The sequence below is a fragment of the Pygocentrus nattereri genome, chromosome 22 (genome assembly GCF_015220715.1).
Source record: "Pygocentrus nattereri isolate fPygNat1 chromosome 22, fPygNat1.pri, whole genome shotgun sequence".
NCBI lineage: Eukaryota > Metazoa > Chordata > Actinopteri > Characiformes > Serrasalmidae > Pygocentrus > Pygocentrus nattereri.
This window is the reverse complement of record NC_051232.1, coordinates 11,391,668-11,519,155: the sequence shown is the minus strand read 5'-3', so window position 1 is coordinate 11,519,155 and position 127,488 is coordinate 11,391,668. Positions and strand designations below refer to the sequence as shown.

General features: G+C 40.6%; 6 protein-coding genes across 9 annotated transcripts in view; 2 read left to right on the top strand and 4 right to left on the bottom strand.

Annotated features, from left to right (window-relative positions):
- Positions 1-433, top strand: part of uba6 (ubiquitin like modifier activating enzyme 6) — a 36,561-nt gene extending 36,128 nt beyond the window's left edge. Inside the window, exon 33 of the mRNA XM_037532768.1 lies at positions 1-433. This exon is cut by the window's left edge and continues 1,097 nt beyond it. The gene's annotated coding sequence lies outside the window, so the exon portion shown is untranslated.
- A 5,947-nt stretch (positions 434-6,380) lies between these two features.
- LOC119262015 lies at positions 6,381-9,710 on the bottom strand. Of its 2 annotated transcripts, XM_037532782.1 has the most exons (5): positions 9,609-9,710; positions 8,639-8,753; positions 8,271-8,370; positions 7,396-7,512; positions 6,381-6,727 (listed from the first exon to the last, which is right to left on the bottom strand). In XM_037532782.1, exons 1-4 carry the CDS (start codon positions 9,704-9,706, stop codon positions 7,469-7,471), a joined length of 357 nt encoding a protein of 118 aa, XP_037388679.1. In that variant the 5' UTR covers positions 9,707-9,710; the 3' UTR covers positions 6,381-6,727; positions 7,396-7,468. The 2 variants fall into 2 exon arrangements, 1 of the variants encoding a protein (XP_037388679.1); XR_005129357.1 differs by lacking the exon at positions 9,609-9,710 and having other exon boundaries at positions 8,271-8,436; positions 8,639-9,593.
- Positions 9,627-19,468, top strand: grhprb (glyoxylate reductase/hydroxypyruvate reductase b). The gene is made up of 9 exons (XM_017725525.2): positions 9,627-9,859; positions 12,618-12,748; positions 12,844-12,916; positions 13,992-14,108; positions 14,643-14,731; positions 15,224-15,328; positions 16,607-16,742; positions 16,979-17,109; positions 18,508-19,468. Exons 1-9 carry the CDS (start codon positions 9,705-9,707, stop codon positions 18,627-18,629), a joined length of 1,059 nt encoding a protein of 352 aa, XP_017581014.1. The 5' UTR covers positions 9,627-9,704; the 3' UTR covers positions 18,630-19,468.
- Positions 19,469-19,670: 202 nt separating this feature from the next.
- Positions 19,671-31,062, bottom strand: LOC108444369 (zinc finger and BTB domain-containing protein 5). The gene is made up of 3 exons (XM_017725532.2): positions 30,816-31,062; positions 27,275-28,375; positions 19,671-27,058 (listed from the first exon to the last, which is right to left on the bottom strand). The coding sequence occupies exons 2-3, from the start codon at positions 28,370-28,372 to the stop codon at positions 26,024-26,026; spliced, it is 2,133 nt and encodes a 710-aa protein (XP_017581021.1). The 5' UTR covers positions 28,373-28,375; positions 30,816-31,062; the 3' UTR covers positions 19,671-26,023.
- A 9,666-nt stretch (positions 31,063-40,728) lies between these two features.
- fnip2 (folliculin interacting protein 2) lies at positions 40,729-74,736 on the bottom strand. 3 transcript variants are annotated; one of them, XM_017725526.2, is made up of 17 exons: positions 74,512-74,736; positions 62,234-62,357; positions 58,390-58,482; positions 58,211-58,311; positions 56,621-56,695; positions 55,178-55,236; positions 54,147-54,218; positions 53,159-53,294; positions 52,344-52,545; positions 51,623-51,711; positions 49,530-49,676; positions 48,041-48,210; positions 46,046-46,769; positions 44,771-44,927; positions 43,263-43,463; positions 42,349-42,464; positions 40,729-41,282 (listed from the first exon to the last, which is right to left on the bottom strand). In XM_017725526.2, the coding sequence occupies exons 1-17, from the start codon at positions 74,598-74,600 to the stop codon at positions 41,204-41,206; spliced, it is 2,634 nt and encodes an 877-aa protein (XP_017581015.1). In that variant the 5' UTR covers positions 74,601-74,736; the 3' UTR covers positions 40,729-41,203. The 3 variants fall into 3 exon arrangements, with proteins under 3 accessions (XP_017581015.1, XP_017581016.1, XP_017581019.1); XM_017725527.2 differs by lacking the exon at positions 74,512-74,736 and adding an exon at positions 70,327-70,471; XM_017725530.2 differs by lacking the exon at positions 74,512-74,736 and adding an exon at positions 63,073-63,274.
- A 22,351-nt stretch (positions 74,737-97,087) lies between these two features.
- Positions 97,088-104,386, bottom strand: LOC108415607 (C-type lectin domain family 4 member K-like). Its single transcript, XM_037532778.1, has 6 exons — positions 104,314-104,386; positions 103,928-104,108; positions 98,528-98,827; positions 97,869-98,011; positions 97,672-97,778; positions 97,088-97,569 (listed from the first exon to the last, which is right to left on the bottom strand). Exons 2-6 carry the CDS (start codon positions 104,097-104,099, stop codon positions 97,416-97,418), a joined length of 876 nt encoding a protein of 291 aa, XP_037388675.1. The 5' UTR covers positions 104,100-104,108; positions 104,314-104,386; the 3' UTR covers positions 97,088-97,415.
- Between the last annotated feature and the right edge of the window lie 23,102 nt (positions 104,387-127,488).

The window sequence follows — 127,488 nt, the reverse complement described above, 5'->3', positions numbered from 1 at the left end:
AGCATGACCACTGCCACACTGTTAATGCTGTCCATTCTCGGGAACAACAATCAGGTTCCTTCCGCTCAGTTGGTTTGGAGGTCACTGTACTTGTTGCTGTACTGCAGTGAATCCTAGCTGGCATAGCTGCGTTATCAAGGCCAAATTACCCTAAATTTTGAGCTTGCAATGATAAGTAGCCCCCAACAAAATAGAAGAGAGAAGTGGTCTCATGGGGGGATGTGTTTTCTTTTGCTCCCTTTAAAATGGGCAACGTTCCTTTGCACAGAACTCTTTCTGATGATGTCCTCTGTATTCGTGACTAAATGATGTCAAACTTCACAGCAAAATACCAGCGATAGTCTAGTGAAGCGGTTTGATCTTCTTACGCATCATTACTGTGACTGGGGTATTCCTTTTGAAGGTCCAATAAAATTCACCTTTCAAAACCGTGTCACAGTGTAATGTGGCAAGTGATTGGAATGTGTAACTGCTGAATATTCAGAACAACATCAAGTTGATATCTGAGTAGTTGTGTTTCCTCTGCTATAACGAGACATTTTTCATGGTACTGGCGCCATGAATGTTGCGAAGAAGTAAGGCAAATTTATGTATGTAGAACCTTTCATACACTGCTGTCATTCAAATAAGATTAAGTGACCCTTGTTAGTCCCACAACGGGGAAATTTCCCCTCCGCATTTAACCCATCCATGAAGTGAAACACCACATACACTCTAGTGAGCACACACACACACACACACTAGGGGCAGTGAGCACACTTGCCCGAGCGGTGGGCAGCCCAATCGGGAGCACCCGGGGAACAGTTGGGGGTTAGGTGTCTTGCTCAAGGACACCTCAGTCATGTGCTGTCAGCTCTGGGGATCGAACCGGAAACCTTCCGGTCACAAGGCTGGTTCCCTAACCTCCAGCCCACGACTTTACAAATTAGAAAATACAGTTGTTTAAAAAAGTAAAAAGAGCAAAAATTAAAAACATGGTAAAAATATAGATTTAAAAGAGAAACACACGCATACACAACCCAATAAATATTTGTCGTTACATTGGTAAAAATCGAAGGAGAAGACTCAACATCATTTATCACACTTGGCATCAGGTTGCCACCTCTTCGTAAGCTTGCTGTTTCTCAAGTTTGAAAACTGATTTGTAACTTTAGCTGAGGTAGAAGATTATTAGCATTTGACTATTTATCTAAAACACTGACAGCCTTTCTGGCTCTAAAAAGCCTACTGTGGCTTTCTGTGGCTTTTCTGTGGTCTTGATATGGTTTGATATAGGGCAGGTCACCAGTCCATCACAGGACAGACACACATCCGCACCTAGGGGCAATTTAGCATGTTCAGTTGGCCTGACTTCTTTGGACTGTGGGAGGAAACCCCTTGCAGATACAGGGAGAACATGCTCCACACAGAAAGGACCCTGGTTGCCCAGCCGGTGAACTGAACCCAGGACATGGGATGCTACCTTTGCCAAAAGTCATTTTGTGAAATGTCTCCCTTGCTAGATCTGCCCTGGTCAACTATAAGTGCTATTGTTGTGAAATGGAAGGTCTAGGAACAACAACAACTCAGCTATGAAGTGGTAGACCACACAGCCTCATAGGGCGGGACTGCTAAGTCCTGAAGAGCAAGAACTGGGCGTCAGGAGCTTCATGAAATGGGCTTCCATGGCCGAGCAGCTGCACGCAAGCCTAAGATCTGTATGTGCAATGTGAAGTAATGGCTGGAGTGGTGTAAAGCATGCCGCCCTATATTCAATTGTGGAACAATGGAAACGTGTTCTCTGGAGTGATTTAATCACACATCCGGCAGTCTGACAGATGAATCTGGGGTAGCGCTACCTACAGGAATGCATAGTGCCTACAGTAAAGTTTGATGGAGGAGGGATAATGGTCTGGGAATGTTTTTCAGCACTGGGTTCCTTAGGTCCCACTCCAGTTAAGTGATACTTTTTTAATCCCACAAACGGGGGGATTCCACCTCCACATTTAACCCATCCATGAAGTGAAACACCACATAGACACTAGTGAATACACACACACACTAGGGGCAGTGAGCACACTTGCCCAGAGCAGTGGGCAGCCCTATCAATTGCAATTGGGGGTTAGTTGTCTTGCTTGCTAGAGGCCTTTTCCTGTTTCTGTCTGACTGTGACCCTGTGCACTAAGTAAGCTCCATAAAGTCATGGGTTTTGATGTGTTTGGTGTGGAGGAACTCTAGTACTGCTCAGCCCTAATTATCCCTAAGTGGTGCCTTGTCTCCCCCTAGTGGCAGGAGGTGGCCTAGCAAGGTAGATGACTTGCTATGCTGGTCTGTGTTTGTTTTTCTAGTAGAAAAGGCATAAATATTAAATACACCAACAACTGACACCTGTAAAAAGTAAGCTTATTTACTTAGATGAATATACAGTGCTGTCAAAAAGTATTTGTCCCCTTCCCAATTTCTTCTGTTTTTTGCATATTGTCACACTTAAATGTTTCAGATCATCAAACTAATTTTAATATTACACAAAAATAACCCAAGTAAACACAAAAAATGCTGTTTTATATTATATGATTTCATTTGCTGTTAAGTCCTACCTATGTGTAAAAGTAACTGCTCCATTGGCTATGAAAACCAGCCAATTAACCAAATTATATTGACTACCGGGTTTAGATTTAATAACCGCACCCAGACATGATTACTTACATGATGATTCAACATTCGAAAGAGATTCAAATACAGATGCAAAATAAAGTCACTGAAATCTATCAGTCTGGGAAGTGTTACAAAGCCATTGGTAAAGCTCTAGGACTCCAGCAAACCAAAGTGAGAGCCATTATCCACAAATGGAGAAAACTTGGAACAGTAGTGAACCTTCCCAGGAGTGGCTGACCTCACAAAATTTCACCAAAAGTGCATTGATGACTCTTCGAGGAGGTCACGAAAAAACCCAGATAAACATCTAAAGAACTGCACGCCTCACGCAGCTCTGTCAAGGTCAACGTACATGATTCCACAATAAGAAAGACGCTGGGCAAAATGACTTCAATGGGAGAGCTGCAAACCACTGCTGGCCAAAAAGACCACAAAGGCTCGTCTCACGTTTGCCATAAAACATCTTGACGACTCCCAAGACTTTTGGGATCATAATCTGAGGACTAATGAGTCAAAGGTGGAACTTGTGAAAGACATGGCTCCCGTTACATCTGCTGTAAAGCTAACACCGTACACCGTACAAACATCATACTAACAGTGAAACGTGGTGGTAGTGTGATGGTCCAATGCTGCTTAGCTTCTGCAGGACCTGAATGGCTTGTTATAATTAATGGGACCGTGAATTGTGCTCTCTGTCAGAAGTTGGGTTATGGAGCAGGACAATGATCTGAAGCACACAAGAAAGTCCACCTCTCAGTCCACCACTGTCAGTGTTACTGCAGTGATGAGAATGATCCACCACCCAAATAGTACCTGCTCTGTGAGGGTCAATGGGGGTCCTGACCGCTGAAGAACAGGGTAAAAGGGGGCTAACAAAGTATCAGAGAAACAGATGGACTACATAGTGCAGCTATACAGTAAGTGGAGCTGAGAAAACGGGCAATGAGCGTAGAAACAAGGAGGTGGTCATAATGTTATGCCTGATCAGTGTACACATTCATGACAATTCTATAAACATCCATCCATCCATCCATTTTCCAAGCCGCGTCTCCGTCAGGGTCGCAGGGGGGATGCTGGAGCCTATCCCAGCAGTCATCGGGCGGAAGGTAGGATACACCCTGGACAGGTCGCCAGTCCATCGCAGGGCAGACAGACAGACAATCACACCACCCAGGGGCAATTTAGCCTGACTCCATGTCTTTGGACCGTGGGAGGAAACCAGAGAACCCAGAGGAAACCCACGCAGACACGGGGAGAATATAAGATGGCTCATCTGCTACTGAGTGCTGATTGGTTGCCATTACTGCTACCGAGTGCTGATTGGTTGACATTACTGCTACTGAGTGCTGATTGGTTGGCATTACTGCTATTGAGTGCTAATTAGTTGGCATTACTGCTACTGAGTACTGATTGGTTGGCATTATTACTACCGAGTGCTGATTGGTTGGCATTACTGCTACCGAGTGCTGATTGGTTGACATTACTGCTACTGAGTACTGATTGGTTGGCATTACTGCTATTGAGTGCTGATTGGTTGGCATTATTACTACCGAGTGCTGATTGGTTGGCATTACTGCTACTGAGTACTGATTGGTTGGCATTATTACTACCGAGTGTTGATTAGTTGGCATTACTGCTACCGAGTGCTGATTGGTTGACATTGCTGCTACCGAGTGCTGATTGGTTGGCATTACTGCTACCGAGTGCTGATTGGTTGGCATTACTGCTATTGAGTGTTGATTAGTTGGCATTACTGCTACCGAGTGCTGATTGGTTATCATTACTGCTATCGAATGCTGATGGGTTGGCATTACTGCTACTGAGTGCTGATTGGTTGGCATTATTACTACTGAGTGCTGATTGGTTATCATTACTGCTATCAAATGCTGATGGGTTGGCATTACTGCTACTGAGTGCTGATTGGTTGGCATTATTACTACCGAGTGCTGATTGGTTGGTGAACGGAGCAACTCATTAGCTGTTTGTGCCCATTGATGTCATGAATGTACAAGAGGCGCTTTGTAAACTCAGTTTAAAAATGGCTAAAAAGTATAACAGCAGTGGTAAAATGCTTCATGCTGTTCTGTGCTCAGTATTCTTTTACATTAACATGTTTTTAAAAAGTATTCATAAATTATTATTTTGCTCAAATGCTCCATATTAGCCCATTCGCTTTTCACTAGTTTGGGTGCTCCCTCTAGTGTTAGAGAAAGACTTTACAGAGCGGTAATTCTCTGGTATGAGTATGTAAACGATGACCTTGATCCGTTTAATTAGGTTGTATCGCCACCTGCTGTACGTCTCGGGCAACTAAGTTACTCAGTCAGTCAAGCTGAACCTCAAATGGCTCACAATTCCCTATAAAGTGCACTATGTAAGTCATGAAATTAAGGCTTCTACACCCAAAAAGGGCACTACATGTTAAACAGGGAGTTGTGCACCCTGTGGCTGAATTCCCAAAGGCTTTTTATTGATTTAAAATGCAATATGTATTGTTTATTTCATTATCTACATAGTGCACTGCTTATGGAGCCATTTGAGATTCAGCCTGAGAGGCACGAGACAGCTACTCTCATAAATCACTGGCTCTAGATATGGCAAATTTTTTCTCTTCACTATGAAACTTAAAACTAACCCTTTTAATATCGTAAACATTTCTCTTAACCATAAAGCACAAACCTGCACTTGACTGGTAACCATATTAAACATAAAAGTAAAAAAATATTTGTTAATTACTTCAATTAGCCATACAGTTAAATGGCTTTTGCTATGGTCTCATTACAAAAAGTTCATTATTCAGAATTACTGAGTATTTACTTCTCAGGAAGAAATTATTTCTAAAACATACAGTTTTCACTGAGATTCTGAAATTGATCAGTGTTTTCTTATTTGGGATTTGTTCTTATGTTCTATATGACATGTTCTTAAGACCAGAACCTACAAACACTCAAGAGCAAAAAGGTGTTCTGAGCCTTAAGAAGACGTAATGAATCTGATGTACACTTTTTCTTCAGAACCTTTCTGCATTATTATTATTGGTAGTTACTGGTACATGAGGCCCATTATATAATATCTGTGTGATTTTATTTAATTAAATCTAAATTCCTTTTCATATCACCATTTTCAACCCCTCTTTATCTCTTATTTTCATACAGCCTTTTAATTTTTTGTTTACTGTGCCGTTAAGACTGATATATGTAAATGACCTCTGTTCTGTGATTGTGCCTCTTTCAAAAAGCAGGCCAAGCTGAAATCCTCCTTATAACTTCAGCATGAACAGCTTAAACTAAATGTGCTGTGTGAATTCATTTGAAACAGACTGTTTTGAAGGGTACTTTCCATGTATGGTCTATATGGACTGGGGAGTGAATGGTACATTATGAATTTAATGTGAAATTTTGTGCTTACATACTATGTCAAACTCTACTATGTCAAGCGTGGTTCAGTAATGTGGTAGATTTCCCCTACGACAAACTCTCAGCTGGGCATAAATCCTATATTTAGGCTGAATATAACTGGTAGTGTGAACTGCTTAGCTCAGTGGTCTTGTGTCAGTCCTGGAGTGGCCCATTCTCTACGTTGCTCAAACAGGACTCCTCAGGCTTAGACCAGAATCAGGCCTCTCCATACACAACACAAAGCATGATAGCAAACAGATGAGAAAGTTATAGCCTGAGATTTAGCACAAATAGCTGCCCCACCCCACCCCCCCATCACTTGATTGGCAGGAAATGACAAAAGAAATATAAGAAATAGGTAATAACTTTATTCATAAGGCAGCTTTCAAACACAAAGTTCAGTTTCATTGTATCTTTAAAAATGAGTAAAACAAAGTAAATAAAACTGTACCAAGCTAAAATAGTATAAAATAGCATAAATGAACTAAATCAGTAACTTTAAAAGGTTCTAAATAATAACATCATTAGGATGTAAACAAAGTCACTCAGAGCGGAATCAGAGCAGAGCTTACAGAGTCAGAATCGTTCAAAGCGGTGGTGATAGGAACCAGACGTCTGAAGTGTTTAAGGTCTCACAGAAAGCTACTACGTGAACTGGTTACAAAAACTCTGGTGTAGTGCGGCTCCTCACCTTCCTCGAACCCCAAGAAAGCCCATATACACACAGAAAAACAATAAATTAAGGTTTTGTTTATTGTAAAGACAATCAGTAACACCAATAAATCACCTATATGTTAAGGCCATAAATGCTCTTTAATGTCATAATTTCAAATGAATTGTTGGATCTTCTCTGAAAATAAAAGCAAAAAACCCAAAGAGAGCCCTGACCTGCCTTCTGCTTAGGTGTGTATATGTGTGTGTGTGTGTGTGTGTGTGTGTGTGTGTGTGTGTGAGAATGTTTGACCAGTTAAACATTTATCCCAGCTCATCAGCAAACACTGTGTGTGTGTGTGTGTGTGTGTGTGAGAGAGAGAGAGAGAGAGAGAGAGAGAGAGAAGGAGAGAGAGAGAGAGAGAGAGAGAGAGATACACAGAGAGAGAGAAAGAGACAGAGAGAAGGAGAGAGAGAGGGACAGAGAGAGAGAGAGAGAAGGAGAGAGAGAGAGAGGGACAGAGAGAGAGAGAGAGAAGGAGAGAGAGAGGGACAGAGAGAGAGAGAGAGAAGGAGAGAGAGAGGGACAGAGAGAGAGAGAAAGGGGGGACTTTACAGACAAAAATAACTCTGTTGACAGTGTAAATCTGTCAGCTTTAACTAAGCTGGACCCAAGTGCATTTGCTAGCTATACCATATTATTTAATGCTACCTTAAATGCGTAGTCCTGCAGCGGGGAAAAGCCGGTTTAGCTCCAAATCTCTTCCGTACAGCTGTAGTTGTGTTCAGTGACGGCAGGAATCACGTCCGAGGCATGTGGTCCTTACAACTATAGCAAGACAAGAACAAACACACACACACGAACACAAACACACAGAAAAACACACACTTTGAACACTCAGTAAAGCCAGGGGTGACGAGGAGTCTAAAGGTCACAGTCCACATTAACCAATGTGTCCTGGTCACTTCTGAGACATAACAAGTTCTGAACATGACTAGATTCTCTCTCTCTCTCTCTCTCTCTCTCTCTCTCTCCCTCTCCATCAATCCACTGTTTGGTATTATGTACCATGAACATAAAAAATCTTTATCTATCTTGGAACAGGTCAACATAAGTTCCAATAAAAAAGAAAATAATTTATAGAAAATACACAGCACTCAATATAATCAGCAGGTAACATAAAACTGTATATACCTATAACATCCAATCGACAATGCTGTAAAAAAGTTATACACCACTCTTTTGTCTATTAGTCATTTCTAGCAAAACAGTTAACCCCTTAAATGGCCATCATCCACCAGCAGACCCACACACTTCTATAACCTAACAGCTCAACCAGTTTGCGGTGAAGTTCCTGTAGTTACAGTTTAAAGACATAAACCTGAGGTAAAAGCTGTTGAGTTCTTCTTCCTCTTTATTGTGCGCACATATTACTAAGCCATATGTAACTACAAGGTGGTCTGGAAACTCACTGGTGGGTCCAACACCCAACTGATACAATATTTCATGTGTATGTTCAGGTGTAAACAGATAATGTTGTGGCTTGCTTGATGTTCTGAGTATATTGGCTTTGCGTCTCCACTTACTCAATGGTGCGTCTTTGTTCTGAGTTGTCTTAACCGCATCTTTGGTGATGACCATCTTTAGAATGACGTAAAGCCAGGGGTGACGAGGAGTCTGGAAGCTCTGGCAGACGTGAGGTAAGTAAAGAGGAGCGGAGATTTACCAGTGAGTAATGTCTTCTGGGTTCCTCTAGAGGGCGCTCCCGGGTGAGTCCAAAATGAATAGGTTGAGATGGAGCATTTGAGTAAAATCATAGTTTATAAATGACTAAACATTTTAGCGTAAAAGAACATAATCGTTTCCTGAACACTGAATATCATGAAACATTTTAGCACTGCTGTTATATTTTTAAGAACTTTTAAACTCGAGTTATCAGAGTTTAAAACGGCACCTCATGTGTGTCCATGATGTCTGTGAGCGCGAACAGCCAATGAGCTGCTCCGCTCGCCAACCAATCAGGATTCAGTAGCAGTAATGCCAGCGTTCTGCTGCCCAGAACCCTTTTGCTGTAGAAAAAAGGAAATATACAGGTTAGATTTCAGATTTTTTAGTGAAATACATCCTTCTACTTTCTAAAATTAAAGGAAAGGTTTGGGCAACTTTTCGTTTTCATCCATTAAGCTACTCCCATTCATCGAGGACTCATTCCCGGGTGCCCTCCGTCGTTTTACAGTCCTGTTTTTGATATAACGTGGGAAATAGGAAGCGGCCAGGCTCCTCATAGACCACCCCTGGCAAAGCAGCTCACTCTCCTGTACTTGTTCACGTCTAGCTGTTGTAATAGTACATCCCTCTCTGATTTGTCCTCTATTGCCCTCTTCAATACTGTGTGTTTTAACTGCCACAGCAATGTATGGACGCCCGGTGAGTTTGCACAGAAGGGCCGAGCGTTTGCAGTGCGTCTGGCTGAGCGCGGTCACTTGCGTTGAGTGTGTTTCTGGCCTAAAAGCAGCCACGTGCATCTCTTGTACAGTGATAGGAAACACAGCAGCTCACAACACTGATGCGCTGCACTGACCAGTGTGAACATGCATGCGCCGCAACTCTTAGGGCAGATTTCCATGCACCAACATGACGCTTGGTTAGACTGGTTGTTCTACATGGTTGTGTAGAACATCTGAGGGTTTTATGGATCAGCCCAAAAAGTTTGGTCACTCCTGGTGTGAGTAGTTATTGTAGGAATTATCTTCATTTATTTATTTATTCTTCCTCTCGCCACTTTCTCCACTGCCCACTGAGAGAACTTGACTTCCTCCTAACCTTTTGGCCTGGTTGCTCCACAGTGTTCCCCCTCCCCTCTTACATATTGGCTGAGACCACCGCGCACGGCCACCTCCCCCTAACTAGCGCACTCCTCTCACACGCTGCTGTGTGCGGTCCGGTCAGGGCCAAAGTCCTCTTGCTGTGGGCTGCTGTCCGGTGTCCAGCCTCTCTCTGGCTTTAACCGCGCTCTCGACATGTGGTGCAGCAGAACGGCGCTCGGACGGCTCGCGCTCCAAACGGCTCCGCTTTCTCTCGCGGGATTTCGTCGAGACATGTCCGCCTTACCGCGCGTGTACGTCACGCGCCAGATCCCTCCGCGCGGACTGCAGGTCCTCCGCGAGTCCGGCCAGTAAGTGTGGCGAGCTTAAAGGGGAATTCCACCCAATTTTTCAAAATGACAGCATAATTCAGTGATGAGCTGTGAACACAGCCATCCAGCGCGGCGTGGTGTGAAATGGTTAACGGCAGAGAAAATTACAGGCTCTGATTTATTTACAGCGGTGGTGATGGGAACCAGGGGTCATGACGTCTGCAGCACAAATACAGCTCAGGCCATTTTACTTACTGTCCAAAACTGCCAGTGAACCTACACGTCTTTCGAGTGTATATATGTAATGTTGGTAGTGTTGACAGAGGACTGTTTCGCCTTTGAACTCCTTCCATGTATCCCTCCGCCATGAACAGATGAAGATAAACTGATTAAAATACGTTTTATGTCAGATTTGATCTCAGAACTACCCCAAAACAACGTCTCAGTCGTCAAGCTGAGTGTTCATGACCATTTCAGTGAGAACTTTCTGTGAGAGAGCTGTCAGAGGTGGAAGTCTGGTTCCTATCACCACCACCACCAGCAGTCGTGGGCTGGAGGTTAGGGAACCAGCCCTGTGACCAGAAGGGTGCTGGTTCGATCCCCTTGGCTGACAGTCCATGCCCTTGAGCAAGGCACCTGACCATCAATTGCTCCCTGGGAGCTGTGGATAGGGCTGCCTGCCGCTTTGTGTAATAACTTTCTGTGAGGGAATTCTTGGAGGCATTAAACTCTTCAGACATCTGGTTCCTATCACCAACACTGTGAACAATTCTGACTGTCATTTTCTCTAGAATGGAGCAGTTGAAAGGGACCCAGGGAACATAATTCTCTTTCTAATTCGGTAAATCTTGTTCTTGCAGGCAAACAGTAAACATGTACTGAAGCATAGACTTTGACTAATATTCCAGTGACCAATAAATGACCGATATATTTTACAATATTTCTTTCTTCTCTATGTAAACTGGGTAGTCCTAATGTTGGGTAGGCATTCCCCTCACCAATCACTTGGCCAATGTCTCTTGTGCCAGTGTTGTGTCCCACACAAAGTAGTTTCAGAGTCAGAGAAACTTAGCCAGGTAAAACTAACCCAACACTGCTAGCAAGCTAGACCACCTGTCAGTAGCTGGCTGTCACCAGTTCATTCACTTATCCATACACGAATACAGTTCATTCATCCATTCCTTCATTTACTCGTTGCTCTGTCTATTTATTCGTCTTCCCTTCTGCACATATTCATCTGTGCCTTTTTTTGTCCAGTGCTTTAGCTGCAGTAAATAAGTTTTGGGGATTTGGAGACCCCTCTGGTGGACATGTGTAATTGCATGCAATGTGTTGAACATTTTATAACGTGGGTTGTGCTTCGGACCTCTTCCCCAAATGGATGAATCTGATGATTGTGAGAGTGTTGACAGTGAATTCAACGTGAAATCGGTCAGTACTTGATAAAGGTTGTGTCTTCTGAGGACGTAAGTGAATGATCTACTATTGTCATTATATTTTCATCAGTATGATGTTGTTTTTTGTATTTGAGACTGAAACATCGAGCCGGATCTTCTTTTTGAGCCTGTGTGCGATGTTAATACGTCTAATACGTTAATACGCCTTTTGCTTTGAATGACCAATAATTAATATGTTTATTTTATTGAAATAAATGTTTGCACATTCCATTTTGTCACTACAACAAACAACACTATCTTAATAACTAATAACTTAATAACTAATAACTAATCAAATAACACTATCCAAACCTTAATGAATGACCATTTTAGCTAATATTTAGTTTAATTAAGTTTGAGATAATTTTGAGCAGACGTCAAAAACACTAGCCAGCACATGACTTTCAAAAACAGCTTTGAACAGCTGTACACAGTACATCATAATATTTCTCAATAAAACAAAAAAACCTCAGAAACTCTGTGTTTTGGTAGTGACAATTACGAATGTTCCGCCCTGACTCTCAGACTTTGAGACGTATTTACTTCAAAACAGTGGGATCTAACTGCTGACCATGTGGCCATGAGGGTCAGGGATGCAGTCTCACTTCCTGTTCTAAAATGCAGGGGTGTGGCTAAAATAAGGCTCCGCCTATGGACTAAATCTCTGTTTCCGTAGTGACATAAAAATGTTGGCGAGCATTTTTGAATACATTTTTAATTAAAAATTTTAACTTGTAATACATATTTCAGCTTAATTTTAAAATAAACTTTAAAATCCAAAAATAATTCTAAGTTTTATTTTCACAAGTTGAAATTTAGGGGTTAAGGTTTGGTACAGACACCTCCCAAAACAAAGTACCCTACAATAGATGGCATTGCATACATTTAGCTTATTACTGTCTCAGTTAATGAGTTGAATGTTTGAGTTGGTATGTAGATCACATACATACATAATCCTGATAAATATCTAAGGATACATGGATAAGTGATTTTTGAAATTATTTTTTTACTGTGGGACGCAGTTTGAACTAATTCAGTAGAATTAGTAGAACAAGCCACAGGTGTGGGTGATAATGAGTGGGTGGAGCCAATGTGAAGTTGGAGCCAGATTGTTGATACAGTGACACGTGCTCGGTTTCCATCCATGCATATTAAAGCGTATTTTGTTGAACTTGTTGAATAAAAAATAAAAGACTTGACAGAAATAGAAAATTGTGAACAGGCTCAGCAAAATTCACATAAAAGTTTCTACACTTGTTTGAAGTGATGAAACTTTTTTCTCTGATCGTAATCCACTCACAGCGCCAGCTTCTCTGGATCCATACATTTCTTTCTCTCTGTTCCTCTCTCTTCTTCCTCAGAGTGCAGTTTGAGCTGTGGGACTCTGACGACCCCATCCCTCGTCAAGAACTGCTAAAAAAGGTGAAAGGCTGTGATGGACTGCTTTGTGTCCTGACGGAGAAGATCGATGCTGAAGTATTAAATGCTGCAGGTCTGGCAAGAAACCTCTTATCCAGTAATGACGGCTCCTTAGACAAAGTATAAATCTATAAATGTGTAGCTTAAAGTCTGTTTTGCTGTATTCAGGTCCAAACCTAAAGGTCCTCAGTACCATGTCAGTGGGGTTTGACCATCTGTCCCTGGGTGAGCTAAAGAAAAGGTCAGTGGATGTGCAAAAAAGAGAAAAATGCATTTACACTACTACTCAAAGACTCAGAATCAGAGCAATCAGCGCTTTCAGTATTATAAAAACCAATTTGGCTGCAATGATTCCAAATGCTAGTTCTGCATTTCAGATAATTAGTGGCAAGAAATGGAGAAATGTTAGATCCAGAAAGATGGACAGAGCTGTAGATGATTCTACAATGACTGTAAAAGCTATCATTAGGACCATTTCTGACCATTAAGGGGCCTTAAGTAAGACCGACTTCAGGGGGCCCCACCCAACTCTATCATAAAAAGAATTATAGATTTAATATGTGAATATTCAATAATGTATGGGGTAAATAGAATAATTTAAAATATAAAATAAAAAACGTCATTGCGATGCTTGTTTATCAGTTACCATCAAGCAAGTCTTCATTCTCTGCTTGTAACATGACTGACACAAACATTAAAAAATATTCAGGTTTTTAAGTGGACTCATATTTCTTGCACTCATAGCAAAAAACTGACCTTAATTACAATATATGTACATACATTTAGCCTATAATATGCTTATCCTTTAATAACCTTTCTGTTGAAACTATTTTGCTGCTCTCAAGCTACGTGAAATATTCATTAAAACATCCAAAATACATTTTGCTGTCCAGTATATAGATTTAAGTCTTAGGTTATTATTGTATATATTATAACAAATATTAATCTGACCAGTGATTCCAAATAGTATGTTTCTGTCACACTAAAACAGCTGCTAACATCTCCAAAAGCTTCTATTTAGGGGTAGTCGTGGGCTGAAGGTTAGGGAATTGGCCCTGTGACTGGAAGGTTGCCGGTTTGATCCCCAGCACCAACAGTCCATGACTGAGGTGTCCTTGAGCAAGACGCCTAACCCCCAATTGCGCCCCGGGCGCTGTGGATAGGGCTGCCCACCGCTCCGGGCAAGTGTGTGTGTATTCACTGGTGTGTATGTGGTGTTTTACTTCACGGATGGGTTAAACGCGAAGGTGGGATTAAAAAAGTATCACTTAAGTTGTTGAGATATCAAGTTTGATTTTATAATGATGTTTCTTCAGGGGGATCCGTGTAGGATACACTCCTGAGGTGCTGACCGACGCTGTGGCCGAGCTGACCATTGCCCTTCTCCTTGCTACGTCACGAAGACTCATTGAGGCCACACACGAAGCCAAAACGTACATAAACACAGTCAGATTCATACATGCTAAAGCAGACGTGATCTAAAAATGTCACCTGGGAGAGAAATGACACAATACAATATGACTAGGGGCTGGTTTTACCCAGACTAAACTACAGTCTAGACTACAGATGATCTGTAATGGTAAATAAGTGCTGATGTTATAATTTAGTTCTTGAATATGTTTAATTCATTCCAGCTAACCTAAACATAAATTTGAAAGCATTTTACTCTCATACTGTGAAATAAGGAGGGTCTCTGAGCTGGTTGAGCCTTTTCTCTAGATGATAGAGTATTGTGCAAATGACCAGGTCAAAATGGCCATTAAGCACAAGAGAACATACAAACTCCACAAGAAAAGGACTCTGGTTGCCCAGCCGGGCAATCAAACCCAGGCCCTTTGTGCTATTAAGCAACAGCATCATGGTGAATGTTAGTTTTTTTTCCATGGTAGACAAAAATCATTAGCAAATCTCATTATTCCTGACTAGTTTGGAAATTCGCAATCCTAAACTGAAGTGTATGTGTTTAGAGGTGGCTGGGGAACGTGGAGAACTCTGTGGCTGTGTGGGTATGAACTGGCCGACAGCACAGTCGGCATCTTTGGACTCGGAAGGATTGGTGAGCGATCAGTTCTTGAAGCAGTTCATGTTAATCTCAGATCTTACCGGGGACAATTACTATTCGCCCTCTTGTTGTTTACACATTCAAGATTTGTCATTTACAATTCATTCTTAAGACTTTTTAGTCAGTAAACTACAGTAAGTTACTTAGTAAATACTGGTAATTGAAAGGTGGACCTACAGTAAGGTGTTAAACAATTCAATTACCGATTATTATTACATTCTGGAAACTGTTAACGACCTGTAATAAAATGAAGCTCTGTTTGTGGTACACTATAATAAACAGTAACTGTGACTAGAGGCTAGGGAACTAGAGGCTAGGGGACTAGAGGCTAGGGGACTAGAGGCTGTTACTGCAACAAATAGGGAACAAACTCACTGTTCATACCCTTGATTTCAGATGAAGTGCTGGATGCGTTTGTCTGCACGTTTTTGAACATACCGTGTCGTGTGCATTCTCAGTTGTGAGTTGTGTATGTTGGTGTTGTAGGAGTGGCCATTGCTGAGCGTCTGAAGCCCTTTAAGGTGAAAAAGTTCATCTACACAGATGTGGCACCAAGACCCGAACTTGCAGCTGCGATCCAGGCAGAGTACGGTAAAGAGAGTGTACAGTTTACTGCACTGAGCTTCACGTTTTAACTCGTATTTCAAACGGATTCCTTTACATACCTATCAGCGACTGCAAAATCCAGGACCTGGATTTAAGGTTCAGATCAGAAGACGTCTTCATAGAGACAAACTTGCGAATGTCTGTCTGGTGTTAATCAAAAACAACAGATTGTGAACAATTCTGACCATTGTTTTGAGAAATGTGACAACTGAGACTAACTACTGGAGTATAAAATGAGGCTGTAAATATATTTAACATTATATTGGCTAATATTAGCAGTTGGCCTTTATCCCATTAAAATTGGTATTGGACCTAGAAAATATCACTGTGTATGATGACACCTGGTCTTTGCACTAGGCAAAGGTGTATGTATATAATTATATATATATATATATATATATATATATATATATACACACTGCTCAAAAAAATAAAGGGAACACTCAAATAACACATCCTAGATCTGATTGAATGAAATATTCTCATTGAATACTTTGTTCTGTACAAAGTTGAATGTGCTGACAACAAAATCACACAAAAATCATCAATGGAAATCAAATTTATTAACTAGTGGAGGCCTGGATTTGGAGTCACACACAAAATTCAAGTGGAAAAACACACTACAGGCTGATCCAACTTTGATGTAATGTCCTTAAAACAAGTCAAAATGAGGCTCAGTATTGTCTGTGGCCTCCACGTGCCTGTATGACCTCCCTACAACGCCTGGGCATGCTCCTGAGGAGGTGGCAGATGCTCTCCTGAGGGATCTCCTCCCAGACCTGGACTAAAGCATCCACCAACTCCTGGACAGTCTGTGGTGCAACGTGACGTTGGTGGATGGAGCGAGACATGATGTCCCAGATGTGCTCAATCGGATTAGTGAAATTTCCTCACCACTAAATATTCCACAGTCAACTGTCAGTGGTATTATAACAAAGTGGACGAGATTGAGAACGACAGCGACTCAGCCACAAAGTGGATGGCCATTTGTAAAATAGCTGCTTCTTGCAACTGTTGCGATTACTGCAGTCCTGGTTATAATGGCCTATTCTATATACTGTGTGTATCTATATATGTACACTATCTGTATGGTATTCATTATGAAGTGGATGTTCTTTGGTGTGATTTTCTGGGTGTTGAGAGGGAAAAATAAAAAATAAAAATATACAACTAATAAGGTTATACAAGTGCAGCAAAGAAACGCAAAAACGGGAGGAAGCAAAAAGCTGATGATGAAGTGTGTGTGTATTTGTGTGCGCACAGTCTCCATGGATGAGCTGGCGAGGCAGTCTGATTTCCTGGCAGTGTGCTGTGCTCTGACTCCAGAGACTCAGGGCATCTGCAACAAGAATCTTTTTTCCAAGATGAAGAACACCTCCATCTTCATCAACACCAGCAGGTAGAACAAACAAGCACTCAGTGCACTGTTTACATGACAACTTAAATGATCAGAAAACTGCTGAAAGTAGTGACAGTATTATTGGTGTGCATGTCAACACACCCAATGTGAAGTAGGTTAAACAATCTCAACAAGCAGCACAATCAGCCCTGATGAAAAGAAAGACATTCTAGAAGAGAGGACAAAAAAGCAAATGAATTAGCAGCAATTTCAAACTTTTAAACTATTTCTTTTAGGGGCGGAGTGGTAAACCAGGAGGATCTGTATGAAGCTTTGTCCACAGGACAGATCGCTGGAGCTGGACTAGATGTCACTGTGCCAGAACCACTGCCCACCAACCACCCGCTCTTTACGCTCAAAAACTGCGGTGAGTTCCAGTGTGAACTGATCATGATGGGGATTTCCTAAAACAGTGTTCACGAAGCCTGGTCCTGGAGATCTCCCTTCAATATACAGTGTAGTTTTACACCTGCTTCTGTTAATAAACCTCTTCAGAAGTTCTTGATTGGCTGAATCTTATCGATTAGTGTCAGCAGGTCGGAGGTTGGAAATAAATTCTCCAGGAGATCTTCAGGAGGAGAGCTGGGGACCACTGACTGAATAAATGTCCCGAACTAAGCCGTTACACATACGAATGCCTTCAGCACTGTTATAAACATGTCATGGAAATGTCATGTACTGTTATGAGCTGTCATAACAGATTTCCTTCACGTTAGCTTTTCCGGTAATTGTCATGACAGATTCCATAATGTTTAATGTCCCGGCAGCTTATGTCACATGCTGATTTTTGCTAAGTGTACTCTAGTTAGCTGCAATGACATCGAACGTTTTGACAAGACAATTAATGTCCATGGTCACATGACACTGTTATATAAGGATCATTCTACTGACATGGTGAAAATCCAGCCTTTTAACTGAGACACTTTTGCTTTGAGTGACCCTAAACTTTAATTATGTTTATTTTATTACAATATATAAACAGTTCATTTTGTCAACACCAGCACAATCTTAACACCACTGTGACAAGTTTAGATACTCATGAGCAGAACTCAAAAACCGCTGGTGCATGACTAGCGAAGACCCAGCTTTGAACAGTTGGACACACAACAGAGAAGCGTTTATTAAACTGCAGGAAATATGTTTCAGTAGTTACAATTCTTCATGATATACAACAGTGATGTTCAGACTTTGGGCCTCATTTACTTCATAACAACGGGATCCAACTGCTCACCATGTGGCCATGAGGAACAGGGATGCAGTCTCACTTCCTGCTCTGAAGTACAAGGGTGTGGCTAAAATTAAGCTCCGCCCACAGCCTAAACTGTTTCAGTAGTGACATGAAAATGTGGGACAGCTTTTGAGTCACAAAGTTATTTAATAATTGAACTCAACAAATCTGAAAAATCTGAACACTGAAAAGTTTTTAGCAAGTTGAAATTTAATGAGATTTTTAAGATTGTTTTGGTACTATGGGTTTGAACTAATTCAGTAGAATGGCCCCTACACTGTTATATGTTATATATATATATATATATATATATATATATATATATATATATATATATATATATATATATATATATGGAATGATTGTTATGTAGCTACAAATATTTTTACACTCTGTAAAAATGCAGGTCTTTATGAACTTTAACTTTGAGTGACAGGCTCATAAATAGTACAACTTTTTTTTTTTCATCTGAAATTTTTACTGACAATCCCGCTTCTGTGTGTGTGTGTGTGTGTGTGTGTGTGTGTGTGTGTGTAGTGATTCTTCCCCACATTGCGAGTGCCTCCTACACCACGCGGAACGCCATGTCTGCTCTTGCCGCCAATAATTTGCTTGCCGGACTCCGAGGAGAACCGATGCCCAAAGAACTTCAACTCTGAAGCCTCTGCTGTAGAACTCATGCCCAATACACTGCAACTCTACAGCCTGAAGCCCTGAAGCCATGCTGAAAAGGAAAGAGTAGTCAGGAACTACAGCTGTAAAGGCCAAGGAAGATCAGTCACAGAAAAATGATTGTTATTTTGATTATGTATGAGTGTAGACAAGAGCAATGTCCTTACCTTTAGAAAAACCTTTCAGATTACTATTAGATTTAACTCACTCACCACAGCGTTAGCCTAAACTACAGCCCCAGCCTAAAACTGCTTTCAGAAAGTTTGCTAACTTGCTAACACTGGTCAGATATCAGGTTTGTTTTTTTTTGTAGCTAGCTTAGCTTAAAGCCCACAAGGCTAGGTTAGCACTAGCTATTAGCACCCAGCTATTACTTCTATCATGCTATTAGTAACTCAGCTAGTGTTAGCGCTAGCCTAGCTAAAGTTACGGCTGATGATTGAGTCACTGGTGAACGGCTTACAATCCTGAAGGACAGCAGAGGAAGGAGGCATGTCAGAAGGTCTTTAAAGAGCAATTTGACTCTTGAACTGAAGTCTCTTGTTTTTAAGAAATGCAGCTCTTATCTGCAGGGAATTAACAGACCAGTGAAATAGAGACCTTTGGGACAAATGGTCAAAGTAAGAGATCAATGATCTACACAGAACAAACTCAACAGAAGCCAACTTCGCAGGCGCGTTACAGCTTAACCTGCTGGAAATGCTGAAACCTAGTGACGGATAAAAATACAAAATCTTTTCCACAATTTGATTCATTAAAAATGTTACATGTAGGATTTGTGAAACACTTAGATTACATCTATTTAATAAAAGCATAAAGCATGAAATCCAAGTTTTGGCTGTTTTTTTTCTTCTCAATTTTAGTGCAACGAATGGTAGTATTTGCGTCATCATTAAAACATGAAAACGTATCTGCACAGCCTAAAATACTCACGTAACACAGTCGTGAAAGATGCAGAAAGAGTTGAACTACTACAGACAACTGGAAGGACAACTGCTTTACAAAGAGAAGGAACAACCAGCCGGGAATGTATTAACAGCTGTTTTTATTCAGAGCTACATCTTTAGTTGGTTTCTTAACAGGTTAAAAACCATGATTATTTCTACAGTATGAGATAACGATACAGTAAGTGCACAAGAACCAATCAAACCTCCGTTTCTTTTGACGTTTCTAGGTCTCCGTCCCACAGCTTAAAAGCTCTTAAGGCAATCGTCGTATTTGTATTGTCTCTCAGCAGGAATCAGTTTCTTTTTACACCCCATTTCTCTTTTTCCTCATTGTCCTTCTTGACGCTCACAAAAAAACGACTGATTATTCAAGTCTAATTCTTAGCAGTTTCTTGGAACATTAAGGTCCTTTCAGGTACTTCAGATTCAGGTTTTTGCATAAAAAAAGTAACTGACAGTACATGTTAAATGACACCATAGGAATGTCAGCGACACAGTGCTAATACTTCATGCTAACACACTTCTGATTTAGTACGTTTACAGTGCATTAAAAGCAAAAAAACCCATTATATAGGCAAGATATGGATTTTTCTAAGAAACAAACATGGAAAGCATATACAATTTTATTGAAATGCTTGAAAATCTTTAAAAGCTTATCAGTAAGCTGGTATGTGTTAATGCAAGCAGCCTCTAAACCAGGACCAGAGACTGAGCACATGAAGTCCACTGAACTCTTTTTAGCCTGGACAAAGATTAGCTTTCTATAACAAAATGTGTTGCAGTTCTTCTTCTGAAACTTGTAAACGGAAAGTGTTGCGCGCCCCTGATCTAAGCGGCTAAAGGTTTCTGTCAGTAATGCTAACGTTGCTAACAAAAATGGCCTAGAAACGGCCAGTTACCTACGTTCACATTTCTGTCTATTCATTTTCCCTGTCAGCAAAATTAGCCTTACTGACAGAAACATTACTTTACATTTAGATTTACGTCTTTTATCTCCATTTAAATCTCCTTTCTGAGCACTTTTCTCCTCATACAGCTGTACAACCACAAGCTCATGATTAGCATATAAGACTAGCACGCTGGTATAAGCCTACCATAACAGCGCTTAAGAAAAGGACTCGACAACATTACAAACACAGTTCAAACTTGTAGATCTGTTTATCTTCTCACGTTGCTTAAAAGTTTTTTTTCCTTCTGTCTCTTATAGAGAAATGAAGTTAAAGCTGTAAAAGGTTGAAGGTGCTATATTTACACTGTGGTGACTTCTTTCTTTCAGCCCTTAAAAACGAATGACCACTTGCACACTGGCCTCACGCGTTCACAGACGCAAACCGCACGTGCGCTCAACAAAAGCCTGTTTGGAAACGGTTCTAAACAACTGACCCAATACCACAAAGGACTACGACATAAGAACAGCTCCCTGTTCCACTGCACAGCAATTACAATACTTTCTGTCCAGACCAAGGATGTCCTGAACTAGCTCTTTGGCCTCCACTGCCAGCTAATATTCAGTATCGGCCAATACAGAGCGTCATTTCATATTTTCTGCTTTTGTAGATCAGTCACAAATTGCAACTTCATTCAAGACAGTAAACGAACCAGTTTAGGTATGATAGGCTTGGCTGTCAGTCCACTGCTACAGAAAATAACAGGAGTGTGACACTGATACCAATGACGCACTGAACCAATGCTTTTGAATTATTATTACCCAACTTTTCTCGTCAATTTAGTAAATTTCCATGCGTTAATCTAGATCTCCCCTTACACCAGATTAGGAGAGTGGATACTAACATGTGAAGCATCATCACATCTTTTTAAAATGCCATTGTTATTGAACAGCTCAACACGCTTGGAGGAGACAGCAAATTCTGTTATTTCAGCCCACAGACGCCCACGTTTGTTAGCATCACCTCCTAGCCAGGAATTGTTGTGGCATCACTGGAGATTGAACTTGCGATTTCCTGAAGACAGGGCCAATGCTTAAGACGGCTGTACCACTCAGGAGCCTATCATGGACTTCAGAGTTGCTTTTGGGCCATGTGCAGTTTTCGTATTACAAGTTTGTAAATGCAGTGTCTCAAGGGAAGAGGCAAAACAACTTGGTAAGTCTGTTTATACAACATGTAATCTAGCAAGTTGGTAGAATAAACAATTAAGTCTAAACTTTCATTTAGATTTTAAAAGGATGTGGTGTACCAGTTACATGCTAGCCAACCGTTTCAAATTAATGCAGCCCCCTTCCTTTAGACACTGCATGTAGTGCTTCATACTGTCCATCATACTGAAGATTCTTCTATAACGAAAGGTTCGCTGTTTGAACCCTTTTGAACCTGGTGCTGCTGCAAGCTGCAAGAGCAACATAGCGGTAATGACTGCTTATGACAGTAGAAAAACTGACAGGGTAATTTTGGAAATGACAGGTTTTATTTATTAACCACTAAGTTTGACATGAATCCTGAGACAGTTAAAGGCGAGTGCAAGCCGACTTGCGAGTCAGTCAAAGTGCAACTCAAGTCAGAGTTACCTACTTGAGTTCCCATTTCTGCCTTAATCGATCCAAGCTGGGCAGGCCTTAAAGCTTAAGGCTTACCTATCCATTGGCTCTGATACTGATGTTTCACATCGGATCAGGACATCCCTAGTCCACAGAGAACGATACAGTTAAACAGCACAAACAGACAACAATCAACAAGCAGGATCCAACTGATTTAGGTACAGGGAACGCAACCAGGCTATTTTCTCGAAGCTGGATTTTTGCCACTGCTCCCAGGTTTTTAACCACCATTTTATAGGCGCTTTCAATTAAGAGGCGGGATAGAAACTGTCAAGAATCTGTTACGATGTTTCCTTTTAGCCTGCTCTTCAATAGTAGACCCCTACAGGACCCCCCGAGAGCAGGTATTATTTGGGGGGGGAGCGTTCATTCTAAGCACTGTCGTGACATTGACGTGGTGATGGTGTGTTAGTGTATTTTGCGCTGGTCTGGGTGGATCAGACAGTCCAGTGCTGCTGGACTGAGAACAGTCCACCACCCAAAAACATCCAGTCAACAGCGTCCTGTGGGCAGCGTCCTGTGACCACTGATGAAAGACTAGAGGATGACCAACACAAACTGCAGCAGCAGATGAGCTATCGTCTCTGACTTTATCTCTACAAGGTGTGTCTAATCCACTCGTACCCGCGCAACACATAGCTTTAACAACAGACAACACATCTATCTAGATCCGAGCTGACCATGAAGACACCTTGCCAACAAGCGACATGGCTTAAGAACCTGATGGAACCTCCTGCCCTTTTACCAGCTCATGGGCCTCACTTATCACTGTAAGACACAGTTTAACATTAATTTTTTATATTTTTATTCATATTGTTAAATCCAGCCTTGTGCACCTAGAAAGGCTGATATTTCTCAAAATGATATATAGGCTGGTTGGCATGAAACATTCTGACTCAGATCTCAGAAAAGAGACTTATCTCAACAGGAAATGTATTACAAGAAATATCAACAGCATTAGTTGCTACAGTGCGGGCAAACAGGCTTGTGTCTGCACTCTTAAGAACTCTGTGTGGGTAGAAGTTGGTTAGTTACTTGGCACTATATACAGACATTATGACCCATCAAGCATATGGTTGTGTACAGCTGTATGCAAAAGTTTGAACACCCCTGGTCAAATGACATGTTTTTGTTGATTTAAGTGAAAATAAGTTAACACACCCTCTGCAGGGAACAAATGACATTTCCTTCCAAAATTGTTTTCTAAAAACATACAAGAACCACATTTTATGGTTTATATTTTATCCATATGTTAAATTCAGTAAATAAACAGTAATTATGTATTAAAACGTAGAGGATGTGTTTACATTTTCCCTTAGACAATCAACAAAAATGTTGATCAGGGGGCACCCAAACTTTTGCAGGACTGTATATGTGTATGTTTTGCCATCAAACATATGGAGCATTTTCAGCTCTTTTACAGTACAACATGAACTAGAGTTGCTCGATATTCACTTTCCAAAAGTGTCTATTGAATCCCCCAATAGAAACAAAAAAACATTAAGCAGTTTACTTTAAGCACTGTTGGCTTTCTCACTCAAGGCCTGACGGCAAGTAACTTAAAAAGAACTGGAATTACATGAGCTATTACAACATAAACACGGCACTGACGTGGAACCAGGTATTGCTATTAGGAAATAGCACATATGCACTCTGTGTGATGTGACTTGGTTAGCTCTGTATTTCTTCCTGTGCAGTAGTAGAGTGTGAGCAGTTTGAGCAAGATGGCCTACTTTTAGATCATCATCTGAAGTGAATTACCTCTAAAACTAAAAATAGCTCATTTTACAGCTTAGTAGTTTTTAAAGAAGAACAAGGTATTGGCTGATACTGAAGGTTTCACTATCGGAAAAGTGGTACCCTCTCTACTAGAAAGCTATTTAACTGATCTGAAGGAGGCTTAGACTTTAGCAACAGTTAACATGCTTGCTTAGGCTGCACCACGCAAGACGCTTGTGTTAAAACTGAAGGACGTAACATGGTGTGTGTGTGCGCAGTGGTTTCTTTACTGCAGTTATGGGCTGTGACTGGAAGGTCACCAGTTCAAGCCCCAGAACCGACAGTACATGACTGAGGTGTCACCTAACTCCCAACTGCTCCCTGGGCACTGCGGATAGGGCTGCCCTCCGCTCCAGGCGAGTGTGCTCACTGCCCCCCAGTGTGTATGTGGTGTTTCACTTCACGGATGGGTTAAATGCGGAGGTGAAATTTCCCTGGTGTGGGACTAATTGTGGGCTCACTTAATCTTAACTTAAAAAACAGATCACTGACATCTGCCACAGAAATAATTAGTATAGCTCTAATAATTTGAGAGAAAGTGTGTTCATGTAGGCCTGGCTGTGTTCAACATACAGCAAAGTTGTCACTGCCTTGAAGCAAAAACATTATCGATCATGGCTGCTGACATTACAAAAATATTAACAAATATCGTCCAAGCCTAGTATGGATGACACAGTGTTTGCAAGCTAAAGCAGGCTACTAGGCACATATTTGTTCTGCTGCCCTACATGTGCTATGCTGGATGTGTTTTAGTTAAGCCTTTAAACCACATTTCAATTAACCTATACAGGCTCCACCCACAAATACAGTCTTTGTAGCTATTGTTGTGAGCTTGGACAAGTTCACAGAACGTTGACGAGAACAGTGGTGCAGGCTGCGATGTTAATTTGCTGGCTATCAATGTTACAGTATCTGAAAGTGGTGAACGTGTTGCTTTCAAGCAGAAGGTAGTCCCTGAAACCTTTCATTTCTCCCAAAAAAATGTAAAAATACACCCGTGTATGCTAAAAGCGTGATCTTTAACACTCATACAAAGTATCATCTGAAACCAATAAGTCTTTTGACTAGAACTGAGCTGTGTGCTACGATCGCATATTCTGCTAAATGAGGATTCTATCAACATTCTGTTATGCTTGGCCAATCCTGATACAGTGGCTATGAAATAATGCATTGGTGGGTGGAATATGAATAGGCCAACCCCTCACCATCATAACTATGTGACAAAGTGCTGTGCAAAAGTCAGAGACCCCCTGTATCCATTTTATTTACAGTCAAAACGACCATCGTGTTATTCAGTTTTCAGGATATTTCTGAGCAAGGGGAAAGTCAAATGACAACAAGTGAAGAAGCAGGAGTGTACGAAACTGTAGTTTTAAAAAAAATTATTAAAAGATGAGACGAAAATGAGACTTCCAACAAGCACCAGTTTTAAACCATCAAAACCGTCCCCACCAGATAAACAGCACTTAAAGCTTTCATCTTTCAGAGATTCATATAGGTCCTTTCTTGCATCAGATCTGAAAAACAATCCAGAGGCGTTTCTATCCATCTTCTCACCGTGAGAAGGCAATTCAACACTATGAATCTAAAAGGAGGGGCAGCAGACATGAAGCTGTTGCTGAGAAAAGAACAAAAATTGAAATCTACAAATGAATCCAAATGAACAATGGACTACCCACTGGGCTTTTCATGCGTTTGCGATTACTTGGATGATGAGCAGCAGAAAATGCAGCCAAATTTTAAGACTGGACTCCTGAAGTGTGGAAAAATAACCCTGCAGACATCGTTCAAAAACCGAAAGCAAGAATGAGAGCTGTAAATGCAAAGGATGGACACACTAAATACTGAAAAACTAATTGTTATTGATGCTTTTGTGTAATTTTTTGTTCAATACGTTTTCTTGCCTTATTTTCAAACCTTGAAAAATGAATAACCTGTACTTAACGGCCGTTTTTGACTGGAAACTAAATAAACAAAAAAGTGGTCTCTGACTTTTCGCACAGTTCAAATTGGTTTCATAGCAGTTCAGGAAAATTCAGCGTACTTAATAAATAACAAGCCGTAAGGTTAATAACAGAATACTAAGCCTTGGGCTAAAGACCTAAAGAAGAGCATTTGACATGTTAGCACTCTGCCATCTGAGGCAGGTTGTTTTCGAATGCTTGTACAGGTGACTAGACTGACTAAAGCGCTTGCCACACTTCAGGCAAGCATACGGCTTCTCTCCTGTGTGAACTCGGATGTGTTTCTTGCAGTCCGTTAACGTCAGGAAGGTTTTACAGCAGATCTTGCAGGCGTACTTCCGTGCCCCCTCCACCACCAGAACATTATGTTCTGAGAGCGCCTTCTTGCACTTGGACAGCACATCCGCAGAAGCCCGGGTCAACTGGGGCGGATTCAAATTGGTGTTGTTTCCGTGTTGGCCTCCCGGTACTGAACCATCAAAGCTAATACCATTTAGCAGTGTTGACGAAGATGAGGCAACATCTTGCATATTACCACCATCTGTGCGGACTGAAGCGCCGCCTGGTGTAACCTTAGGGGCAATGCGTCTATAACCAGGAAACCCACTGGAGCCACCTCGGGACAATCGTGGAAGGGCATGCAAGCCCAAGCTGTTCCTTTGGAATGAAAGGGTGAGCTGTTCTGCTGTTCCACCTCGAGAGTTCACCAAGGACGAAGATGACGACGACGCTATCCCGTCATGGAACGGGCGCAAGACCAGAGCGTCTGCCGACAGGCCAGAGACATCCTGAGCTTCTCCAGAAAGCAGGTTCTGAGAAGGAGGAAGGGTGGATGACATGCTGGTCGAATCCGATCCGAAAAAGAGGCGAGAGGGCTCGCGATCCAACCGACAGTCTCCAGTCGTAGTGTTTGGAACATTTTCAGCTGGATTTGAAGATGATGCACTGCATTCAAAGCTCTTAGTGCTTAGGAAGCTGGAGATGCGGAATCCAGAGGTGGACTCCAGAGCCTCGCTGCAAGAGAGCTCCTCTCTCCCTACTCCTCCTCTTTCTCCTCCTCCGGCATGCCCCTTACTTCCTGTGAGGAGCAGGTCGGCGCACGGCTGGGGCTCACTGAAGCTATGCTCGCTGCCCTCTGGACTCAGTTCCAGCTTCTCCCCCACAGCCTCCACCTGAAGATGAAATGAACACAGACATCAAGTAAATTCACCTCAAATCACCATATATGAGCTCTCGTTAATACTGGAAATAATGCCATTGTGCCCAAAAGATAGCATGCAAAATTTTAGGCCTGGATTTTCATGAGCTTCTGAAACGCACATCTTCTGGATTTTATTTTATTTTTTTTTTATTTCTGACACCACAGTTATTGTTATGATGATAATTACCTGGTCGCTGCCCTCAGCCTGCGAGGTTACATCACTGGTCTCGTCGATAGGCTCAGGTGAACTGAGTGGTTCGCTCTTCACCACCACCTGCTGTGCCTCCTCATCCTCGCCTCCATCCTTCACCTGTACTCCCTCACCATGGACACGCCCTGTATCTGGATACTCTTCTTTGTGTGGCAACAGCAAGGGCTGCTCCACCCTGCTTACTCTCCCGCCGTCTGATTGACTAGGCAGCTGCACATCCTCCTGGCCCATGGACCTTCGGTAGTCTCTTCCTTCTAGCAAATCACTGTCATCGCTAGCAACCACGCCAGCAACCACATCCAGTTTGGTATCCTCGTCTGTGACTTTATTGTGAGAATCTGGGGAAAGAAGCTCCTCCCCTACAGCTCCTCCCACCCCTTCCATCAGAGTCCCCTCAGACTGCGAAGAGAGGCGTGGCCTCTGCCGCAAGCGTTCTGCCTCAGAGCGAATCAGAGAAAAGGCCTGTTTGCGCTTATGGAAGCGACGTGAGGGGTAATCTCGCTGCTCTACCAGCCCACTTCCTGAAACTGATCCCGGCCCTCTGCCGGCTCCACTCCCTTCTTCTGCTCCGTTGAGGGCGGAGCTTACTAGGCTCAACCCGAGCTGTTGTAACAGAAAAGAGCGCTGGAGGCGAGAGTTAGCTGCAGCAGCGGCCTGACTACCCTGGTGCTGGCTGCCGCGCTCACCAGGAGGCGACATGGGCAGCGTCCGAGTTGTCAAGTAATGCTTACAAGCCTTTACTACTGTATTTAGATGCAAGTGTGACGCAGCTAGCAGCACGTCCATGACATTACTCTCTCCAAGCATCAATGTGGAGGTGTACATCATGTCCACAAGGGCTGCGAAGGCCTCAGCGGTGACCACCTCAGAGTCCAACTGGATCATGCTCATGCTGGCTTCGCTCTCTGCCACAGTGAACAAAGCACGAAAGTGTGTGCTGCAGGCGGCCAGCACGGCACGGTGCGCCTTAAAATGACGGTTACCCACCACAATCACACAGTCGCAGAGCTGGCCATGGACCCGCTGGTAGTTCAGCTGCTGGAAGATCTGCTCAAAGTGCCCCGGGAAGTCCATGATCTGAGGGATATAAAAAGCGCATGCTCAACATTACGGCTTGACTTGTATATTGACATCGATTTTGGGCAGTATAAAGTAGTCCACTTTGTTTTCAAGCCAGCAGACATAAAGAAATGGTGGGTCTTCTAGGGTTAACCTTAGCCTAACATTGACCCCAGCACGCTTCTTTTTCCTCTGGTACGTTTAAGGTGGAATGGAAAATATGAACAAAAAGCTGGAGAATAAGAAGCCAATTTTACCCTTGTAGAAATTAAAATGTGAAACTGGTGTTAGAAAGCAATACTGACACAGGTTTATCTATATACTGTTCAGTTTTATTTGTATTATTTTGTACAATAACATTAAAGATTTACTTAGTTTTTTTTAAAAATGGTTGTCCTTAAAATGTGAATAAGCTTCCAACAATAATAAGCTAATATTGGCCAATATAACCTGCAAATATAGGTTTACTTAAGCATCTTAATTGGTTTCATTTAAAATTATATATATATATATATATATATATATATATATATATATATATATATATATATATATATATATATATATATTCTGTTATGGTTACGACAAAACACAAACCTTAGAATGACACTGGATGAACTACTGTTTCCCACTAATTATGAGCATCATTTAATGACCAGAAATTAAACAGATAAATGTTATAAAGCCATGAGAGCTCAAGCCTTAGACAACACAGAAAAACTGGGCAAATCCTCTGATACAAAACCGAATTTGGATAGGTGAAGATGAAAGCTGTCAGTAGAGCTACACTGAGCATTATAGCTGTTCATGAATTCCAAGGCTTCAATTCTTCATGACAGAATTGTTTCAGATTTCTCCAGTAAGACATGCCTACTCGCACCACACAGTGGTACCGCCGTAGTCTCTCGTGAGATTTTACAGTTTAAGGACTAGAAACATTCCCTGCTCTTTCTAAACATTAAGGTGAAATCCAATAACAAATTTGTTCATGTAAGCAACTGTCTTCAGTGTGTTCATGCCATACTAATGAAATATATACATACATAAGCTCTAATATTAAACCTCCTCATAACTACACTAATTTTTTCTCCATGTTATCAGCTCTACTTGCCATATTAGAACACTTCGTAGTCCATCTGCTTCACTTTCGCCCTGTTTTTCTATGGTCAGGACTCCCATACGACCACCACAGAGCAGGTATTATCTGGGTGAGGGACGTGGTGGTGGCTTGTTCGACTGTATGGCGACAAGTAGAGTGCATGTATACAAGTGGATCACAGTAGTGCTGCCGTTTTTAACACCTCAGTGTAACTGCTGGACTGAGAATAGTCCACCAACCAAAAATATCCAGCCAACAGTGACCAACACAAACCGTGCAGCAACACGGTTATCGTCTCTGACTTCACATCTACAAGGTGGACCAACAAGGTAGGAGCATCTAATAGCAACAGTGAGTGGTCACAGTGTTTAAACTCCGGCAGCACTGCTGTGTCTGATCCACTCGTACTAGCATAACACACCTTAATATACCGCCACCACGTCAGTGTCACTTTAGTGCTGAGAGTGATCCACCACCCAAGCAAAACCTGCTCTGTTGGTGGTCCTGACCATTGAAGAACAGGGTGACAGGGGGCTAACAAAGTCTGAGAAGAACTACAATTTGTAACTGTAGAAATACGAAGTGCACCTACTCAGTCAGTGGAGCCACTAAAATGGTCAATGCGCTTAGAAACAAAGATGTGGTTTTAATGCTGTGGCTGATCGGTGTAGAATAAAATAGCGTGTGTAAAAGCCACTCAGTAATCCTGGCGTCGGCGTGACAAAGGAAACAGAAGCTGTACAACGGAGACAAACACGGAATTATAGTTCTGAATGTCCAGCCTTGTGTTTAAAGGCATCAGCTAGCTGTATTAATACAGGCGTCAAATATGGGTGCGAGCTTAAAGCCGAACTGGGCAGCGTTAACTGCTTTATGTGTCGACCGTTAGCTAGCTAAAGTGCCCAAATACACAGCGTTATCGATCGGGGTGCCGGCTCAGGTTACCTAGCAACAAGACCTCGCATCATCCTAGGCCACTACTTCCAGTAAGCAGACGAGACAGTTAACGTTAGATTATTAACTAGCTAACGCTAACTAACCTGGTTAAACTTCCTATTTTCACTCAACATAGGGACCATCTAGGAGAGGCAAACGAAATAAATGTTACTACCAATAAACAGTCTCTGGTGTTTCTTTTTGACCCATGTAATACTGTAAAACTACTAGAATCCGTTATGAGGCTGAAGTTGACTTCCTATTTGCGAGCTTCTTGTCGGAATGTCCCGTTCCACCTTAAATGGTGCGTCAGTTAGGTTATATTCGGGTGCATTTAATGGGGGAACGAGAAAATTCGAACAAGCTGGCGATCAAGAAGCGCACTTTAGCTTCGTTAGCTTAGCTTAGCTACCTGAAGCTTACCTTTGCGTGCGTATAATAACCGCAGGCTCGTTCCCTCGTCCCGCTAGTTAGCCTGTCAGCTAACGTTAGTAAACTCACAGAGAGCGCCAACTAGCCCGTATATACACACAAATAAAGGCTCGTCAACGACGGAATGGCGGCTCCTTCATTACACAGCAGCTTGTGAATCATATTTTATGTCAGTTCCCAGAAGAAAACGGCCAGCAGCTCCCCATTGTGAGAGCACGGCGACGTTCCGTTAGCGAAAGCTAGTTAGCTACGTGTGTGGTTGCCAGACATCGCTCACCAAATCCCCGGACTAAAGCGGAATCCCCTCCAGTTCCTGCCAGTTCACAAAAAAATCCCCCCTTTGCGCCCCAACACACCTGATTCAACACACCGGCTCATTTTCGAGCTGAGCTTGGTGTGTTAGGTCAGGGGTGTCCAGTCTTTTCCGCAAAGGGCCGGTGTGGCTGGAGGGTTTCACTCCAAACATCCCCTGTGTTAGGCTAGGAAACATTAAGGGGTTCCTGCGCCACGACTAAGAACCATATTCTGCTATTTTAAAGTCAACCTGAAATCAAAACGGACATTTTTTACCTCGTTACTTCATGTCTTTGGTCACATTAAGTGTGATATCATTTAAAATCTAGTCATTTCTGCTCCCCTCTAAATGGACTCAGTGTGTGTCAGAGGTATATATAATGCTATCTAGGCATTTTGAGCACCTGATCGCAGTAACCATTTACGTTTACAGCGTTTGGCTGACGCTCTTATCCAGAGCGACTTGCAATTTGATCATTTTACACAGGTAGTGTTAGGAGTCTTGCCCAAGGACTCTTATTGGTACAGTGTAGGGTGCTTGCCCAGTCTACAGTGTAGAAGGCAGAGGTGTTAACCACTACACTATCCCAACCACACAGCAACCCAGCAAACACGCAACATTGCCACAACGTCTGTTTTCTTACAACATTGCTAAAACGTTGTCAGAAGGTGGTGCTGTCTACGTTGTCTGAATAAGGTCATCACCACCTCATTCTTGAGGAACGTTGCTAGATGGTGTCATGACTCCCTGTAGGCAACTTAGCAAAATTTCATGGAGTTCCATGCACAGCATAAATGAACATATGAGGATTCTAGGATATTGTGACAACGTGCTGTCAACGTTGCCACTACGTTGTCACAATGTTGGATAACGCCACAACTTTCTGAGGAATTAAATTTCAACAACATTAAACCAATAGGCTGTCACAGCGCAACTGTGTTTGCAGGGAATTCAAGTGTTAGTAGAGCCCATTCACAGTGAAGTTATAAGGAGTGTTTCCTCCCTTTGAAAGAACATGTTTTGCCTTGTGTTATTTTCTTATAATCTTAACCATGTTTATGGTAGAGTTCTAGCAAATGGTCTTTTGCTTGCTGAAGTGGTGATAACTGCCACACTCTTACCTTGCCCCCCCCCCCCCCCCGTTTTTTGTATTTAAATGACCCTTCGACTCACCACCTTAAGGTGATATCACCCCCCCGCTCCCTTATCTCTACCCCTTACATCTCTATTCATATCACTGGCTACAACCCCTCCTTACCCCTCCTCAAAGTCCTTTTGTTCCTCCTTCCAAAATATTCTTGTTAGACTGGACTGCAGACCAGAGTAGACTGGTGATATACTGATGACCAAGCTGAGCTGCCTGCATGCATGTGAACAAGACACAATACAGGACAGCCAATCAGAGCACGGCTCATTTACATATAACATTTTTGAAGGCGAAGTAACAAAATCATTCAATAAGATTAAGAAAGTTTGAGAAACGTTTGTGTAAAAATGAATTATTTGGTACATAAGACCACACCTACATTATGCGTATATATTTTGAAGCTCAAAATAAAATAGGAGAAAAACAGAGGATGTGAGCCTTTCAACTCAAATTGTGACATACATTCAAAGTATATGTAATTCATATAGTCTATTGAAAGTGTCAAAGTTAGCCCACCAGAAAATGGTCCCTACTCCCTCAGCCAGCGAGAAAACATATTTAGCTTTTAATTTTCTTACATTTTTATCTGTTCTAAGCTATTTCTTGGTGTACTTTAGCAGACCACTACTACTACACACATAATACTAGCCATACACTAGAAGACCTTGAAAGGACTTTTAAGACTGAAGTCTGACACTCTCTCACATCTGAAGACAGAGTTTGTAGTCACAGCCTATGATTTCACAAAGACTGGGAATCTTGCAAGGTTACTATTTGCAAGACTGCATCTAGATTTTTGAGATTATTTCCCCATCATACACCTGGTTAGAAATTTCCAAGCAGAGAAACCCTCTTCCTTCTCCACTCTGTAGTGGTACAAATGGCAAGACACGTTGGCTGGGTCGTGTAAAGATCTGTAGAACTGTATATCTTTGCTGCCCAACAAAAAGCATCTAAATTTTTCTTGATTTTCAGATTTCGACATCATTTCAACACACCAGCTCTGTGCCGAGAACCATTTGGCAATACGGTGGAAAGGAGGCCAGGAAACCCTGTACCACGCGGTTGTACTGCAGTTTCTTCCTCTGTGTCAGTCAAAGAGGGGCTGACCATGCTGGCAAGTCGATTGCTTGGCCTTTAAAACATTTTTAAATTAAATACATTTCCATCCATCTATCCAGTTTCTAAGCCGCTTCTCCCTCAGGGTCGTGGGGGGCGGGTGCTGGAGCCTATCCCAGCGGTCATCGGGTGGAAGGCAGGATACACCCTGGACAGGTCGCCAGTCCATCGCAAGGCAGACAGACAGACACAAACAATCTAAAGGCATTTCATTAACCTTAATACAGAAAATATCCTGGCCCCTCTTTTCATGTGTATGCAAAGACTCCTGATACATCACTTCTTGATAATTACATGTCTTGTGCACTACTGGTCGCTTGTGGGCGGAAGAGTTGGTGCAAAGAAATTGGAAGGTCATGTAAATAAAGTAGTGCAAGGCGAGGACCACATCTGTGTTCAGTGCAGCATCTCAATCCCAGCACAGTCTAATACAGGGTGATTCAAAAAGATTCATCCCATTTCAAAATGATTTATTACACTTGAAAATCATTACAGAGCAATGCAGTAAATTGTAAATGGTTTAAGTGAGCATGAAGTTCATTGTGTAATTTTACAAGTGTTTAATAAGACCTTCTCCAGATGTACGGACAACATCAACACAACAGTCAAATTCATCCCACAATCGATTGAGCATGTTGGGTGTCACTGCACTCACGGCTCTTTCAATGCAATTTCAGAGATTATCCAGTGTTGTTGGGACGGTAGCACATTAAGAGAATCCTTATACAAAAAAAGCCACACAGCGTGAGACCTGGTGATGCTGGTGAACTGTTGGTACTACTGACGAATGCTCTGAGCTCTTGGATGTTCACTGTGATACTGACAGTCAGAAACTCTACGACCCCCTCTTTCAATTGGTATGCTATTGGTTCCTTGGCAGTTTCCTTTTCCCTAATTTAAAGGATAATCTGCTTATCAGCAAAGATTCTGCATTATATATTTTACCAGTTGAGAGATGATTGTGGACTTCAGGCGGATGTGAGAGTCACGCCGCACTGCTCACTGATGGCTTCTCGGGGACAGCGAGAAGCTTTAAGGGTACTCATTATTAGTCCAAAACAACAAAAAAAAAAGCACAGAACTGTTACCATTTTGTTCAGTAGATAACTGAGAGGAGCAAGACCCCCATCCCACCCTCACGAGGTGCAGTCAGATCCCTCCTCAAGCTGCCTCTTTCCCATTCCTCCCTCATTAAACAGGGCACAGACTTCACACTCGCCTTACTGTCTGACCCAGAGTTCTACTATTGGGTAATTTACTGCAGCATGATTGAGAGGAACTTTTAGAAGTGTTTGAAAAGCACCCATTCATAATAATGTGATGCAATATACAACTAAAATAGCAGAAGATCAGTATCTGCAGATCTAAGATCCTGTGCTAGATCATAAACAGATGGACACTCTAAGATGCAAACCGTGCTTTAAGGTCATTTAGAGCCATAAAAACCGGTAGCAGAGCTGTAAAATCTATCCTGAATGATACAAGCAGCCAGTGCAGTTCTTTTAAAATGGGAGCGATGTGATCTCTCGGTTTTGTTTTTGTTAGGATCTGTGCTGCTGCATTTTGTACAAGTTGTAAGGGGTTTTTTTTCCCTTAGGAAGTTCAGTAAGAAGAACATTAGAGCAATCAAGTCTGATAAAAAGCTACTTTAGTGACTGTATTTACATATAAAACAGCTCAGAGTCTAAGATCACACTCAGATTTCATATTTCAGTTTTAGTGCATGAAGCTAAAGAACCATGTTTCTCATAAAGCAGCTTCGTTTTTCTCATGATTGTAGAAGGTTTTGCGTCATGTACTGAGAAATATCTAGCTGGTTAGCCTGTGTAGTATACTGATCAGAAGGAATAGAAATGTATAACTGGGTGTCATCAGCATAGCTATGAAAATGTATATTGTGTCCTAATGACATCACATAGAGCTAACATAAACAAAGAGCAAACGCCCCAAAATTCAATCTTGAGGGACGCCACAAGAAATGCTAATTCTTTTTGATAAATTCATAGGTCCATACTGGACTGTACTCTTCAGATCAGCCCACAGGTTTTCTATGGGGCTTAGGTTAGGGGACTGGGGGGGCAAAGGCAAAACAGTATTTCTGTGGCGAGTAATTTTTGTGTTGATTTTGAGCCATGCTAGGGATCATTAGGATCAACTTTACAGTCAAGCATATATTAACATATTTATACACAATATGAATCAGTCTACTTCGGTAATTCCGCATTAAACTGAGGTATGGAATACACTTTGCAAATAGTATAATTATGGGTATAGCACAGTTCTCAATTTAAAAAAATACACTGCACCATCTTGAAAAGGCAGGTGAGTGGACGTCTTGTAGTCTTGCAGGACACAGATGTCTGATGATTTCGGCTCAGCATGGCCACAGCCAAGTGCTCAGCTCACTATGTTTGGGCACGTTTCACATGGGAAAGTCTGAATTTCATTTCTTGAAATATATTGTTCTATATAATAATACCTCAGATATGTAAACTTGAAATTACAAGGCCTACATTTCAATAAAAAAATTCAAAATGTACCATTCACTCCAGTCTATCCGGGTTCATGTCACAAAACACCAACACATTTACATTTATACGCCTATTCAGCCTATTTCTGCTGAAGTTATAAGGAGTGTTTCAGCCTTAACTGCTTTTTGAATGAGGCACAGTACAGGACCGCCACTCACAACACAGCTCATTTAGGCATCAGTCTTAAAGGCACAGTAACAAAAAAGCCTCTCTAACAGTAAAAGATCAAGAGAGGTTGGACAATGCTATTTAACAATTACATGTTTTGGGCAAATAGAACCATACAAATATCCAAGGTACACTTCACGAAATGCTGTATAGTGTCTTAGTGGAATTGGTGGAGGAGATGCTGCCTTTTTGTATGGGACAGAAAGTGAAACGTCACACTAGAACAGAGCTTTTCAATTATGGACAATTTATTCATCAACATCCCAATCTCACAAGCAACAAACAGCTAACCTGCATACTTTCATTTAAATCACCGCTCAAAAAAATCCCACACATGAAAGTGAACACATGGACAGACTGTAACCCAAAACATTAAGTGTTCTTCTCTGAGCCACAGTGCTGTTCTTCGATCTCTCTAACACCAAAGACAGATCTGGTCTTCACACCATACACTCTTAAAAATAAAAGTGACTAAATGGTTCTTGGCTTGGCTGAACGGTTCTAGGAAAAACCTTTAAACTGTAAAAAAGCCTCTTCAAATAACTTAATTACATCACAAACTATCCACGGAAAGGTTTTTGATGGACGTTCAGTTGCTTTGCGCCGTAGAACCCTTTTGAAACCTGTACTGTTAAGAGTGTAATTAACAGAACACACTTTCAAAACCATCATCTGAGGTAGAATTTAATGTAGAAAAATAGCAGTTTTCTTTCCATTTTTTACATAGGAAAATTCATCACATTTACAAACGTTCTGCTTAATTTAATTGCCAAGATGGAAATAGTCATTTAGAGTGGTCTGATGTGAAATGATGCACTTTAGAGAAACTTAACAACTCCGAACTGTTGACCGTGGTGGCGACAGTGTCTGGACATCTCAAACTCAAGCTTCCTCATAGAAAGTCCTGACATGATACAGGACACAAATATGCTGCCTGTCACAGACATTGTTTTACAAGAGTTTAGAGATACATTTGTGGTGGTTTTCAGATTCACTACTATTATCAACTTTGTGTTTAAATACTCAGTGGACATGCGTGGGTTCATTGGTCATTCTGGATAGTAAATAACACGGTTATATTTTTGTGTTGTAAACATCGAGTCTACATTTCTCTACGAAGAGCCATTTCACATTAAACCACTCGGAATGACTTGTTTACAACTCGAGGATTGAATTATTTAAACATTTTGTAAAATTAGTTGAATTCTCCTTCAAAGAAAAACATAAGACAGTTTTTTTCCACAGTAAGATTAAGACTGAGCCTCAATGGCTTTTATGGTCTCTCTTACTAGGCAATGCAAACAGGTATTAGTAAAGTATATGTCAAAAGAAAGAGTCAAATAGTTTTAACATACCTTTACACAGTGTATGATGTAGTAGCACCTGATATAAATGACTCAACACATAACAACCCACATAGAATATGCAATTAATGCTTCGTCACCAGTCTAGTTCCACCTTTTTACCTCAACATTCTTGCTGATTTTGTCTTTAACTGAGGCAGGCATGCACAAATAGATGCTAAAGTCCCAGGGAACAGGGTGTAAAATATCTCACACACACACACACACACACACACACACACACACACACACACACACACAGACTGGCCATTTCAATACATTTCTATTTCATCAGCTCCACTTATCACAGTACACTTTGTAGTTCTAAAATTACAGACTGTAGTTCATCTGTTTGTCTGCATACTTTGTTAGCCCCCTTTCACCCTGCTCTTCAATGGTCAGGACCACCACAGAGCAGGTATTATTTGGGTGGGGGATCATTCCTAGCACTGCAGTGACGCTGACATGGTGGTGGTGTGTTAGTGTGTGTTGCGCTGGTACGAGTGGATCAGACACAGCAGTGCTGCTGGACACCTCAGCGCCACTGCTGGACTGTGTCCACAAGGCAAAAACATTGTCCTGCAACACTGACGAAGGACTGAAGGATGACCAGCACAAATTGTTACTGTCTCTGACTTTACATTAACAACAAAGTAAAAGTGTCAGTGAGTGGCAGCACTGCTATGTCTGATCCTCTCGTACCAGCACAACCCAAACTAACACCCCGCTAACATCAACCCACGGATAATGGTAAAAGGGGCCTAATAAAGTGAAAACACACGAGTGGCTATGGATCCTAAGAGGTCTGTGATGGCAGAATGCTCGCTAGGTTAGCCTTCGCTTGATCTTTAGCTTTCTCTCCATATGCTTTCCTGACTCAGAGAGACAGCTGGGAAACACAGTTGTATTAAAGCTGTGTGAACGGGTGGAGCAACCTCAGCCGTGTGATTACTCAGGACACTACTTACTTGCGTACATGTTACCCAAAACTAGCACTGCTCAGTTTACTTTGTGAAAGGAGAATGCTGGCAAAATCCATTGGCCATATACTGGGTACTGGAAAGTTCTTCCAAGCACATGCTTTGTGCATGTATTACTGTGTGTGCAAAAGAGCGAGATCAAACTATTTAGAAACAAGACATGGGCTCCCTGGGGCTTTAACTGCTGCTTAGCTATAGTCTAGCTCCGTAAACATTTCCCCTTCTATTGCTGTGAGGGAAGCCTACACACAAAACACGATTACAGAAAGAGCCATTACGTAAGACCACTTGATGCACGTATGAATAAGACCTCAGTAGAGAAATCACAAGAACTCCAGAATGATTATTCTAGAGGACCCAAAACATTGTAATTACATACGCAAACGTACAAATTAGAGATTTTTTCCCAAAGCATTTACATTACGGATTCTGTGAAGAATCCTGTAAACCTCTGTTCCACCACAAGGGGGAGCCACACAAACAAAAATCAGCTCCAATGGGGTAAAACTTGGTCAACATACTGCCACGCACCATTTGCGTCCAACAATAAATTCCAAAAGCCTAAGCAAACGCTTCTGTAAACCAGCATTTAGCTTTGTGATTCCTGTGTAAAGAGCAAGACCCTTAAGTAAAGGTCTCATCTTGTTTTTCTGTCATGTTTATCACCATCATTACATATCTGCAGCATACGGTTTGATAATTGTTAAGATAGGAAAATGAAAAGAAAGACAGCTTGTATGAGTAGTCTGGCTAAAAATCTACACACATTCCCGCTTAGCCCAAAAACAGCCAATCCTGTGTCCGTAGTTTACTTCTTTAGTTAGCTACAAGGCTAATATAGCTAAGAAGCAATGAAAGCTTTTTACCTCAGCAATAAGCTTAGTGCAAACGGCTTGTAGAGACTATTAAATTTCTGTTAAATCTTTTTCTAGAAAACAACGTCACACCATTTAAGCGGAAACCATTTAAGCAAGTCTAAATTCCCAATTTAAGCACATACACTTCCATTACTTGTTAGCTTCATTAGCTTTGTAGCACCAGTGCAACACTAAAGAAGCAAACTTCGCCAAACATCGGGGCTGATCAACTGCATTTTGTTACTAGGAGAAAAGCGTGACAATTCAATTTTTAGCCAGACTATTCCTTCAAGAACCTTCTAGAAGCTTTGCATCGACCTCTGTGGTAATTTTGTGGCATTCTATAGTTGGCATCATGCTCACCATAGTAAGCACCCCAGGACTAAGGTGGTTTTGCCTATGGAAATCACTGATTTTGACCACTGGAGTAAACGAAAATGTTCCAAAGCATGGAACTTTTATCTGTGTAGCCTGAATTTAGCTTATGGATAATGCGACATACAAGCTACAAGCAAGCTAACAGTTGGGCACATTGACATGAGACTGCATAAAAGCATTATTATTAGTCCTATTAAACGCTATTCCATATATATCAACAACCAGTTATTATTCTTATTGCTAAAGCAAGTTTAAAGAGCACACTGGACATGGCTTACTGATCTGGGTCGGGGATTTAGGGGAGGTTGCTAGTCTTTTCTTGTCAACTTAGCGTGAGCTAGCATTAGCTGGCACGTAGAAATAGCAGGATCTACGCTCAACAAACTACATTAGTCTGTGAATCTGGTAACGGTTGGAGGAAAAATGTACACAAATGTACAAAAATGTACACAAAATGTCTCCAGTTTAGAACATTTTTGTTTACCACAGGACACGACAGCAGCCATTTTCACAAACGGCGTTCATGTTATCTACAAAGAATTTAGCATAAGGCTGCTTTTCCTGAAATGGGCATGATGCTGAATACAGAATAACGCCATGACTTTAGAGGTCAACGGATTTTCGGCAGCATATACACTGGAACTACAGAACATCACCTCAGTCTCTGTCCATCTCAAAGGTGGTCATGTCCTGCTTACTTGGGTAATGAGGCAATGAATATTGTCCCAAGCATTCTGAAGGGACTATACTTCACTGATTAGCACTAACTTGACTCAAACTGTGTGTGGAATCCTTAAGCAATCTCAAATAGAGTTCCTAATGAGGTTTCCAACACTGTATGACCTACTGTTATCTGTAGCAATGCACAAAACTGAGCCTTCAAGATGGCTTATGCAATAGCAAGCTGTGTGAGGCCAGAGTGACTATTTTGGGCTTGCTGTTTGCACAATGCTAATTGCTGGTGTATACCAGTAACTACCGTTACTTGTTAGATGCATTATCTTCTGTATAAAACAAAATAAAGACACGTCACATGTGCTGACTGACTGAGTATATGTAGGCTAAGGGAAAATAGTGTTTTTTTTCTTGATCAAGCCGTTTCTTTAATACTGCATTAAGAAGTGTCCAGTAGCAATCCTGACAAGCTTCTAGCGCAAGGCTTTGCTGTTTTCATTCCTCCCTTTAAGATATGACATGTAACACAATGAAAAATACTGCAAATATGAAGGTGAGAGAGAGTTTAACTGTAAACAAGTGTCTCATTATAGAGAATTCCAAGGTCTGAAGGCAGTAGAAACAGTGTAGGCAAAAAGCTGACACACATACATATCACACTCTGTATCCAGTCAGCTGGCGCGGATGTAAAACCCAATCCGTCTTCAAGGACTGCGAGCAAAATCATGATTGGTCCGACTAAGGCTGGATCTGGGCTCTGATTGGTCCGACTGATAGGGAACCTGGACTGGTGTGTTAAAACTGCGATCAGGTCCTTATTGGTCTGTGGTGAGCAGGAGCACATTCTGATTGGTCGGTTTAGTGAAGCAATTCGTCCATAGTCGGTTCAGAGAAGTATCTGGGCAACGTAGGGCGAGTGTGTGCTGGCTACTGCTGCAAGTAACGGAAGATCACTGGACTCAATCCTGTGAAACACACAACACACAAAACATGAACATACCACACAGAAACAAATGTGAAATTGTGGCGTTTGGACAACCCTTGTCACATGATGACATTTTTGAAGTGAAAAGTGGAAACATACCCTCTGATGGGAACGTAAAACACAGAAAAATTAGCAATTGTGGCATGTGCAAAAGTTTGGACAACCTTCTCAGAATAGCAGTAACTTGTGTTGCCTTGACTCATTGAGATTGTATACGCAGGTCAAGAATAGACTATTTAACCTTGTGCTAACACTCAACAAACATGTGGTCCTCTACGCTGCTGGCTGAGGGTCTGAAAATGAAGCTAACTGATGTGTACAAAGTCGGGGAAAACAAGATATCAAAGTGGAAGTCAAGACAAGATCTACAAGACCTCTCATGTAAAACTGCTCGTGTGTTGATGAGAAAGGCACAGCAAAACCCCCAGATGACCACACAGGACCTGCAGGAATGTTTAGCTGAAACAAGAGTGGTGACGCACTGTTCTACTGTGCACTGCTGCCTGCATAAATATGATCTGCATGGAAGAGTTATCAAAAGTAAACCTTACCTGCAACCTCATCACAAAAGCCAAAGTCTGAGGTCTGCAAAACAACATCTAGAAAAGCCAATGACATTTTGGAAACAAAATGCTGTGGAGTGATTAAGTGAAAATGGAGTTTTGTCCACATCACAAGTAAGTTTAGAGAAAAAGGAGTAGCATTTAATGAAAAGAACACCTTGCCAACTGTTAAACAAGTGAGTGGATCTGTTATGGATTGAGGGTGCATGGTAGGCATTGGCACAGCAAGGATTTCACAGGTAATGGGTGAAAATTCTTAAAACAAGAATAAAAGACTCCTAGCTGGTTCATACTTACTTAGTAACTTACTAACAAACTTTTGCACATACAACAATTACAATTTTTGCCCCCCCCCCTTTTAAAACTAGTTAAAAATATTGATGTAATTTATCATAATAATCATAGTATCTCAAAGGGATCATCATATTGCCCACCCCTGTGAGTGTGTGTGTGTGTGTGTGTGTGTGTGTGTGTGTGCTGTACCCCAGTGCTAGTCCCAGTTCTTTCACATGGACTCTTCTCTGCCCTCTGAGATACTCTGCCAAAGAACAGCTCTTAAAATATATCTCCTGCAATCGATCCTCCAAATGCATCACACACTGCAGACCACAGACACAAGCAAAAATTTAGGAAAGAGATTTTCATGGAAAATCAAATGTACAGAATTTTCACCCCTACAATGAATATAGTCAATCAGCCAAGACACGTTTGGTCTGAAGTTTGCTTCTTTAGTTTTATGGTTGTTACACACCAAATGCTAATAACGCCACAAATATACATGAACGCGTATGTTGAAAAAACGAAAATAGAATGTACAGTTTCACCACTTCGTTCAGGAGCTACACGTGCTTTTACACACAGCTCTCATGTCCGTAGTTCTGTCTGAACTACTTTTGGAGACACAAGCACCACAAGAGACAAAGCAGAAGACAATTTTTGAAGTTCTATTTACTGAGATTACTCATCCCTTTGACAGTACCAGGAAAAATCAAACACAGGACAAATAATACAAATGTCGCATATTCACTTTCAGAATAGTCACGTTTTGCAATTAAATTTGATTTCATTCATTTATTTATGTTGAAGTAAATATCAGAAATATATCACGCTTGGTGTGTACAGGTGGAGCTACAAGGGTCATGTAGCCAACAAGTAACGAAAGATGATCTAGGCTTTACACCGTGCTAATTAACATAAAAACCTCCATTGTTTGTCAGCATTTACATTAGCCTCAATGCTCCAGCGCAAAACTAAAGAAGGAAACTTCTTGGCTGATTACATTTGTGGTAAGGGGGGAAAACTGGGTATTTGCTGCTGAACAATCATTTTAATTGGAATATTTATAATCATTTAATAAACAGGTGCAAAAACACTGCGTTTGTAAGAGAGAAACGTACAAAGTCTGCTGCAATGTTGAGTGTGTGCAGCTGCAGAACAGACGTAAGGAGTGTGTGTATGAGATTGGACACCATCACGTCTCTTCCTAGCCGCCCTGGCTCACACACACGCCGCTGGCTTGTGGCCACCTGAACACACAGCCGGTCTGTGTCCGCCACGATACACACTGCCTCTGCGACTGGCTCGTCCAGCGCAGGGTGCTGCAGGCACACATACATAAATAATCACTGTTAAGAGCAATGAAACAACCAAGCTTTCTGACTACCAACTACTAACAGCACAGTAGCACGTCAATACAGACAAGTCTCGAGTCAGTATAGGCGAGTCTCAAGACAAGTCTTGCAAGCCTTGTGACAGTACTAGTTTCGAGTCACTACAGGTTAGTGACAAGTCTCATGTCAAGTCTCACTCAATACAAGCGAGTTTCAAGTCAAGTCTCAAGTCAGTAAAGGCAAGTCACAAGTCAAATCTTGAGTCAATAGAGGCAAGTTTCAAGTTGGGTCTCAGATTAAAAAAAGACGAGTCCTGATAGAGATGATGACTCGAGTCAGCTGCTAAGCTTCCAGTAACTGACTCCTGACTTGACTCAGGCGCACACCCTGGAAAAACGACTCGGACTCGCAAGAAGCAACCTCATATCTCTGGCCTCAATACAGGCAAGTCTCAGGTTGAGTCTTGAGTCCCAAACAATTTGTCAGCAAACAGAATGCCACTTCAACACTGATCATTAAATAAATATAACACAGCCTATTTAATGGTAGCGTTAAAATACTATGCTCATATTGATATATTAAAGTAACAGTAATGTTTATTTTTACATGGAAACATGATGACTGACACAAAAGTGTACAGAAAAGCAGTGTTCTACACATTAAATACAAATAACAAAAAAAAGTCTCGCTTTAAAAAAAGAAAACAAACAAACAAACAAATGATTTTTAGGATTTCGTGCCATCTGTGTCCCTCCAACTCTGGCACTCAGCCATCAACTCTCCTTGCACCCCAGTACCCAAAATTTTCTGTACGTCTGGCTGACCTATGCAGTGCACTATGTAGGGAGTAGGGAGTCATTCAAGATTTAGCCAGAGTAAATAAGGGGTTTCTTAAAATATTACATGCTATCTTTCACGTTCCCATGTAATAACATGCAAGGTATGGTGGGTACTTTGCCTCTCGACAGCCATGTAACATCATATCTGAAGCTGAGAGCGCGAGTCTGGCAGCATAGTACAGTTACACCTTCCTCGGCCAGTGGCTTGATCGCAGGGCTGCAGCAACACTTGTTACCACTAGGTGGAGGCAAAAAAGCCCCAAATAGGAAACTCAAAAATACAAAATTATGCAGCAAAACTAGAAACAAGGGCCTGACTAATACAAATAAGTTGTGGCTGATACCGATTTTCAAGGCTAAAAATTCCAATATTCATGAAATATTGTTTTGATATTTAACCATGATTGTGTTTTGTGTTCAGACTGAAAAGCTGATGATGCAGTAACAGGTACTCACGAGTACTGTGTGCTCCAGGTCGGCCATGAGGCACTGTTTGAGCCGCTGGTCGGAGCTGATGCCGTGCAGGGCAAAGTCAGGCATGTACTGAGGACAGTAACCTCCCAGCAGAGAGCGACCAAAATGATTGACACTGGGGCGGCTCTCCGTCTGACAGCTACTCGCACACATATACACAGAGACATACAAATCTTTACAAGAAGATAGAACAAAGGGCATATTACCCTACTAAAACTATGAAAACACCACTGGAAAACATTAGTGTTCCCATTTTCCTTCTATCTAAAAATCTCATGTTATTTCTGACACGATATTTAACAAAAAACTACATCTCTTTCACCTTTGGTCGTGTCATGTTTGCTTTGGTGTTAAAACGCTGTCATCATCCATGTGGTACTGCCTAAAGCACGGCGAAATGTCACAAGGACTCTGTGGGAGTCAGTGAAGCACTCTAATGTGACAACAGATGGATGACACCAACCCGCAAACTCTGTATCTTTCAATGCAGCAATGGAGCAGCTGCTCCATTGAAGGATACAGCATTTCGGGGTTGCCGTCATTAGTCTACCATCATTGCATGTACTGCAGTGGTCTGTGGAACATTCCATTAACAGTTACATTTTACCAACTTCTGCCATTAGCTGCAAAAGCAGGATGAACTGGATGTTGATTTTTTGGTGGAAAAACAGGCACTGATCACTCAGTGAAAGTCTAGGCCTACTCGTTCGTGTACACTGTCTAGGCCTACTCGTGTCCACTTCACTTTTAGTTAACTTTAATGTCTTTAGTTTACTCCATAAAACTTTTAACAAGAGGATATGTGAAAGGGCTTTTAGCACACCATCAAATGCATGGTGAAACTTTTGTGTAAAGAAACCCTTGAGGAGAATTCCAACCAGACCATACTAATAGCACTGCAAAGTACAGAGGTGCAAACCTCAAAGTTCGGCTGTTTAGTCTTACACTAGTGTCAGTAAACATAATGGGATGATAAATTCAGAAGTGTACACAGACATTCTGGATGCAAACCTGCAGAATAATAAATGCCACTATGCATGCTATAAATGTCCACAAAAGATTTGGGGCCACTGTAATGTGACAATTTGCCATTAGAAACATTAGCCTGTGGCAAACACCATCACAGGCAGGACACGGGCGAGAGCAGCCTTGCTATTATAGAAGAAAAATCAAATGATACATAATTTCGGCTTTTTCCCAAATACAGCTGATCAGTCAAGACCTTAACCGTAAAAAATGTATTTCTGGTTCTGTTACCTCGGAAGGGGCAGTTCATGCTCTCGCATCTCTGCCGCTGTATATGGTTGTCGGGGTAAAGGCTCCTCCTCATCACTGTCTCCCAGAGAGCTGTCCGAGCTCTCGCTCTGCCGTATGTCTGTCAAAAGCCTGTGAGGCAGCTTCCTGTGTAAGCCACACTGTCGTTCTTCATGCTCTGCCTCCCTAGGGCTGCCGATGGTAAACTTCACTCGCTGTACTGGAGGGCTCTGACTGGCTAAAATGTGCTCTAACCCCGCCCCCACAGAGTCATTATTGTACCCAAAACACTCCTGCCCAACCTCTGCACACTCCAGCCTCTCATTGGTCACTTCAGGAAAGGGGGAGGGCTCCGCTGACCCTGCGACTGGGCCTTTTTCTCTGGTCCTTTCTGAAACTGGAGCAGGGCTTGTATCAACAAAGTCCACTCTTAGTGTTTTTTCATTGGTCCTTTCAGGGAAGAGGGCTGGCTGTGTAAGCTCTGACTCAGGTGTGAGCGGTTTTTCATTGGTCCTTTCAGATAAGGGGGTGGGCTTAGTGGTTTGAGGAGGACAGGGGTTGGCTGGACTATCGGTGTGTCCTGGAGGCTGCGTGTTCTCCTGAAGGTCGGAGCAGCGGATGAAGTAGGAGAGGACGTAGAGGACGCGCTGCACCAGCTCTCTCCTGCGTCCCACCACCACCGTCCGACATACTCGGACAGGAGAGCCCAATGCACCGTACAGATCACCTACACGACAAACACAACAGAACACTAAACCCCCTTATACACACAAGCTGAATAATGTGTGGCTTGTTTGGGGAAGTCAGCATGAATATTTTTCAGAAACAAAAAGTCGTAACCTTTGAATGGTGCTAGACCACCTTTAAAGACCAGTGTTTATTTTCTTTCTGTCATCAGTTGGAAATTACTACATTGTCAGCAAGGAAGCAGGACAGTTATTCAGCCACTCTGGCTACTGTACACTTGTAGTAACATACAATTAAGAAAAATATTTATATGGCAATTGATTGTCAGCTAAAATGTAATATTTGTGACAGGCGATCTTCTGCTCCTTAACACTTCCACAGGGTCCGCTGCAGCTTAGACCTAGTTTCTATGCTCTCTTTAACTAATTTAGCATTAACTCAATGTAACTTAAGTGTTTGACAGTCTCTTGCTGCAGATTTAACGTTCCAGGAAAACATCTGCGCTGCTTGTAAATGCAAATAAGTCCATTCGACTCTAAATGTTCCTCTTAAATCTCTCGTAGCTATCCTTTTTGAAGCTACCGGCTGGGCGAGACTTCGCTGCTATGTATCTGTAGTCTGCATGCCATTTCTCAGTCATTGAGAACCAGGGTTTTCGCGCTATGCTGCACACTTGGGAGCCGAGATTTAGCGTTCAGTCTCGAAGATATTTTACTGACACAGTGACCCCTGACTCTCTACAACGAGACCAAAACCGAAGTTATAAAATCACTGAATTAAATGGGCAGGACGGCTGTAACATGCGCTGGGTGGACATCCATTACCACTGGATCTTATGTCACCCTAATAGCGCACTTTATCGCAGATTAGTGGCAGCAGCGCCTCAAACGAGAGCAGTGAATGAGAGCCTTCTAGATCACTTCCATTTCATTTATTAATAAAAGATATTGGAAGTAAATTCATTATGGATCATTACAAATACTTTGCTTTAAAACTACCGAGTCCTCACACAGTGAGCAAATAGAAATCCTGTGTAGAAAAAAAAAAGATGCATCCATAATCGTTTTATAATTCCATCGCAGCCCTCTAGGCACCTCACGATTCAATTACGATTCAAAGATTCCCACCCCTACTTAACACGCTGTTTAATATGTAGTCCTCTGTAGTTCTCCATCAGTTTGCCGTCACTTTAAGTATCGTCATCTGCTTACTTGTCAATCATTACTCTATAACCCAGGCCTAGGGCTTCCATAATTTGTGCCCTGTATGAGGAGCCCATCTTTAAGGTGGTTTCAGTGTATATGTGTGTACCTAGCTGAGCCCACAGTGGGTTGTAGGGATGAGACTTGGCCAGAAGGTCCACAGTGTGGGAGGCATGTTTCTGGCAGACAGGTTTGATTGGCAAGTGGTTGCTAGGCATCACCGTGGGAACCCAGGCTAAGTGGTACATAAGGACAGCAGTAAGAAGCGCAGAGAGGAACCTGGCGAGTAGAACACAGAGGAAGTTCATGTCAAACATAAAGGAAGATAATAAATCAAGGTGTCGCATGCAAATGACGCTTCAGAATCTTTTACACTATCATTATAGCTTTGGGAAGCATGGGCTGGAGGAACAGACTACTGAACTACTGAAGAAACAAAAGCTACGATACTGAGTGTTGGCCACGTGTTTTGTAGGGATCTTTAAATGTATTCTGAACACAATGTTTTGAATCTAATCACATGCAGCTGATACCTTAGTATTGTGTACAAGTTACACTAATTACTAATACTGATGACATTTAACGTTTAGAACCTGTAAGACACAAGGTTACACAAGCGGTGTGTGTGCTGAACTAATTAGAAGTAGTGTCTTGGTACATGGGCATATGTAACTTATACCTCCACTAACCCTGCATTACTTATATGGCTTATAGCTTCACTATTCTGGTGATAAGGTTACCATTACAGTCCGTCTGCTGCTGCATAATTCATCATTCACCCTCTACCTTCTTCATCACTAGTCAGTTTCTAACTTCAGAACACCTGTTATTTGAATATTACTTGGATGGTGGACACTTACAGCATTTATCAGATGCTCTCATCCAGAGCGACTTACAAGAAGTGCTTTGTCTATCTAGAGAAAGTATCTTTGCTTGTTACCAATAGGTTAGAGAAAAAGACAGACAGTCCTGAGTTCAGGTACTGCTAGAAACAAAGTCATTGTAGATACCCAGAGAAAAAGGAACAGAGTTGAACACAGAACTATTTTCTGCTCAATGCAATACAATTAACTCCAATACACAGTGCAATACAATAAAATATGATATATAAGTGCAGCTTATAATTCAATGCTCATTTAAAAGCTGTGTGAAGAGATGTGTCTTCAGTCTGCGCTTGAAGACAGCGAGAGACTAAAGCAGTGATGTGATAGTGTGTGTGGTGCTGTTATGATTGTATCAGCCACAGATGTGTCACTGCTAGGCTGAAGACAATATAAATATCCAGACGAGAGCAGCTCTGTGGTCAGAAACTGACCACTGATGAAGTCTAGAGTAAAGCTGATAAAAACTGTGCATCAACAGATGAGCTACAATCTCTAACTGTACTCCAGTATTATGAAACTACAAGACTTTCTAATGAAGTGGTCAATGAGTGTAAAGGATATAGTTCTCTAATCCCTGGGATAACATTAATACAGAATGCAAGGGAACATATAAAGTATCAGCTTCATAGGCAAACTGAAATTATGATGAGGACTCAGGACCATTGTCCACAACCTTAAACGTGAAATAGGGTAAAAGGTGAAGAGAGCACTGACTGGTTCTTGGCCCCGTGATCCATGATCAAGCTCATCTCCTTCAGGAAGCGCTGACACAGCTGGTTTCGCTCAGCACTCTGTGATACCATGGTCAACCAAACTGGCTCAGTGATCCGCGGAGCCATGTACAAATTCCACACGGTCATCCTAAACAAGAGTACAACCCATGAAGTGACCCAAAATCAAGAGTAACAAAAGTCAGACACAGGCCACAAATTTTATGCATTTATGGCACGTCACACTGATGCTGCAAAAATCTGCAACGTCATTTTTGTTGCTTACCAGATTATATGACATATAAAAGACTTCCTGGCAATAGATCTGCATGCAATATTTTCAAATTAAAGAATCGTGAGTATCAATAATATCATGTAGATGGGGATCAGAAAAACTTTTTCTCCAGGTTAGAGCCAGCTGCTCTAGGGTAAAACACAGTGACATCAGCTAATTTTATTTACTTATATTTTATCTTTATACTGCAGCGAGTCACTCAGGCAAGTTACAGAGCACTTTGCCATTTATTTTCAAGCTAAACATAAAATAAATAGTAAGTGTGCAGTAAAGCATTAGTGTATAGCAGAGATAGAACTAAAAGGCAGTTTCATAAATAATCAAGCAAGCAAAGTTTATTTATATAGAGCTTTTTACAACAGGTGTTGTCACAAAGCAGCTTTACAGAAAAATCAGCATTACAGAAAGAAAGAAAAGAAAAATCCGGGTCCAAGCCCCCATGAGCAAGCAACCAGTGGCAACAGAGGCAACTGTTTCTCTCTCTCTCAAACAATAAAACTGCACACCCCACACTTCAACTCCAACTTACCAACTTTACAAGCTTTTTAACAAGAAATTGTTCCTCTCTAATTATCTCATTCCTTTTCCCAAAATGGATATTATTACATTCGCTACATTTGGCAAATGTTCTTATCCAGAGCGACTTACAATTTGATCTTTTTTACACAGGTAGGCAGAGATAGTGTTAGGAGTCTTGCCCAAGAATTCTTATTGGTATAACAGATGGAGGATTGACCCCCAGTCTACAGTGTAGAGGGCAGTGGTGTTACCCACTACACTTTACCAACCACTACCTTTTACACATCTCCGTTGGGTTACTTGTCCTTTTTACTTTACCAAAAAATGTGCAGCCAAAAAAAGCCCTCAGTATAATATTTTATTGGACAAAATACACAATAAGCAGCAACGGCAGAGTTTGGGGCTGTTTGGGGCTGTTTGTGGCTGCATGATTGGAACAGGTTCATTTTTCTGTTTGTTACATGGTAGTTAGTCCTGTCATTTCAAGGCAGGTCACTCTATAAGCTTAAATATGACAACAAAGGCCCTGTATAGCAGCACAGTTGAATACTTCTATATCCGGAGAAGGCTCAAAAAATTATTTGTTCAAAACTGGATCTACTGGTGTCTTCAATCCCCAAACGATTATTGGGTGTTAAAAGAAAGGCGATGTCTTTTCACAGTTTTTTTTAGAACGTGGTACAGGCATGAAATTTGGAATGTGTGCATATTTACAGAATAAAGAAACAGGCCGTTCCATGTGTGAAGGGCTGCCGCTTGGCTTAATCAATCAGTTTAACAAACATGACAACAGGTGGGATAAAAAAAGATTTGCCTCGTGCTGCCTCAAAGAATGTTCTGAAGCCAGACAACATACGAGGACTGATTTATAAAATGGACTAGCATTACATATTAAAAGAAAACTCTTTTAAAGAAAATAAACTGCAGGACAAATATGATCATGTTTCTGCATCTTATCACACCGTTTTTGGGTGTATAAACTGACCAGCTTGACTGACGATCACAATAGACGGAAACTCTCGTCAACTGCTGAAAAAATAACCCAAGCACCAAACAGACGCTAGTAACCAAGAACAAACATAAATCAAACAACTGAACACCAGCGGTGTGAATATGCACCATCAGACATAAATAACTATTCACTGAAACAAATAGGATACAAGAAAAAGAGAAAAAAACCAACTCGGCACAGACCAAGACAGAGCACAAGCAACAGACCACGCAAACAAAGAAAACTATTTAAAATACACTGTACATTCATAAAAACATAGAGATGTCCTCACCTGAACTCTCCCAGCGCCTCCATAACTCGACACAGATACACCTGCACTCGCTGACTAGCCTCTGCTACCCTTCTGCACACAATCATTGCCTGAAACACACAAACAGTTTTAATTTGATTCTGACTTAAAGTAATCTAAACACCCTTGCTGTGTCTATATGTTACCCATTGTTCTCCAATTATGTGGCCAGCGGCGAGAGCTATAGTTAAGAGATTACTGTATGCTTGTCTGGACTGTTAGTTTATATATTCTGCAGTAAAATCACTTTAGTTTTTTTGTGGGCTTTATACGTCCGTTATTAAACGAAGGCCAGTGTATAACATGCGTTTATGTAGCTTCCAAAGAATCTGAAATGGATTTAATACAGGTTCAATACAGCCAATACCAGATGCATTCCTCTGGATCAGATCAGGACATTCACTAATAAAATATTAGCAAATAAATTAGCACAATAACGGAAAGGGCTACAACAATAACAATAACAAATTTTAGGTGATGACATCATGTTCTTGTTATTGTCCAGACAGTGAAAAGCGATGTGACATAAATATCAGGTCATATCTTCCACCCCTACACTTTGCTTGTTTGGAAAGTCCAGACGAGCATACAGATTCTTAGGGACACAAAAGGGTTCAGTGTCCCACAGCAACCACATGCTGGAAAGTCAACAATGTGGCCTTCTTTGACCTCAGCGCTGGCACGACTGCACTCATGCACTCACCCTCTCGATGGCGGTCTTGAGCTTGTTCATGTGGGACTCGAACAAAGGGAAGTGAGAGAAGAAGAACTCCTGGAAGCTGTGGCTCTCCTCCTCCTTCTCAGGCAGGCTGATGATGATGCTGACGGCGATCTTCTTCCTCCGAGCCATCGCTGGGTTTGAGCTGCAGCTTTCATCAGACAGACTGAACATCTCCTCTGTGCTCCTAACGCATGTAAACAGAGTGGTCTGCACACTGCTTAACAAGCACAGCCCAAAACTCTTCCTCATCCGCTCAGCAAAGGGCTTTTCATCACTAACTGATATTGTAATAATAACAACCTACAATCTATTTCATCCTTTATCTAATGTCACATTGTGACTGTTTGTCCTGGTCAGCCACAAGTAATTAAGAAGCATTGGACATTATAATGCTCTATAATGCTCGTTAGCTAATAATTATCTGGCTGCCCAATACTATGTTATTACTAAGCAATAACTTGGTCACTTTAACTAACAAGGTGAAATTGGCAGCTGTTTTCCAGGCAACACTAAAGCTACAATTTTGTAATAAAACATAATTATATAACATAACATAAAATTAACTAAATATAAGTGCACTGTACAAAATGAAAGCCTGTGTGTAGTCAAAAAATGCCTGCATGCACATACTTGCAGACCACTGACATAGAATTACAGGAGGAGTGCAAACTCAAAACGTACATATAAATGTCCACCAATATCAATATGAACGACTGTACAAAGGCCAGTGGTCATAAACACTGTTTGTACAACTATTCACTGCCTGCAAACCCACACACACACACACTTTCACTCACCAGCGAGGGATGGGGCCGTGCTGCAGGCTGGTTGCTTGGCTACGGAGCCATCGCCGTTGATAACTGCTGGCACAGCCACTGCCAGAGGAGGAGCCAGGTGAGGGAAGGGGTGTGGCTAGCAGGCTGCTTAATGATGCTGTGAGGTAAAAAAGGGACATTTGATAGGCTGAAGGAGTAAAAGTCCTACCCCCACACAACTGGCACAAAACAGCTGCTGGGAAAAAGTACAGCATGAGAAGTGTACTGTAGAAATGTATAAAATACCAGGGTTGCTAAGACAGTCAGCTGATTAACGGACTATTAAAGAAAAGAAGTCAATAGAAGATGAAGTCAATGGAAATTGTGGTCATATTTATTATAGAAATTCTTCAAAAATATGAAGTCTTAAGCTCCTCAACACATTGTTCAACTGTTCGTTTCATCACTGGGTCTTGTTAGCTGGTGTGAAGAAAGTTTTGCACTTCAGCCACTGCAAGGATTAGTTAAATTCCATCACCAGAGCAGTAGATTTAATATATTGATTAGCTAACACGGCGCTGGTAGATAACTACAAATAATACTGCGCTGCTATGAGAGATTTAGAAATGGTTGAACATACACATTCCCATAGGTTAATATACCAAAACATTATGACCACCCGCACAATAAGCTATTGGACCTCCAAGTGATGCAAAAACCCACCGGGGCATGGACTCTACAAGACCGCTGAAGGTGCCATGTGGTATCTGGTACCAAATCATTAACAGCAGATCTTTTAAGTCCTGTAAGTTGAAGTGGAGCTGCCGGCAAATTCCCTTTGATACTCGATTGGATTGGGATTTCTGAGATACGGTGACATACTCTTCTGGCCATAATGATTCAGCCCTTGTCAAAAATCACTTAAGTCTCACAAGATTTCTCACACGATATCAGCCACCCTATCTAACACAACTATGAGAACAGACTGTTTGCTTACTGTCTAATAAATCAGAATAAAAAGTTTGTGTACCTGAACGGGCGATGCCACTGTCTCCGTCCTCACTGTGTCCTCTGCCTGGCATGTCCACAGGATTACTGTGAACTAGAACAAGACATACTAATGAAACAAGCACACACATACACACCAAAACCAGGCCTGTCCTGAATATTACACTGACAATTAATTGCCATATAAATAATTGCAATATAACAATGTATTTTATTATTTATTTTAAGCAACAATTACAGTACCAACCTCAGTCAAATAGGCTGATTAACTGCCCTTTAAAGGTGTTTTTTAGTAGCCAGTAAGCAAGACATGCGTGCCGATGCATATCAATCTGTTTGCTGTGGATCCTTTTTTTGCTGTAGCCTCATTTTGAAAATGGCCTGCCCCTACATGTCATGCAAAAATAGCCGCTTGTGTTTGGCTGGTTTGCATGTCAGTCCACCAGCCTGTTCCTGTCAAAGCACGTGGTTCTTCGTCATGTTGAGCAACAAAATACACTAAACTCTTCTAAGACAGGCAGAAGTCTGTCTGAATGTCTAAGTAGATTGTAGCACATCTGGGAGGGGGGAGGGGGAGGGTTATCACAGTGTTTTTCAAAAAGCCGATTTACATATATAATTAGTGAACAGAGGTACTTTAAGGTGCACCCATTGCTGACATCAGCATTCAATTGAGCACAGCTTGTATGTTCTCCATAGACAAGCATTGACCAATAGAATGGGATGCTCCGGAGCAGCTGCACACGAGTCTAAGGTCACCACATTCAGTGCCAAGCATTCACTTAGCGGGTGTAAAGCTCGCCAGCACTGGACTGTGGAGCACTGAAACTGCATTCTCTGGGGTGATGGAGGTCCATCCAATAACTTTGGGATGTGCTGGAGTGTTTGTCATCCAAAACTAATCTGCCAACATCAGTAGCTTACCTTTTTAACTGAGTAAGTTGGAGTGAGAAATTGTGACTGGGCTAATGTGTGCTCATATATGTTGACTGCAAAAGAATATGGATGTAACATTATACATTTAATATGACTGTGTGTGTATGTATGTCTTACCTATGCTACTGGTGTGACTTGGGCAAGTCTGGCTAATTGACTCGAAACTGTCCTGCAGACTAAGCAGAGAAACAGGTAAAAGAGTGTTAGGCACAATCATGTTCCAATTGAAACTGATTACAATTAGAATTCTACCAATCAAATTTAGTGAAAAATGAAGGAAAAAGGACAATACAAGTCTAATCACTTCAGGATAGACAGCTGAACTCAACCATTCATTTATTAAGAGTTTTGTCTGATACCGTTTCATACTGAGACAACATACTGTATTAAAGTTAGTCTACACTAACTGTAATATCAAAATTTACGGGATTTATTGTGTCCATCCTTTGCCTTTTTACAGCCTCTAGTCTTTTTAGGTGATGTGCTTTCAGGATTCACAAAGAAATTTGCAGAGATTTTTCTCCACTCCTGCAAAGTTCAGTCTTAGAAGTTGGTTGAACGTTATCAATGGGCTGAGTTGAACTTACAATCCAAGTAATCCAAACACAATTCGTGATGCTGAAGTCTGGGGTGGTCAGTCCATTGTTCTAAGAATTAGAACACCTTCTATTTCCTAATTAGTGGGTTCAGCTACTGAGAGGTACTGAGATGCATCAGGAATTCAGTTGAGGACACATAACCTTTTTGATCTTTGTAGGAAAGCATTGCCAATACAATGGGATGCTCTGGAGTGGCTGCACAGAGGGCTTAGGTCACCAAGCTCAATGCAAAGTAGCTACAGTAGAGCAGTGGAACCGCATTCTCTGGAGTGATTGAGCTCCAACCAATACCTCTGGGATGAGTTGGAGTGATCAAGAACTGATCACCCAACATCAGTACCTGACCTCACTCACTGAGCTCTTGTGGCCAAATGCAATCAAATCCTCACAGCAATACACCAACATCTAGTTTAAAGACTTCACAGAAGAGTAGAGGCTGTCACTGAAGCAAAGGAGGAACAAACTCCCTGTTAATACCCTTAATTTCAGAAGAAACATTGGATGAGCAGGTGTCTACAAACCTCTGGACATAAAGGTTTAGTTTACAAGACTTAGATTAGCTTATTCTTGGAAACAAAGGGTTTTCAATGGTAAATCATCACTGACATTACAATTTAGTCTTAGACCACACTTAATCCATGTCCAGGAAACCTACCTTTACAGCCTATTTGTATTCAAACTTTTGACTGGTACTATTTGAGCTTCATGCAGTTCAAATGTTAGAATTACAGGATTCAGAGGTTATACTGTGACTGTATCATCCAAATCTGAGAAAGGCTGAGTTCAACAGATTCACAGCTTTCCATGTACCCGGCGTTCTCACAAAACACTCAAACAGCAGATCTGACAACATTTCTTCTAGTTTTTTTTTCTTCAAAACTTGAAAGTGAAAGTTCTGTGACGGTGCTGTTAATGCCCACTGACCAGACATGGGACGACTCAAGAGCCAAGAGATACTTACGTGCTGGTGCTTCCTGTGTTGCTACTGCCATATCGCGTGGAGAAAACTTTACTGACCATCAGCTGAGGGGGAGATCTGCCCAACACAAATAGCCTTAATCAGAAAACATATCCCAAAATCCATGTGACACCATCTGAGGCTCCACAATATTTGGAGGTTTCAAGCAAAATGCAGACTCTTACAATGTGCTCACGCAAAATTTATATACAAGCTGGGCTCACATGCTTTTAGGTTGAAGCCTGTTTCTGCCAGTTAGGAAGGAAAAAGTGATTTCTCTGTTTCAGGCTCAAACTGTTACTCATTAGGGAAAAAAAACCTTTTCTCAAGATTTTGACATGGTAAAAATGATGAGAGTCAAAAAATATTTGATTAGTTTGAGATTAATTTGAGAAATGTGCTTATTTGGCATAATAAGTAAAAATGAGGGAAAATAAGTGGTTATTCTTGACTTTCTCTGTTGGGGCAGGTATGTTTTTGCCTAGAACGATGAGCTGAACTTGAGTTCTGTGTCAAGTGCATTTGGGAACTGTAATTTTGTAAAATCCCTCAAGATTCACTGTATGCATCCTGGCAGTTTAGGAACTGTATGATTTTGAACACATGCCGAGCACAACCTTTTAACTAGGCACAGTGCTTCAAAGGCTGTGATTTGTCTCAACAGCAATGAAGTAATGAGTAGCGTTTGAAAAGCAGGTATTACTCAAAGGAACTTCTACAGGTGCTTTTGACAAATATTCGCAAAATAAAACTCATTATTTAGGCAACAGCTTCTAAGACACTAAGTATGAGGAAATAGCAGCTTAAAACATTTTTCTAAATCAACTTTTGAATGTTTTTTCCTTTGTCAAATTAAGAATAATTTCAAATGGTAGCATTTATGGTGAAAACGTCAGTAAATCTGCCCATTTTGTGTACATAAAACCTTGAGATCAATTCCAACCAGACTGCAGTAAAGCTACTGTAAAGCACAGAGGTGGACATGGCTATGGCTGGTTTTCTCAGGTCTGGGACTTGCCAAGCCGAGTGCTGGTGGCCGTTGGTGTGCTTTGGCGACTGACCGTTACTTGTAGTCAGTGTGGTGTGTATGAACTAGAGCCAACAATGCCATTCTTATCAGCCTTTTTTTGGCTGTCTGAGCAAACGGAATTGGACTGGACAGCCGGCATAGGAAGGGTGAATGAGAAGAGAAACCAAAGCAAGAGAGCAACACAAGAAAACAGCGCTCTTAAGAGGAAACCCAGAGAATAGCCTCAGATTTCAGTAGCATTTTAACTATACTGGCCATCTGAACGTCCAAATATTTAAATGAATGTGATGATTTTCCTGAAGTGAAAAAAAGGAATGTTTTTAGGAGTAAGCATGCTAACATAAAATAATGCATGAGATACACATTTCATGGCTTTTTGTCAGCAGTCTGCTGCAGTGTTCACACTGTGTTCAAGGGGACATTTTCACTGGAGATGAGAGGCAAAAAGCTACAGAAGGAGAGCATCGGGCAGACATAGCTACTGCTGCTTCTTAAACGTGGGTTGCCAAGTTTTAAGCATGGCATAAATGTCAATGTACTGTTTGGGACACGCATACACTTACCGGATATGGTGAATCTTCAATGTTGAACCCTTGTAACTCATGGCAACAGAGCCGAACATCATCTCCCCAAGCATATTCACGTCTGAAGCTGGTCTTGTATACTGAACATACATACACACTTAGTCTATCGTTTAGCACAGGCATATAGTATGTGTAATCTGTTTGTGTTATAAACTTGCCTGATATGTAGGGGGAGCCTCTTTCTGGCTGGCCTTGCTGCTGATCTGGCATGCGCCACTTCGGGTAGGTGTAGCTTTCGTCTCCTCTGCACTCTGCAAGTAAAACAACCAATCCAATCAGTTCAGGAGGTACCTGGGCTAAACCATTTAAATGCTCTAGTACTTATTTGTTACCCTACTACTTGTATGTTGCAAATCTAATATGTAGTGTAGGTGCGTTGCTTCAAGTCACCCTGTAAGGCCTGCTATAATTATTAAAACGAGGTGTGGGATGGAGTTTTCAGATCTAGTTTGTATTCACATGCACAACCTAAAAAGGAAGGCCCAACTTGATGTTTAGGTCTCAAATGCAAAATCAGCATAATACTGATGAAGAGATGATGGCAATAGCAGATAATTCATTTACATCTGCCAAAGACACAAACACGCTTGCAACACCAGCCTCATTCACTTGGTGATGGAGTCTGAAGCACAACCCTAATCACCGAATGCTCTTCTGAATGTTGCCTGCAATTATACATTTCCACCAGAGAGGTCTCCAAATCCCCAAACCTTTTATAGTATAGCATCAATAATAAATAAATATATAAACAAATAAATAAAATCTGGTTCAGCTGAATGCATAATAATTTCATACCAAGCATCCATGTCAGCTCACCTCAGAGTGCAAAAAAATAACAGGTGTCTGAATGTAACTCCAACATTTAAGGCGGAATGGGAATTCTGAAAACGAAGGCAAGTTCAGCTTCACTGAGTTTTAAAATGTCATCTGCCTCATTAGCGTGTCTCATACACACACGTTTTATGTTGCCTTAAGCCCTCCTTAGAAGTTCCTACTTCGGACTTCAGAGACATGTTAGTACGACATGATCTGTGTTGAAGTGTTTTTGGTCCTAGACATTATAGACGTAATGCTTTTTTGTTTACTTTTGTTTTTCTGTCACTAAAGCGAGCCTTTATTTTCAATTATTGAAATGAACGCATAAGCAGAGGATGTTAATAAGATGATTAATGATGAGTTATTTTTTTATTTTTTGGCTTCCATAAGGACAAATGGGATGTGCAATTTAAAGTTAAGCTTAAGAATGTTTTCAATAACACAATACCAGTTGCTGCAGATATATGTATGATGACACTCTGGTTTATTTTTCTAGCATTGTGTGATGGGAAGAGACCTAACTAGCTGCTAAAAAATCTGAAATCCCAATATCTACAAATCTCAAGATATGATGGTTAATATAAAGAAAACTCCAGGTTTTCAAAGAACAAAAACGCAGACAGAATAATCTGCATTAGCAGAGATTAACATCTTTAGCCAGAAAGTACTTCAACACACTTTTTGCAAGGTATTATAAAGCCTTTGGAGTTCTACAATAATAAAAAGTGGCTTAGCATGTAACAAAAAGTGGCTTAGCACGTGGGCAATTAAAATCTGCAGTGCAAGATAAGAGCCCTGCAAGGCACGACGAGATAGCAATGTACCACATACACAAGCACTCACACCCCCTCTCTCTCTCTCTCTCTCTGGCAGAGCCTAAGAACTGAACAAACAGACCCTCATGTGACCACAACAACTGACCATTAACCACATTCTGTTCTGACCACAATCCACACAGAGATATTGAGCAGTATCTGTAAACTGGCACTTTTACAGAGAGTTTCAGAGAAAAACAGGATTCACAAAGTCACAGCTTTGTCTTTTTTACTTTAAAGCCTACAAAAATCTAGAGATGTTACAGATTAAGAACTGCAAATCAAACAGGACAGTCAGTACATAAGACTAGTAAATGCAGTAAGTAAGTAAAAAAGTTAACATACATTAACATATCCTCGACAGGGAACTTAAATAAGGCATTTTTGTGCTTAATTTCTTTTTATTTGCTGAGTTTAACATATGAGAAAAAAAAAAGTGACATTATTACACAGGCCTTTTATACCACCCCCCCTTCCAACAAATTTAGCAAATAAACAGTAATTGCATATTGAACAAAACATCATTTGACCAGTGGCACCCAAACTTTTGCATATGACTGTATATTATATAATATCAGCATTTCAATACTTCGTATTTCTAAAAATGCCCTCCTTTCCAGGAGACGGAAAAACGTTCTTAGCTTTAAGTGAAAATTAATGTAACAAGATTTTACTACAAGTAATTTAGGACTAATTCTATTGGGCCATTTATTATCAAATGTGCACACAGTGTCAAGGGCAGCTGGTGCTTTTTTAGATACAAGGTTATATGATAACTAGGGCCGCGAAAATCTGTACTTTTTACTGTACAATTTATTCCATTACCCTACTGTTCAAAAGTTTTGAATCACTGTTTTCAACAACAGTAAACACCTTTTGGTTTCAGATAAACAAACATAAAATGCTTGTCCTGTAAATCATAGGTTTAAACTAATCAGTAGGAAGTAGGATTCTGTAAAACAATGTTAGATTTGTCCAGAATGATCAACAAAACTAGACAACCCTGAGAGGACTGAGAACGCTGAACATTGAGAATGAAGTTATAGTAAAATTCACCTCCAGAATACATCATATTTTAAAAACTGGAGATCAAAGCTCAGGCAGACAACCTGACCAACATGTTTTTATATTCACAGAGTTCTGAATACTGAATAAACATTTAAAAATACAGATAAGTTTGTCATTTTTAAATCCACATTGTAGGTTAGCCCTGAATATAAATGTTACTATGGCAAGCGATTGTAAACTTTTGAACAGCAGCTTAACAGAAGGAAAAGCTATGTCCTCAATGTGCATTAAGCTTTCATTTTGTCCATTTTACAGTAAATGGTTACACACTGTAAAGGTCTGCTGGCATTTTAATCAATTAAAAAAAAAAGTTTATGAAGTCAGGATGACAGTGGTGATCTGTACTTTCACTGTACTAAAACCACTGCCTGATTGTTACCAGCATAAAGTAAATTTTGGAGGTAAAATTTGGAGCATCAGAGGCTGCCCTCTAGACCAGATACTCTCAAGCCAGTCTTCAGGGAACCCCAGACGGTCCACATTTTTGCATGGGCCCTATGCAAGTTGGGAAGGAGCAGAAATGTACTGTCTGGGAATCACTGAGGACTGGTTTGAGAACCACTGTTCTAGACGATGTCTTTTTCAGGGACGCCTAGGCTAATTTTAACATGAATATGCCAAAAAAACTTCCTGCACATATTACAACAGCATGGAGGCGTAATCAGAGTGGGAGTGCTAGACGGACCTGTCTGCAGTCCAGAACTGTCCTTAATTGTAAAGGTATGGCGCATTATGAACCGCAAAACACAACAACTAAGGCTCTGTACGTTTGCACAGCAGAACAATTAGGAAAAATCTGCAAAACTGGATCAATTGTTTTCACTCCTCATAAAGTTTACATGTTATTAAAAGGAAACATATAATTCAGAGGAAACGACTTAACATCAAATGTTTCATACAGATCAAACATAATGTACTAATCACTGCCTTCTGTTTTTATTAGCGTTTCACAGGCTGTCCCAACTTCTCTGGAACTGAGGTTTGTACAATTTGTTACAATAGTTAGAAATGAACTACATTGTGATGAACTACACTATAGAGTTTAGTATCTACAATTAAAAGAGAGAATATGACCAAATCAGAAACATTGGGAAACAAATGCTAATTTGACACACCCCTCATGCATGGGTGCAAAACTCTTTGACCTAGTTATCGGATCAGTCACACCTGTCATGAGATCCAAGCAAGAGGGATTACAGAACATGTGATTCCTTCTGAAACAGCGCGCGCACACACACACACACACACACACACACACACACACATACACACACACACACACACACATACTTAAGTTACCTACCGGTTCTGATGGATCCAGCTTCCGTATAGCTTTAGAGTCAAAGAGAACCTGCCGACCTCTTCTTTCACAATCCTGATACACAATCAATCTGATCTGAGCTAGATCAAAGTCAGCAGAAGCCCAGCTGAGAGAGAGAGAGAGAGAGAGAGAGAGAGAGAGAGAGAGAGAGAGAGAGAGAGAGAGAGAGAGAGAGAGAGAGAGAGAGAGAGAATGACTATCAAAAAGCTACATCTACATTTTTCAAAGAAAAGTGAAGATGCAATCTGCATTACAAGTAATCAAACACATTCAGTGATGTTGAGGTCTGGACCCGGGGTGGTCAGTCTATTAATCTAAGAAACTTTATCCATTTCCTTTGCATGACATCTCTCTCAGAGATAAACAGCACTTAAAGCTTTCATCTGATCTGGGACAGTTCTGATGGTCCACCAGGTCTTGCAAAGCTTGTTAGTCACATTAGTTTCTATATTTCTACTTTTCAGAAACTGCTTGACTGATTTTCTTCTTCCTTAACCAAGTAGATTATCTTATAGCTAATCTCCTCTGAACCACCTTACTAATAAGGAACAACTTGCACTAAATGGCTGTTTTGACCAGAAATTGTATAACAAATACTGTACATGCAAGTCAAGCAAATCACAGAATAAACAACCAAATATCAAATACCAACCTATAAAAATCTATTTAACTAATATATATGTATATTAGGTAAAAACAAAGATATAAAAATAAAAAGATAACAACAAATGCAAATACAACTTTACAATAAGAAATAAGCCTCCTACATCTGTCACTTTATGCATTCACACTCCAAAAAACTCTCACACCACACACAGTACCTGCTCTCCATCCTATCCAGTCATCAAACGCCCATTTTGCGATTTCAGCCTCGTCCGTGCACACGCACAGACACCCAACGAGCCGAACGGCCGAGAGCCTTGGAGCTGCCAAAAAGAGGCTGGAGAGAGGCTGACCGGACCGCTCCCTCTTTACCCACATGTTTCTGTGAAATAATGCTGCATCAGCAGCAGAAAACCCTCTCTCTGTTTCTTTCTCTCTCTCTCTCTCTCTCTCTCTCTCTCTGGCTAAAGCCCTGTGTTACTGGTTACACAAACACATACATACACACCCACTCACTAACCCAACACGCATATAATCCTTCAGTGAGGGGCATCCCATAAGAAAAGGAAAGAAAAAGTCCACGTAAAGTACATTTAAGTACACAAGCCCTTATTCATCCAAGTTGCACACATTTAAATCTCTTTGTAAACTAGGCTCATGCAAGTTATACTGGCAGATTTATTTTTCATCAATAACAACAATAATTCATCTTTGGCATACCTATACACTTAAACTCACAGAGGCTATGAGAGTGTGCGAATTTGAGTGTAAAGGTTTAGCAGCATGAGAAAAATGCTTGATTTGTGGTTAACTAACCAAGACTACTATCACTATATATTACCAATAATGATAATAAGGGCAGCGGTTTGTACTTCAAACTCTACCTATGAACACAGCCATGGCTCACAAGTTCATTTTATTGGCTCTCTGCATGAAGCATTTGCATGAATTATGGCGTAATTCTTGCAAATGCTATGTAATTGTGGTGACAGTAAGCTAGCGCTTGATTTCACGCACTGAAGCAGATTCATCGTTTGTGCTCAAATCTCGGCTTGTTTCCATGTTGTACTTCACGAGTCACGCACAGAGTAATTCATATGTCATTAAAGGCAGTCAAAACTGCTCTCTTTTCATGCAACTTTAAATAAGGGCTAGGGTGTTTAATTCCAAACACTAAAATGTGTTAAACAATAAAAACATAGTTTAACAACATTTATTAGGTCTAATGGCTGTTCTGGTATTTGAAGCCTGCAAGATGCACAAGCGTACTTTACTTGATAGAAACTTCTGTATGTTGTGTAGAACGAGCCCCTCTCTTTTTAGCCCAGCTGCAGAACAATACCCCCCAACACACACACGGCTCACAAGCTCTCTTTATACTCACACACTAAGCGTGTGTGTGTTTGAGTAACGCTTGTTTGGGCTGGTACTGCCACTACACACTGCCCCACACACACACACACACACACACACACACACACACACACACACACACACACACACACCACATAAGAAGCAAGAAAACGATGTAAAATGCTTTTAGAAAAGGAAACAGAAAAGAACCCCCCCCCCCCCACCAAAACCATCCCCACCCCACCACAATTAAAAGGCATCACCATGTTTATAACTGTTTCTATAATTAAGTGGTTAAGATGTAAACAAAATGATTCAGAGTTGTTTTGGTGCAAAATACTCCATTCTAGAGAAACTTGCCGAGTCAGAATCGTTCACAGTGATGGTGATAGGAACCAGACGTCCACCTCTGAAAGCTCTCTGACAGAAATTTATTACTGCAATGGTTTTGTATTCTTAGGCTGATGTCTGAGAAAATGTTTTAGGTTTTAGCCTAAAATTAACTGTTCTAAGGAAATACAGTCTATTTTACAATCATCAAACATATAAAAGCTCAGAAGACACGTGTAGGTTCACTGGTCATACTAGATGGTAAACAAAATGCCCCTCGTTGCGTTGTTGACCTCACGACCCCTGGTTCCTATCACCACCAGTGTTAAGAAATCTTGAGCCTGCAAGTTTCTTCACAATGAACTTTTGAGTAGTTTCTTTACCACCTACTCAAAATGACTGTGTTTACATCTCAGTGGCTGAAATACTCAGGAATTGTGAAATGATTTGATGCAATTCCCCTTTAAGACACTTTCTCCACACCAAAAAGGCCACTGAGAAGAGTGAGTTTGTCACACATCCTCTTCAGGAGTTGACCGAGTGCCCAAGTCACATGAATAGCTGGGTGTCATATGACCCCACACTCAGTCCGGAGTGATTCACAAACAGCATCCAAGCCTCTTCATAAACAATCACTCTTCCCTCCTTTTATGAGATTTCCATCAATTCTGGTTGCTTCTATGCACTTATGACCCACGAGCAACCTCTACAGTCACTCGACGTGCTGTTCAACAAATGTGCGCTGCCCATCAAAAGCTTTTTTTAATACAAATAAGCATGTTTTCCTTTATAGGTTGCAAACACATTACAGACTAGGCAGGTTTATTTAAGGGAATGACGTTTCAGTCACTTGATATATAGATCTTCTAAGGAATTATTTGAAAAACATTCAAATAACAACCCTAACCAGTCTACAGGCTGTATTCAGGAGGCCTGTAACTCCACTCAGCATCTTACCATTACTGTACTATATTAAAGCCAGACCACAAATGCAGTGATGTGGTTTGAAATGCACACCAAGAAACTTATCAGTCTAATGTCTTTAACATGAACAAACAAAATCAGCTTGTTTTCACCTCCGCTCATGTTATTAGCCCAGCCTCATCGCATTTCACCTCATACCACTCAGCAGGACAACGGTTTGTGAAGAGTTAGCTAGAAACTACAAACGATAAATTCTCTACACGTTTGTGCACAATATTTATTGTAAAATATAACATTAAATAATATACAACCTAAAACATTAATAATATATTAAAGTCTTAGTCTTTGCATTGTAACTGGAAGCAACGGTGAGGTTATAACACGTTCAGATTCAGCACCTAAAGTCAAAAAGCACAAACTAAACTACATTCACTTTCACATTCAAAGAAAACATCGTAATAATAACATTCAAATCTGCTGTCAAAGGATATTTAAATTTTGGAACCGAAACAAACAGTAGAGTTAAACCATCTTGGAAAGATCCCCAACTAACAGATTTTATTTAAACATTTACAACAGTGGTTTTCAACTATAGGCTGCAGCCCCCCAGTGGGCCATGCTGATACTGCAATTTTATTTAAACATTAAATTGTTACTATACACGTTTAACCAAACGTAACCAAATCTAAATCTGCCAAATTAAACCAGAACTACCCAGTTTTCCTCTCTTCAGCCTGACATCAGCACTCAGTAGCTGCCAAATCAGCCTTCTCTGTAGGTGAGCGTAGACCTGATCGCTTAAATATGCAAAAGCGTTTGTGATTCTCGTTTCGTTGATATTCAGTAATTCCAATGACCTCGGACAGAGGCATCAAACTCAGCTGTCTCAACAACCACTTTGAAGTCCGCCTTATTCCAAGGCTGAGATCAAGAGGAGACCAAGACCGCTAGTTCATGGTCCTGAGACTGAACTTGAGTATTCCAACACTAGTCAGCTTACGAAGTTTTATAGCTGCACTCTGCACTATGATACCCAGCGTGAGAGGAGCTCTGTCAGGGCTGCACAGAGCTTCTCGTCTGGTGTGTGGTAGCCAGCTTTAGAGTCTTTTTAGGCTTCCTTATTTAACAGATAACAAACTCTGACTAACACACAACATGCAGGCTCTTCACTGCCCTCTGGAGTCCTGACGTATCATGGTTCATATGAGAATGTAGAGTCACTGAGCACTTCATTAGGATCACCTTGTTTGTTCATTTATTGTGCATTTTATCAGCTCCACTTACAATATTGGAGCACTTTGTAGTTCTAGAATTACAGAGTGTAGCCTGTTAGCCCCCTTTCATCCTGTTCTTCAATGGTCAGGACCCCCAGAGGACCACCACAGAGTAGGTATTATTTGGGTGGTGGATCATTCTCAACACTGCACTGACATTGACGTAGTGTTGGCTTGCTGGTGTGTGTTGTGCTGGTATGAGTAGATCAGACACTGTGTCCACTCTATTAGACAATCATACCTTGCCTGTCCACCTTGCAGATGTAAAGTCAGACACAGTAGCTCATCTGCTGCACAATGTGTGTTGGTCATCCTCTAGTCTTTCATCAGTGGTCACAGGACACTGTTGGCTGGATTTTTGGTGGGTGGACTATTCTCAGTCCAGCAGTGACACTGAGGGGTTTACTAAGACGCTGTGTCTGATCCACTCACACCAGCGCAACACACACTAACACACCACCACATCATTGCTACTGTAGTGCTGAGAATGACCCACCACAATAATAGTACCTGCTCTGTGGCGGTCCTGAGTGTAGGGGGCAAACAACATATACAGAAAAAACAGATGGACTACAGTCTGTTGTTGTAAAACTACCATGACTTTAATGAAACAATTAGTTGGGAACCCAAATCCTGCACATATTAGTTTGGCAATAATGTTTCATTCAACAAATTAAAGGCCTTTTATATCAGGTGCACAGCCCCAGAAAAGCTCTATTTTTTGGAAAATGTACAAACAATGAAGAAACAAATTTTACGTGGCAGTCTAATAAACCTTAAACCTTTAGTCCTTTAACAGGCAGGACACGTACTGTTATGAAGGTGACTGGAAAAGTAGAAGCAGTGCGACTGTCACAAGGCTAACCATCTAGACCTCATGGCTAGAACAAAAATGCAATGGAAAAATTAGCTCATTAACCTATCTTAAGGGTAGCCTCTGTTACTCAAGCTTTATCTGATACAAAACCCCACCCGTTTAATCAGTCAATAAAAGCTGATATTACTTGGCTGGGAATATTTTCTAAAGCTCCTTCTTTCTTGTCTGTGGTCAGCTGGATATTTGTTCAGGATTTCTTAAGGATATTTTGGTTAGAATATAGATCTCTAATCATAAACATTGAATCCAAGGGGTTAAATGGCACTGAATAAGTTAGATTTGTACCTGATACATTAAAACAAAAGAAAAATCTTTGTGTTAGCAAGATTTTTCTCAGGCGCAAAAATGTGATGCCACTGAAGAACCATTTTTGGTTCCCTTAAGAATAACATGTAGAAATGTATGTAAGAAGGATTATGAAGAACCCTTTTAAAGAACCCTCCAATTTTTTTTCGAGAACCATACGTAAAATCCAAGAACTATTTGAAGTCTAGATTTTGAAGAGTGTATATTAAGCTGCATGGCGTTCAGCATGCTGAAGAAATGTGTTGGGACGTTATTTAAATACAAGAAAACCTCTGATCTGCAGAAAAGTGCGCACAATTTTTTTTCTGTGTTAATCCTGTCAGACTTCAAAAGTGGAGATCCAATCTCAAGACAGATCACTTGACAAAAAATGAACGTGAATAGATTATTACAGAATCATATTCATCATTTCATAACAACTTAACAGACTTCTAAAAATATTGAATAAAACATCCAAAAACACCTTTTGGCAAAGAGGTTGTTATATTTGAAAGTTACTATTATGTATATAAAAAAAATTGCATCACCAAAAGTGATTCCAAACTTTTGAATGGTATGATTTTAGTCTTATTTGTATGTAAAGTAAAGGTAAATATTGGAATTGTCATTCAAGGTGGCAAAATTTGAGCTCTAAGGTGAGAAGGTCTGCCTATATGGAGATCTGATATGACACTATATATGCACTTATATATAATGGGTCAGGCATATACTTCAAAATATTGTGCCTGTATTTGCATAATAGGTGGGTAAATACATGCATAATATACAGATCATACATGTACTGTACATCTGACACATACACTTGATGCATAGATGATACATATATGTCTGATATTGACATATACATTCACACACATATATACATTATATATATACACGCACACACACACATTTTTTAAAATGAAGCTAGTATATATGAATAACATATCCAATCCATATAGTCATAATGTTTTCTATCATACATTTTTAATGTTTTTGGCATATGTGTCACATATATGGCCATATGTGACTAATATAAGCTGGATATAAGGGACATCCATACAAGCTAATATGCCATATATTTGAAATCAGATTTCTGCATGGAGTGAAAATCCTGAACCAATATCATGACCAGCCACACGGTGAAGCATCTGACCATTAGTCAACAATTCATGTGCAACTCACAAGCAACACTGGAAAACATGGTTGAGAGATGCAGTTGGCCATTTTCATCTTACTCATCACACCAGATATTTCCGAAAGAGAAATCTCAGAGCGTCTACTCAATCAAAGGCTGGATGGCCTTGACAATATAGGACACCTCAATTGAGAGATGGCATGAAACCATTTTTTCTTTTCTTAAATAAACTCTTAAAATATGGGTCGATACTCATACCCAGGGCTGGGTACTGTTAAATATTTTTCAATACGGATACCTCGACTTTGATTCAGATTCTGGAAAAATGCTTTTTTAATTACAAAAATAGCTACAAATCAGATATTGCTTTCAAATAAATGTATCAGACCATAAATAAATATACACACATAAACCTAAATAAATATATATTAAAAAGTGTCTGTATCTCTATAATATGTGGATTTCTTTTGGTAAAAAGCATGCTTACTGGCTCACGGATGATATGACTGACTACTTACATACTGAAATTTGGTACTGAATACACTGAGGTTTTCAAAACTCTGTAGTACTTGAAGTGGAACTTCACAATGTCGAGACAATTAAATGGTTAATATGCAAAAAAAAAAGGCATTTGGAGTGTTTAGACGTAAAATGCTCTATTCTAGAGATGTCTGAAGTGTTTAATACCTCTAAAAGCTACTTCACAGAAAGCTACTACATTAAATGGTTGCCAGCACATTGCTTGATGGCTGAGACATTGTTTTACGGCATTTCTGAGAAAAACATTTTAGTCCAAAATGTTATTTTGTGATGTTATATTTTATATTTTTTCTAATTTACTACTATCATCAGTACATATTGTCATTATCTATAAATTATCTATTTTTTCTGCATCGTTTCAGCGCAGCAGCTGTTCTTTGCATTTTGTCAAAATTGCATGACGAACTGACCAAAAGAAACGTTCCAAACTGACTTCAGAAAAAAAAAAACCTTACATTAACAGTTACCACTCTGTAGATACAGAGACGACATATAAACTCAAGACGCAAGTAGGTCCACTGGTAGCTTTGATAGTAGCCACCAGTGAACCTACACTTCTTTACAAACTACTAAGCTTAAAATTATGAGCACTTGAAAGTTGCCCAACATGCCGATATCAGTCCAGTACAGATAAGTGGTGTTGGATTGGTCGCACCTCGTATCATGTTTAACTCAAATCATCACACATGCATATGGACACACACACACACACACACGCGCACACACACACACACACACAGCGAGAGAGTACCTGCCATGTAGAACCGACTGCATACTGAGCAGCCACACTGAGCTGGACTTCCTTTGGCTCTTAATCTTCATTTTTATATCGGTAAAACACTACGTACATGAGCCGACTCCTTTAGGTCTTGTGAGTTCGCTCACTTCACTGTGAGCTCTCTGTCATCTAAAGCTTCACTACAGAGAGAGAGAGAAAGAGAGAGAGACATACACAGGCAGGGGGGCGTTTCAGCACGTAAGGAGTTTCGTTCTTATCTATCCGATGATGGACTGGACAGAACTCAAACATCACATGACCATCTCCCTCTCACTCTCTCTCTCACACTCACACACACACACACACAGCATGTGATCCAATAGTCATATGACATTCTCTGTAGCCAAAGCTGCACACCTCAGCACAACACACAGCCTGCAGAACACTGAACAATATCGAAACATGTGCAAACACTGCATCAAGCAATATATAATAAAAATGTCCAAAAAATACAGCACTTCATTTGCTGCTGCTGGAGAGAAGAAGGAACTGAACACTTGACATGGACTCTATATGACTGTACGGCATGGGAGCTGGGTCATGTCTCTGTCATCAAGGCATATGTCTAATTTAGGAGTGGTGTGTGTGTGTAGTGGCTGATATTTTCTACAGTATAATTCATAAAGTGTGAAATGTTCATCTGAGGTTAAAAGCGCTGCACAATATTTGATATAATAAGCACCGCAATTATGAAATTAAAATCCATGGCCAAAACTGACAGGAATAAAAAACATTCAGGGCACATTCAGAATGATCAACAAAAACGGAAAGAAATGTATATATAATTTTTCATTTTATTAGGGACCGATATCAGGGACGATGCTATGCCGTTGTTCCTCAGGGTTGGCCTAGAACCCTTAGTCCCAGTGAAGGGAAATCTTAATGCTTCAACAGACCAAGACATTTTAGACAACTGTATGGTTCCAGCTTTGTGGGAACAGTTTGGGGAAGAACTTTTTCTGTTCCAGCTTGGCTGAGCCCCCTTGCACAAAGCAAGAGTCTGGTGAGTGGCCTGAATAGAGTCCTGACCTTCACCCCATCAAACACCTTTGCAATGAACTAGGACTGAGATTATGAGCCAAGCCCTCTCGTCTAGCATAGGGTGTTGACCTCACAAATGCTCTTCTGGATGAATGGGCAAAAATTCCCACAGACACTCGCCAAAATCTTGCAGAAAGCTTCCAAAAAGTGCAGAGCTGTTATAGCTGCAAAGGGAGGGCCAACTCCATATTAATGCCTATAGATTATAGAGTCATAAAGCTCCTGTAGGTGTAATGTGCAGCAGTCACAATACATTTGCCCATGTAGTGTACGTTCTGATGTGATGACAACACACTAGATGTACACTCTATATGTCTTCAAGATCTTTAGGCCATAACCAATCACAATTACACTACCTCCATGTTTTCCATCTTAAAAAAGGGACATTTGTCCTGTTCCCCTGGGGAAGTGAATATAGTGTAGCTTTAAAAACTCATGTATGGTCCACAAATGAGCCTTGGGACGTGTACGTATGAGGGTACACTTACAATGCTCAATGTCTTGGAAAACAAAAGTATAAATACACAGTAGCTTTTGTCTGAGACAGTTTTGTTAATGTATACCACAACACCAGTAAAAGAAAGTTAGTGATGTTTCTTTATCCCTCAATTCTAGGCGTTTGTCAGTCTGGAGTTCCTGCCAGAGCGGCAGATGACTGAACTTTGTCCATTTGCTGCAGCATCAATATGAGGACACGTGCGTGTGTATGTGGCTGTACAGTGAACAGCAAGTAACGAAACCTTCACTAACCCCAGCCACAGATAGAAGTGTGAATAAGCGCAGACCACATCTGCCAGAGCGAAACTAACTTGAGTACATGACTAACAAACTTCATTCAGGCCTTCACAAGAGTTTGCAAAGAACACTTTCTTCATTTACACACACAGAATTGCACGATAAACTCAACAACTCTTCTGCCTGCAGCTTCTCCTGAATGTGCGGCGCTCAGAGGAGCTGGAGTGAAACGTTTTCTTTCTTAATATAACATTATAAGATGAAAGATTGACATACTAGACTTGTGCTGGAAGCTGTGTGTGGCACTTGTATTGCGAAAGTGCGTAACTGTGTGGCCTGCAGATGTCATATCATTCGACGTACCCCTGGAGGTACACATACCACTCTTTGAGAATCACCGCTTCAAAATATCTATTTTCTTGCTATACGGCCTGAAAATAAACGTGAAAATGAAAATGTAAATCTTGATGTTGGGGTGGGCAACACGGCAAAAACATTAGAGATACGCCAATCACAGTTTTTCTCTTCCGGTTCCTGAAATCTTGGTGACTTGGCTGAGGCCAAGTACTGATCTGCACGCCTGTCTCGGCAATACAGCTGGAGCAAAAGAGTAAAAAGAAATGACAATGAATAAGAAATGAAAAGCAAGAACGAAGTACTACGGAAGACGGTGTTATTGATATGCTTCTGGAGGGTGCAACGGCAAAATTAACAGGAATTATAATTCCAGTGCAAACTTTTAGCAATACTTTTAACAATAAAGTTGCAACCCCCCCCCCCCACAGCTTCAGCTTTTCAAACATCACAAGTCGCGGTCCTACTAGCAACTATATAAAGCGTAAAAAATCTCAAAATTACAGACGATTGTTAATAGCCAGCATGAGTAGTGCTGCTTTAAACTGGCCTTTAAATTGAGGATTTTTAAAACAAAACCTTATTATTTGTGTCATATTTAACCACACTATTTAAATTCAGCCAATATATAAACAGTCTAGAGATTCAACTGATGAACAACACAGCTGTTGGTGTAATGCATTCACTTAGTTATCAGACTGGGCCATGCACATCTTTGGTGAATAAGGTCTCCTGTGCTTTAATCAAAAAAGAGCAGCAAAAGGGACATCCTAAAAAATCCTGACGTGCCTTAATGTACTAGCAGCACATAGGATGAGGAATCCTCTCTCACTCATTACTGGTCATGAGAACTCATTACTGCTGAAACGATGAACCTCTGATCCAGTGAGAAAGTAATGCATCTTAAATTAAGCTTTTTTTCTTCCTATTTCAACCCATTGTAAGGAAATCTCAGCTACTCAGTCTCAGTTACTACCGAACCTCTCAACCCTCGTTAAGTTCTTTTTTCCCATGGTAACCTGCGGCTCAATGCACCGAACAGTGCCACCACATGTGATGCAAGTCATAAAACTGATGTCACAGAACTGGAGCCCAATCCTGGAGATCTACCAGGTAAGCTCCAGTGAACTAAGGCTTTGAGGGACATCTGAATGTAAGTGTCAGGTCGATTTCCAAGGCCATTTTCAGAACTAGGGTTGTTATGAAAGCAGAAGTACTACATACTGACTCTGTGTTTACATCAGGGCTGCAAACCTGTCCAGCACAGATTGTCTGAACATACGCTCAAATAGCCAAGCTCTGCTGCTGTGTGCCCCTGACAAACGCTGCTCAATTCTCATTCCTCAATGACTTAAAACAGACATTTACTTACTGTTGTTGACAGTGATGCTTTTAAAACGGATTGAATGTAAACAGCTCCACAATAGTTCCACAACATGCAATGCCTACAATGTAACCTGAAGTTCACTGCAGCATTGTGAGAGCTATCTGTGGTGTGTAATGCCAGTGTGGATAAGGCGTATAGGTTCTGAGGGTTTTCAGTGTTTAACGTTTAAGGGGCATTTGACTGTGGCAGGTCTTGTGGGGCTTAAACAAACAGGAGAAACCTGATCAAGTGTGATCAATGACACTGTAAGACTCCTGGCACAGTCACACACTAGTTTGTATTGCTATCCTTTCGAGCTCTTTGCACTGAACGCTGCTGAAGGCGCAGCCGGCCAAACCGAGCATCAGAAATCCGGAGGTCGGTTTCACTTCTGAAACTAAAAGCTAAAAGCTGCCTTGACTGTTTAAATAAAGAAGGGGGGGGGTCCCAGGTAAACCTGAGGTCCCCACAACGTCGGGGGTGTTCGGGGACGAGCTAAACACACAGACAGAGAGCTCGGTGTGTGACTCCACCTACACAACAGCACAGCAGCGCGGAGCCGCCGCCGAGCAGCCCGGTCTCCTCAGCGGGAAAAACACGCTTCTTTCACATCAACGATGTGTCGATGGGTGCTAACGGGCTAACGGGCACTGCTCGCTCACCACTGCTCCGCCGCACTCGCGCACTCGCTCGCGCCTCCGCTGGCGGTCGCCCTCTTGCTGAAGAGTTTCTGGAGGAGGGTCGGGGCCATGCTGCTGCTGCTGCTGCTGCCGCTGCTGCGGGAACACGCCTGTCCCTGTCCCGAGCTCACGTGTGCCGGTAGCCCGGCTCCTCCATGCCGACTCGGTCTGCAAGTCACGCGACAGGTAGCCAAAACCGCGCGTGCACCTCCTCGCCGTTCAGGTGGCGCTGTATTTTCTCCACCCGTATTCAGACAAAGCCCCGCCCCATTCCCAGTCCCACGGCTTGTCTGAACACCGAGTCTGATGTCCGGCCGTAAGACGCACACTGTGTCGTTTTGTTCCCAATAAGACTGAATTGCGTTTATACCACAGCTTTGCACAGCAAAGCTAAAACGAAGCCATGAACATTTCAAAGATATGTTTCTCAGTTTAGCATATGGCTGAATCTCTAATGGCTCCCTACTCCCTACATCGTGCACTGTATAGGTCAGGAAACTATGGCTTCTGTGCACAAACAGAGCTCTCAGTGTTATACAGGAAGTCGTGTAACTAAAGGCCAAACATAAATAGCTTTTATTGCATACTACGCAATATTTGGCTGTAGAATCCATTATTATACAGTCTACATATTGCACTGCATAGGGAGTAGGGAACAATTTGATATTGAGCCTAAATGTGGTCATGAAATAAGACATGAAGGCTTCATCCAAAACTGCGTACTGTAGTAAATATGTCAAAAATAGTAGGCTACATCAACAATATACACTATATTATCAAAAGTGTTTGCTCGTCTGCCTTCACACGCATATGAAATTGAGTTACATCCCATTCTTAATCCATAGGGTCTAATATGATATCGGCCCACCCTTTACGGCTATAACAGTTTCAACTCTTCTGGGAAGGCTTTCCAAAAGGTGTGTTTATGGGAGTTTTTGACTATTCTTCCAGATGCGGATTTGTGAGGTCAGACACTGATGTTGGATGAGAAGGCCTGGCTCACAGTCTCCGGTCTAATTCATCCCAAAGATGTTCTGTCGGGTTGAGGTCCGGACTCTGTGCAGGCCAGTCAAGTTCTTCCACACCAAACTCGCTCATCCATGTGTTTATGGACCTTGCTTTGTACATTGGTGTGCAGTCATGTTGGAATAGGAAGGGGCCATCCCCAAACCGTTCCCACAAAGTTGGGAGCATGAAACCCAGATAGCAAAGGAACATTGAATCAATGTTGATTTTGTTTTTTTTTGGTCGATTTTGGTTGATGACCATAAATCAACTGTAAATCAACATTGTTATTGGGTTGAAGTCTTAACTGTGATTCAACATTGAAAAGAAGACATTGAATCAACATTTTGATTGGTTATGATCAACAACGCAGCACAATTACTTGACCTATATTGTATGTAAATTGTGTACACATATGTACACCTATATAAATTATATATTTAAAATATATATAAAATTTGAATTTGAGCAAGCAACACAGAAAATTAAATAAAATATGTGAAAAGACTGGGGCAAAAGTTTCCCCTTCCTTTTCTTCAGGTTCAGGAAGAGATCCAGGACACCATCTCATCAGGAGCATAAGTTTTTAGAATTAAGAAAAGACATACCGCCATCTACTTGCATTGTGCAAGACACCGCATTTGCACATATATAAAAGCCTTTTTTTGCCATGTAAAATATAAAAAAAAATCTATTTGTTTTGATTATGAAGTGAATTCTTATGTCATTATTTGGAGATATTCTCATTATTTAAGTTATTATTTTGAGTCAATATCAAAGGTAACCATTAATTTTTTAGTGGTCTAATAAATAATAAGATGAAAAATAATAAATGCTGGTGAGTGGACCAGTCACGTCAACAGCCTCTACGCATACGCCCCTCCCCTTTGGAGCTGGCCTTCTGGAATTTTCCACAGAACAGAGGAGCGCGCGCCGTGACAGGTAGGTAACGGTTGTTTAGGCTAGCTTGCTATCTTTTCTTTAGTAATTTTAGTAATTTCAAGTTTAAAAGAATAATTAATATGAATTGTTTCTTTAGCCTTAGTTTACCAGTGTCGAAAAGCAACATTAAACATTAAACATTTAAACATTAGTTCGTTAGTTAGCTAACTAGCGAACGCTTGAATAGCCTCATTTTAGCTACGAGCTAGCTAGGTACATAACTCTGTGTACTTCACTGTATGATAGTTTGAGAATGTAGTCACATACAAATAACCATCTGTAAAATCTGCCGATCGTGTATTTTGTTTGAAAATCGTCCGATGCCGATCTTTCCATCTCTAATTAAATCTAGTGTCTCATTTGCAGGGTAAATAACTAAAAAATAATTTCCAGGAGAATCTCAATACATTTGAATATCATCAAAAATGTCTATATCTAATATGTGTTATGCCAAACTTAAACACTGGTTTATTGGAAATTATACAAGTATATCTTGTGTATATATATATATATATATATATATATGTGTGTGTGTGTGTGTGTGTGTGTACATATCTACTTGACTAAAACTAGCTTTTATTACTTTTTTTTTTTTGTGTAACCCAGGTGGTGAAAAGAAGAAGCACAGTACAGATTCACAGGTTTGTTGTGTTGAACAGAGGTAAGTCTCACTTTTGAAGTGAATGGTGGTGTTGCCGTGGAAAATAAATCTATATTGTCCAATGGTTTCCATGGAAAACAAAAAAGAAGCATAAGGTGTGTGTGTGTGTGTGTGTGTGTGTGTGTGTATATACAGGCATGTGCGTTTGTGTATCTACTCAGACACCTACATGATGAGGTGTAAGAAAGGAGAGCAGATATGTGCTTGAGCTCTGTTTTAGATACTAACTATAGTGTTATAGATTCATTTCCAATAACGGGTCATTTTTGACCAGGATCGCCAATGAGTGTTCCAAAGTTTAATAAAACATGCAAATTTTTAGAAAAATATTTCAGATTTGTTTTACATGTTCAAATACCATGTGTGAACAAAGTCATGGAAGCTCAAAACAAACAGATGAAATTTAATCCACTTTTTAAAGAGGAAACTTGTTAATCGGCCAGGTTTGACCGGGAACACAATAGGTGGGTTAATTATGTAAGTCTTGGATGCAACTGCCATTGGTTATGGAAAAACGTGCCATGAAGCTCTCTATGCACTGTTCCTGAGATAATCTGAAGGTTTGTGAGAGCGAGAAATCTTGCTTGTTTGTGGGTGACCAAATACTTATTTTCCACCATAATTTGCAAATAAATTCTTTAAAAATCCTACAGTGTTACCTGGATTTTTCTCATTTTGTCTCTCATGGTTGAAGTTACCTATGTTGAAAATTACAGACCTCTCTCATTTTTCTAAGTAGGAAAACACATAATCAGTGGCCAACTAAATACTTTTTGGCCCCACTGTATGTATGTGTTATTTTTACAAAATGTGTACCACATATAATTCTAAGCAGAACTAATGGAACCTAAAGAAACCAATTTTAAATTTTGATTTTGTAGGTGTCCAAGTTTGCTGCTGTGGGTGGTGGAACACCAGAGACAACAATACGCCGCATTTTGCAGTCATCGTTGACAAACGAATTGGCTTGTCAATTTAATTGTGCTGGGAAAGGATGTAAAAGGCCATTCAAAGACACCATCTTGAAAGACTGCATATTTGGTAGGTCTTTACAGGTGTTATCTCTTATTTCCACAGTTTTCCACTTAACCCTTGGTGGCCAAGAATAGCAGGTTGCAGGCAGGGACATCTTTAGGCTGCAACGTGCCCAAGGCCAAAAAAAATTCTTCAAAAAATATTTGTCTGTAAATTTATGAAAGCTGCGGTTTCACACATACTGCTTAATATCAAGTAAAATGTCTTGTTTTATGCTCCCACAAGGGATCGAAAATATATAGATTTATGTCTCAAATATGTCTCATGTGGCCTTGTTACTCTCACTAACCTAGTGTTACTGATTAAAAAAAATGGTAAAATTCAGAGAAAGATGGTTCACGAGACGCAAACGTTTTAGCTTCGTATACCGAACTTGAAACCTGGCTGTAATTAGACTCTGAGCTCAGTTTTATCCCTTATATAATCATCATTCTTTTCTATTTCAGGGTGACGCATCATGTTCATGCATTTGGTACACGCAGAGTTGATCACTGTAATGCTCTTTTTAATGGGCTCCTAAGAAAACAATACAGTCTCCACAACGTCTACAAATGCAGCAGCACGAATCCTAACAGAAAAACAACAAAACATTGTTTTCATGTGGTCATACCACTCCTATTTAGAAACCACGCTGGCTGCCCGTTTGTTTCAGGCTAGATTTGTAAGTCCTGCTATTGATTTTTAAGGTTCTAAATGGCCTTAAAGTTCCTGCAAACATCTCAGAATGTCTGTCTATGTTCCAGCGCGTGATCGTAGATCTGCAGATATTCTGTAAAGCACAAAGAAACATGGAGAGACTCTTTCAGTTATTCTGCTTCTAAACTGTGAAACTCAACTCCGCCTTTTATTAGACAGTAAAGTTTTAAGTAAACGTCTCTTTAGGTTTAATTAAAACCCTCTTTGCATTAACTTTTAAAATTTGATCTGTGTCATTGTCTTAAGATTTTAGATTAATACGTAGTTTCTTTTATTTTACTAGTCAGCTTTATCACATGTGAACCACTTTGAGCTGCCGCTGGTATGAAAAGTGCTCTATAATATGGTTATGATTATTAGCGGACAGTAATATTTGTATTGAAGCCACTCTAGGCCGAGATCCATTACATGAACATAGAACAAACGAAATTATCGTAGCAAACAGAGACTGCTGAAAGTATTATGAAAACTGCATAACATGTTTTCACTGCTCTTAACACGCCTGATTCAGCTGAAAGGGGGCTTGATAAATAGCCTTATAGGTCATATGACTCAGTTGTGTACAAGCAAAACTGTGTAAAAGACAGGCGTGCCAACATGAGGGCAGATCACTGACCAAAGGTGGGCTTTACCGTCAATATGTTGTGCTTTCTGTCTTTTTTAGACTCTGGTACTGTGGACGAGGGATTAAAGGTATTACTTCTTGGATGAGGGGTCAGTGCAGGCCTTGAAAAACCAGATGAATGGATAGTTTGGTCTGTGTTGAAATTCTTCGCTTATTGGTCCCGAGCACGACCTGTTAGCCACACCGTGTCGCAATACAGGTGGGAGAAACCAAAGGACTCCAATGTTCAGGGGGCTTGCCCCGTGTCACCGTGTGGGTGATGCTGGAAACAGCGCTCTACTGCCCTCTCGTGGTTTTTGTTTGTGTAACATTACAACAGGTGGGACTTGAATAGATGGCTTGAGAGTTCTAGTGGCTTGTTTAGCATTTGATTTTTATTTATTTATTTTTCATTTATGGACATGAAAAGAAAAATTGCCACATCTGGGGGTTCATTTCAGACTTTTTGGTAGCCAATTCCAGTTGTATATAGCATAACAGCTAAATGCTGTTACACTATGGTTAGTTTGGATGCTGAGCTGCATTCATGGATCTAGAAGACTCTTTAAACATATCAGAGATCCTAACCATAAAATTAGCAGCATTTTACAGTCTATTCTGTAACAAAGCCAGAACTGGAGTAACGTGCTGTATGTGTGACCTGTTTCCAGTTGAAACAGGACACTGTGGTGGAACAGGGGGCGTTCCAAAATGAGCACGGAGTCAGACTCTGACAGTCAGCAGAATCCAGCTGTTTTGCAGAAAGCCACAGATAAAATAAATACATTTACGGCATTTGGCTGACGCTCTTATCCAGAGTGACTTACAATTTGATTGTTTTACACAGGTAGGCGAAGGTGGTGTTAGGAGTCTTGCCCAAAGACTCTTATTGGTATAGTGTAGGGTGCTTACCCAGGCAGGGGATTGAACCCCAATCTACAGCGTAGAAGGCCAAGGTGTTAACCACTACACTATCCCAATCCACCATTGTGTTTTGTTTTGAAAGCTTGATGTGAACACCTTCATGGCAAAAGCAAGAGAAAGACTTTCAGAAAACCAGATGTCAGTGTCGTTAAAATAAATTACTGTACAAGTGTAATTGTAACCTAATGCGTGAGAGCAAGAAATAGACTTCTGTGCCCGACAGTCTGTCATCAGCTGACCCGCCTGGCAACACAGAACAGAACTTTAGTAAGCAGACTAAAACACTGCCAGATATTTGAACTACCTCACTTGTTTTGGCATGGACAAGGGTCCCAATGATTATAATCTGCAGTAACTCATAATTTATTATTTTACAACTTTAAATCCAAAAAACTGAGTGAAAAGAAAGAAGAAAGGAGGTTGTCTGCTGAGAAACATGTACATGCAGCAGAAGATGATGGGTGTTGTTGCTGGGTGATTGGTCCGGGGGTTGGGAGGCGGAGGGAAAACAAGATGTTTTCCCCCCTTGCATCTGGAACGTGGTGACACAGCCAAACATCAACACCACGAGGCTATAAAACTCATTACTATTCAGCCAAAGCTTAAGGAGAAACCAGCATTCATCTGAATTCCAGTTCAAACGGCTATTTTTCCTCTGCTTGATTGATGGTGATGCGGCTTACAGACTGACATGTAAAGGTGCGCTTGAGAAGCCTGAAGTTCATCATTCTGCTGTTTTGTCACACATGCCCTTTTTCAGAACACGTCACTGCTCTCTTTACTCTCTGGTTAGTTGTCTCTCTTTACACACTCCTCATAGTATCCACTGGTTTACTTTCATTTATAAGATTCTTCTAGGTCAGACGCCAGCCTACTTGCAGACATTAATTAACAAGGCTCATAATATATCTGTGCTAAGTGAGCTAACTCATTATCTTAATGCAGTTGCAGTACTATTAAAAAAAGAAGAGCTGGACAGTTTAGGGGCTAGCTGTAGTTTAGTTGAGTTGGTCTTGTACCCAAAGCGTGTGAAAGGCTATGTTGATTAATATAGGAGTGTATTGTGTGTGGCACTCCGCGGTGCAGTTACCGTGAAATTGGCTGAATCGGATATAGGACTCAGACTGTACCCGACTTGGCCTGTCTACGTTCTTTTAGATTTTTGAGCTTTGTTGGCTTTTTTGCTCTTCTACATTCTTTGAACATTTTTGTATGTGGGGAAAATGTCTTATCTGTCTACCAAACATGGCCATCACACATTTGTAAAAATGATTTGTCCATTCAACCCACAAATAGAACTTCATGTAGAACAGGCAATCTCGTATTAAGTGATGAATTGCAGTGGAATATTAATTCTAGCCTCAAAACCATTTTGAAGCAACTCCTGCCCTGTTTCACTTTTTATAGTTTACTGTGCTCTTGCAAACTGCTCTGATGCCTCCTGTGTCCCTTTCCCTTTGGTCTGCTGTCTGACCAAGAGGACGTTTTGAGTTTTTAAGATTTTCTCAAACCTAGAACTACATTTTTTTTTTTCATTTTTCTGAAGTAGTGATGTCTGTTTATTTACTATTACATTTTCACAGTTCCCAATTAGCATACAAACGATTACAGTACTCAGTAAAGTGCTTTCCCTGTGTCACTTGGAGAAATCAGGTGGATTCCAGACTGGAAAAGTTCTCACAGTAACAGACTGGTGCATGGGCAGTGTGCAGTGTTGGTCAAACTACTTAAAAGTGTAGCAAGCTAAGCTATCAGTTACTCAATAAAAAGGCACACCAACACAAGTTACTTCAGGACTGACACTGTCTATGAGTCTGTTCCCTGCTAGTTAGGCCTCAGCAATAGAAAGACAATGATGAAGCACCAAAGGCAGTAACTGCTGTGTTGGGAAAGAAAACTGACAGAAAACTAGAGTGGTCGTCTTTCGCCAATAACAAAGAGCACAGCATTGATGAGAAGTATGAGAAGTAAGACCAAAGACAAGCAATGGGTAGATAAACAAATTCAATCACAGTATGCATGTCTCTTTCCCACGTAGTCAAGGCACAAAGTCTGGGCTGGGCATATTGGAGTTCCATGAATGGTTCCCATGTTCTCAGAGAGATGCCCCTCTTATCTGTTAAACAGTACCAGTTACAGTGTTTCATTCAGGATATTTTTTAAACAAATAAAATGATGGAGGTCTTTGTTTCCAGTTAAGCAAGGTGTGTTTTTTTGCTATATATGATATGCTAATGCTCTTAACATATATGGGGTTTAGTGTCCTGTCTAGATCAGTACCAATAAGGTATTGTGTTACGTTCTGTGTTTTGTAGTTCTGTTTGTTTTGTTTCTGGTCTGTTTTCAGGTCAGGTGTTGTGGTAGTGATTGGCTGCTCTGCTGAGTTGGTTGCTTGTTGCTCTGCCCAGTTGTGCAGTTTCTATTGGCTGGATCTGATGGCGGGAAAATTCAAAAGGGCCCTTTGTCTGGTAGTCGGTGAGCTGCACAGATTCTTTTTCCTGTTGAGCCGACATGTGCTGCTCCAGTGGATGCCCACCAGCACAGACCAAATTTCTTATGTTGTTTGATGTTTAGTAGCAGGATTCTTAGGGGTGACCTGCCTTTTTTTTTTGTTGGGACTTTTGCCTCTGTTTTTGGAAAAGAGTAGGCAGGGTAGTTTCTTTGTAATTTATTTTCTTTGGTTTTGTTTTCAGGGTAAGTTAAACATCTCTCTTTTTTTTTTAGGTGATTTGTTTGTTGTTTTGGCCTGGGGTCATCCTGAAGCTTTTAAAATCCTGTTATTTTTGGTCATTTGTTCCAGAAGTTGGTGAATCTCTACAACTGTTAAGAATAATAAAAAAATCTGCTCTACTTAGTTGTTTTTTTGTATTGTTTGTTTGGTCTGAGGCTGAGTGGGTACTCACTTAAACCTTTTGTGCGTCCTACCCCTAGAGGGCGTAACAATTGTAGAGTTAATATGTAGAGTTAGGTATATGTATAAGGTATATGTAGAGTTAATGGAATGTCTAAGTACCTGGCAATCTGAATTTACCACTTCCCAAAAGTGTTTTCATTTTCTACAGTTCCAGTAAACGTGGATAATCAACCCAGTGCATGTTTTTTACAAGCATGATGTCTAGAAGATGAGTTAGAATTCATCTTACTCAAATGGACCAGGGTGAGATACCTCCTGAAACATACCTATATCATATTCTTTTCACTTTGTGATCAGAGACTTTATGGACCATTTGAAGTCTGGACTGGAGGATGAAGGAGCCAACCTAGATATTTTAAGAGGAACCACAAAACTTCTGTACGTCTTGCCAAGCCTGAAGAATATTGTAAATTACGAAGGTTCTTGACACAGAGTGTAATGCATTTATATTATTGATGAATGGTAGAGAGAGAGGTCGGAAAGCAAAGTTCTTCTTCAATATCTGTCCCAAAGTTGTACTATTTTATACCCAGCCCATCAAGCTCTTTGTCTGGGCAGTCCAAAGTACAACTGAAAATCTGAGAGTCCCTGGCCACCTTCTCTTTAGATTTAGTTCATCTTTTTGGAGCTATTCCGCGTGAGGAGTTTTTCCAAATAAAGAAGCTTATCTGTCACGCTTCCCTCCGTTTCTGCGGTCACTACTTCCAAGCCAAGACTGTCTTTTAAGAATACCTCACCTGATCGCGTGACCTCAGATACCCTTCATGTGACTGATTCACCTCACCTGTTCCTTGTTTCATGTGACCTGTTAGTTTAGTATATAAGCCCAGGCTTTGGCATAGAATATTTGCAAAGCGTTGCCTTTGCTTACAGAGCTTTACTGAGCCTTCTTCACAATTTGTTCATATCACTGTGTATGACCATTGTTTTGCTTTTGACCTTGACTTTTGCCTAGCCCTCTCAGTATTGTTATGAATTCTGGTTTGACTTTGTTTTATGAATTTAGGGCATATTCGTTTGAACTTCCCTTGTATTTGCTGTTTTCATGATCTAGCTTTTGACTTTGGACTGGTTGACCTGATGTTTGGATACTCCTTTTGTTACTAAACCTGTTTTACTTCAGTGTGGTCTGCAACAGTCTGAATTCTGTCCAAGCCTGAAATGATCAATTTGTTCATAGATTTAAAGAATGCATTTATATTTATCATGTTAATTCGTCCAAGAGATGAGAGAGGAAGCAGATTCCAATGTTCCATTTCCCTAGTAGCAGGGCATGATTTATAAGAAACAAATCTTTGAGATTAGGAGATGCATTTACCCCAGATATTTAAATCCACTCTGTGCCCAGGTGAGATTGCTAGCCATTGTCAAGCTTAGTAAGGACAATACAAAAAAATATCATAGGCATACAATGAAATTATATTCTGTGTTTTCTCAGTATGAATTCCAGAAATGTCTCCACTAACCCATATGGCCTCTGCAAGGGGTTCAATCAACAGATTGAATAAGTACAGAGATATTGGGCATCCCTGACGGCAGCCTCTGTATAAGCCAAAATTTTCAGAAAGAGTGCTGTTTACACATATTTGAGCTTGTGGATTGTTGTACGTAGATGTATCAAGTGGATCAAATCTATCACCAAAATTGAATTTCTCCAGGACTGAAAATAAATATGACCACTTGTCCACTTTCTGATGTGTACAGCTGTGTATAAAAGTCAAAGAATGAAGACCTTAGTGACTATATTCAACTTAATTGTTGTGTTGCTTATAAATTTTGTGCGATCAGCACGTTCTTTTTCACGCTGATGTGCTGAGTCTGCTAGGCTTATTACCGTGATCTTAATAAGGTTGTCTCATAAAACAACAAAAGCTTTTTGATATGTTCAGTTTGAGTAAAACTGTTAAGACTAAGACCTAGTTCTAACAGCATTTAGTTTCCTCAGATTTTAATCTGTAGGTGATTGTAAGACTGTTCCAAATTAATAAACTCTTTTATTTTCTTAAAGTATTTTCTTTGTGGAAGTGTATGAGATCAGCTGTTCTCTTATCTCAGCTTTACCTAGGTCGCATATTACTGCGCGAGCAACAGGGGAGGCTGCGTTGTCCTGTCTTTTCCAGCCAGTGTCTGATATTATGTTTAAGTTAAGAACTATTCATTTTAAGTGATACTTTTTTGAAAATTCCACCTCCGCATTTAACCCATCCATGAGGTGAAACATCACATACACGCACACTAGGGGGCAGTGAGCACACTTGCCCAGAGTGGTGGGCAGCCCTATGCATGGCACCCGGGGAGCAATTGGGGGTTAGGTGTCTTGCTCAAGGACACCTCAGTCATAACTGTTGGCACTGGGGATTGAACTGGCAACCTTCCGGTCACAGGGCCAGTTCCCTAACCTCCAGCCCACGACTGCCCCGTTTTTTAAAAATTATTATTTTATTTATATTTATTTACAATTATTTATTATTTTAGGCTTCTGTGTTTGTAAGGAGTGAAGAGTTTAGTCTCTTGGTTTGGTGTGTCTGTTGAGGAAGGAAGAGTTGGTCTGATATAAGAAAAGATCCTGTACTACAAGAGATTACAAAAGAGAAGAGCATAAAATACTTTTACACTGTTTTACTGCTTTAGCACTTTTGAACTCCATTGTTCTAACAGTGTCTTATGTATATTTGTGATGTCAATGAGTGTGAACTGCTTTACTCAGCCGGCTGTTCAGCTCACCAGCCAGACAGCACTCAGTAGCAGTAAATGCACGTTTGAGTCACAAAATGAAATGAAATAATTGCTCGATATTGTTTGTGTAAGATTTAATTCAATTAATGGTTAAAAAGCATACAAGGTACAGATAGCATAGAAAGGAAGTCTACGCTGCTGCAGACTGTGTGCGTGCGTGTGTGCGTTGACCCGAAGTAAAACTGGAGACTAAAGAAGACTGGAGACTGCTTTACATTGTCTCTACATTTAAGTAAGTCCTATTACAAACACTAATAATGCAGGGAGGAAAATATGAAAACATGCAGTTTACACAGATTACTGCACAGCTTTATGCACATTACAGTATTTTAAATGTATGTTAAATCGGTTTTGCTGTTCTCTGTTATGTAGACCAAATTAAATGAAACTTTTCTCACAGAGTCCAACTACATGATGATCACAGGGATAATCAGCCCAGGTTGATACACGTTCAGATACAGCACCTTTATAGCCAGTTACAGCACAGTCCTCATTTCCTCCATGATCATTGGGTTCCCCTGTCCCCCAGAACCTGAAACACAGAGAATCAGATTGTCTTCACTATTACACCTCTAGACCTTCTTAGAGAGTGAATACAGCATCATGAACTGAGTTCACTTCGTTGGTCACTTACGCAGTGGTCAGTGCTGAGCCGTTCACCCATTTCCAGACCCCTTCTTTCTCCGTGTCCGTCAGACCAATCCAAGCTTCAGAGCTGCCAAAGACTTTACTGATGAACTCCTGACATGGTACATATGGCACAATGTAAATATATACAGCTGAAGAACAGTAGTCTCTCTCTCTCTCTCTCTCTCTCTCTCTCTCTCTCTCACCCTCACCTGTTCTTCTCTGCTGTTTATGATCACCAGGTCTGCTCCTCTCTCTGTGCAGAACTTTCTGCTCTCACTCCAGCTCTTCTTCTCAGTAGAGATGTAGTAGACACTGGCTCTGAAACACTTCTGTCCCTGCTCAGTGCTTTTACCTTTTCATGGAGAAAGTCATACATTAATAGCTCAGCTCAGTTAAAGGAGGATTCAAACGATTCTTCACAATTTCTGCATCGTTCAGGTATGAGGTAAATAAAATTTAGAGCGGTTTGCTGTGAAATGCTTCATTCTAGAGAAACTTCCAGATTCTGAATAGTTCACACTGGTGGTGATGGGAACCTGACATCTAAGACCCCTAAAAGCTCCATCACAGAAAGCTATTACAGGAAATGGTTATGGATGTGCTGCAATGTCATATTGTTTTACAGCAGTTTTGAGAAGCTTTTGGAGACATTTTGATTAAAAATGTGCATGTCAGAAAAGTACATGTGGTATACAGCAAAAAAAAATGGTGCAAAATTTTTTCCCCTTACATTTACCACCGTTTTAATATCAAAGACATTTAAAAACTCACTGTTGTCCTCAATGCATTATCACTGTTCTTGATAAACTTGTGTATGTTCATTGGTCATACTGGACAGTAAATAAAATGGCTATGTTTATGTTGTATATATTCTGTCCCTAAGCTATTTTTATTAAATATATGCATAGCAACTTTGAAATTCACCCCTTACATCAAAAATGCTGGGTGACACAGACTCTCATTTCGTGTTAGGTATGTTACTCTTGTAGCCCCAGTGCAAACCTAAGAGGTGAACTTCAAACACCACACATCTTGGTGATTGACTAAACTTGATTTGTCAATAAACCATTGATAAATTTATCATGCATATATTTCTACTCAGTGCAGACTATCCTACTACTATCCTACTGTCTACTTTCACCTTTGTGGTCAGTATTGAATTCATACTGCCCACTGAGCTGTCTGCCTCTTCATATGTTTTGAAATGGTTTGTTTTTAGAGGTCATGTTACATGTTATGAGGGCAAATTGCGATGTATTTATTGCATGGGTTGCTTGAATAACCTTTGTTGTTTAATGTTAATGTCACAATCGGCCCCTCCCAGTCCGGTCCATGTGCTTTTGTTTTGGTTTTTAGTCCAGCCCCCTTGTTTCATGACTCCACCCCTGATTGTCTCCAACTGTTTCCCGCCTATCCCTTGTTTACCCTGTGTTATTTAAGCCCTGTGCTTTGCCCTTTGTTTCGCTGGTTTTTGTACTGTTCTTGTTGTGCTGTTTGATGTAAGGCTTGTGTGTATAGTATATGTGTTATTTGAAGAGTTTTTGTTAAGTGTTTGGACTTCTGTGTTCCTTGTCATGTCTGTCCCTCTCCTGCTCTTCGCGTTGGTTATGTGAACCTGGACCGTCTTGACCATGACCCTGGATTTGCCCTTAATAAACATCGCTTATCTCCGCATATGCGTCTGCCTCCTCGCTCCCCGCCGTTACAGTTAACCATTTTAAACAGATCAACAATAAAAATCTGACTTACTGCCATGACTCACGACATTATGTACAGCTCTTTGATTATTTTAATATTTCTGTATTGATTATAGATGTTGTTTATCTGTTGCTGAGGAGGAGGAGGAAGGGGGAGTCTCATTCACCCAAACAGAGAAACTTTACTAGTAGTTAGTCATTAGTACCATTTTTATGTCTCCCAAATGTTCAATATTAGTCTAAAACCGATAGTCAAACTAAGCTGCGATTATGTAAACGGCTCATTAACCCCAAAAATCTTAGTCTGAGCTTAGCGTGACTAAAACATGTGGTCTATGCTGTTATTGGCCAGATAAGTATTTGCATGTAAATGAATGTGTTACATTGTACTTTGCTACTATGAAATACACAAGCCTTAGCATTAACAAGTTGCCCCGGTTGCGATATTATGGACGTGAGAGAGAAGACAGAGACAGCACAACCAGCCCTGGTGTGGCTTCAGCACTAAGTAGGCTAAGTAGAAGCACTAGCTTAGTGTCTTCCAGTCCTGGTACCGAAGGCCCACTGCTCTGTATGTTTTACAATTTGCCTTGATCCCTACAGACCTGATCCAACAAATCAGCTCATTACTAAGCCTTTTATTGAGTTAAAGTGAGCTTGTTAAAGCAGGTGAAACACTAACATGTAAACAGGGTTGAGAAACACTGCTCTAGCTGACGAAACAGCAAAAACATATTTCTCTGACTAACTAACCTGTGGGCACATTTCCACCTGTGAGATGAAATTGAGCCCTCATTACTATCCAGTTAGCTATAGTTTGACCGCATTAGCTTGAATGTCACCACATTTGTTTTTGTTTATTTTTTCTTCTACATGGTCAACTGATTATTTAATTGTCCTTCAGGGAGACTTGCATATTTTAAATGAGCTGAAATGCACACCCCTGTTTCTTAGATTGACTTGTAATGTAGTCGGGCTGTGTCCTTCATATAAATGTGGTTAGTTTAAACAAACCTTACTGATTGACTTTTTAAAAGCGTTCAAGTGGCATTTTTACTGTAGGACGTACATTTAAAACTAATTCTGTGAAGGTTGATGAATATTTACTTACTCAGTCCACAAAGTCTCTCCTGAAGTTTATCTCTTTCTTTCTGTAACTGCTCACTCACTTTAATCAGGTTGGTGTAACTGGTCTGTAACTGGTCTCTCTGTATAGTCAGGTTGGTGTAGCTGGTCTGTAACTGGTCTCTCTGCAGTCAGGTTGTTGAACTTGACCCACAGCACTGTGATGGCGGTCAGCAGGAGAACACACAGCAGCCCCAGACACACTGCAGTCAGTCTGTAGCTTCTGCTCCCTGCAGTGTCACCTGTTTTTGTGAAATAGATACAGACACTTTGCTGTTTTTTACTGTGAAGATTTAAACTGTAGAGCAGCACGTCTCCAGGAGAAGAGTCAGGAAACACTGGTTGTAAGTAGTCTCCTGTCAGTAGGGAATGGATGCAGACGCTTTACTGTCTTTTACTGCACAAATTTAAACTGTGCAGAACTTCACGTCACCAGGAGAAAATTTAGGGAACGCTGTTTTTAAGGACTCCTTGTCTCCTTGAAAAAGTGTTGTATTGCCATAAGCACTGCTTTTGTTGTGTTGTGGAGCATCACCTTTCTTTTTAAATGTACAAAGAATGTGACGCACAAAAAGGAATTGCTCTGAAAAATTCACCCCTTTGTTTAGTGTTTCATACAGTCAAAATATTTGGGAATGTTCTTGATCTGCCCTGTACACCAAGAATTCGATGCAATGTTGGAAGATGCAGATCAAACTTATATCTATGAGTAAACAGGGTACATTTTAAAGTCAATAGTGCTCTTAAGTCTGCTTTAAAATGGACGAGAACTGAGCTGTTGTTAAATCTTTAATATCAGGCACTGTTTGAAGCCAAAGAGACTTCCTGTTGCAGTGGCTTCTGTCGTAAACTTAGCTTGTGTAAATTTAGTGATGTGTTTTACTGCAATACACATGTACACACTACAGTTGCAGTAGGGGATACCAGAACACTGCCTAAGACATTTTGCCTTTAAACTCAATAATATAAACTGTTGTTTTTTAAAGAAATAGCCCATCTCTAATAAAGGTAGTCTTTGTTTTGAGCAGCTACCACTGGGATCATTTGTTAGTAGAAATGTTGCAGGTTGCCCCATAGCTGTGGTTAATTATACTGTATGGCTAATTGTGGCAATTGCTAGAAACCGCCTGCAAACACAGTTAATTCAAGAGAATTGTATATTGCTTGAATCAAATGTGCTTTGCTACCCAAATGCTTTGCTGCTTAATAGAGACTTTCTACACATTATTTTGAACACAACGTCTAACAGATATCATCATAACATTTTACATATATGTTAGTTTAAATTTTGTGGAAAAAGTTCCACAAATGTAAACCTTTTTTGCATGAATTATTAATTAAAATAAATTATTATATACTTTATGTACTTTTACTTTTTTACTACTGTTTTTAGAGTTATTCTTATTTTCTTTCTTTTTATTCTCTTAAGATTATATTCGGTGAATGGAGGAACAGCAAAGTAAGAATTTCATTGTACAGTGCAACTGCCTGTTCTGCTGTGCACATGGCAATAAAACTCTTGAATCATGAATAAATCATTTAGGCAGCTTATGGTAGTCATTGCCAAAGCAAAGTGATTTATTCATTTATTTCAAAAACTGTTAAATGGTTAGAACTGTTTTTGAATTAGACCAGAAATCTGTTTTATTTAAATAAGCATCATGCTTGTTTTATTTGTGCAGTTATTTCACTACTACTCTTATGTTATTTGTAAGTTTCTGTCAAAAACAAAACATCCTCTAGGACAGACTAGACCATATTATCTGAACCTTTCAGGAAGACTTTATTTTTTTACTTTATATTTTACTTTATTTACCCAATAAGGTCCTTAGTTAAAAAATGAATCGTTCACAATGACACATCAGTATCAATTGACATTTGATGGATGACTCCCCAACGTCCACAAATTAATGTCAATTCATTTTTAGATGAGTGCAAGAAGGAGCTTTCTATTCATACCTGGCTGGGGAATTTGAAGGTTCTTTCTTGTGTTGGTGTGCTCATTCTCTGTGTCGGAGTCATGGCCTCTAACAGTATCGGTGCACTCATAGACAACCACCACAAAGTCCTGTAGTTCTTCTCTCTCCAGCTTCCCTAAGCAGTTCTTCACATCTTCAAAAATGCTCTGAGACATCTCTCTAGTCAGTAGAAGACAGAGCTGAGAGAGTACCACTGTGAAATGACTCAGAAGAAGTGTAGAAGCTGAAAAAAAGTAACAGTAACCAACAATAAAAAAGGACCAGGATTTTAAGTGTGAAGTCACACATTACAGCACTAAAACACAGATTGGACTTTACCCAGATTAGGTTTGACGCAGAGCTTGCAATATAAATAAGTAAATGAGACTTAAGTAGATTCCTTTTCTCATAAGTATATTTGAATATATGTAGAAGTATTCATTGAAAATACTATAAAAGGTATTAATCTGTCAACTCCGTGTCTTAGTACATGTAACTAAATTGAACTGGTTGTAACTACTTACCTCTGACAGGAAAATGTAAGTAATGTAAAGTTCAGCGAAGACTTTGTCTCGGTCTGTGTGGACGCTGCATTTCTTAACTGTTATCTGTAAATAGCAGTTTGTAATTGTGACAATCCTTCATAAGGGAAGTCACCAAGCTTTAACCTTGTTATTGTGTACAAGTGTGGTTGAAGCATGAATGCAGCAGAGCTTCCAGTGCTGTGCTGTTTTGTTCTCAATATATTACAAATAATATCAAAACAGTATAATTAGAATGTGATTTGTGAATATCATACATGTATAGTATTGATTGAGCTATTTTGATTTGGTACATTATTAATTGTGCATCAAGTTGCTAATTACTGCTGCTATTCAGGAGTTATAATGCAACAAGGAGCGATGAGGCGGACGCATACGCTGAGATAAGCGAGCTTTATTTTGGGCAAATCCAGGGTCATGGTCAAGACAGTCCAGGTTCAGGTAGCCAATACGGAGAGCAGGAGGGACAGACATGACAAGGAACACAGAAGTCCAAACACTTAACAAAAACTCTTCAAACAATACATACACTACGAACGCAAGCCTTACATCAAACATGAGTCATAAACATACAAACACTGTATACAGCACATCCAGCACAATTAAACATACAAACAAGAAACTCAGGAAAACACAGGGCTTAGATACAAGGGTTAACGAGGGACAGGCGGAAACACAGGGAGCAATCAGGGGTGGAGTCACAAAACAAGGGGCCCGGACTTAGAACCAAAACAAAGAAGCACAAGAACAAGACTGGGAAGTAAACACAACACGAGCACGTGGACAGGGCAGGGAGGGGCCAATCGTGACATATAAGGCTTTTAATGCAGTGCTTTTAGTGAACAGTCTGAAACAGCAGATGCTATTAGAACTTTTTAAAGACTTGAGTTGTGCTAGGATGCCATTAGAGGGTAGTAAAGTCAGTCTGCCTTGGGAAATGTTTCAGAAGTACATTCTGCATGATTTACCATTTCAAACCAGCTCCTGCCCTGTTTTACGTTTTACGTTTTTACGTTGTTCTGTGTTCATGCAAACTGCTCTGATGCCTCCTGTGTCCCTTTCCCTTTTGGTCTGCTATTGACCCAGAGCACATTTGAGTTTAAGATCTCCACAAACCTAAAAGCTACATTTAATTTAGCAAATTTTTGGTGTAGTGATGTCTGTTTATTTACTGCTAAAATTTAGCAGCTCACAATTAGCACAGACATGTTTACAGTACTTAGTAAAGTGTTTTCCTTGTGTCATTAGGAGATATTGTTGGATTCCAGACTGAAGCTTAGGGTAGTCACAGTGACAGACTGATACATGGGCAGTATGCAGTATGTTGATCAAACTGCAAACAGCAAATTACAATTCATGCAGCAATGAATGTCCCCAGATACTATTCCAAAATCTCTAATATACTGACTAAATAAGGTGACCATAACATTCATAAATTTAGGACAGTTGTCATATGTTGCGTGTGTTGAGCACCAAACAATGCATATTAAACAATGTATGTACTTTGCCATGAAGAACTGCATGAATCAGTGCAAATTTACCCTCACAGGCATTGCGTTGTTCTTTGGATATAAAGAAGATTATGAATGAGCTGTTCCCCTTTTTTACTTGTACAATTTGGAAAATAGACCCGTCCCACCAAATATCTCTTGAGCTTTTGTGCTCCTCAGAAGACAGATGGGTTTTTTAGCAGGAAGGCTACAGCTAAATGTCATTGCATGTCATATTACATGTCAAATTCCTGCATTGTACTGATAGTACATGACCATAGAGGACTAAGAAAAAAACAATAAAAAAAAGCCAAAAAAAGAGGATGAGTTATGAATGTTCAGTGTTTTGTGCTTATGATCATTTTAATAGACGTCAGAGTCACTAATTAATGACGTTCTATTAAAAGACGCTGGAGGACTTTCACCTGAAATGAGTTCATGAAGCGAGTCGGGTTATAAAAATGATAACAGGACATCAGAGCCAGAATGAATCTTTTAGTACTTTTACTTTATACTTAAGTACATTTGAAGGCAAATACTTTTGTGCTTTTACTCAAGTGGAGGTCTAAAGGGAGGAACTTCTACTTTTACTGGAGTAATATTTTACCTTGGGTATCTCTACTTAAGTACATGATTTGTGTACTTCATCCACCACTGCATTTCACCCAGACGATTACCTTCCATCCAGCTCAGAGCGGAGAGCTTTTAGCTCACTTACCACCTCAGCTGTATTCACCATGTTGTTTACCTCGTTCTCCCTGGCTGACGAGGTTGTCTTTGCAATTTGTGAGCTTGTCTTGCGTGCTTTAGTAGTTTTGACGCTTCTAGAGTGGACTCATTTCATTTTAAACAGATGCTAAATAATACTGAATAATACATATATGTCATTTCTTATTCCCTTTTCTTTACTGTTCAAACAGTAGATAATTAAGGGGCATAAATAAGCTGTAATTATAATAATAGTAATAAATTACATTTATATAGCACCTTTCACAAACCCAAGGTCGCTTCACATAGCATGGGCAGGGAAAAAAATAAAAAACTATGCAGAGGAGGAGGAAGAAAAATGTGCATTAAACAGAAAAGTATTCAAGTCAGATTTAAAAGAGGAAAGAGAAGAGCAGTCCCTGAATTTGGGGGCCATGGCACTAAAGGACCTCCCTCTCAAAGTGGCACGTCTGGTGCGTGGAACAGCCAGTAAGTTATTGCAAGAAGACCTGAGAGAGTGAGAGGGAGTGTAAGAGGTCAGCAGTTCTCTGAGGTAGGGGGGAGTGAGGTTATGCAGGGCTTTGAAAGTGAGTAGTAAAATTTTATACTTTATATAGGACGGGACCGGTAGCCAGTATAGCTGAGAGAGAATGGGGGTGATATGATATGATATATGATATATAACGCTTAATATGGGTGAGAACTCTAGCTGCAGACTTCTGAATGTACTGTAACTTTTATATAGTCTTTACAGGGAGACCAACAGAGAGGGAGTTACAGTCGTCAATGCGGGACATAATGAAGGCATGAGTTTTGGCATCTTTATCGGTCAGGAACGGTCAGAGACGAGCAATGTTATGTAAGTGAAAGAATGCAGTCTTAGTGAGGAACTTGATATGCAGATCAAAATTAAGTGATGAGTTGAGCAAAAACACCAAGATTTCTAACGACAGGTGCAGGCTTAACGAGCAGGCCATCAATATTAACTGAAAAATTGGACGATTTTGATAGTAAATGTTTAGGGCCAACCTGTAAGACTTCAGTTTTATCAGTGTTCAGCATGAGAAAGTTATTGTGCATCCAGAGCTTTAAATCAGAAATACAATCAATTCATGGAGGGGAATCTAAGGGTGTATGTGTACTGAGATATAACTGAATATCATCAGCATAACAATGGAAGTGCCATGGCTATGAATAATCTGCCCAAGGGGTGAAATGTAAATTAAGAAAAGTAGGGGTCCAAGAACTGAGCCCTGCGTGACACCACATCTAACAGGAGAGGTGGAGGACTTCTGTGGGCCTAGTGTAATAAAGTGGTGTCTGTCTGTAAGATATGACCTGAACCACTGGAAGGCTGTGTCAGTGATACCAATAGAGAAAAGACGAGAAATGAGAACATCATGATTAACAATATCGTATGCTGCACTTACTTCGAGGAGAAGGAGAATATTGAGAGAACCACTATCAGCAGACTGGAGAAGATCATTAACAACTCGCAGAAGAGCAGTCTCAGTGCTGTGGTGAGTACGGAAACCAGATTGAAATGGCTCATAAAAGGCATTATCACTGAGAAATGTCTGAAGTTAGGAAGCAACTAGTCTTTCCATTACTTTAGCTAAAAATGGAAGGTGTGAGATGGGTCTGTAATTAGAAAGAGAACGACTTCCGATTCAGGTTTCTTAAGTATAGGAGTAAGTCCAGCAGTTTTAAGGGCAGTAGGAACAAAACCAGAACAGAGACATGAATTTATCACTATAGCAATTGGGGTGTTGATTACAGATGAACAGGCTTTGAGTAGAGGGGAGGGGGCAGCGTCAAGCTGACAGGAGGAAGCATTAGACCTAGTGATGAGCTTGGAGACAGAAAAGGAGTCAACAGGTTTGAAACAAGGTAGCTTTGTGTTCAAAGAAGGAGAATCTGTAAAGGAGAATGACTGAGAAGTAGAAGAAAAGAGGCTGTAAGAGTTATGCTAGAGTTAATTGTCCCGGTGGTTCAGATTAGTTATGAAATTTTGAAAATGTCATACTTCAAAATTTCCCACAGGCATCTGTAGCTGTGATCCAAAGCATGTCTGCTATAATGATGGAAACCCATTTTTTACTATGTAAATCATGACTTTGGAACTCACTCTTTTACCTGTGCACATTTAGCAGTGTGAAGTTTCTCCACAAGGAATGAGACTGTTAGTATGCAGATTGCTTTTATGTGCATTATTTGCAGAGATAAAACAGCTATAACCCACACACACACACATTTTCTAAGCCGCTGATATTTCTGGGTCGTGGGGAGCTGTGAACCCACACCAGAGAAATCTAGTGTGGAGAATTTCCACTCTTTGTCTTTGAGGTGCGCCAAACTCTAGAGGGCCAAAATGTTCCTATGGAGCTTTTTTGCAAACGGGTACTTCGTAAATACTTACGGTACAGAAAAATGCCCTTGTTTTCAGAACAGAACAGCAAAAAAAACCACTGATTTTTTATGTTTTAGAGCTTTTGAACTTCATTGTTCTGCTTTAACAGTGCCTTATGTATGATTGTGATGTCAATGAGTGTGAACTGCTTTATTCAGCCACTGAGCTGTTCAGCCAGAAAGCGCTCAGTAGTAGTGATGCTAATCTGCTGCTGATCAAAACCTGTTTGTTGTAGAAAAAAGGTTATTGGTCAATTTTCTTGGTTCTTTTAGCTTGTTAAGGTGGGCTACTTTCCAAAACTAAGACATTCCTGCATAAATGGCTGTAAACATGTTGAATTTTTCGATTTACTCTCACTCATTGAAGACCTCCTGGTGCAAAATGGTAGTGCGAGAAACAAGTGGCCAGACTCTTTTTAAACTGCTTCTGCAATGGAGTCACAGAAAGAGCTGAAATAGTTTTCAAAAATGACTCAATATAATATTGTTTAAAATGTAGAGGATTTAATTCAGTCAATGCTAAAATAACATACAAGGTACAGACAGCATAGAAAGGAGGTCTACGCTGCTGCAGACTGTGTGTGTGTGTGTGTGTGTGTTGACCCGAAGTAAAACTGGAGACTAAAGAAGACTGGAGACTGCTTTACATTGTCTCTACATTTAAGTAAGTCCTATTACAAACACTAATAATGCAGGGAGGAAAATATAAAAACATGCAGTTTACACAGATTACTGCACAGCTTTATGCACATTACAGTATTTTAAATGTATGTTAAATCGGTTTTGCTGTTCTCTGTTATGTAGACCAAATTAAATGAAACTTTTCTCACAGAGTCCAACTACATGATGATCACAGGGATAATCAGCCCAGGTTGATACACGTTCAGATACAGCACCTTTATAGCCAGTTACAGCACAGTCCTCATTTCCTCCATGATCATTGGGTTCCCCTGTCCACCAGAACCTGAAACACAGAGAATCAGATTATCTTCACTATTACACCTCTAGACCTTCTTAGAGAGTGAATAAAGCATCATGAACTGAGTTCACTTCGTTGGTCACTTACGCAGTGGTCAGTGCTGAGCTGTTCACCCATTTCCAGACCCCTTCTTTCTCCGTGTCCGTCAGACCAATCCAAGCTTCAGAGCTGCCAAAGACTTTACTGATGAACTCCTGACATGGTACATATGGCACAATGTGAATATATACAGCTGAAGAACAGTAGTATCTCTCTCTCTCTCTCTCTCTCTCTCTCACCCTCACCTGTTCTTCTCTGCTGTTTATGATCACCAGTTCTGCTCCTCTCTCTGTGCAGAACTTTCTGCTCTCACTCCAGCTCTTCTTCTCAGTAGAGATGTAGTAGACACTGTCTCTGAAACACTTCTGTCCCTGCTCAGTGCTTTTACCTTTTCATGGAGAAAGTCATACATTAATAGCTCAGCTCAGTTAAAGGAGGATTCAAACGATTCTTCACAATTTCCACATCGTTCAGGTATGAGGTAAATAAAATTTAGAGCGGTTTGCTGTGAAATGCTTCATTCTAGAGAAACTGGTGGTGATGGGAACCTGACATCTAAGACCCCTAAAAGCTCCATCACAGAAAGCTATTACAGGAAATGGTTATGGATGTGCTGCAATGTCACATTGTTTTACAGTGGTTTTGTTTGTTTATTTTTTCTTCTACATGGTCAACTGATTATTTAATTGTCCTTCAGGGAGACTCGCATATTTAAAATGAGCTGAAATGCACACCCCTGTTTCTTAGATTGACTTGTAATGTAGTCGGGCTGTGTCCTTCATATAAATGTGGTTAGTTTAAACAAACCTTACTGGTTGACTTTTTAAAAGCGTTCAAGTGGCATTTTTACTGTAGGACGTACATTTAAAACTAATTCTGTGAAGGTTGATGAATATTTACTTACTCAGTCCACAAAGTCTCTCCTGAAGTTTATCTCTTTCTTTCTGTAACTGCTCACTCACTTTAGTCAGGTTGGTGTAACTGGTCTGTAACTGGTCTCTCTGTATAGTCAGGTTGGTGTAGCTGGTCTGTAACTGGTCTCTCTGTATAGTCAGGTTGGTGTAGCTGGTCTTTAGCTGGTCTCTCTCTGCAGTCAGGTTGGTGAACTTGACCCACAGCACTGTGATGGCGGTCAGCAAGAGAACACACAGCAGCCCCAGACACACTGCAGCCAGTCTGTAGCTTCTGCTCCCTGCAGTGTCACCTGTTTTTGTGAAATAGATACAGACACTTTGCTGTTTTTTACTGTGAAGATTTAAACTGTAGAGCAGCACGTCTCCAGGAGAAGAGTCAGGAAACACTGGTTGTAAGAGCTCTTTAGAAAGTGTTGTATGATCATCATCAGTACTGCTTCTGTTGTTGTTGAGCATTACAGTTCTTTTCATAGATACATATAATGTGACTCAACAAAAGCAATTGTTCTGAAAAATTCACCCATTTGTTTTTTGTTTCTTACAGTTAAAATATTTCGGAAAATATCTAATGTTCTTTATCTGCTCTGTACACCAAGAATACTTCAGATGGTGGCCGGATGAATTGAAACTTTCAGAATTCAGTGCGATGGTGGAGGACACGTATATTTATGAGTAAACATGGTACTTTTTAAAGTCAGTAATGCTCCTAAATCTACTTTAAAAACAGATGAGGAACGAGCGAACAGTTGTTAAATCTTTGCTCTTTAGCTTCAAACAGTGCCTGATATTAACGTTTGTTCTCTTTTCCTGTCACACTGGCTTGTGTAAATTTAGTGATGATACATTTTACTGCAATACGCATGTAAATACCACAGTTGCAGTGGGGGATACTAGAGCACTGCCTGCCACGTTTTGTTTTCGTTTCGTGTCTCCGCCCATGATTGTCTCCACCTGTTTTCCACCTGTTGCTCTTTGTATTGGTCTCTGTTGGATGTACTGGTGTTTACATGTTTACTTTGTTTCTTCGCGTTGTTGGTCTGATTCTGGTATCTGTCATGTCTGTCCACCCTCGACTTGGTGTAGATTATTGGAACCTGGACTGTCTCGACTACAACCCTGGATTTGCCCTCAATAATCGCTTACCTCTGCACATGTGACCACTATACACACACACACACACACACACACACACACACACACACACACACACACACACACACACATATATATATATATATATATATATATATATAGTGATTTTGTGGATGTTTGTTCGTTTAACCATTTTCAAGTCTCTCCTCGAGGAAGCCCAGTATTATATGTAGCTCCTGGTTTGACCAATCAGTGCTTCAGTAAATTGTGCTCATGATATAATTGATGATATTATCAAGTCTGTGGCGGCTGTGAAGGTGTCAAGGAAAAATATGGACCCAAGAAATTCTTGTTACTTTTTGTTTTTGTTTATTTGAATTATGAATGCCTTTATTATATATTGTGATAAATCACTACTGAGGTCAATTGTTTACAATTTGCTTAAATGCCTAAAACTTTCGCACAGTGCTGTATAAACAGGATCCAGGAATGCTGCCACCTTCTCTGGGCCTGAGCTCAGGGCAAGTGGAAAAGTGTTCTGTGGTCTGACAAATCAACATTTGAAATTCTTTTTGGAAATAATGGACTCTGTGCCCTCCAGTCTAAAGTCCACTCAGCCTGTTTTCAGAACACAATTCAATTATTGCACATGGCTTGGGTGACGTGCACATCTGTGAATATGACAAAGGAAATCCCAAACTGTTGAGCAACTGAAATCCTGTGTTAAGCAAAAATGGGAAACTTTTCACTTTCAAAGCTACAGCAGTGTCTCCTCAGGTCCCAAACGGTTACAGTGTGTTGTTAAAAGAAGAAGTGATGAAACACAGTGATAAACATGCCCACGTCCCATATTTTTTGGAACGTGTTGTTGGCATCAAATTTAAAATGGGCATATATTTAAAAAAAAAAACACGTTCTCAGTTTCAACATTTCATTTATCTTTGTAGTATTTTTATTTAAATACAGGGTTTAAATGATTTGCACAGCATCCCAACTTTTTGCAAAAGGCGTTGTATTTGAGCAAGACTTTTATTTTTCATAGAAACAGGCGGCCCATCTAAAATAAAGGCAGTCTTTGTTTTGAACACCTACCATTTGGGAACATTTGTTAGTAGAAATGTCGCAGCTTAACCCATAGCTGTGGTTAATTATAACAGACGGAGGAGATAATTGTAACATTTGATAGAAAATCTGTAAACACATTCAAGAGAATTCTATAGTGTTTGAATCAAGTGAGCTTTACTATCCAAATAAATAACAATACACACATCGATAAATATGACTACTTAATAGAGACTGTGTGTATATTTTTTGAGTAAATCAAATAGCAGGATATTCATTTTATTTGTTACATTTTATTTATATACATTTTAATTCATCTGTGAAAAAAGGTCAACAAAATGAACCCTCTAGTGCATGAATTATTACTTAAACATGTTAAAAATATTTTTTTGAAAGGGGGTAGTTGGTCAATTGTCGCCATCTGGCAACAGTGCACAATCGTGGAAAGTACCATAAAATCAATTTTTACTATTAAAAACATCCTTTTATTGAAAACAAGACTAAACAAATCCAACTTGTTGAAATGTATAACCCAGGTTTTACACTGTTGATATAATTTCATGAGGTCATTTTTGCCATATGGCAACACCATTCAATAGAGCAGGCATGTCAAACTGGGGGCCTGCCAGGCCAGAGTGCCATGGTGATTAGCATTGACCTTCACCAAACATTCTGAATAGAGTTTGTGAAAGCTTTGCTAATTAGCCGAATCAGGTGTGTTTAATGAGGTAACTGGTGCTTGACACTTGTGCAATAGAGGGTTAGGATAGTTTTTGGGTAGGATACGAACTTCTCTTATTGTTTCCTTTGGGTGGCTTAGTTGTAACGTTGTATTAGAACTAACTCGCTCTGTGGAGGCCAAACTTTGGCCCGGCTAGCTCTTTCTATGACTTGGTTATTTTTCATAGTGGTGTTGTTACAGGCAACAAGAGGGTGCTTATAACTATTAGTGCAGACTAGTGTCAGTGGGGAAGAAAGCAAAGAGGTAAAGTCCCTTTCCTAAACACATCCAAAGCATCACAATCATTGTTTTGTAATCCGTAGCTCTCTGAAACTCTCAAATCTGACAAAAGAATCCTGCTCTCCACCGGATTTGGCCAAGTACTATGACCTGCTCAAGTCATTTTCCTCTGTGGATTTTTTTTTCACTTCAAGATAAACAGTTACATTTCCTACCAGGGGAAATAGTTCTCTGCCCTCTCTTCCCTACTCAAATCCTCTTCCAGGATCTTGTCTTACTGCAGAGGACTTTGTGACTTACTCTGAACAGAAATCCCACGATTTAACAAGCCTAAAAACCGAGAAGTTAAAATTTTTCTGATCACGTAACATCTTCCACAAGATCCTGCAGATGTCTACTTCCAACAGTCATTACAATATGAACATTCCTGTGTACGTAACACACTCAATTTCTCATTCAAGCACTGCTCATCATCAGACTTGACCACTCCACTAAGGCTAGATCTTGCCACTTTAGTGTTTTTCCCCACGGCACAGGAACTCTGTTCATTCTGCTGTGGTTTGAAGACTCGCCTCTTAAAGCAATGCTTAACATCTTTTTTTGCTTTATCAGGTCTATTTGTAATTACAAATTATTGTAATTTCTCTTTAATCCTCTGCATAAACACTGTTTAGTTGTTTATTTGTGTGAAAAGGTTTGTTCAACTCCTCAGTGGCTAGACCCGTGTATATAGCATAACTCTTATGTTGTAGATTTTCACAGTATCTTCTGGTGCTTTTGTGGCTTCGTCTGTTTGCTTGACTGTGGATGACTAAATGTAAATCTAAATAACAGTTAAGAAGTACATTTCCCAATTTACCTTTCAGTTCTCTTTCCACTTCCACATGTATTTTTAAATGTTCTTTTTTGCAGTGTTTTGGAAAACCTCAGATGTGAGCCAAGTATTTGGATTTTTTAAACATAATTTTTTTTTAAAATAGGTATGCATCAATGCCATTATTTCAGACCAGGTACATGTTTTCCATTACTGTTTTCAGCCAATACCGAGTCCGATACCATAAAGATTTTAAAGTTAACTCTAAATGGTGCGCATTAGCTATCTAGACTACATTAGTTACCTTTGATCATGTAGCGCTGCAGTGCATAAGAGTCAGAACAGCACCTCTGCACAGCTCTAAGTAAGTGGGATAAAAACTGACCCCACCCCCCCCTTTATTTGGCTGGTTGAGCTGTAGCTGAATGTCTTGCTTCTAATGCCAAACATACACTGTGCGATTGTAGAAATCTTGTTTTTATGGTGACTCAAAATTAAGATTAAGATTGTGACCTTTATTAGTCCCACAGTGGGCAAATTTCACATCCGCATGTATGTGAAACACCACACACACACACACACACACTAGTGAAGTCCCACACTAGGGGGCAGTGAGCACACTTACCCTGAGAGGTGGGCAGCCCTATCCACAGTGCCCAGGGAGCAGTTGGGGGTTGGGTGCCTTGCTCAAGGGCACCTCATTCACGTACTGTCGGCTCAGCTGTAATGTTTGAATATATGTCTACACCCTTATTATGGTTACTGTACAGTGTTGTGTGTCTGCTACTGGCTGCTAAATTTCCTTCGGGATCAATAAAGTATCTGTCTCTCTCTCTCTCTCTCTCTCTCTCTCTCTCTCTCTCTCTCTCTCTCTCTCTCTCTCTCTCTCTCTCTATATATCTTCAGACAAAACCTGTGATGTACATGCTTACACTGTACAGAAAAACTTGGTCCATGCTATGTGAAATGCAGTCTTTACAGACACCTCTGTCTATGAAAGCTGTTTTATTCAAAATAACTAAAACTGAAACTAAAAGCCAGGCAGTGATGTACATAATAGGACAGTATAGTCTCTTTAGAGCCTATTTAACAATTGTAAAAAAAGAAAAAAAAATCTGTTTAGCTGGTCGAATTGTCTGGACATGCACTGGTGAAGTGGTCATGATTGTTTAAAAACGGCTGAAATTGCCCAGCGTGTTCTTGGTGCGAGAATGTTGTGAAAGTGACCAGTGACTTTGAGTCAGACAGTCTTGGAGTCAGTAACACCTCTTGTGTCATTTGTTCAGTAGCGCAACACTGTAGGTTTACATCACATAGTATCCGCAGGTGTCCGCGTTGGTATTGGTGAATGTTTAAGTGAGTAAATGAGTACGATATCAGTACAATGAGTAAATGAGCACGATATCAGCCTAATACCCGGCACCAATATCAGTATTGGCGCGTCTTTAAGCGCAACAATACCTGTGTGGTGAGTTTGTAGTTTCCTTTTTGTGCCGCTATCATCCCTTTCTGAGGTGGCATTGACGTTTCTTGCAGTATCCGCACTTTCATAGATATCCACCACCACTTCCACTCGCTCTCCTCTGCTTGGCTCTTCAGTGTAGCTGAAATTTTCGTAAACAGTCTGAGACATCTCTCTAATCTAGAGAATATAGAGGTGAGTAGAGTAAACAAAGCCATACTGAGATAACACTGTAGTAATGATGCCTATAATCACCTAGAATGTACATGGTGAAAATGGAACACAGAGAACTCTTGAATATAAAATATAATCATACGAAAATGCTACGAAAAGGACACGTGAATCAAAACCATGATTGTATGTACATGTAACCGCTGCCACCCACCTCTGATAGATGACTCCCAAGCAAATACTTCGTCTCTTTCTGTCTGTGAGGACACTGCACGTCTTCTCTTGTGTAATCTACGGTGAGGCAGCAGCGTAATCATTCTGGTGTTGTCAGCAAAGGAAGTCACAAAGCATTAGCACATACTTTGGATGAACTATAGCCCTGTGTTTGAGGCGTGAGTGCAGCAGAGCTGCGATTGTCATGCTTTTTTGTGCCATTTGGTTAAACGTTCTCAAGATATTATATTTATTATTTATTTTTAAGTGCCATCGAGTTGATTCTGCCTGCTTCTGATTGTATGCATATTGTTTTGAATGTTCTGTCTTTTCTCTAGATTATGTCAGATTAACACACATTCAAGTGGCCGTTTGGGCCTGTGCAGAGAACGGTCGACGCTCTGTCATAAACCCTTATGAGTAGCTTTTTGTGTAACTAGTAAGGACAAAAAAGCTTTCTGTTGTAAGCCAGGAAACGCCAAAGTGAGGCTAGCCATGTAATCAATCATTGGGAAACTCTGCAGGTTGAAACAAGGGAAATGAGCTCTTGCAGATGCCCCGATATTTTCAAGCATCTTGTAATGTGAGCACCTCTATAACAAGTAGCAAGAGCAGCACTGAACAGCAGCCTTTGGCAGCTTTTGTCTAGTTTTAGTCAGTGGGATTCTGTAAACCGATGTGCCTTGTCATGGATTACTCTAGCTGAAAGATCGTGTACTGTGTGTATGAGACTTATCTGCAGTCACTTATGTAGTGTCTGCACCACCATTGTGGTCACAAGAGAAAAACATAGCTATACTACTTATATTAGACAATGTTGACTATACATCCTCTTTTTCCAGGATATGTCTTCTTTTTGGGACCAAAATAAAAGTGATTTCCTCAAATTTGAGCTTTGCTTTCAACTTGACATTTACTGTCTACTTTCTAGCCAGTGCTGCCCTTCTGCCCCCAGTGTCCTTGTTTTTGAAAAAAAAAAAAAAGGTCACCCTAGTGTAGCCAATCTTTGAATGTGTACTTGGTGTCAGAAAGTTCAAAGTTCAAAGTATTTTTTCCTTTCTTGCTTTTTATTGTCCAGGTTTCACATGTCAAGTCAAGTTTATTTGTATAGCGCTTTTTACAACAATGTTGTCACAAAGCGGCTTTACAGAAGTTTGAAAACACACAGTTACGACATATATGCACCAGTGAGCAGGCCAGAGGCGACGATGGCAAGGGAAAACTCCCTCAGTCTGGAGGAAGAAACCTTGGGAGGAACCAAGACTCACAAGGGGAGTTACATCCATAAAGGGGAGTCACATCCATAAAGAAAAACCAAAAAGACCATAGCCTGAACAATTCTTCTTTCCAGTGTTCAAGGATGCTTTACACAAAGTATCAAAATACATAAACAACAGTGAACTTCACGGTTCCCACAGCTAGTGGGGGGTTTGCCTCAAAGGCCGGAAGTGTCTTTAGCCATGAAGGGGTAGCATTTTCCTGCAGCTGAACCCAAACAGTCCAGGCCTTATAGTGCATGTGCAGTGTCACCAAATGTAGCACTGCCTAAGCAGCTGGCCCAAGCTGCGGTATAGTGCGGCACACACACCACCAGTCTAGGCAGCCCCACAGCGGCAGTGCAGCGTCATCCTTGCAGGCAGCCACATAGCTGCAGTGTAGCATTGATCAGGTCCCTGTTCCAGAGAGCCTCGTTGACTCATCATAGCTGTGATGTAACGTCACCCGAACAGCCAGCCCAAGAAGCCTCTGAGCCATGGGTGGAAAATTGCTCCAAGCTGCTATCTCAGTAGATAGCAGATTCTCAACCAGCAGGAACTGTTACTGAGTGTTTGTAGATTTTAGGGACCATTTATAGCATAAGAGACTGCAAAAAAACCATCTCTCAGTAGTAGGTTTTGGTTGCGGTACTGCGCTCCTAAATACAAGCTACATTTACACTAAGCTCATGTTTATTTCAGTGTATTATGAATGCTTTATTACCAAATCCTGTAGGCTACAAATAGACAAATGACCCCTCATATATTCTAACAATATGTGTGGTGAATTTGAAGGCTGTTTCACATACTTCTTTGTGTTGGGATCATGGCCTGTAGCCTCTGTCCTCTAGCTCTACTCTCTTCCCAAAGCAGTTTTTCAGATCTTTATAAAACCCTCTGAGACATCTTTCTAATTTATAAAGAAACAGAGGTGGGTAAAGTATTGTATTATTCATGTAACCAAATGTAAACAAAAATAAATGACTACATGGGACTGGGTAAAAGGACAGAGAATTACTTTCTCACAAATATACTTGAGTATAACTACATTATCATTTGATAATTTGCAGAAAAGTCTTAATTGAACATATTAATGCACCGATGTACACAAGGATGGACTAAGGGGGGACCATTGGCTCACTGGCCCCCAATCCTAGCACAGCACTTGAGAAAAGCCATGCTATAGAAACTAGTCTGACAATAACAACGTACAGCAGCCAGGAAAACTGTGCTGTTTTCCACATGTGGCATATTTGGCATGGCATGTATGTCTGCAATGACAGACAGAAACAATAGTACAGTATGAGGCTTTGTGTCATGAATTAGTTGACAGTGATACTATCATTTGAATGGTTCAGATTTTCTGAAGAAGCATGTGCAATTTATCTTTTATCTTTTGGAACTTTATATGCACTAAATTACAGAAACTAACCAAAATTGACTGAAATTTAGTATGAATCACTTTGTTGTTGGAGTTTTGAATGGCAATAATACAGTCCTTTTCTGGTCTCTGTAGCTGTTTCTAATGCTGTTAAAGGTTAAGTCTGTTTTGAGAGTGAAAGTGCAAAGCATGCAAACCAGCGACACGCTTAGCCACAATTCACGCTCATGCGCCCCCACCCAAAATCAAATCTCTTTTATTGTAATTTCACGTACATGGAAAAACAAAACTTTTTTTCAGTGTTTAATACAAGTCATGTACTTGTATCTCAATAAGTATAACTAGTTACTACTTATCTGTCACAGGAGATGGACACAAAAACGCATTGCTTCTCCATAGAGACTCTTTGCATAATCTAGAATTGCTTAATCATTGTGGTCAGTAAAGGAAGCCACCAAGCTTTAGCAAATGCATAGTGCTTATTCCTGTAATACAGTAGGTCGTAGTTTGAGTCAGTGGAACTGCCAGTGTTCTGCTTTTTTGTGGTCTTTTTTTACCATCTCAAAATACAATGCTTAGACAGATATTTACATAAAACTTGTTCATTTAAAACAGTATTGTAAATACTGTGAACTTTAACTATCCCTTCTATCCAAGCAGGTATATTGCTTCTATGACTGTTCAGTAGCAGCAGTTTGGACTAATATTCCTCATTAGTGTGAACTGTTAATCAAATTGATCAAAAGGTTTAATTTAATTTAATTTAAAGGACCTCTGAAAAACATTCTTAAAAGATTGAGTTACACTAGGATGCCACTAGAGGGCAGTAAGTTCTGCTTCAAGAAGGATGTGGTTGTAAACCAAAAGTATCTGAAATACATCAGTCATATTTTGGACGATATAGCACCAAAAAACATGTATTTTGCTTTGTTTGCTTGGGTGTGTTCAGTTATGCTATGTTATTAAGATATTAATGCGCTAACTGCAGAAAATCAGATTTTGTCTGTAAATCGTTCAACATCTGCACTTGAGTAATCGGATAATAAGAAAACTCCGGATACGCAGAAGTCGGGGAATAATTTGATTTCTGTTTTACACCCAGCCAATAAACTCAAGAATAAGACTGACAAACACAAATGTTATGCCACTGACGTTTTCAGAAAATATCAACGAACATAATCCAGAAGATGAATATTAAAATCTTTTATTTTGTGAAGTATATAGTTGGTTTTAGCTTCGCTCCAAAAGTATTTTGTTGCTATCCTGTGGGTGCAGACGGAGAAAACTGAAAGAAGGCAGAGGAAAGGTAGACGTGCTCTGGAAAACCCGATTACTGAGCCAAAATATAGCTCTCTTTTTCAGATTTGTACACTTGATTCCTAGGCCTTTATCTAATCTAAGAAACTGCAGTATACTGTTTACATGGCCACTTGAATAATTAGATAACTGCCAAAATCTGATTATATTGGATTATTTAGTGTAGGTTAACACTCACTGACTTTAAACTTGGCACTGTCTTATGATGTCACCTTTATGACAGTTCAGTTCTTGAAATTTCTGCCCTGCTAGATCTGCCCTGGTCAACTGTAAGTGATGTTATGGTCAAATTGAAACTCCATATTAATGCTTACCAAGTTCATAGAGGTGTGATGGTCAGATGTCCGCATACCTTTGGTTATACAGTGTAGACCCATGCAAGTGGACACAAACACGTTTTGAATTATACTATGATCCAAAATGTCCACCAGGTGATTCACTGCAGCAGCTAAACTCAAAGACAAACATGTGATCAAGATATGAGGATCAAAAGTCTGCAAATAAAAGATGCTTCTCTAACGTGCACAGAATGCAATGATATGCAAATGTAGTAAACCATATGTTGAAACTGGGAAATGAAATTGTTTTCTGAAAAATTTTGAATTTAACGCCCACACGCTCCAAAAAGCATTTGGGAACTAAGGACACCAATTGCTGTCATTTTTAAAGGGAAATGTTTTCCTGTTCTTCGATGATCTAGGATTTCACAGTTCGGGGTTTCCTTTGCTGTATTTTTACTGTCATAATGTGGCAAATGTTTTCAGTGGCGACAGGTCTGGACTGCAGGCAGGTCAGTTTAGCAGCCAGACTCTTAATAAATAACGTAATACATGCAGAATGGTTTTACATTGTCTTGCTGAAATAAGCAAGGCCTTCCCTGAAAATGACGGGGTCTAGGTGGCAACATGTTGCCAAAGTATGTATATATAGTTCAGCATTAATGGTGCTTTCACAGATGTGCACTAATGCACCCCTATATCATCATGAATACTGGCTTTTGAGCTTTGCACTGATTAAAAAAAAGCTGAGTGGTCTTTAGCCCAGAGGACACAGATTTCAAAGAATTTAAAATTTTGATTTGACAGACCACAGGACACTTTTTCACTTCCCCTCAGTCCATTTTAAATGAGAAGGTGGCAGCATTTCTGGATCCTGTTCAGATATGGTTTCTTCTTTGCATTTTAGAGTTTTAGCCTGCATTTGTGGATGCAGTGACAAACTGTGTTCACAGACAGCGGTTTTCAGAAGTGTTTCTGAACCCATGCAGTGATTTCCAATACAGAATTATGTCTGTTTTTAAATGCAATGCCCAGTGATCATTGACAGCAAATACTGGTTTTTGGCCTTGTCTCTTGCATACAGAGATTTCTCCAGATTCTCTAAATATTTTAATAAAATTGTTTACTGTAGATGATGAAGTCCCCAGGTCCTATTTTATGTTGAGAAACGTTCTCTTGAATTTGTTGCACTATTTATCATGCAGTTTTCTACAGAGTGGTGAACTCCTCCTCATCTTAACTTCTGAGAGACTCCGCCTCTCTGGGATGCTCTTTTAATACTCAATCATGTTACTGACCTGTTACCAATTAACCACCAGGTGTTTTTTAAGCATTACGCAACTTGACCAGCCTTTTGTTGCCCCTGTCCCAACTTTTTTGGAACTTGTTGGCATCAAAATCAAAATGGGCATATTTTTTACAGAACAATACAAATTCTCAGTTTCAACATTTGATATGTTGTCTTTGTACCATTTTCAATTAAATATAGGTTTAAATGATTTGCACATTATTGCATTTTGTTTGTACTTATATTTTGCACAGTGGCCCCACTTTTTATGCAAAGAACATGCATAGATGATTTTTAGTAATTGAGTTACTCAAGTTTCTTCATGAATCATTTCAGCACACATGGTCTGGGATGTAGTAGGCAGAAAGTGAACAGTTGATTCTGGATGTGGGAGAAATAGGCAGGCATGAAGACCCAACCAATCCGACAAGGGCTAAATCGTCATAGCCAGACAACTGGGTTGGAACATCTCCAGAACAGGAAGGTTTGTGGGGTGCTCCTGGTCAGAGGTAGTGAGTAACTATCAACAGTTTGAGGAGAGACAGACCATAAACTGGCAACAGGGTGTCAGGCATCCAAGGCTCATCAAAAGGGCTACTGTAGCACAAGTCTTATAAATTTACACTGATGCATTGCACCCTTCTGCTTGTGGGGCTACACAGCCACAAAGCGGTCAGAGTGCTAACCCGTCCACTGTTGAAAGTGGCTACAATGGGCAGACAAGCTTCAGAATTTAAAACAACCCAACTGGTCTCTCATCAAGCCTCTTTTGAGAATGTTAGAGTTTTTAAAATCATAGTTTAACAAAAAAAATGTGTTACTAATCAGAGCAACTCTGATCAGGTACTGATCAGCAGCCTTTGCATTTGAATAACATATTGAGAGAGAGAGGGAGAGAGAGAGAGAGAGAGAGAGAGAGAGAGAGTCTACATCTCATAGCAGGTTTACCTGCAATTACACTATTCTATCACTAGGGGTTTCTGCACACACATGGTTATGAGTAGTTCTAAGTATAGAAATATTTTGACAGACATAAAAATCTATGCCTAAAAACATGTATGTGAGGTTTACGCATGAAAATCTGTGTTTGCACGATTGATCAATGATTCCTCAGGTTTCTCTTGCGTCGTGTTGACGGAGGGATCAGAATTTGATGCAAGCAACATCTGGCTTGGTCAACAATACATGCAGGTGGTGCAGTAAGATGGTGTGAGGAACAGTTTTCTGGTCTACATTTCATCCCATCATAGCTACAGTTTATGTTCACAGGAGGTTTGGCTAAGATTAAGTGACCCTTATTAGTCCCACAGCGGGGAAATTTCACCTCCGCATTTAACCTATCCATGTAGTGAAGCACCAAGTGAGCACACTTGCCTGGAGAGGTGGGCAGCCCAATCCGCAGCGCCCAGTACCAAAAAAACGGCATTGGGGCGTTCTTAATGAAGTAAATGAATGGAATGAAGCAGCACAAAAAAAAAACAAACAAAGAAGCATTTCTCCAACATTGACACTTCCATGTTCATTTAATAAGAAAAAGTCTAAAAGTCAGCTTCAGTTAAAAATGAGAAAAGGGTCAGTATGGGAGAGTTTGAAAGAACAGAACACAGTACAATTGAAAATCCTAAATAAAGAAGAAAAACAACAACTACCAACTCTGGTTCTAAAAATATGGGAATATTTGTGGACATCCGACAGCTCTTTCCATTTTACCTGGTGTCCTGTTTTTACTGCCAAAATAAAAATCCATGTTTTTTTTTCTAAGTACAGATTCCATCAACATCCATCTTAAATTCTTGTAAAGGAAGTCAAACATCCAAAAGTGTATGGGTGCTCTATGAGTTCAAGCATAAACCATTATAGTGTTACGGAATGGCAGAGAGGCGGACCCAAGTGCAGAGAGGAGAACCTGTGATAAAGGGTCTTAAATAAATGAATGAGGTGATGAAGTGCAAATGGAGTGATTCTGCACGTTGGGGTTGAGGTGGCTCAGAGCCAGGCTCGAACCGCTGATGTACTGAATCCGAGGAGATACCGCTGTGCCACCGGGAAGCACAAGCGAAAACAGGAAAAAACACATCAACGTATGGGAATGAAAAACGTCAGGAAAGGGCAGACAAAGTGGAAGCCGCATGCTCAAACGAAGGCTGAGCAAGAAAAGTTCAGTAATCAGAAAACCAAAGGCACGTCCTCTGTGATCATGAGAGGAAGATAAGCTTTATGTTTCACCTGTTTGTTCTTTGTAGAACACTTTTTGTTTGGCTTGGAGCCGTTTCTTGTTTAGGCCTTCTTTTTGTCTATTAAGTATTTTTGGGGCAATTTGGTTTTTGCAGCTCTTTTTTTCAGTCCCTTTTAAATACCTGCCTGGGCTAAGTGCCGTAGTCACTCCTCTACAAAGGTGTGACAAAGTGCTGCGGTTTCCTGCGGTCTTAAGTAGAGGAGTCCACAGGTGTGCCAGGTTGGTCCTAAGGGCTTCTGGGAATTGGACTTCGCTGAACTGGTGGCGCCTCTCCACTGTTGCCTTCTGCTGGCGGCCAGCAGCACAGGCTGGACCCTCACATATATATGCTTAGTTTGATGATGTTCACCTCAAACCCTCAATAAAAAAGATATCTTCTTTAAAACATTGAATAAAAACGATTTTAAAGAAATATTTTCACTTTTTTTACTTATTTATGAGCATGTTTTTTTACACTGAGTAAAAAATTAAGAAAAAAAATTAATTAATCAACTTTTGCTTAGATATAAGGTCTAAGCTTGCCTAAAGTAGTTATCAGCCTAGAAAAAGTCTAGAAATTGGCTTTGCATCTGCTCCCAGCTAGGCATAAAAGATACACCCCAGTCTTGGTGAAAATTCATTTGACGGCCAGTTGGTGCAATGGTCTAAAAATTATGCCCAGAATGTTATGACTGACCAGGCATAAGCCCTATTGGTGCAAAACGCCCCAATCATTTCTGTGCCAGGAAATATTCCTAGATATTCCAGCATCTTGGCTAGGCATACTTTGCAAACCAAAGTATGTGTCACACTAGCATGAAAGTCTGCGATGCATTGAGTTCACACTTCAACACGTGAAGTTCTTCTGCGGATACAACAACCACGTGACTGGTAAACACAGTGCAGACTTATGTGTCTTATCTGTCACAATCTCACTTCTTTAGTGAGCTCACAGGTCAGTTTCTAAAGATCTCTCATTAATACAGATGATGAGGCCACCTGAACACATGGTGGTACACAGACCAGCACAGAGGCACTGGTCGGTATTTTAGGCTCCCTGAGGCCCTCATCCTAATCACCTATGCAGTTCTGTGTGATTAATCCCAGTACTAGCGGTGTGTTTATTTGAGCTATGACTTTATAGTCTTTATGACTATACTCAGAAATAGTAAAAGACATGATGACAACCTTATTTCAACCTTTCACACAGATCACAGTCCACAGAAAGTGATCCCGTCAGTTAGAAACCAAAAAAATAAAAACTAAAAATACATGCAGGAGACAGAGAGCAGTGACACAGATGGGTGTCAAAGCTGGTATGAAACATCTAAACTTCCTGTCCTGAGAGCAAGTATGTATTTAGCAGTATCACCCAGACAGAGTCACTTTGAGAGCTGAAGACTGCAGTGGAGACTTCACATCTGCAGATACAGCAAAAACCCACTTAATGGCATCAACACGTTTACAGAAGATCAAAGAGCTGAAGATGAATGAGGATATATATGCAAATTCAGGAATTACAGACAACACATCAAGTCATTCAGACGACAGCAATGATTATGAGGACATCTACGCCAATGAAGATGATGTCCCAGAGACGAGTGTGACCAGAAGCTGTAAAGAGACTGTGACCTCAGGTACACACACACACACACACACAAGGCCTATACCAAAAAGCACCCTGTGATCCTCCTCCAAGAAAGGAATTTGCTGACAACAACATGCAGATCTAGGGGTCAAGGGAGGTTTTAAAGCATTTCAGATGGAGTTGTGTGACGTCACATGGTCATGCAAGACTAACTCCAATTCAGTTACACATCTGAAAAGTGTTTGGTGCTGAGTTTCATCAAATATTCACTCATATTTCTTAAGGTGAGCAGTTTGAATGTGTATCTGTGTAACACTGTAATATACAAATATAAATATACACGCCCACTCACCCACAATCTTCATCACGCTTTAAAACGTTTACACAGCTTATGGGCTTCAGCCTCTTGTACTGTGTGACAGAACCTGTAAGAACTAGATCAGTGTATTAACAGTGACAAATCAGGGAGAACAGACATTCCACATTAATCTTGTTGCTCATTAATGAATTTAGTGTTGAATAGAGTGTTGCTTATAAACATTGCCTGGCCTTCCGGGGTTGTAGGCCCAAATGTTTGTTAAGCAGCCTCAAACCTTATAAGGTTACACAGGGGAATGTTCACCCACTTAGCAAACTCGGAGAGAAAGAGGAAGAGAGTGCATGAGAAAGAGAGAGAGAGAGAGACAGAGAGAGAGACAGAGAGAGAGAGAGAGAGACAGACAGAGAGGGCTGCAATAGATTGAGGTCACGTGTACGAGAGAAAGTTTGGTCTTGAGGGAGGCGGTTTGCAAAGGGCTCTTTATTCAGCTACAACAGTCAGTCTGCTGGTAATTAAGCAGAAGTAACTGACACTCATACATCATAGTTTCAAATGCACTTTTGATGGGCTCCTACTTTCCTGAGTATTTTAAAATTTTAATACTGGGTTCTCAGAGACGAGCAGAGACGAGATCACAGTCCAACTTAGCTTAAATGAATAACTCAGTGGCATACAAAACCAAGGGCATAGGTCTCAGCATAGCACTTGGCTCTACTGCTAGCTGGATGGGCTACTGGAGCTGCAGGTTAAAATGTTTTATGCTGTTCTGTGTTCAGGAAATGAATATTTTCTTCACATTAAAAACTTTCTAGTGTCTGTTTCCTTCTGGTCTCTTTCTCTCTTGTCCACTGACAGTAAACAGAATGGACGGTTAAAGCAATGTCTTAGCTTCCTTTATATTTATTTGGTAGAACTACAACATCCTGAAACTGTGGTGTGTGACTACTGCTGCGGCTCTATAAACCCACACTCCTTTGGGCAGAGTTGTGTGCGTCACTCAAACAGGTCCCTACTGAAATGTGAACCACTGTTCATTGACAATCATATGGTTACACCCCTTTTTGTTTTGTTTTGAGTCGGCTCCTTTACACCGTTTAGTAACATTCAAAATCACAAAACAGTCTCTGGTCAACTTGGCTTATTATATTACCCCCCCCCCCCCCCCCCCTCTCCCTTTTTTTTCTTCCTTTACTTCTGTCCCTAAGTTGTGTAGTCTCTGAGATAACAAGGTCTGACTGTTGCACGTCCAAACCTAGTAACACCTCCTTGTTGACATTCAGTGTGTGTGTGTCTTGGAACAGTCACTGGTGATGTCCTGTTTTCTTTTCGAAGGTGTCGTCGGTTCCGCCGTAAAACATTTTCCAGTTTGGTTTCATAGGATCTGTGATCAATTGGTCTGATTACTGTAGCTGGCTTCCAGACTGTCTGTGGCTCAAAACTCTTACTCTGCCTCCCTGTTTCAGAGGCTGCAAATCCTTTGCTGTTCGGTTATAGTAATTAATCCGTCATTGCTGGTTGTTTCTCAGTCCTTGTGCGTTCTGTCGTATCTCTGGCTTTAGAAGATTGTCAGTAATTGGTAAAAGACCTTGGCTTGATGTGTTCCGGTGGTTTAGTATAGCTAGGTAGGGGTCACGACCTGATGCTTTTGCTTTCTTCATTATCCTCTTGGCCATTTTAACAGCAGACTCTGCTTTCCCATTGCTTTGGGGGTAACCAGGTGACGATGTTCTGTCCTCAAACTCCCATCTCTGGCTGAACTGCCGAAATTCCTGTGAAGTATACTGGGGTCCATTGTCTGAACATACGACATCCGGTATCCCATGTCTCGCAAAATGAGCTTTTAGCTTTCTTATTACCGTACTGGGTGTAGTATCTGGTAAGTAGTCTACTTCCCAAAATTGGAGTAGTAATCCACTGTTACTAAATAATCTTTGTTCTCAAAGACAAATAGGTCTGTACCTACTTTGGCCCATGGCCTGGTCTGTACCTCATGTGGATGTGTTACACCCTCTAGGGGTAGGACGCACAAAAGTGAGTGCCCACTCAGCCTCAGACCAAACCAACAATACAAAAAAAAAAAGATGTTTAACTCGCCCTGAAAACAAAACCAAAGAAAATAAATAACAAAGAAACTACCCTGCCTACCCTTTTCCAAAAACAGAGGCAAAAGTCCAAACAAAAAAAAGGCAGGTCACCCCTAAGTATCCTGCTACTAAACATCAAACAACAACAAGAAATTTGGTCTGTGCTGGTGGGCATCCACTGGAGCAGCACATGTCGGCTCAACAGGAAAAAGAATCTGTGCAGCTCGCCGACTGTCAGACAAAGGGCCCTTTTGAATTTTCCCGCCATCAGATCCAGCCAATAGAAACTACACAACTGGGCGGAGCAACAAGCAACCAACTCAGCAGAGCAGCCAATCACTACCACAACACCTGACCTGAAACAGACCAGAAACAAAACAAACAGACCTACAAAACACAGAACGTAACAGGATGTAAGGTTTCTTTTTGCTGTCGGATATCCATTGCTCTACATGTGTCACACTTGGCTACATAGGTTTTGATATGCTCGCTCATACCTGGCCAATATACACATTCTCTTGCTCGTCTGAGACATCCCTCAACTCCTAGGTGTGAGGAGTGTATTCTGTGCATAATGTCTTCTCTGAGTGTGTCTGGAATGAGTTCTCGTTCTCCTCTAAAGATTATTCCATCCTGGTAGATCAGTTCGTCTTGTAAGTTGTAGTATTGTGCCACTTCTGGGAGTATATTCGTTTTGTTTTCTGGCCATCCCGATTGGATTACCTGGATCAATTTTTGCAATTTCACATCAGTCTGTGTTGCAGAACGTAGAACTTTCATCCTCTTTGTTGAGATTTACAGTTTCAATCTCTGCTTCCACTGTGCCAGTGGCACTTTCAGGTAAGTATGCTCTACTTAAAGTATCAGCAAGCAGCATATCCCGGCCTGGCACATAGGTCACTTGAACACTGTACTTCTGTAATCTAAGTAACATTCTTTGAAGTCGTTTTGGACCGCTGAGTAATGGCTTTTTGAGAATGTTTTCCAGTGGCTTATGATCACTCTGTACTGTTACCTGTCGACCATAGGTGTACTGATGGAACTTCTCCATTCCAAAAACTATCGCCAGGCACTCTTTTTCTATTGGGGCATAGCCTCTTTCTGTAGATGATAGTGCTCTACTTGTGAAAGCTACTGGCTGACCATTTTGAGTCAAAGCAGCTCCTAATCCTGCTTCTGATGTATCACATTGCAGTGTCAATTCCTCTTTAGGGCTGTAGTATCTCAAAACTGGAGTCTTGGCTATATTAGTCTTTAGCCTCACAAATGCTTTCTCATGCATCGGAGCCCAGTCCCATACGCTGTCTTTGTGAGTGAGTTGTCTCAGTATCTCACAATCATCTGATAGGTGAGCATAAAACTTGGACAGATAATTCACCATACCTACAAGGCGTTGAACTGCTTTTACATCTGTTGGCCTTGGCATTTCGGTGACTGCTCGCACCTTTTCTGGGTCTATTTTCAGTCCTTCTGATGTCAGCAAATGACCAATATAAGGAACTTCCTCTTTTCTCAGTTTGAACTTGTCTGCATTGAGTTTGATATTTTGTTTTTGACATCTGTTCAAAAAGTGTCTCAGTTTCTCATCATGGTCTTTGGTTGCACTTTCCACAGTTTCTCCCTCTCCTGTAATGAGAACATCATCAGCAATGATGTAGATACCTGGCAGGCCCTCAAGTGCCTGCATTAGCTTCCTCTGGAAGATCTCTGGTGCAGGGCTGATACCCATTGGCATTCTCAGCCATCTAAATCTGCCAAAGGGTGTGGAGAATGTGGTAAGATAGCTTGATTCCTCTTCCAGTTTCACATGCCAGAACCCTTGCTTCACATCACAGACTGTGAATACTTTTGTGTTTGACAAGTCTGGTAAAATGTCATCAATGGTAGGAAGTGGAAAATGGCTGCGCTTGAGTGCTCTAATCAAAGGCTTTGGATCAATGCATATTCTTAATTTACCTGATGGTTTTTGTACAACTACCATACTGCTGATCCAATCTGTACTGCATTCAACAGGAGCTATTATTTGTCATCGCTCCAGATCTGCAAGTTCTTCTTTAAGTGGTTTCATCATTGCAACTGGTACTCTGCGTTTAACTGGCTCTACTGTCTTGGCAATCTCAATGACGTATTCGCCTTGAAGACAGCCATCTCCTGTGAACGCATCTTTAAGTTCCATCATTATTTCCTCCAGTGTCCACTGTCCTCCCTCAGACTCCTCTTTTTTCACAATGCTGTCTATAGCAAGTATGTTCTCATACTGAACTCTGATCAATTTCATTCCTTCACTTGCGTTTCTGCCCGGCAAGGGAATACCACACTTCTGGTCCACCACCTGAAATGTGAACCACTGTTCATTGACAATCATATTGTTACAGTGTATAAACTGTATAACGTGTATAAACTGTGGTTTTGCTGAAATGGTCCATCTTAATTTTGGACTCTCTCTAGAGCGCCCGCTAGTGTTCCAGAAATCCAGAAGACATTACAGAGTGGTAGATCTCTTTACAAGTTTTCTGGGGCTACTCTGTTTACTGCTAGGCTCATGCTGTTTTCCTAAGCAAATAATCCCACCCTTCAAAATTCCCAGCAACAAAATACTAAATAATTGCTACTAAACCGAATGACTAAATTAACTGAAAGAACTAGGCATATAACAATACTTTTATCTCTACTCAAATACATTAGTGCCAAATGTTTTCTATTGGTGAAAGGTCTGCAATGCAGGCAGGCCAGTTCAGCATCCCGGACTCTGCCGAAGCCATGCTGTTGTGATGGATGCAGTATGTGTCTTGCTGAAATATGCAAGGCCTTCCCTGATAGAGACGTTGTCTGGATGGGAGCATACTGTATGTTGTTCTAAAACCTCTATGTAATGCAACCCTATACCATCAGAGCTACCGGCTTTTCAACTGTGTGCTAACAGCAAGCTAGGTGGTCCCTCTTCTTTCCAGTCTGCACGACAGCATCCGTGGTTTCCAATCTTGATTAATTTGACCACAGAACAGTTTTCCATTCTGCCTCAGTCTATTTTGAATAAGCTTTGGCCCAGAGAAGATGGCAGCGTTTCTGGATCGTGTTGACATATGGCTTCTTCTTTGCGTAATACAACTTTAACTTGCATTTACGGATTGCATGGCAAACATAATGTTCACAGACAATGATTTCTGGAAGTGTTCCTGAGTCCATGCAGTAATTTCCAGTACAGAATGCCTGTTTTCCATGCAGTGCTGCCTAAGGGATTGAAGATCACAAGCATCCAATATTAACCGTCTGCCTTGTCCCTTGTGCACAGGGATTCTCTGAATCTTTTGATGGTATTATGTACTGCAGATGGTGGGATATCCAAAGTCTTCGCAATCTCATGTTGAGGAACATTTTTCTGAAGTGTTCCACAATTTTTAGGCACAGTTTTTCGCAGATTGGTGAATCTTTGCTTCTGAGAGACTGTGGCTCTAAATTGTTCTTTTTATAACCAGTCATGTGAGGTTAGTTGCAAAATGCTCCCACAAGTTCCCATATCTGAACATTCTTCTCTCTTCTCTGAATCCATCTGTCCACATTATTTGATACTTACAGTTAGACACAAGCAGACACAGAAACAAACTGGGAGTTCCATAGAATCTGTCTGTATTCCCCCATTTTTTTCACACTTGTATAAGAATCCTGTGGTTTATATTAGGCTGTTGCTCTTATTCACATCAATTCAGGCACACACAAAACCCAATTAAGGCTAGAATAAACGTATTTTTGACTATATTATTATGTTTGACTATAAAAGCTGACTCAGGTTCTTGAATGATTAGCAATTACACTGCTACCAGCATGCATCACGTTAAGTCAGCGCTGTGCAGGGCCGCATTAACTCCACTGCAACCAATGCCAGCCTAAAGTAGACTGTGACAATAGTTGTTAGACTGGGACCTAATGCAGCCCTGCACAACACTGACTTAACGTGATGCATCCTAGACCTTAAATAATGCGTGAGAATGAGAGAGAGGTGTGATCGAGAGAGAAAATGAGCCCCCTTTTACCCTGTTCTTTAATGGTCATGACCCCTACAGGACCACCACTGAGCAGGTATTATGTGGGTGGTGAATAACTCTCAGCACTGCATTTATACTGACGTGGTGCTGGTGTGTTGAACTGGTACTAATGGATCAGTCACAGCAGCACTTCATCAGTGGTCACAGGATGCTGTTGGCTGGATATTTTAGTTGGTGAACATATATATTACCCACCCCAACTTAATGTTGTACAAAATGTGTATGTGTAAGTATCACGCAGTCCACCAGCACGGACTCCAATTCCCAGAACTCTTTGGGTGATCATGTGACTCTGTCTCCATCACACACCTGTCAGACAGTGTGTCCCAGTTCAGAGGCTGGATCCTTTGGAGGACGCAGTCTATGAAGGGATGTAGGCCCGTGAAGGCTGAACTGAAATGAGATGGTCTGCCCTACGGTGGATCTTCTGTTTGCGTCACAGCACCGCTGTTCCCGCCCTTACCGTTGCACCTTGAACACCACTGCTGTTAAGTTATTTTAAAGTTCTTTAAAGATGGAGCCAGAAACGTTCATTTTAATTGGTTTTTTCTTGTATTAGAGCTGGAGATACTTTACCACCAGCTACTGATGAGAGAGTTTATTCTTGCATCTCCACCATTCAGAGATGGCCAATACGAAGAATGGCAAATGAGGCTGAAGCTGGTTTCCTACTTGTTTGCCAACGAGTTGTTCAAATATTTTTGGTTCGACCTTAAATGGTGCAGCAGTTACATTCTAGTATCTATCACAGAAATGTCATGCATTTAGGTAAAGTGAATACACTGAATTGGTGAATATTATTGTGTATCTTTCTAGTTTCCAGAGTCAATACGGTAGAAAGAAGATACTGCACACTGACTGCAGTGTGTCTGGGGCTGCTGTGTTTTCTCCTGCTGACTGCCATCACAGTGCTGTGGATCAAGTTCATCAACCTGACTACAGAGAGAGACCAGATACAGACCAGCTACATCAACCTGACTGCAGAGAGAGACCAGTTACAGACCAATAATGAGAACATGGCAAATGAGATGGGCCAATTACAGAAAGAAAAAGAAACACTTCAGAAGAATTTGGCAGAATTAGGTGAGTAAATAAAGCTCAAGTTAGTGATCAGAAGGAAACTAGAACTACTAGAACTACTCTTAGTAGCTCATGACTGGGGGCCGTAAGATCAAGATAAAATCCATAAAATAAATCCATAAAAGCACTGCTCAGCGTCTCTGGGTGCCACTCAACTATGACTCAACTCTCTATTACTATATTCTAGGCCTGGGAAAAATTTAAATATTGATATGATACTTAAAAAGGTGTTAAACAATAAAGTGCCCCATTAAATTAAAATCACATAAATAATGTAACATTGAGTGTCACCATCTTTTTGAAATATTTGTGTTCTCTATTTAAGGAGACACTTTTGTTCAAACACCACCCCCTGCTGGAGAAACTGTAGACTGATAAATCCCCTCTAAATGACCGCGTGTCAAAGCCATTTTTCCATTTTTATGCAAATATGTCATCAGGTGAGCTAAGACTAACAAACACTGTTGTGCTGTCACATTAGAGACACTTGGTGACTCTGAAGTCTGCAGCAACGACATTAAAGCACATTTATTTAAAGTTGCTTTCATCGTCTCTTAAGAAAGAGCAACAACTAATGACTCCCTGAATGTTTCATGCTATTTTGAAATGTATAAACTGCTGAAAAGCCAGATATTTGAAAATGCGCCACACGACAGCACTGAGGAACAACAGGGAAGATGGGATAGCTGTGACTGAAGACTGCAGACAGCAACTGCTGTGATAGCAGACTAGCAGTCTTAATTCTGACTGTACGTTAAATAAAGACAGAGTATTAACATCTTAATGACTGAATTATGTAGAAAATCTGAAGAATCACTCGCGTTCCCCTTCAAATGAACTGACCTATTAATGCATGACTTTCTCTACGAAAAGAGCAAAAAAAGAACACTTCCAGTTTCTACTACATCTCTACTGAGAAGAAGAGCTGGAGTGAGAGCAGAAAGTTCTGCAGAGAGAGAGGAGCAGACCTGGTGATCATAAACAGCAGAAAGGAACAGGTGAGAGAGAGAGAGAGAGAGAGAGAGAGAGAGAGAGAGATACAGTGCACTACACCTCTTTAGCTGTTATCTAATCACATTATTCCATATTGTACCATGTCAGGAGTTCATCAGTGAAGCATTTGGCAGCTCTGTAGCTTGGATTGGTCTGACGGACATGGAGAAAGAAGGGGACTGGATATGGGTGGACAACTCAAAACTGACCAATGAGTAAGAGACCACTGAACTGAACTGAACTCTGCTTGTGATGCAGTTATTCACTTATTCTAAGAAGGTCTAGAGGTGTAACAGTGAACATAATCAGATTCTCTGTGTTTCAGGTTCTGGGGGACATGGGAACCCAATGATCATGGAGGAGAAGAGGACTGTGCTGTAATTGGCTATAAATATACTGGATCTGAACGTTTATCAACCTGGGCTGATTATTCCTGTAACTATCCTGTAGCTGGAATCTGTGAGAAAAGGATTTAGTTTAGCCTACATGAGAGTGAACAGCAGAAAGTGATTTTTTTGGATACTTTTAGAATGATATATATTTTACACTGCTGGTTTAGTCCTACAGCATTTACCTTATCAATGTTTTCTAAAAGAATATGGATTCAGGTGCAGCTAAGACAGTAAACTTTGATTCTACCTGAACTTTTGAACTTAAACAATTGACCCTTTGCCAAGTCCTGAGCTCTCAGTTACTGCCTGACAAGCTTTTGAACCCAGCATGTTAAATACTAACCCCCCAACACACACACACACACACACACACACCCCACTGCAGCTTAGAGCTCCTTTCTTTGCTGTCTGTAGCTTAAATGTTGTCTTATGATTCTGTTAGCATGTTAGCAATGTGTAATTACTAAGTTAAACTGTACTTTACACCAATAAATTCACAAAACTCTTTATTAGCCGATATTATCAGTCAATCAACGTATTGGTCTGGCCTTCACAATCCAAACACTGCATTAGCCTCGCACCCCAAAACTAAACTAAAACTAAAGCATGTCTAGGCTGATTGACTGCAGGAGGGATTTAGTGGGAAACCTTTTCACATTAGATTTTTAAAAGAATTCCCACTTACAATTTGTTAGTTATGTAGTTCGTTAGTGTAGAGATCTGGACACTGGAACATATGGCCTTGATATGGACAAACGTATGTGGACACCCCTGCTTATTAATGAATCCACGTGGCTGAGCCACACCCATTGGTAACAGGTGTATAAAATCAAGCGCATAGCCATGAAATCTCCACATGCAGCAGACTGGGTTGTGCTGAAGAGCTCAGTGAGTGTCTTTACACTCGCAGTTATTAATGCGCTAACTGCAGAAAATCAGATTTTGTCAGTAATTCGTTCAACATCTGCACTTGAGTAATCGGATAATAAGAAAACTCCGGATGCGCAGAAGTCAGGGAATAATTTGATTTCTGCTTTACACCCAGCCAATAAACTCAGGAATAAGACTGACAAACACAAATGTTATGCCACTGACGTTTTTCAGAAAATATCAACGAACATAATCCAGAAGATGAATATTAAAATCTTTTATTTTGTGAAGTATATAGTTGGTTTTAGCTTCGCTCCAAAAGTGTTTTGTTGCTATTTTGTGGGTGCAGACGGAGAAAACTGAAAGAAGGCAGAGGAAAGGTAGACGTGCTCTGGAAAACCCGATTACTGGGCCAAAATATAGCTCTCTTTTTCAGATTTGTACACTTGATTCCTAGGCCTTTATCTAATCTAAGAAACTGCAGTATACTGTTTACATGGCCACTTGAATAATTAGATAACTGCCAAAATCTGATTATATTGGATTATTTAGTGCAGGTTAACACTCACTGACTTTAAACTTGGCACTGTCTTATGATGTCACCTTTATGACAGTTCAGTTCTTGAAATTTCTGCCCTGCTAGATCTGCCCTGGTCAACTGTAAGTGATGGTCAAATTGAAGCTCCATATTAATGCTTACCAAGTTCATAGAGGTGTGATGGTCAGATGTCCGCATACCTTTTGTTATACAGTGTAGACCCATGCAAGTGGACACAAACACGTTTTGAATTATACTATGATCCAAAATGTCCACCAGGTGATTCACTGCAGCAGCTAAACTCAAAGACAAACATGTGATCAAGATATGAGGATCAAAAGTCTGCAAATAAAAGATGCTTCTCTAACAGAGTTTTTTTTGGTTGGGTTGTACACAGTTATAAACAGCTGGACTTGCGCAAGAATGTGCACAGAATGCAATGATATGCAAATGTAGTAAACCATATGTTGAAACTGGGAAATGAAATTGTTTTCTGAAAAATTTTGAATTTAACGCCCACACGCTCCAAAAAAGTTGGGATGGGGGCATGTTTACCACTGTGTTTCATCACCTCCTTCTAACAACACTGTAAGCATTTGGGAACTAAGGACACCAATTGCTGTCATTTTGAAAGGGAAATGTTTTCCTGTTCTTCGATGATCTAGTATTTCACATGCTCAACAGTTCGGGGTTTCCTTTGCCATATTTTTACTGTCATAATGTGGCAAATGTTTTCAGTGGCGACAGGTCTGGACTGGAGGCAGGCCAGTTTAGATTAGATTAGATTAGATTAGATTCAACTTTATTGTCATTGTGCAGAGTACAAGTACAGGGCCAATGAAATGTAGTTTAGCAGCCAGACTCTTAATAAATAATGTAATACATGCAGAATGGTTTTACATTGTCTTGCTGAAATAAGCAAGGCCTTCCCTGAAAATGACGGGGTCTAGGTGGCAACATGTTGCCAAAGTATGTATATATAGTTCAGCATTAATGGTGCTTTCACAGATGTGCACTAATGCATTCCTATATCATCATGAATACTGGCTTTTGAGCTTTGCACTGATTAAAAAAAAGCTGAGTGGTCTTTAGCCCAGAGGACACAGATTTCAAAGAATTTAAAATTTTGATTTGATAGACCACAGGACACTTTTTCACTTCCCCTCAGTCCATTTTAAATGAGCTCAGGCCCCGAGAAGGTGGCAGCATTTCTGGATCCTGTTCACATACGGTTTCTTCTTTGCATTTTAGAGTTTTAGCCTGCATTTGTGGATGCAGTGACAAACTGTGTTCACAGACAGCGGTTTTCAGAAGTGTTTCTGAACCCATGCAGTGATTTCCAATACAGAATTATGTCTGTTTTTAAATGCAATGCCCAGTGATCATTGACAGCAAATACTGGTTTTTGGCCTTGTCTCTTGCATACAGAGATTTCTCCAGATTCTCTAAATATTTTAATAAAATTGTTTACTGTAGATGATGAAGTCCCCAGGTCCTATTTTATGTTGAGAAACGTTCTCTTGAATTTGTTGCACTATTTATCATGCAGTTTTCTACAGAGTGGTGAACTCCTCCTCATCTTATCTTCTGAGAGACTCTCTGGGATGCTCTTTTAATACTCAATCATGTTACTGACCTGTTACCAATTAACCACCAGGTGTTTTTTAAGCATTACGCAACTTGACCAGCCTTTTGTTGTCCCTGTCCCAACTTTTTTGGAACTTGTTGGCATCAAATTCAAAATGGGCATATTTTTTACAGAACAATACAAATTCTCAGTTTCAACATTTGATATGTTGTCTTTGTAACATTTTCAATTAAATATAGGTTTAAATGATTTGCACATTATTGCATTTTGTTTGTACTTATATTTTGCACAGTGGCCCCACTTTTTATGCAAAGAACATGCATAGATGATTTTTAGTAATTGAGTTACTCAAGTTTCTTCATGAATCATTTCAGCACACATAGTCTGGGATGTAGTAGGCAGAAAGTGAACAGTTGATTCTGGATGTGGGAGAAATAGGCAGGCATGAAGACCCAACCAATCCGACAAGGGCTAAATCGTCATAGCCAGACAACTGGGTTGGAACATCTCCAGGACAGGAAGGTTTGTGGGGTGCTCCTGGTCAGAGGTAGTGAGTAACTATCAACAGTTTGAGGAGAGACAGACCATAAACTGGCAACAGGGTGTCAGGCATCCAAGGCTCATCAAAAGGGCTACTGTAGCACAAGTCTTATAAATTTACACTGATGCATTGCACCCTTCTGCTTGTGGGGCTACACAGCCACAAAGCGGTCAGAGTGCTAACCCGTCCACTGTTGAAAGTGGCTACAATGGGCAGACAAGCTTCAGAATTTAAAACAACCCAACTGGTCTCTCATCAAGCCTCTTTTGAGAACGTTAGAGTTTTTAAAATCATAGTTTAACAAAAAAAATGTGTTAATAATCAGAGCAACTCTGATCAGGTACTGATCAGCAGCCTTTGCATTTGAATAACATATTGAGAGAGAGAGGGAGAGAGTCTGTACATCTCATAGCAGGTTACCTGCAATTACACTATTCTATCACTAGGGGTTTTGCACACACATGGTTATGAGTAGTTCTAAGTATACAAATATTTTGACAGACATAAAAATCTATGCCTAAAAACATGTATGTGAGGTTTACGCATGAAAATCTGTGTTTGCACGATTGATCAATGATTCCTCAGGTTTCTCTTGCGTCGTGTTGACGGAGGGATCAGAATTTGATGCAAGCAGCATCTGGCTTGGTAAACAACACATGCAGGTGGTGCAGTATGATGGTGATGAGGATGATAAGAAGAGGGGGGTTAAGCAAGGAAATGCGAGGGGGATGAGGGTGATAAGAAGAGGGGGTTAAACAGGGGGATGGTGATTACCCTATCAAAAGGACAGAGGTGCCGACTCCCTGCAAGGATGGCGAACATCAACACTCCTTGATGGTTGCCACCCTGGAGGGTTATTTTGTGACCATATGGTCAGCAATCAAAGGGCCAAACCAACAATGCAGGGAGTTGACCACCTTAGATCAGCAGATAGAAGCTTAATTTCTCTCAATTCCCCCTTTGATTCACCTTAATGGAGAATCACAAAATTATGTTATGACTACAAGTCTTTATTAGTGCAGAAGTGCCAAAAACATATGGTGTCTTCAGGTAGAGCTGGTCTATGATGGATGCAGGTCAGGGAGCTTGGATGATTTGCTTCTGCATGATGGAACGTCAGGTCTTCTGTGGGCATGCGTGTGCAAGCCCATGCATTTGAACCATAGATCATGGTTATGATCATTCACAGTGTTTGGATTTGTGATGTATTCATGTTGTCCTGGTGAACTTGACAGCGTCTGTTGCTTGGTAGGTCGTCCTCAAGGTCTCGTCCTCGTCTCCAATCAGCTGCGCAGATTTTCTTGAGATGCACGTTTCTTGAAGAGTTGACAAGGCATCTAGAAGTCCATGCAGTGTTCTGAGTGGATGGGGACACCGTCTCCACTGTGTGGTTCTATAGAATACA

What these genes read in the sequence shown, in the direction of transcription:
- grhprb (XM_017725525.2), top strand. Translation starts at nt 9,705, where the DNA reads ATGTGGTGCAGCAGAACGGCGCTCGGACGGCTCGCGCTCCAAACGGCT. An exon ending in CTTTGGACTCGGAAGGATTG is followed by an intron (nt 14,732 to 15,223) that starts GTGAGCGATCAG and finishes TTGGTGTTGTAG; the next exon opens with GAGTGGCCATTGCTGAGCGT. An exon ending in CTTTACGCTCAAAAACTGCG is followed by an intron (nt 17,110 to 18,507) that starts GTGAGTTCCAGT and finishes GTGTGTGTGTAG; the next exon opens with TGATTCTTCCCCACATTGCG.
- LOC119262015 (XM_037532782.1), bottom strand. Translation starts at nt 9,706, where the DNA reads ATGTCGAGAGCGCGGTTAAAGCCAGAGAGAGGCTGGACACCGGACAGC. An exon ending in CGGACCGCACACAGCAGCGT is followed by an intron (nt 8,754 to 9,608) that starts GTGAGAGGAGTG and finishes TTTTTTCTACAG; the next exon opens with CAAAAGGGTTCTGGGCAGCA. An exon ending in ACATCATGGACACACATGAG is followed by an intron (nt 8,371 to 8,638) that starts GTGCCGTTTTAA and finishes CACGTCTGCCAG; the next exon opens with AGCTTCCAGACTCCTCGTCA.
- LOC108415607 (XM_037532778.1), bottom strand. Translation starts at nt 104,099, where the DNA reads ATGTCTCAGACTGTTTACGAAAATTTCAGCTACACTGAAGAGCCAAGC. An exon ending in GGAGAGACTTTGTGGACTGA is followed by an intron (nt 98,012 to 98,527) that starts GTAAGTAAATAT and finishes CTCCATGAAAAG; the next exon opens with GTAAAAGCACTGAGCAGGGA. An exon ending in AGCTCAGCACTGACCACTGC is followed by an intron (nt 97,570 to 97,671) that starts GTAAGTGACCAA and finishes TCTGTGTTTCAG; the next exon opens with GTTCTGGTGGACAGGGGAAC.
- fnip2 (XM_017725526.2), bottom strand. Translation starts at nt 74,600, where the DNA reads ATGGCCCCGACCCTCCTCCAGAAACTCTTCAGCAAGAGGGCGACCGCC. An exon ending in TTGAAGATTCACCATATCCG is followed by an intron (nt 56,696 to 58,210) that starts GTAAGTGTATGC and finishes TGTGTTGGGCAG; the next exon opens with ATCTCCCCCTCAGCTGATGG. An exon ending in CATGAACTGCCCCTTCCGAG is followed by an intron (nt 44,928 to 46,045) that starts GTAACAGAACCA and finishes GTGTGCGAGTAG; the next exon opens with CTGTCAGACGGAGAGCCGCC.
- LOC108444369 (XM_017725532.2), bottom strand. Translation starts at nt 28,372, where the DNA reads ATGGACTTCCCGGGGCACTTTGAGCAGATCTTCCAGCAGCTGAACTAC. An exon ending in AGGCTGAGGGCAGCGACCAG is followed by an intron (nt 27,059 to 27,274) that starts GTAATTATCATC and finishes TTTCATCTTCAG; the next exon opens with GTGGAGGCTGTGGGGGAGAA.